At 48.8% G+C, this 136198-nt stretch overlaps 3 protein-coding genes across 3 annotated transcripts; 2 read left to right on the top strand and 1 right to left on the bottom strand.

Annotated features, from left to right (window-relative positions):
- Window positions 1–27029: 27029 nt before the first annotated feature.
- MFGE8 (milk fat globule EGF and factor V/VIII domain containing) lies at window positions 27030–44178 on the top strand. The gene is made up of 10 exons (XM_067555669.1): window positions 27030–27181; window positions 31197–31322; window positions 32207–32332; window positions 33563–33676; window positions 34553–34734; window positions 35977–36132; window positions 37270–37414; window positions 39755–39939; window positions 40850–41005; window positions 41354–44178. The coding sequence occupies exons 1-10, from the start codon at window positions 27109–27111 to the stop codon at window positions 41495–41497; spliced, it is 1407 nt and encodes a 468-aa protein (XP_067411770.1). The 5' UTR covers window positions 27030–27108; the 3' UTR covers window positions 41498–44178.
- Window positions 44179–56379: 12201 nt separating this feature from the next.
- HAPLN3 (hyaluronan and proteoglycan link protein 3) lies at window positions 56380–61775 on the top strand. The gene is made up of 4 exons (XM_067556107.1): window positions 56380–56509; window positions 58091–58459; window positions 60302–60604; window positions 61403–61775. Exons 1-4 carry the CDS (start codon window positions 56380–56382, stop codon window positions 61681–61683), a joined length of 1083 nt encoding a protein of 360 aa, XP_067412208.1. The 3' UTR covers window positions 61684–61775.
- Window positions 61776–66350: 4575 nt separating this feature from the next.
- ACAN (aggrecan) lies at window positions 66351–101733 on the bottom strand. The gene is made up of 18 exons (XM_067556106.1): window positions 101661–101733; window positions 100791–101174; window positions 99284–99458; window positions 98394–98521; window positions 97416–97709; window positions 94287–94748; window positions 93373–93547; window positions 92801–92928; window positions 92387–92680; window positions 91763–91960; window positions 87799–90060; window positions 86953–87066; window positions 77360–77473; window positions 73422–73580; window positions 71648–71730; window positions 71026–71170; window positions 68637–68819; window positions 66351–66653 (listed from the first exon to the last, which is right to left on the bottom strand). Exons 1-18 carry the CDS (start codon window positions 101728–101730, stop codon window positions 66565–66567), a joined length of 5457 nt encoding a protein of 1818 aa, XP_067412207.1. The 5' UTR covers window positions 101731–101733; the 3' UTR covers window positions 66351–66564.
- Window positions 101734–136198: the final 34465 nt, after the last annotated feature.

The following is a 136198-nucleotide window of genomic DNA, read 5'->3' as shown; positions in this document are numbered from 1 at the left end:
GCGCCCCATTGCATGACGAATGTTAGATTCATAACAACATCTGCTCCCAGCTATGTTAATGTCATAGTCACTTTACATAATTAGTTAGAAAAATCCTCTCTGATTTCAGACATATTTCTTCCTTTTTTTTACTTATAGTTTAAACTCCCCACACAAAGTAAACTCTCAAGAAGCTAGTCAAATTTTCCAAAGATCTATGCATCCTGAGGGATGATTAACTCGTAAGAACTGAGTCACCGTGAAGAAGAGAGCTCTGGGAACAGACAGAAAGGGAATTGCTCAACTGAAAAATTCAGAATAAAACCAACCACCACAATCCCAGCTATAGCTCTGAGGTTTCTCCTTGCCACTAATGAGCCTTACTAAGGGCCCAATCCTGCACTACTTATTCAGGCAAATCTGTCATTGGTCTATGGTCTCTGAGGTCCCTGTCATCTCCTCTTAAGCATCTACTTACACATTGTGAAAACAACCAGGATTTACAATGGTGGTTAAATGCAGTGTAGTTGTAGCTGTGTCAGTCCCAGGATATTAGAGAGACAAGGTCGGTGAGGTAATATCTTTTATTGGACCAACTTCTGTTGGTGAGAGAGACAAGCTTTTGACCCCCACACAGAACTCTTCTTCAAGTTTGGGAAAGAAATTTCCAGCAAAATGCATGATTGTAATATCTGTAACCCATTAACCCCCTCTTTTTGTCCTATAACTGCAGAGGGGTTAACGGGCTACTCTATCCTGAATGGTCCCTTGGAATCTGTGCTGACTACTTATGCTAAACAAATCTGTTCCATCTTGCATTTTGCTGTGAGGCTGGGAATTCCTTTCCCAGACCTGGAGTAGAGCTGTATGGTTCAAAAGCTTCTCTGTCTCACTAACAGAAGTTAGACCAATATTACCTCACCCACCTTGTCTCTCTAATGGTGGTAAAACTCAGCTGTGGCCAAACTGGGTTAAACAGAATTTGTTTTGAGCTGGCCTGGTCTGTGTGGATGTGGTCAAATTATATTTACAACCAATATAAAAAAATGGGCTTAAGGTACTGTCCGCCCTGGTGTTTTAACTGGGGTTGAAAACAGAGTTTAAACCCTGCTTAAAAGTGATTCCAGCCAAACTGATTTCAAGCATGGTTTAGTTGGTCACTGGACACAGAGCGCATTGTAGTTTGACAACCATTTTAGAAAAGTGTAGCTGAGTCCTTAAGCAGCATTTTCTATAGCCTAAAAGGGAAAAGAGCCAGGAGCCGGTGAAGTCCTATGGCTGGCGTCATACAGGAGGGCAGACTAGATGATCACAGTGGTACCTTCTGGCCTTATACTCTATTAAATAGGAAAAGACATGGTTAACACAGAGTCAAGGTTGCCCAGCGACTTTTCATGCCCTTCCAGAATGTGGAATTCAGCAAACTCAGCCTTCTGAAACTCAGGAAATGCAGAGTCGAGGTAAATGCCCACATAACCTTAACTCTGCGCTCTTTGATGATGCCCCAGCACAAGGGACCTCAGATCCCAGCTCTTGTGAGGGGTGGGATGAGGAGAGGGACTCAGATGCCCCCAGAAAGGCAAGCCTCTCCAGAATCTAGCTCACATGAGGGAAGACATGGAGGGGAGTCAGACCCTTGTTGCTGGGCAGGGAGCCCCAGATCCTAGCACACACACACGGGGCAGGGAGTGAGGCTCAGACATCCTCAAAGAGGCAAGGCCCCCATATCCCAGATAACACGAGGGGGGTAAGGAGTGGGGCTCAGATCTCCCCAATAAGGTAAGTTGTGGTGCTTCCCAGGGATAATCAGGGTTGTGAGGCACCTCGCCACCACATGCCCTTTGTGTGAGGAAGTCTTGTCTGTGCCTGCTAGGGATCAGCTCCCTGAAACCACCAGCCTCTGGCAACACAAGCACTGCTTTCAAGGCCTCCTCAGGCCTCACGGTCTCTGTATGGATTAGCAATAGGCACACAGCAACTGCCATCCTCCGAGTGTCCCACTGGAGTGCTCAGCCCGTTCCAGTGAACACACAGAACTCTCAGATTTGTTATTCCCAAAGGAGGAGTACACACTACACTAGCTTGTAAGATTCAACTCAGGCTCACCACTCTACTTAACATACAGCACTTAGATATGCACACAGTGAAAACAAGAATACGTTTATTATCAAAAAACCAAAGATTCAAGTGATAGAAAATGAGGATATTGGAAATAAATGGTTACATATAAAACAAAATCATAACATGCTTTCTAGAGCCTAAAGTTAACAAATGAGCATTCCCCTATCTCCACATGATAGGTTAGTCCAAGTCCTTTTCCCAGTGTTTTTTAATTTTCATCGATTCCAAGGCCAGAAGGGACCATTGTGATCATCTAATCTGACCTTTTGCATAACACAGGCCAGAGAACTTCCCCAGAATAATTCCTAGAGCAGAGCTTTCAGAAAACCGTTTAAAAATTGTCAGCAATGGAGAATCCACCATGACCTGTGGTAAATTGTTCCAACAGTTAATTACTCTCACAGTTAAAAATTTACACCTTATTTCCAGGCTGAATTTGTCTAGTTTCAGCTTCCAGTTATTGGATCATGTTATAACTTTTTCTGCTAGATTGAAGGGCCCATTATTAAATACTTGTTCCCCATGCAGCTATTCATAGACTGTAGTCAAATTAACCTTCTCTCTAGCAAGCTAAATAGATTGAGCTCCTTGAGTCTATCACTATAAGACATGATGTTTTCTAATACTTTAATCATTCTTGTGGTTCTTCTCTGAACCCTCTCCAATTTATCAACATCCTTCTTGAATTGTGGGAACCAGAACTGGACACAGTATTCCAGCAGTGGTCTCACAAGTGCCACATAGAGGTAAAATCACTTCTCAACTCCCTATTACTTCCTTTGCCTCAATACAGCCCCATACCCACAAACATTTACTTGTCTTTTTTTATTATTACATTCACCAAAGTGGGGGGGAAAGAACCCCCAGAGAGACAGATTTTAGTACTATGCGGGCCAGCTTTCCCCTCCATGGGTGGGACTCAAACTACCTCGAGTAGGTAACTGTACAATCAAAGGCTTACCACTGAGCCCCACTGAGCTATCCAGCTGCAGTGAAAATGTTCCACCTACACTCCTCTTGGCTTCACTCTCTGCACACACTAAACATAATCTGGTGTTTGACCTTTACTCAAGAGCCTACCTGGACAGCCAAACTCTTTTGCTAACAAGGTTCTGAATTTTGCTTCCACAAAGGGCTAGTGAGTGCCATGTACTCTCTGGGGGTAACCCTCAAACGAGTGACTGTTGGGCCAGGATCAAAGCCTTGGGTTGATTTTTAGATCTGGGCCAAAAAAAACCTTGCCACAATATACCTTTAGAAAAGCTGTTTATTTCCACAGGCTGTGTCTCAGGAACCAGCAGCTCATATGACCCCAAGTTTGGATCACTGCTCATACCCTGTGCCCCTATGGGGCACATCAAATATCTAGGCAGCCTGAGTAATTATGCAGATTTTAGGGTACTAAGAAGAGTAATCCTTTAAACAGAAAGGGCTTCTCAACCTTAACTAAAATAATCTGTCTTATTGCTGATCTATTTAACCTGAGAGGCAACCAGATACTACAGTGATATCTTCTCTAACAAACACATAGCAAAACACCTCACTGCACACCTTTCTCCCCCAGGGGAGAGGGTAAGAAAACATAGATGTGAGAGATGTTAGTCACATTGCTTACCGCGGTACCGCAGGGGTGCCTAAACTGTGGTACATCTAGTTGGGAGCCAGGGCTCCTGGAAGGTGTTCAGATACTATGGTGATGAGCACAGTAAAAGAATATATAGAGAAGAGCTAGCGGTGCAAACCCTGTTATTGACAGATCGTAGGTTGGTGGTTACAGAACTAGCAGCTGTGCTTCTGCTGCAGGAAAAGTGGCGCTCCCAGAAAAGGGGTGTTATTAGCTGGCTCCTGCATCCATTGAAATCAATGGGAGTTTTGCTTTGGCTTTTAAAGGAACAGGTACAGGTACTCAGTGTTACACTGTGTTGCAGGGCAAGGATGTGCTGGGAGGGAGGCAATGCATGTGTGAACATAAACAAGCCTGCACTCAGGATGTTAAAATGGCCCCACAACTCATGCACGTTGGGGAAACTGCCCCCCATCTGCATGTGTGGCATGAGCCCTATGTTGCTAAGGACAAACCTTGTTTTGATTAGGCCAGCACTACTCCGTCCATGTTTTACGATCATAGCAGTGTGGTACAGATGGGTGGAGCTGCCTGGCCAGGAGCCAAGGGTGAGTCTATGCAGCTCTCACAAGAAATGCCATCTGAGCAGCAGCCTAAAAAAAATCTCTCCTAAGTGAAGAGTGAAAGCAAGGTATCTGATTTCCAGGCAGCCCTTCTTACTTGGAAAGGGTTTCACTACCCCATGCTAGTAGCTCCATACTTCTGACTTTCCTGCAGAGGGGCAGTATAGTGTGCCTGGCTGTTACTAGCATTCCCTTGCTTATGTGCTTTGGATGGGCAGAGCCCTCCTCTTCGGTTATTATTGGTTTATTATTTATATTGCAGAAGAACCGAAATGTGCTAGGAGCTGTACAGATATAGAAAAAACACAGGGCCTAATTCTCATGGTCTTGTCCACTGTGTGGCTATTCACCCTGGTGAAAATGACAGAAAAGAGGTTGGCAGTTCAGAATTCTGCACTTTAGACCCACAATGCACCAGTGTACATGATGGCACATGGTGCAAAGCACCAAGAATGAGGCTCAAAGCTGTACAACTTGGGGGACAGAGCTAAATAAGGCCTTGAGGACCTTTATCGTTTATTTTTTACCTCCTTCTCTCCTTTGGCTGCTGCAGCTGCCATGGGAGATTTTTATTCCTTCTCAGCTATGATCTTGCTTTGTATAAAGGTTCCCTGCTTTTTTCAATCTCTCTCCTAATCATCAGGCCTGCCTATGCATGGAGGGCTTCCCACTGAGTACCTCTCAGGGAACTCTCTCTTATTTTCACTGACTCTTGGAACCCATCACATCCTCAGAGGGGGTGCTGAGATGTAGGACTCTGCACGTGTGGCAAGAATAGAACAGGAAAAAAAAATCTTTTATGACAGAGACTTGATTGCCAAATGGCAGCAAATTTAGTGCCGGTCAGTGACATGTGAAAAAAATAAGGCTATGAAAATGGTAAGATATCCAAGGGAAATGATTCTTCCTTCTTGCAACACTCTGCCTGCTGTGCTGAGAGAGATGGATACCAGCTCATTGGCTAGGGGCTGAGTGTGAAACAGTGCTGGAGTTGGTAAGCTATGTGAATGCTGCCGCATAGGGCTCTTTGTGTTCTGTACATTTTTTTTTAAACAATGTCCAAAAGTCTGCTGGCATTTTCAGATCTATAAATAGACAGGTCCCCATCCCAAAGAGCTTACCAGTCTGAAGACACCCTATAGACCAGGTATGGGAGCTGGGATCCAACATACAAACCAGCCTCTTCCATTTCCACCCCTACCCACCGTTGATCCCATTCTGTGGTTTCTCTCCACTTCTCACCCAGTTCTTCATTACTAAGTTCCAACCCTGTTACCCAACTTCCATCCCAGTCCCACCCATTGATTTAACACAGAAGAAACCATCCTAGCTATATTACTGATTAGCTAACTCCCTACTCAGTTACTACCCATCCTGTTACTGTCCACTTTCCCAGGTCTCCCTAGGGGTCACACACTTTGTAGCTTCTGTAGGCTGAGCTCATTGCACACAACAGGGTTCCTTGCGTTCCTCCATTCCCTTGACAAGCTCTTTATGTGACACCCCCCTATTCCCCTCTATTTTACTAGCTTGAATTCTGGAAGAAGGAAACAAAACAGTTGACAAGAAAATTTTTCCTCTCTCTTTTGCTGTTTGGACTCTCACAAGGCTAGAGCTCCGAAACAGAAGCAGAGATCCTCCGGGTCAACCTGGGTTAGCCTTAAAAGACATTCACAGCTGACAGATTACTGTAACTGTCATCTTTTAAAACCATAGACTGTAACACATTTGTGTATATATGCTTGCCTGCTTTAACCTTGTAATAACTCTCTCATTTCTTTTTCCTAGTTAATAAATCTTCAGTTAGTTTATTACAGGATTGGCTACAAGCACTGTCTTTGGTAAGAGATCTACGGTACAAATTGACCTGGGGTAAGTGATTAGTCTCTTGAGACTGGGAGCAACCTGAATATTTGTGATCTTTGGTGTATAGCAACCAACACTAAGTCCAGTTTGCCTGGGTGCAAGATAGACTGGAATGTCCAAGGGGCTTGTGTGTAACTCCATGGTAAGACTGTTGTTGTGATGTAGGAGATCAAACTTGTTATTGGGCGGCTGAAATCCAATTATAGAACAAACAGCCAGTTTGAGGTCTCTGCGCTGCTTCTTGACAGTCTGCCCTGAGGTTGGCACTCACGGTTGAGAATCAACTTCAGACAGCATGACACTCCCTATTCCCCAGTTTCCTTACCTGTGCCAAGGGCCCTCTGTGCCTCCCCCATTCCCTCCTGCCCCCCATCCCTCCTCACCATGCCAGAGACAGTTGAAGTGGCTGCTTCTGCTAACCAGGTGCCAACGGCTCCATGTCCCGTCCCCCCGCCCCATATTTCCCATTCAGTTTTTCTGATTTAGCCCAAAATCAAAAGAGTTCTGCCCACCGAGGCATAGAACATTCCTTGACATTTTGGAACTGATTGGATTCAGCGTTCAACAGTTAGTGCATAGAGAGACAGAAATGCCGTCGAGTTGAGTGTCTGACCTGACTTCGCCAGGCCAGCAAGTCAGTCTCCCCACTGCAGATCCCTGACACCTAGGCCAGTACAGGCATGGTTGGCAGCCATGCCTTCTGAGTCCTTCCTCAGGTAAGTAGAGGAGGTGAGAGGGTAGCTGGGTGTGTCCAAAGCTTCTTAATGGGCTACTCCCACCCTGGATGTGCTGTGGGCTTGAGTTGAGTTTCTGGGTGGGAGCTGATGGACACTGGGGCCAGGAGCCCCCAAATTCTTGTCTCTGTGGAGCACTTGGCTCCTGCTTCCTGGTACTCCTGGCAGCCTAACAAATCCATCCAATTACTAATGCCTGGTTCCTCTGATACATTAATAAGTCAAATGCATTGGGGTGACTGTGTTTTGTTTATTGTCCAGGACTCTCCTTAATTTACAGTAAGAGAGGTGTTTGCTCCCAGTCCTGCCCTGAGATAAAGCCACACCAAAACCACCATAGCCTTAGCAAGCAGTCTGTTCAGGTGTATTTCCTAGCAATGCAACAACTGCAAAAGCAGGAAAACATCAGTTCAGCCAGTGCTCACTGCGCCATAGACCTCAGCTCGTGGGCCCTACCACCCAGACACACACACAACAGATTCCTCAGCCTCTTTTTCTGTTCCAACACAGAACCACCCACAACGCACATGGCTTGTTCTTCACAAGTATTGCACATCCTTACTCAGATAGTTAAAGATGTACTCCCTGTAGACATAGGCATGGATGTAATGCGCATAATGTGCTATTTGTATATGAAAAAATCTGTGTTCATAGATAGGATTGTGTGTGGGAGGAACTAGATGAGAGGGCATGGATGAGAAAGGCATAAAGGCCTGAGGAGGGGGAAGGCTGAATAGCTGCCTAAGGAAAGGAGGGAGCAATGGAAAAAAGAAGTATCCAGTGGAGCCATGGTAGCATTCTCTACAATGCTTCTGGTTCCAAGTGCAGGGCCAGTAAAACAGACAGAATTGCAAGGTCTCAACGCATGGATGAGTTGATAGTGTAGCAAAGAGGGATTTCAGTTTATTAGGAACTGGGGAAGCTTTTGGGGGAAGGATTGGCCTATAGAGGATGAATGGGCTCCACCTAAACCAAAGTGGAACCAGACTGGTCGCACATAAAATTAACATGTTTGTCAGGGAGTTTTTAAACTAAGGGCTGGGGGAGAGTTGACGGGTGAGGAGGAGCACACAGTTTGGGCTCAGACATCCCTTAGGGATGAATTTATTAAAGGGGAACTCCATATCTTAGTAGATAGAATAGGAAAGAAGTTGGCAAAGTGCAGGAAGGAGTCAGTGAGGAACAGTCAAATGAAATAGAGTTCCATTTAAATATGACATATGAAGGCAAGAAACTGAATACTGCTCAAAATGTACCAGTGCTTATATACAAATGCTAGAAGTCCAAATACTAAGATGGGTGAACTAGAGTGGCTGGCATTAAATGAGGATAGTGATATGCAGTAACAGGCATCACAGAAACGTGGTTGAATGAGGAGGGATAAACAATGGGACACAGTAATACCAGGGTATCAAATATATAGGAATTATAGAGTAGGCCGTGCTGGTGAGGGAATGGCACTCTATGTAAAAGAAAGCATAGAGTCAAATAAGGTAAAAACCTTAAATGAAACAAACTGTAACAAAGAATCACTGTGGAGAGAAATTCCATGCTTGACTAAAAAGGATTACAGCCGTAGTGAATTGCGATTGTGAAATGCTAAGGGAGGTGAGAGGCTACAAAAGCAAAAAGCACAATAATAATGGGTGAGTTCAACTATCTTCATACTGATAGGGTAAATATCACAGTAGGGTGTGCTGCACAGCTACAATTTCTAGACACCGTAAATGACTGCTTCTTGGAGCAGCTAGTCCTAGAGCCCAGAAGGGGAAAGGCCATTCTTGATTTAGGCCTAAGTGGAGCACAAGATCTGGTCCAAGAGCTGAATATAACTGAACCCATTTGGTAACAGTGACCATAATGTAGTCAAATGGGGGGAAATGCCAAAAAAGCCACCAAGCCTCCTTTAAAAAGAGGAACTACACAAAAATTAGGCTGCTTGTTAGATGGAAATGAAAAGGAGCTGTCACAAGGGTTAAATGCCTGCAACCACCATTGGGACCATTTAAAAACACCATAATAGAGGATCAGACTAAATGTGTACCCCAAATCAGAAAAGACAATAAAGGGACTGAAAGAATGCCACCATGGCTATATAGCAGAGTAATGGAGGCCATTAGAGGCAAAAGGGTATCCTTTAAAATTTGGAAGTCAAAACTTTGTGAGGATAATAGGAAGGAGCACAAACTCTGGCAGCTTAAGTGTAAAGTATAATAAGGCAGACCACAAAAGAATTTGAAAAGCAACTCACTAAAAATGCAGAAACTAACAGTAAGAATTTTTAAAGTACATCAGAAGCAGAAAGCCTGCCGAACAGCAAGTGGGTCCTCTAGACCAGCGCTTCTCAAACTGGGGGGTGGGCCCCCCTAAGGGGGCACCAGATGGATCATGGGGGGGACCGTGGGTGGAGTTTGGAGGGTATGAGGGCAATGCCCCCCCAAAATTATAATGATGGAGCTGTCTCCCCCTGCTGAGTGAGGGGCACTGGGCTGAGGGCAGGGCCAGGTGGCGGTGGGGATCCTGGCACCTCACATTGGCAGCCCTGGGCAGGTGTTGGGGATGGGAGACCCTTAGGAGGGGAGCAGAGGCGGAGGGGGGCTGCTGTGGGCGGCAGGCCTTGCACTGCTGGTGGAACAGGGAACAAAGCCGGTCCAGTTCTGCACATGGCGCAGCTGCTTCTGTCTCCAGTTGGAGTGCTGCTCCTGGCAGCCGCCTCCCACAGCAGCAGCATCCCCCCACTGCTGCTGCTCTGCAGGATCCTGGAGGCAGCAGCTGCGTCCGCACTGCTGCCTGAGGATAATCCCAACGATGAGGTGCAATTCCCTACCACCGCCATTTTCTCTGGTGGGTCACATTGGACTCTGGAGCTGTGGGGGAGCTGCTGCTACCCCTTGCCCCCCTAAATTAAGCAGTCAAACTCAGTCTATGATATGTAGGCCCTAGTTTTTTTCTGAAAGTGGGGGGAGTTTGGGGGAATAGGGGCGCAATTGTTACACAAAAGTCCAGGGGAGGCTCCATTTAAAAAGTTTGAGAACCGCTGCTCTAGGCAACCAAAGTGTTAAAGGAGCACTCAAGCTAGACAAGTCCATTGCAGAGAAGCTGAAGTCTTCACTGCAGAGCATGTCGGGGAGAGATCCACATCAGAGATACCTTTTTTGGGTGACAAATCTGAAGTTCTGTTCCACATTGATGTGTCGATAGAAAAGGTTTTAGAACAGACTGACTAATTAAACAGTAATAAGTCATCAGGAGCGGTGTGTATTCACCCAAGAGTTCTGAGAGAACTCAAATATGAAATTGCAGAACTAACTGTCATATGTAACCCATTGCTGAAATACACCTCTGTACCAGATGACTAGAAGGTAGCTAATGTAAGACCAATTTTTAAAAAGGACTCCAGAGGAGATCCTGGCAATTACAGATTAGTGAGCTGAACTTCAGTACTGGGCAAACTGGTAGAAATTATAGAAAAAAACAGAATTATCAGACATATAGATAAACATGATTTGTTGGGGGGAAAGTCAACATGGCTTTTGTATAGGGAAGTCATGCCTCACATCTATTAAAATTCTCTGAGAGGGTCAACATGCATGCGGATAATGGTGATCTAAGTTTACTTGGATTTTCAGAAAGCCTTTGGCAAGGTCCTTCACCAAAGGCTCTTAAAGAAATTAAGTAGTCATGGGGTAAGAGGGAAGGTCCTCTCATGGATCAGTAGCGATTAAAAGATAGGAAACAAAAGGTTTCCTTTTGTGGCCCGTTTCACAATGGAGCTAGGTAAACAGTGGGTTCCCCCAAGGATCTGTACTAGGACCAGTGCTGTTCAACATACTCATTAATGATCTGGAAAAGGGAGTGAACAGTGAAATGGCAAAGTTTGCAGATGTTACAAAATTATTCAAAATAGTTAAGTCCAAAGCAGAATGCAAATAATTACAAAGGGATCTCACAAAATTGGGTGACTGGGCAACAAAATGGCAGATGAAATTCAACATTTTTAAGTGCAAAGTAATGCACATTGGAAAAAATAATCCCCACTATACATATATAATGATGGGTTCTAAATTAGCTGTTATCACTCAAGAAAGATCTTGGGGTCATCCTGGATAGTTCTCTGAAAACTTCTCAGTGCACAGCAGCAGTCAAAAAAATTAACCGAATGTTAGGAACTATTAGGAAAGGAATAGAAAATAAGGCAGAAAATATCATAATGCCACTTTATAAACCTATGGTGTGCCCACACCTTGAATGCTATGTCCAGTTCTGGTCACCCCATCTCAAAAAGGCTATATTGTAAATGGAAAATGTTCAGAGAATGGCAACAAAAATGATCAAAGGTATGGAATGGCTCCCATATGAGGAGAGACTAAAAAGATGAGGGCTGTTCAGTTTAGAAAAGAGATGATTTAAGGGGGGGGGGGGGAATCTAATAAAGGTCTATAAAATCATGAATAGTGTAGAAAAATGAATAGAGAAGTATTATTTACCCTTTCCCAAATGCAAAAATCAGGGGTCAGTCAATGAAATTAATAGGCAGCAGGCTTAATGCGAATGAGGAAGCACTTCTTCATGGAATGCACAAGTAACTTGTGGAACTCATTGCCATGGGATGTTGTGATGGCCAAAAGAATAACTGGGATAAAAAAACACTAGATAAGTTCATGGTGAATAGGTCCATCAATGGCTATTTGCCAAGATGGTGAGGGGTGCATCCCCATGCTCAGGGTGACCCTTAACCCTCTGACTGCCAGAAGCTGGGTAGGAAAAACAGGAATGGATCTTTCCAAAGTTGCACTGTTGTGTACACTCCCCCTGGAGCTCTGGTACTGGCCACTGTCAGAGACAGGATACTGGGCTAGATGGACCATTTGTCTGACACGGTATGGCAGTTCTTATGTTTTTATGAGTCAGAGATCTATAGGTGTCTCCTGTTCTAATTCCAAAATGTTACGCTGAATAAGGGAAACCATTTATCTTCTGCCTAGTTTTGAGTGGCCTAGCTGATGTTGTTCTGTGTTTCTGTGAAGTTGGGAGTTTGGGATGACTATGATTGTCTAGCTATAGGAAGCCAAATGAGTGAGACTGTCAGGGCCAAATATTTGAATTGATTGATTATTTTCAGCATTTTCTCCAGCAAAGTTGCCATATGAACAGTGGTAAATGCGAGGAGTGAAACAGGGATTTCAGTCCCACTTAAGTGAAAAGCTAAATGCAAATTTAACTACTACAGAGGTGTTACCAAAACTTCCATAATAAATGTATTAGGGAATGTTCCTCCTTTACTGAAGCAATTCCAAAAAGCCCAAGCAGGGGGCAGAACAGTCATCCTAGGAAATCACACCATCCTCTACTATACAGTGCAGTAGCTGTAATGATATGCAGCAGGACTGGTGCTAACCCTACCTGTATTTGCATGAGTAAGTCACCCTTTTGCAAACTCTGTCAGATACCTATGTTGCCAGTGGGTCAAATTAATACAACGATCAGGAGAAATAAGTAACAGAACAGGCACTGTATAAAACAGATGTCAGCGTAAAGGTAGTTCTGTCAAGGTTATACTCCAGTTTGCAAGGCTGAACTTGAAAGCCATTTGGAAATTACAGCATATTTAACATACTGCAGCCCAGAACAATACCAGGCCCTTTTCAAGATCCTGACCCTACAAACAGTATCTTCTCAGTGGAGGGACTTCAGGTTTGGAATTTATTCCTGGCAGGCATGAACCTGAGCCCCAGTTTCACTATTTTAGGACATGAAGCCAGCCTCACCATCTTTGCGAGCCTTCTCCTAAAAGCTGAGGTGCACAAGGAGATTAATCATCTAAATCTGATTCCTTTTATTAAGCAACTGCAATCTGTGAAGATAGAGAATTTTGTTCCTCTTCCAGAATGGAATTGATGTGCATCTTAGACATTCTTATTAGAATAATGTCAAAATAATAATTATATTATTGCAGTAATGCAAGATTCGATGGTTCAGTTGCAGATGCCTGTGTGAAGCTTAGTGGTTCACACACTTGTAAAATTTGGCAATTCTCGTGCAAAAGTCTGTATGAAACTGAGAAGTCTGAAAAACTTGGCAGTTCAAGCACAGAAGTCCATGTGAAGTTCACTACCTCACAAGGATTATGGGAACATTTTCCTCATTTTTGAACTCTGTGGAATTCTCGCCCCAGGTTTCACTTTGATTATCAGAGAACTCATAACCTGAGCAGGATTGACCAGGTTGGCACGTGGATAAGAGACCTTCCGGGAAAACCAAAGTACTGCAGGAAATATCAAAATTAGTGACTAAATAGGTGGGGCTCTTCTGAGTTAGGAAGGAGCAAGTGCTAGGCGGTGCCGTGCTGCTGGAAATGGTGACGATGACTCAATTAGTTGCACTCTTCTCTCTTGGGTCAGTATTGAGCTAAGGCTCCAAGGCAGTAATAAAGGGCTGTTGGAGATTCTGTCTTTGAGATGGGATGGAAAACCAAGGTTCTAGCCAACTGTAGTCATTAAAAGATCTCCTATTTTTACAGCAGTTAGGATGTTAACCTCAGTGTCCAAGCCAAATTTAATAATCCTTACACATTGTGAGTCCAAACCAATGTTATCCTCCTTTTTTGTTACCACCCACAATGCTGAAGTGCTCTCAGGGAAGGGGTAGGTATGCTGGGGCAGTGCACGAAAGGTACAGTGTTGCAGGTGATAGATAGTACAGCATGCTAGAGATATTTTCTTTGCTCTGCTCCATGTGTGTGCAGAGCAGCAAAGCAAAATCAGTAAGATGTCCAAAATGATGTTCACATTTCAGGGACTGGAGTGTGTCACTGTCACTTTGTTGCTCTGTCTTGCACATGGAGTCGGGAGGGACTGCAGGAAATGCTGGGTTCTGAGGGGAAGCAACCAGGGATTAACACAGGAGACAGGAAATAGCAAAGGGAGAAGCAAAAGAAGAAAAAACTAGCAAAAAAGACAAGTGGAAAGACATAAAAAGGGGAGACAGGAAGAGAAACAAGGGGAAAGAGTGAAAGGGAGAAAACAGAAAGAAGATAAAGAAGATGAGGAGAGAAAGAATAGAGAATAAAGAAAAAAGAAAATACAGGACAGACGAGAGTCCGACACAGACAAAGCCAGGAGGTGCAGGACGAGAGACAGAGAACAGAAATGGCTGCAATACAAGGAATGTGCAAAAAAGACAGTTCTTCAAATGATTAGGCCTCATAAAAGATGTCTCAGCTAAAAGTAATGTGGAGAAACTGTGTCTGGTCCTCGGAGGAAGGAGAGAGATGGCATGATGCTAAGTAGGAATCTGACAGCAGATCAGGTATCAAACCCCAACTACAATGTGTAATCCCGTCCAAGGTGGGTCATATCCACCTTTGACGGATACCTGGGAGCTCTGGCCTTTCCTTACACTTAGGAGCACTCATATAACTTGTCATACCAATGAAATTGAATTGATTTGAATCATAATGGGTCCAGCTGCGGGTGACCCCACAGCATTTTTTCCATTAAGAATTAGGTGGTATGCCAAACACTGGAAGCAAGCAACCTAAATGTGTATGTCCCTAGCTTACTAGACTCCCCTGTAATAAATCAGGTTCTTTCCCCTGCTAAGTGCTCTGAAATGTTTTGGGATGTGGTGAGGATAAATAAGTAAATGTTCAGGGGGAGTTCAACCTGTGCCTAAGACACTTCCTTGCTGCTCTCACAACATATCCTGACACTAGAGGAAACGCTGCTTCCAGTCTTTTAATGTTGGCACCATGTAATTAAAGGGCAAAAGAAGAAGCAAATACTGTCCAGGAAGTTGGCAAAAAAAAAAAAAAGCCATTGGGTGAATGATCAACAAAGCTATTCATATCAAGTTCTGGGAGGGCCTGAAAAGCAACTGTGAAACTAGTTCCAGAGGGGTAGCTGTGTTAGTCTGTATACAGCAAAAACAACGAGAGTCCTGAAGCACCTTAAAGACTAACAAATTTCTGCAGGCATAAGCTTTCGTGGGCTGCAACCCACTTCGTCAGATGCATGAAACAGAAATCAGATAGGGGGTATATATATAGAACCCAGGGTAAGAAATACTGGTCCAGAGGATTCATGAGGCAGTCAGTGCTAGAGCTGGGTCCATTTCACTTCTCAATCAGCAAGCAACTGGGAAGATGAGGAATGCATGGAATTTGCAGGAGATATTGAAATGGGTGGAGCTGGAGACACAACTGAGGGCAGAGCAAATTAAAACGTTTTATTAGGAAATGTTTAAGCACAAAACAATAAAGCAATAGTCAAGGTTCAAAAAGTACAGTAATACAGCATCCGGGGATGACACGCAGTGGGGGGGGGGAATGGGGGCTGATCGAGGATGAGCTTTGGCCCGTGGGAGGGGCTGGGGGTGTGCGGCTTGAGGGTTGCAGGAGGGTGTGGGGGGGAACGCTATCCAGCGTGGAGGGAGCGTCTCTGGGGGGCATTGCCAGGGAAGGCGAGTGAGTCCATGCGTGGGGGTGGAGGTCTGGGGAGTACAGTGGCGTACGGGGGGATATGTGGGTTGGGGGACGCTATCCATGGTGGAGGGGGTCCCTGGGAGGTTGAGGAGGGAGGGTCCCTGGGGGATACTTGTCAGGGAAGGCAAGTGGTCCATGTGTGGGGGTGGAGGTCTGGGGGTACAGTGGCATGCCACCGCGAGGGGGGGTCCCTGGGAGGCGTTTGCTAGGGAGGGCGAGTGAGTCCCTGTGTGGGGACTCCTAGACTCCTAGACTCCTAGACTGGATGTGAAGGAAAATGGGAAATTTAGTAATGTCTTGGTCAGCAGTTCCCTTCAAAAATATGTGGAAATGTTTCAATCGGGATATTACAATAAAGCCTGTAACTATGGTAAGGAGAATAAGAAAGAAAGAAATGTAGCATAATCTTTCTAATGAAAATTGAAACTGCACAGAACAGACTGTTCATCAGAATGATTTGTTGTTACCGATTCTTTCTCCTTGCTTTGGCTGCTGCCCTGGTGGCAGGGAAGCTGTAATGTAGATGAGACTTGGGCATTTTCACTATTGTGTCACTCTCATTGTTGCTACCACCAGTGAAGCTGCACCAATGGTGAGTTACAGTTCCTAGGTTTCCTCACGTAGAGAAGGCCTGTGGTGGGACAAGTGAATTAACTGTCTTTATGGGTATTAACTTAAGAAGAAAGAGGAATGATTTCAGGGGGTCCATGTGGTATGACTAAGAGAAATGGAATGAAGAAAACAAAATTGAAGCTGAATGTCAAGGTAAACTTCCTGGCAGTGACATGGATTTTCTGGTAGCATAGTCTCTCCTGGGAAGGGGTGGAAGCCCCATCACTGGGACACTTAAAACTAGACTGAGCAAAAGTCACACCTGGAAAAATGTTCCCTAGGGAACCATCCTGCAGTAGCTCATCAGAGAGGGGCAGGTTGCGACTAACAGGGCTTTTCACTTATACAGAATAAGCTCTGGGGAGATCTGCGGAGCAGATACAGCCTCAGGATTGTGAGCTGGCTTCACACATCACAATTGAGCTTGTCAGCTGAATTCCCACTGAGGAGTCTTTATCCTTGGAGGTGATATAAAAGGTAGTAGAAGCCCAGGTGGAATCTGCAGTGGCAGCAGCTACAAAAATTCTGTTCTGATCTATAAACTGAGCACTTTGGAAATAACAAAAACCCTCAGTGCTTACATGGCATGTTATACATTCTGATGCACTTTACAAACATATGGGACTCACCATGCACATTTCCCTTCCTGTTTGCCTCCACTGTGTGCCATAAGCTCTGTCCCTGCATAGTAAGCGGCTGATGACTCTGATCTGAGCCCTGCTAACGCTCACATGTGGATTGCCCTTGGCCTGGGGTTTGTTTGGTTTTTTCCTTTTGAGGAAAGGAGGAGTCATGTGGGAAAGGAAAATGAGTGACTGGAGACGCTCTTCTGGATGTGGGACCTTGACATTGTGGTGGGGAATGCCAGACCATCTCCTGCTGTTGTTTCCATTTCGGCAAACATGTGGTTTTGGGAAGCTGCAGCCAGGGAGGCGGGAAGCTGCAGAGAAGGAGCCTGAATCCATGAGCCAAAGAGAAGGAGCCAAGAAATCTGTAACCTACCAAATGCAGTCTGTATTCAGAACAGAGGGCCTCATCCATTCTCACATAGCCACATGCCCGTCCTCCTCCCCCCCTCCCCGCCCTTCTCCCCCCTCCCCTCCATAGGCTTCAGAGGATACATCTACATAGCAAAAAAAAACCCAACTAAAAACCAAACCCTGCGGCAGCAAGTCTCAGAGCCCGGGTTAATTGGCTCAGGCTTGAGCTGCAGGGCTAAAAACAGCAGGGTAGTCATTTGGGCTGAGGCTGTCCCCCGCCTCACTGGGTTTCAGAACCCGGGCTCCAGCCCAAGCCGTAATGTCTACACTGTTATTTTGAGCCCTAGAGTGCGAGCCCCTCAATCCCACGTTGGTTGACCCGGCTCCGTGGGTCCTTTTTTGCTGTGTAGATGTACCCAGAGGTGCCACCAGAGTCCTGTGTCTGGCTCCCACTGAGCTTCAACTGAGGCACCACGGGAGTCAGGCCTATGGTTTATAGGAGTCTCTTGGAATCTGAGGAGAAGCCGGCTGAGAAAGGGCCAGATTTTCAGTAATTACCTCACCTGTAAAGCGCTGTCCCCTTCAGGCACAGTGGAGAGAGGGGATCAGCTCATCCTTCTGAGGCCAGGTCTATACGTACAGCACTGCAGCAGCTCTCCCATTGGCATAAAAAACCCACCTCCAGGAGCGGCAGAAGCTATGTCGGTGGGAGAAGCTCTCCCACCAATATCGTGCTGTGCACACGAGCTCTGATATCGGAGTAACTTATGTCACTCAGGGGAGTGGAATATTCATATCCCTGAGTGACATAAGTTTTGCTAACATAGGCTGTAGTGTAGACCTAACCTGAGGCTGCATCAAAGATCCACACCTAACTGAGCCAAAGCCTATGGGACACAATTGGCCCCAGGTAGCCACAGCTGCCTTTAGCCCTAGGGGCTGCAGGACAAAAAAGAAGGAATGGGTAAGACTTGCCGCCAAGTCAGGCATAGTCGGCCTGGAAAACCCAGCACAGAGTTGTGGGTGGGTGGGTGAGAGATGATGGGATGCGGACAGATTTGTGTTTTCCAGTAGAAAGTTATCTGGCCTCAGCCAATCTCAGAAATGGCAACTGAAATTTGCTTCTTAAAAGGGTACCAACTGTATCTTTTAAACAATACTGTCTGAAGAAATGAATTCCTAAGTTATGGCAAATCACACCCTGCTATCCAGGCTCTGGGGGATCTGAGCAAGTGGGGGACGCAGGCAGAACAGTTGAGGCATGAATTTAGACCTTCCAGTTGAACTCAGAAATCAAGAGATCAAAGGGAAATTTAGTGAAATAATCAAGCCCAGGCATGTGCAGGAGTCTCTTTCTCTCTCCTCAGTTTACACAGATAGGAAGCTCAGGAAGGGGGAGGCGATAGAGATGGGGGTTGGGGAAAGGAAAGGAAAGCAAAAGGGAAACACGCCTTAAGAAACGCCTTCACCTAACAAGCTTACAGGACAGGTTTCTGTAAATTCCTTGGAAGACTATGTCCCTGTTCATTACTGTGATTGTTTATTTCTAAGTGTTAGCACTAAGAGAACCCAATGGAAAACATGGCCCCTCTGGACAAACACAGAGCAAGAGACAGTCTTGGCTTCTAAGAGTTTGATATCTCTCATGCCCGTGGGCAGATTGAAACTCCTAAGTAAATCTGACTTGGAGGGGTCTGTTTAGAATGCCCTTCCTCCTGGGAGAATCTTCCCCAGCATAACTGTGACAGGAAAGTCCCCATGTGGGGACCTGGTCTCTTTTCCTGCAGGACATGAAAAGAACCCTGATGTTGTACCAGAATGAGAGGTTCCAGAGGGGTAGCCATGTTAGTCTGTATACAGCAAAAACAACGAGAGTCCTGTAGCATTTTAAAGACTAACATTTAATTTCTGCAGGCATAAGCTTTTGTGGGCTCTAACCCACTTCATCAGATGCAAGAAACAGAAATCAGATAGGGGCTCTATTTATACATCCAAAGGTGAGGAACAGCAATGGGGAGGGTAGGTGTTAGCAAAGTCCATTCAGTTAGAATAGATGAGGCCTATTCACAACCATTGGTTAGAAGGTGAGAATGTGTGAACAGTGACCATTGCTTCTTGTAATGAGAGAACCATTCCAAGTCCCGGGCATCACACTGTAGACCCAAGATGTGGCAGCATAACATGCTGACCCAGCTGCCTGACACTGGGATTCTCCCCACAGGATAAAGGCTGAAAGAGGGGCCTGCGTGCTTCCTGGTGCAGCTTGTTCTTTGTCCTTTTTTCTTGTGGCAGAGCTATGGCAATTCTGCATGTTGAGTGAGCGCAGTCGCCCAGCAGGGTGATTAGAGGGATGAGTGCAGCTGCCCTTTGGGATAATCCGCATGAGAAACAGAAACGGAAATAAAGCACCCACGTCTGCCAGGGGAGGGTGCGGTTCCCACTGAAGTGAATGGGAGCACAACAGCATACAGCTTATGTCCCAATCAATGGGACAAATTGCCTGAGTAAACATTACTCATCTGAATATGGCATTGTCAAATCAGGAGCAGAATTTATCACTTGGCTCAAATCACTCGGTTATCAAATGAAACAGCAAGAGTAAAGTTATGAGAGAGCACAATTTAGGGGTAAATGTCCGATGTAGAAATGTGGCAATAAACTCCACAAAAGAAGGACTGCTTATCTGCCTGCAGGTATCTGCTTCGTATTTGAGCAGATTCAGTCCATTGATCCTTGCTAATCATTACAATGGTTCCATTGTTCCTTAGATTGTCTAGGTCTTTTTGTTGCAAAAGGAATGTTGATATGTGCTATCAGGGGAAGGATGGTCCAATAGTTAGGATGCTAACCTGGAACTCAAGACACACCCAGGTTCAATTCCCTGCTCTACTTCTTTTGTAACCTTCAGGGGAAATCACTTCACATGTCTGTGCCTCATTTCCCCATCTGTAAAATGAGGATAATTGTACTTCCCTACCTCCCAGGGCATTGTGAGACTAAATCTCTTAAAGAATGTGAGGCACTCAGATACTATGGTAGTGGAGGGTTTATATAGAAGTAACTTAGATACACTTACACCAATGTGAATATAGTTTTGTTTTACTGAGGTTAGATCTGAGAATGTGAAGTCAAACCTCCCAGGTTATTGTCTCAGCTCTGAAACAGATTTCCACTGTAAACTGGGCAAAACCATGTCACTGCACTGCACTTTCCTCATTATTATAACACAGGAACAATAATGCACTACCTTCCTCCCAGGAGATTTAGGCAATAAATGGCTGTAAAGTGCTTTATATGTGCTATGAATCATTATCCTTCAGCATGTGGATTTATTTAGATGTTCCTGAGTATTTTAGTTACCTAAATTTTATCACATCCAAATACTCTGGGTTCCTACAAATAATGGCACTTTATCAGTAAGGGAGGTAAAATTTTAGGAAGCTCTCTTTTATGTGGGGAGAATAAGGAAAGATCAAGTCTCATGCAGAGATTGTCAAAAATCCCAGATGTCTTTTCTGGCCATCAAATGCCAGGATTTGGGATGCAGATTGGCCAGTGACTAGGTCAGGGCAGATGAAGCAGTTGAAGCAGGTGATTGGGGGCATGGATCCCAGCGAATGCCTGGTTGTCCTGTAGAAGGATTAGGAACAGGCTAGGAAATAATCCTCTTGCGACTGTGTTATAGATTGTGCCTTCCTCCCCCTCAAAGCACATGTGTCGCTATAGAAGGCTTAATTTCATAGCACTGAGAAATCTCTCTGGGTCTGAGATATTGAGGTGTGCAGGTTAGACCTAGCTGAGAGGGCGGGAACCTGCCGCAGACACACAGTGAGCAGAGAGGCAGCCTTAGGGCCAGAATGCTGAAGTTACTGGGGGCGATGTGTAAAAAGGTGTCATAGAATGATATGGGAGTGGGGTGGGCCTCTAGGCTGGAAGCAACTCAGTCAAGTTTAACACTGGAACCACTTTAAGGGAAAAAGTGGATGTGAATGCCAAACAAGCCGACCCTAACGCCAAGTGCCATGGTGCGACTTCAAACACCAACAGTAGTGCCATGAGGGATTTCAGTACCTGTTGCTGGCCTAGATGACAACCATAGAATCATAGTGTTAGAAGGGACCGCAAGGGTCATCTAGTCTACTCCCCTGCCAAGATGCAGGATTTGTTGTGTCTAACCTATCCAAGACAGGTGGCTATCCAGCCTCCTTTTGAAAAACGGCGGTTCCACGACCTCCGGAGGCAGTCTGTTCCATTGGTCGCATGGGGGAGGGAGGGTATAATGGGCTGGGGGTAGGGAGACAAAGCCTCCCCAAGCAGCCACTGCCCAAAGCTCTTGCTCTACCCCACGCTCCACTCCTGCTCCGCCACAGGCTTCGGCCCGTCCCAGCTACAGCTCTGCTCCTTCCCAGCAGCAGCCGGGGGCTCGCCTGGGTTTAGTGGTCCCCAGGCGGTTGGGGCGGGGTTGGCCCCTCTGCACAAAGGGGGACAGAGCTGTGGGGTGAGGAGGGGCTCTCCACGTGGGCAGCACAGCTCACCCTGCCAGGGAGATGGGGAAGAGCCGCCCTCTCCACTCTCCCTGCTCCCGGGCCCCTGCAAGGCAGAGAGTTGGGGGCAGGTCAGGACTGCGTGGTGCGGGGAGAGCAGAGGCCACCAGCTGATTTACCACTGACAGCAGCCCCCCCAAGAGCGGGAGAGGCGCCGAGGGAAGCACTCAGCACAGGCGTCTCTGCTTCCAGGTGACTTGGGGGAGTAGGGCTGTGGCCACCCCCACCAGCAGCAGCATTGCCTCCAGGTGGCTTTGCCCCCTTCCCTCAGACTCCCACCCCACCCGCCACTCATGCCTCTTCTCAGCCCTGCCCAGGTGGATCACAGTTCCAGGAGCCTCATCCCACCCACTCCTGGGTTCTCTTTTCTGGCCCCTTTTCTCTCAGGGTCCCCGCTGCCTAGTGTGCTCTGAACACAACAACAACAATTACCCCATTACTGGATGCTAAAAACCAGGTTCTTTGCTCCACCTCCTGCTGCAGCTTCTCCTCCAGCTGAAGTGATGTTCTCTCTCTTTGTGGAGTCATAGGTTTCTTGGTCCCTGCCGCAGCTTCACCCTGAATTGGCCTTTAATAAACAGCCAGCCCTTTTTATCAGACCTGCTAGGCCCCGATTGGCCTCTGCCTGCTCCAAGCCCTTCTAGCTACTGGGGGAACAAGTCTGGCTGGTTCTTCCAGCACATGGTCCTTAAAGGCATTTCTAGGCAAACCCTAGAAGTCCAAACTCACTGCTCTTCTCTTCCAAAAGGACAGCTTCATAGGGCTGAGCCAAGGCAGCAGGGCCTCCAGTAGGGATCAGTAAATGTCTGGGACATTCTGTCATAGTGCCTTGGACAAGTTCTGTTACTCTGGACTGCTCTGTATACAGGTTACGGGAGAAGGTAGGCAAATAAGGAAACACTTCAAGAAGGAGTGTTGCTTATAATACCGAATAAAGTTTGCATGGCTGATGATCAGGTGATTGACTGAGAAACCACAATGACAACAGCAACACTATAACAACAGTAAAATGAATGGTAATACTGAGGCGCTGGACAGGTAGACTGTACCAGTACATCTCTTCTTAATGTCATCAAGCCTCCGTCTCTCCCTCTCTCCCAGGTGTTTCTTACAAGGATTGACAGGGCCGCTGCTGTGTTTGAGCGAGTGGGAGTCAAACCTTTGAGTGGGAATAAAAAAATGAATTTGAAAGGCAGCAAATTCATAACTGAACAAAGCAAATACTTTCCCCAAACACTACACAATTAGACTGTGACACTCACTGCCACACAATGTTGTTGAAGCCAGGAACTTAGCAAAATTCAAAGAGGTATTGAACATTTGTATGGATAACAAGAACATCTGGAGTTAGACCAGCTAATGCTAAAATAAAGTGTTTTGTAAAAGGAGATAAACCTTGAGCTTCAGGATTTAAGCTAAACTCTAACTACTATGGTAGGATGAGATTTTCATGGGGGGCAGATTATCCTACATCCGCTCACTGCAGGGTTTCTTGCACCTTCCTCTGAATTATCTGGTGCTGCCCGCTGTTGGAGACAGGACAGTGGATAAGATGGACCTTGGGTCTGATCCAGTCTGGCAATTCCCTTGTTCAACGAACCCATCAGTGGAGCTTCCCATCGGGCAGCTGGTCTCATTGACAGCGAGGCAGGGACCTTTCCACAGCCGGCACTCAAACCCGGGACCCTCCTGGGCTCTGTAGGCAGATCTACCAGGGGGTCAAAAAGGAGCCTATCCCTGGCAGAGCTGGTAGGAGCTGTGCAGAATTCTCAGCTGGGAGATGGGCCTCCGCTCTGGCTAAGCCCATGCTTGTCATGCTGAGCTGCTCTTACACCCAAGTTTGCCTGCCCCTGGCTGAGCTGGAGGGACCACATGGTGCTGAGCTTGGGGGGGAGTCGCTGGAAGGAGCTGTGCTGAGCTGGTCTCCTGTGCAGCTTTGCCAACTCTCCCAGCTCTCTGGGTGACTGCAGCCAGAATCTCCCAAAGCTCCAGATCTCGCCTGCAGGAAAGCCCCGTTGATTGGATGCCTTCCCCCACTTGCCCGCCTCCTGGGGAAGAGCAACCAATCAGGGCTGCTGCAGGAGGTGGGCAGAGCACTCTCTCTCTCCTGCCTGACACCTTTGTCACAGGAGGGGATGACACCAGGGAGCAGAAAGAAGCAAGCAGTGCAGGGCAAATCCTCTGCTCCTCCCCTCTCTCCAGGCCTAGGGGGGAGAATCCCTGGAGCTGTACCCCTAGCCTGGAAAGGGGAGCAGGGATCCTGCTGCAGCCCCTCAGCCCTGGGAGAGGGAGGAAGAACCTCTGGAGCTGCAGGAAGAGCAGAGGCAAGGTGGGAGAGCAGAACTAACTGTCGGGAGAAGAGGGCTGGGCAGATGTGGGGGCAGAACTGATGTGGGGACTGGGGAGATCGGATTCGTTGGGGGACAAAATTAATTGCTGGGCACAGGGCTGGGCAGATAAGGAGGTCAGAGTCCTGGCAGTGGGAAGCAAAAACACCCTGCCCAATAAACTTGGGAGAGGTGGGAACATTAATTGGCCCTTCCCACACATTGGGGATGGGCAGGGGGACAGCTAAAATCAAAGCACAGACCAAAAAACACAATATAACCTTTTTAAAAAAAATCTCATGGGTTTTGGCTCAATCTGATGATTCGGGGGAGTCTCACGCAGGATCTTTGAACCTCTGGGTTTGCATGGGAGACTCACGATCCCCAGCTGAGCTGGTAGGAGGTGCACCAGGATGCTTCTCTGGTTAGCTGGTACTGGTAGGAGGTGAGTTGAACTGGTCACAGCTGGGACATGTCTCCAGCAGAGTTGGTAGGAGTTGCACTGACCTGGGCTTGGCTGGGGGTGAAAGACAGGTTGGTGTGCTCGGTGCTTAGTCCTTGGTGAGGGAAGTTAAGGAGGTGTGAAGCTTGGTGGTGGCCCGGGCAGACTCCACAGCCTGAGGCTGTCTGCCCAGCTTGAGAAATTCGTTTCCACCATTTCCCCCAAATGGCAGGAGGCGTGACGTCCTCCTGCTCTGCTCTCGCCTGCCTGACACAGAAAGGGGGGGGGGGGGATTGTGCTGCACAAAGGCCACTTCTCCTGCTGAGCCTTGGCAGTAGTGAAGCTACCCTATCTAGTCTCCTGTCTTCATATGCCTCCCTGGAGGGGGACAGGTGCTGCAGACAGCTGCACCAGTCAGGAAGCTCCCTGCTGCCTCTCACATCTGCATGAGCTTACGCCACCATGCCAAGGGAGAGGGGCTCTCTGTGGGGAAATCATGCCCCAGTAGGGGTGGAAAGGGGCCATGCAGGCTGGAGCCCTGCTCTCACGTGCTATGTGAGCTCATTAGTACACAAAGGCAGCTCACTGGCTGCTAATTAAGCAGCTTTGTCTCTAATGCTAGATTCTTAACCCTTTATTTCTCATCTTCTTTACTAGCAGGTCTGACTGTGGAGCAGCAGGTCCAGTGGCTAGTGCTAGGCACTGCTCCATGGGAGACCCTGCTCTCTCATTTCCCAAACCAGCAGCAGGGCCCTCTTGGCTAGGGGCTTGCACCGTCCTGCAGAGGAAGCAACCAGTCAAGTCTTGGTCTGTTGCTCCCTGGGGCTGGGCCTAGTGCTGGCATCCTGGCCACTGCTCTGCCTGGGCTTCTCTACTGTCCTAAAGGAGGCCTGAGCTTTTGGAGCTGTTGCAGCCTAAACATGGGAGACCTCAAATCTGGCCAGTATTGTAGCTCTGGGTCACAGAGGGGCCTGGGACTGAATCTCAAGAGCACAGTCCTGTCTCAATTTTTATATAACCAATCAGCAACCCTTTTGTAGCTCCCCACAGCTAATAAAACGTATTGCTCCATGCACTTCCATTGGCTGCGAGAGCTAATGAAAGGAGACACGTGCCCTGTTGTTATTTGCTTTGGGTTGCATCTCACCTGGGAGCACTGGTCCACCCCAGTTCTTCTTCCTTGTGTAGGCCCATTCTGAGGTGCCACCAAGAGACAAGGTGATTGAAGCGGACATTAGGAAGGGCCGAAGGAGAGGAATCTGCTGCGGCAGGGGCAGTGACTCCCTCTGCACCTGTGCAGGGGTAGACATGTGGATGTGGCATGTGCCCTGGCATGCAGTGCAGTGCCAAGGAGGCAGCTGGTGAAGTTGGTAGGTGAAGTGAGATGTTATTCCCATTCACTGGGAAAGATTGCCCCCTACTCATTTGGCCCATTATTTATTTGTTAGATATAGCTTTATAAACACAGACTCTCTATCTAGCACCATCTCACGGCAAAGACACACCTTCCCTTGTGGCTCCACTCCCCAGATGATGCCAGCATAACTCCAGGAAGAGGGTTAGTTAGTTTGCTGCCGCACAAGAAGAGTACAAAGCATTGTTTTTGTAGGTCTTACAAAAATGGAAGCTGTATCGAAAACATTCTCGGTGACTGAATGTTGATGACCTGTATTGCTATATGGGTCATAGGTGACCCATATATGAATGCTCTTACAGGCAGATTTGGAGTGGCTAGTGGCACTCCATATGCACTATCAGCGCCAAATCCTGAGCATAAAGTGGTTTGGCTTTGTGCAAATGTCACAATTTCCCAAAGATCTGGTCTTCCTTCACTCGCTCATTATATACAAAAGTGGTGCTGCATGCTCTTCCGCCATGTTGCCGCAATGGACAAAATCACTTCAGTGTACTGACATGTCCTGACCCTTCCTGGCACTGCCTGTGGGACTGCTCCGGAGATGCCTGGATCCCACAGGATTGAGCCAGATCTGAGAACTTAATTACACTATGCTTGGTGCAATGCTATCAACCTCAGTCACTCTGACTGGCCCAAGGGTCCTGTGCAAGGTGCTGTACAAACACAGCACGGAGAAATGCACCCGCCCAGCAGTTTAGCTGAGGACGATGTTTCAAGCTTTGTGCAGTTTCCACAAATGCTGGAGGTGGGGGGCTGCACGTCAGGAGTGAGCGGGAGGCCGACAGAGCCATGTGGAGGGTCCAGACTTGAACAACAGGGTGCTGCAGGTCAGGCCTGAAGGGCATGGCCAGGGCTGGACTAGCAGGCAGTACTGCGGGGCAGACGAGGTGGTGCAGTGAGGGCAGGGATGTCTGTCTTCCCGGGACTGGATTTGGACCTGTGCTCCTTTCCCCTGCCGTCCGAACAGCCCCGGACTTTCACTCCACTTCCCGCTGAAGGGAGTTTGCAGCCACGCCATTCAGAGAATTGCCTCCGCCGAGTGCATTGCCCCAGGCGTGGGGCGGATGCCGGGTGCCCATCCCCTGCACGCCTCACATACCCACCCAGCTCCTCCCCTGCAGCGCTGCTGCTGCTGCTTCGGGTGTCTGTGGGGGGGGAGGGGGTGCCGCGTGTCATTGGCCAGACGGCGGGGGCACGTGGGGGCTGGGTGTAGCCTGCAGGCTCAGCGGGGGGAGCCGGGGCGCGCGCCCGCCCGCCTGACTCACTCGCTGCCTCTAAATAATCCCAGTCCGGGCTGCGGAGGAGAAGAAGGCAGGACAAACAAGAGAGCCGAGTGCAGGAGCGAGTCCGGCCGGACGGGACGGGACGGGGGCGGCACAGGCACAGAGCTGGGGAGCCCGAGCCCGGAGGCAGGGCGATGGAGGGATCGAGCCCTTTGCAGAGGCTCTTCGGTGCCACCTTTGCTCTCTCGGCGCTTTTAGCTGTGGCGGGTGAGTTGTTTGCATCGTAGGCAGCTTTGCTTTGTGTATTCGGGGGAGGGCAGCGCCAGGCAGGCCAGTGGGGCCGTGCCAGGGGGTCAGATCCCGCAGCTGTCCCTCCCCCCCCGCCCGGCCCCGCCGAACATTGGCCTGCCGCTCCTCGCACTGGCCGGCCTGCTGCAGCGCCGGGCACGCTCCCCGTGCTGAAGAGCTGGGGTGCCGGGGGGGCCCTCTCCGGCCTGGCTCGCCTGTCACTCTCCGCCTGCCGCTGCAGAAAGAAGTCCGGGATCCTCTGGCTCTGGGCTGGAGAGGGGCCCAGCGGCTGATGGGTGACGGTGGGCTGAGAGCGGGTCCAGCTCTGTAGGGCGGACACTCAGCATCTCCTCCATAACGCCACCCCCCCGACGCCTCGCTCTTAGACGGCCCCTTTCATCAGCAGTGGACTTTGTGCAGCCCACCCCCAGGAGGCGGCGTGCCCCCGTTGTACCGAGCGGGAGGTGAGACGGGGCGGGCACAGAACAGGGTCGCTTGGCCGTGAGAGGCTGTGGAGACAGTCCAGGACTAGGAGGGCTGGCTCCCGGTTTCTAGCTTACACAAGCCAGGACAGGCGCCTGCTCTAACGATCAGATAACGACCCCCTCCTACATAACAAAGCGCCGGCCTTGTGTGCATGGCGGTGAGCTGGGGAGGCAGGCTGTGAGAGCAGGGATGGCCTAGGGTGGTAGGGACGGGGTGAGAGGGTGGAATATGTGGATAACAGGGGGAGAGGGACACGGTGTGGGAAGAAACGCAGGGTGCAGCAGGGAAAAGACAGGCTGCCCTGGCTGGAGCAGGGGTCCTGGGGCAGTCAGGGGGATATACGGGTGGTGGTGTCAGTTTTGGTTGGGAGGAGTACCCGTTTTCCCCTCCCAAAGCAGACACCTCCTTCCAGCCCAGAAGGGCTGGGATACAGAGCCTCAGAGGAGATTTTTACCTTCCTGCCAAGTCCTTGGGGCCACGTAAGCAAATGTTTCCAAAAGTGGCCAGTGGTTTTGGGTGCCTCTGTTGGGAGCCCAACGTGGGGACAGCCTGGGATGCGTTCTCAGGGGACTCATGACTAGTCAAAGGCCGTGGGAGCTGGATGTGCTGCATGGCTCTGAAAATCTGGCCCCAGCTGTCCCAGACATTGAGGCGCCCAAAATCACTGGCTACTTTTGAAAATTTGGCCCATCCTCCGCCTGCTAACAATAGGGTGTGGCCAGGGAGACCTGCTGGAGAGAGGAGTCATCCCCTGGGGAGGGGGAAGCTCAGTTACTTGCGATATGTAAATGTGCAGAGCTGATTGGAGCCCATTCTGCACCCCCTCCCCTGGGAGGAATGCACTAGAGGGGCTTTTCCAGCCCAGTCTCCTATGCCTCCCTCTGTCCTGGCCCTACAGTATGAACCATATGCCCCTGTAGTGGAGGCAGCTGGCACAACAGACACGTGGGGGACACATACTTGTCACCCTTGTGTCTCTGTAAGCAGCCAGCTCCTCTCTGTGAACAGACCCAGCTCTGTGTGTGGAGCCTGGGCCAGCTGGCTGTAAAGATCCCTGGGGCTGAGTTTCTGAGTGCCCAGGAGACTTGCGGAGAAGCACAGGGCAGGTAAACAGCCTCACTTTTTGACAAATCCTCACTCCCCACTGGCCCTTCAGCTCTCTCCTCTTCCTCCTACGCTGTCGCTCATGGCAGTGCATTGATGGAAGATGAGGTCATGCAGAACCAGGCCGGGCAGCAGAGACAGCAATTTGACCTGGTGCCCAAGCTCTTCCGCTTTCTCAGGCGGGGCTAAAGGAGCAGCAGCAGCGTTTCTGAAGCCTCCATTCAACACTGGCCCATCTGCCCTGAGCACACCCTGTGGATGTGGGATTAGCTCTGAGGAGCCTTGCTATTAAAAGACTAATTAGTAATAACTCCCTGAGCAGTGGCTTAGGCTAATGAGAACCATGCTGTTCAATGCAGCTCTGAGCAATGAGCTCTCAGCTCATGCACGTCCACCTTCTCTGGGGCACATAGGTGGGGGGGGGGCAGGCTGTTCCTGGGATCAACCTCTGTCTTAATGCCTGCAGCATGAGCCAGCATGGCAGAGAGAAGCGTGGTGTCAGGGGACAAACCGCCCCAGTGCCTGGTAATGGGCGATGCAGCCTTTCGCTCCAGGAATTACCCATTTGAATCCTGCCCAGCTCGGTGTGGAGGGACCTAGAAGATACACCCAGCGGCCAGCTGTTTGGTAGCCCCCGTGTGAAATTAATTGGTGGGTTTCAGCCCAGCACCCGGGCACACCCCCAAAACCACTTTCACACTTGGCTCCTTGGCTGGCAGTGTCGTTAGTGAAACCAGGGGCTGAGTAGCTGTGGAGGAGTCCCCCTCTGCTCCCTATTGAGGGGGCAAGAGTCCCAGCAGGTCAGTGCCAAGGCCTCACTGGCTGTCAAGGGATGGGGCAGAAGGCGCTTGCCCTGCACTGTGTGAACTGCACCTGCCCTAGCAATGGAGATGTTCCATCTCCAGGGGAGCCTCTCACAGAAGGCTGGTCTGCTGCACAGAGCCATCTACTGTGGGAAACGGGGAGCATGCAGAAGCGGGTGGAAAGACTTCTGCTGGGCACTCCTCGGGGCAGATGCCCTGATGGACCCTGGGGGCCTCCCTGCGCACCCAGGAAATGGACACGGACAGAAAGTGGCCACTGGGTAAGATGCATTTTCTTGGGGCAGCTCTGAGCTGTCTGAGGGGATGACCCCTCTGGTGCTTGCTTGCTGTTCGGCATGGCAGCTGGCCCCGTCTTCATGCAGTGATAGGCCTTTGCCCTGTACCCCTCTGCTCCCCTCAGCCTGGCTCCTGTGCCTGCAGAGTGTTCGTTCCTTTGGAGATGCCAGTTTTTCAATTTTTCACAACTATAAACTAACTGCACTGAAATATCAGACGCTTGGTCGATCTCATTCCTGGGGTAAGTGCATCTAGCGCCTTCTTCCACTCGCCCCACTCTGCTCTGCTTCCTGCACTGCTGGGATACAGGTCTAGAGAGCGGAAGGGGTAACGCTCACTCCTCCGCTTACTCGCCAAAGAAGAAGGCAATGCTGGCTCTGAGTGTCCATAGTCCACCCGTTCCTCCCAGGAAGTCTGTGATCATTTCACTGCCTCCCCCAGCCCAGGGAACTAGGAGAAATGGGCTGGAACAAAGCACATTGAAGTGGAATAATAGAGAAGTTCCCTAAGAGTGAGAACTGTGTAATGGAAAACAGATTGCCTAGGGACAAAGCCCTGGGGCATAAACTGAGGAACCACTGGAACCAACGGGGGATGGTCAAGGTGTGGAGAGGGATGGGGGGGCTGGACATGGCAGATGGGGGGGGGGGCTCACTGTTAGACTGCAAGATGTGGGGTTACTTGCAGGGAAGATTGGCTTCAGCAGCTCCTTGATGGGTCACTGGGGCAGCTGGAGTCAAAGCAAAGGCCCAGTGGCAGAATGGTGGGTGCCGATGGTTCCCCTCTCCCTGAGTCCCCAACGCCCTCCTGCTCCTAGCACACCTCACCGTAGGCATTGCCTTGCGTTGCTAGAGGAGGCAGAGACATTCAGGCCCAAGAGGAGACCTGGGGACTCTCCTGGATGTCTCCTCGGCAGATGCTGTGGAACTGCATTAGAGGCACTGAGAATGCAGGTTGGGGGCCATGGATACCGTGAGGGTGGGAGCTGGGCAAGTCCCTCTGTCCTGACTCTGCTATTTCAGTCCTGGAATCCCATGCCTCGCACTGCTGCTGTGTCTCGATCATGCCCTGCAGCACCCAGGGCGGACTCAACCTTGGGCCCCTCATACACAGCCGTGCCACTGCTCTTCAGGCCATGCTGCACCCAAAGAAACATGGATGAGCTTTGTAAATGCAGGATATCAGCGTTTGAATTGTCCTGCAAGATCAGATTTAAGTCAAAGGCCTGGGTCTGTAGCTGGCTCATGTGTGTGTGGGTTCCCTGGTAGTTAGTGTTTGTAATGACTTTGTGGCCTTGGTTACAGGTGACTTCTGTGATGTGAACCAGTGTCAGAATGGGGGTACCTGCGTGGCTGGCACCAATGAGACTCCGTTCTCCTGTATTTGCCCTGATGGCTTCACTGGGATTGACTGCAATGACACAGACGAAGGTACGGTCCAGGCAGGAGAGGGGTCCAGGTAGGAGAGGGGTCCAGGTGTTCCATCTGATCTGTACGTTGTTGTGATGCAGCAACAATAACACAGCAAAGTGCGTGGATCTGTTGGATCCATGTGTGTCTTGGGGGCACCAGCACATGGCAAAGTGCCTGTGTTATGACCTCCTCCACTGGCTGGTTCCAAGTTCCAACCCTGCCAATGGCCTGTGCAGGGTGTTGTTGTAACATTGGTGTCTAAAGCAAGGATGTGAACACTGGTAGATCTTGGGCACTTAGCATGAGCTTCTTCTCCTGGGGAAATAACCAACACATTGTCAAGGCATGTGTCATACTCTTCTCTAGTGACTCGTTTACTGCAGGATAACATCTTAATACTGCTACCATGCAATGGACTGGTAGAGGTCTCTGTTATGGAGCTGGTTTCCAGTTTCAAGCACTGATGACTACCAATGCAGGCTTCTACCAGATTCACACACACCTCTGGGGCACTAACACAGTGCCAAATGCATCCATATCCCTGTGGCCTGGTCTACACTTACCGGCAAATTCAGCGGCAGTTCTGAGTGCTGTCTCCACTATGCTGCGCCGATGGGAAATGTGTACCCAGTGACGCAGTGTTACTCTTTTTCCGGGGGTGGTTTTATTAAATTGACTTCCGGATCAATCGAGCAAGTCTTCACTTCTTCTCAGTTGAACCGGATAAATCAATCTGACGGCGGCGAATTTGCCACCGTCAATGTAGACATAGCCTGCGGGGTCACCGCGTCACAGTAAAAGGCATGCTTGTACCAGAGTGCTGCATCTCTGGAACCACGTGGAGTCTTCCTTTCCCTATTCCCATTCGACAGCTGTTTGCTTCCTCTGTTTCCCTTCCCCAGGCCCCTGCTACCCTAATCCCTGCCACAACAACGGGGTGTGCCAGATGGTGCCCAACCGGGGTGATGTCTTTACTGACTATATCTGCAAGTGCCCCTCAGGATATGAAGGAACCCATTGCCAAAACAGTGAGTCTGGGCTGCTTTTGTGCGGGAGGGGGCACCGAGCACTGGCTCTGGGGGAGATGAGGACATGGCAGTATGACTTCCCTGCACGAGTAGCTGCCAAGATGGGAGGGGGGAGCATGGAGACCAGGTGTCCACGGGTGGCTCGTGTTGTGTTTGTGCCCCAGTCGCCTTCCAGATGTTGTTGGGGGTGGAGTGGGGGAGCTGTACGTGCCTAATCCAGCAAGAGGCCACGTTGGGTTTGTTTCCACCAAGGCATGGGATATTTTTCATCCTGAGAATGAACGCACTGGGAACGCGCTGGGAACGCACTGGGCAGCCTCGCACGGCAACTCACTTGCTTCACACGCCTCTGGACTGACTTGCTGGCTTTGGTGCCTGCTGGCAGCCGTTATGTGATTCCATCCATTCTGCAGCAGCCCATCTGTCAGATCTGCTCTGGATTACTGGTCCTGGAGCTACCGCTGGAAATCCAGGAGCTGGGGGGTAGGGGAGACATAGGGGCGAGCACGGGGTGGGGGCTGGGAGCTGGGGCCACTTGGGATAAGTAGGCCAGTATCAGGTGAGATGCAGGGCGTGGTGTAGGGTGGCATGTGGGGAGGTGCCAGAAGAGACGGAGGTACTGGGGAGGATGCCATTGCCAACTCTTGGTAAGATGCAGGGCCTGCTGGTGGGTACAGTGTTGGACCAGAGCCAGGTGGGATGCAGGAGCTGGCGCCAGGTAAGATGCAGGGTTCAGCACTGGGAGAACCATAGAAATGATAAAGATACTGAGTATGAGGCCAGTTCAATAGGTGTCTGGCCTCTGCATCTTAACCACAGCCTGGGCAATGGCAGCGCTGCTTTTAGGACATGTGGGGCTCTGCCTGCTGAAGAGGGGAATCTGTGCATCAGCTGCAGCGTAGAGTGGGACCATCCCCAGAGCTGCATATAGAGGCATGGAAGAATCAGTGCCCCTAAGCTCAGCCCACTCCGGTAGTAGAGGCTCCCTCTGACAGTGGCATGGTTGGGCATCTCAGCTAGAGCCCCCACCACTACAAGCAGCTGGGCAGTCACCACGAGGGCCGGTAGGGATGCAGTTCGAACAGCCTCTTGGATTAAAGCGCTTGACCGAGCAGCTGCCTGCTGATAACTCTCTGCATGGGTTACAAGATTCCCAGGCCCATCTGTGGTTCTGGGTTTGAGGCTGGGGGTGCAGCGTCTCTCTCTTTTCTTTCCTCCTCTCTCCCCTAGACATGAACCAGTGCTCCTCACAGCCATGCAAAAATGGAGGCACCTGCCTAGACCTGACTGGCGACTATGCATGCAAATGCCCCACTCCATTCTTGGGGAAGACCTGCCATGTCCGTAAGTCCCTGCGCATGACAGGTTGTTACAGACACCCACACCCCCACTTCCTGTTGTCTCTCTCTGCTCTCAGCAGCACCAGCAAGCACAAAGGAGGCCCTGTTGGTTGGTATTAGGAAGAACTGAGCTCGGTGACTTTTGTAGCCAGCCCACCCATTCAGTTGTCTGCCAGGAGTCCCATGACATGGGAGAGCCCAGTGCTAATGAAATTAGGGCTGGAGGCGGCATCCCAGAGAGAGCATTGAATCCCCTATGGAGGGTCTTCCACTCATCTCACTTCTCAGGACTGTGAGATAGTCCCAGAGACTGGGTCCCAACACATCCCAGAAGAGCTTTCCCTCTTCAGATCTTCTTACGCCTTGTTGCGGTGATGGGACAGCCCTGGTGGCTGGATGGTGGAGAAGGGAGGTTTATACAAGGAGTATTCAGGCCATCCAGTGCTCTGATGATGGTGAAGAGCTCCCTGGAGAGCTCTACACACACCTGGACATCTGCTTCTCTGAGAGTGCTTAAGACAGTTGCAGACCAACTGGGCCTGAGCAATCTTGGTTTGGGAAGTGCTGAGGGCAGAGCGGTGGGGAGGGGTTAAGGAGAAGCCAAATGTGGCTGGGGAGTAGGAGGAATCAGGCATTTTTATGAGCCACCAAACCAGTGCCCCAAGTGGGCAGTGAAGGTCCCTGCTCTGGTCTAGTTTCCATTTCATGCCCAGGAGACAGAGGTGTCTCCAGAGTTCAAGGAACATGATGGCCCGAGTGTCACATTCTCTTTCTCTCTCTTCCTCTCTGTTCTCGCTCTTTCTTTACTGACGACCTACCTCTCTTTTCAATTCCAATCTCCCTCCCTTTTCTTGCCCCTTTTTCCCTTCCCCTGCCCCAGGCTGTGCCGTTTTGCTGGGCATGGAGGGAGGGGCCATCGCAGATGCCCACCTGTCAGCCTCATCTGTGCACTATGGGTTCCTAGGCCTGCAGCGCTGGGGTCCCGAGCTGGCCCGACTCAACAACAAGGGAATTGTAAATGCCTGGACTTCCAGCAACTATGACAAGAGCCCCTGGATTCAGGTACCAGCTGGCTGGAACACACCACTCTGTGTCCTTCTGAACTTTCCCTGCGGGTCGTCATAAGCTCGTTGCAGAGCACAGGCTTTGTGAAGCACCACGCACTAGGCAGTGCTGGAGACAGGATGCTGGGCTGGTTGGAACCCTGGTCTGTTCTCACGTGGCAGTTTTGCCAGCTCTTCCCCATTCTCCGGGGCTGGGGACTGTGCTGGATTCTGCCAGCCAGTGGGAGTGTGAACCCCTCTCCTATTCCCTGCTGAAATCTCCACCGAGGAGAAGGAACAGTTTCAGATGGGAAGCTTCCTAATGTTGATATGACTATAAGGGGGGTGTCCCAGGGCAGCTTCCCTTTGAGGGTCGCTGGCGCTTCTTGAGGCAGGATGCTCAGTCTCCTGGGAAAAGGTACTCAGGAAACACCTGGCATTGCTGTGCAGCAGTGCTCTGGCCTTACAGATGGGCATCCTTCCCTCCGGGACTGGGATCGGGACGTGAGGCTGTGGGGCTGGGGAGTTCTAGCACAGGAACAATGGGGGATGGACAGAGCACCCACTGCAAGGGTGCTGAGGCTGAGTTTGTTCCCAGGAGTCCAGCTGGGCTGCAGGTCACATAGACCAGTGGTTCCCAACCTTTTTCAGTGAAAGCCCCTCTAGTTAACACGGGGTAAAACACACCCCCCCCCCAACCCTCTGACCCGTCCCCCCACCAGCCATAAACGTATATAACCCCTATAAATACATATAATAATAACACTAAATTACATTCATAATAATGATAATAAATTACTCTTAGCTGTTCCATGCACACTGCACCATCTTAGCGAGAACCCAGGCAGGTATGGGGCCCGGAGATGCTCTGGCGCGAGGGACTTGGGTTGCTGCTCCCTGGTGGAGGTGGGGCTGCTCCTTCGCTCCAGCGGTGCACAGCTCAGAGCTGTGGCTCCCTGGGGGGCTGCTTCTCTGCTGCATCTGGGTGCCCAGCAGGTATGGGGCTCATGGGGGCTGCTGTGCCTGGCCAGCACAGAGCTTGGAGCGGCTCGACTGGATCTCAATATTACAGGAGCCTCACAGACCCCTTGTAATCTTTGGTGCCCCTGCAAGGGGGTCGTGGACCCCAAGTTGGGAACCACTGACATAGACTAATAGTATATTCTGGAAGGGCAGAGAGGGCCCCGCGGGGACCATACTGTGTATTAGGTTCTGTAGTGAGTTCCCCACCTCATCCCAGTAACCCTATGTCATGCCCCAGGTAAACCTGCTGAGGAAGATGCATCTGACTGGGATCATCATGCAGGGTGCCCGCCGTGTGGGCCAGGCAGAGTACGTCCAATTCTTCAAAGTAGCGTACAGCCTGGATGGGCGGGTGTTTGTGTTCTGCAAGGATGGGAACCAGGATCGAGACAAGGTAGGTACTGCAGTAATGGGCTTGCTGTCTTCACACATCGGAGGGAAACAAAAGGGGAGGAGGTGTGTCGAGGGAGAGGGGCGAGAAGGTTGCACTGGGGGTATTGACACGTGGCCGTGTTACCATTGTGAAATTATGGCTTTAGGGGTGTCTTGTATCACTTCATGGGGGTGGCATCTGCTCAGAGGAGATGCTGTGTCATTGCAGGAACTGTAGATGGCATTCTCAGAAAGGTACTGAGAACGATAAATACCGGAGGTTTCATAATATAAATGATTACACACACACACACACACACACACACACACACACACACACACACACACACACACACCCACACACACACACACACACACACACACACACACACACACACACACACACACACACACACACACACACACACACACACACACACACACACACACTACACCTGCCTACACAGACAGAGCACAGCAACGAGTCAACAGGCAGAGAATCCCTGATTTGTGACTAACTCCCCAAGTTTGCTTTGCTCTGATTTGTGGGCTGTGATTCAAATGTTTCTGGGCTGCCTCCACTGAGTACATCTCCTGTTTAAAATGTTTGTCAAGCACTCAGGGAGCTGATACACTACCACATTTCTTGGGTGACCAGCCACACAACAAGAAGAGCAAACAGCACCCAGTCAAAGTGAAGAGTACACAAACTCTCCAAAGCTGGTGATGATTTGTTCAGCCCCATCATACCTAATCTTGACAGCAGTTACGTTTGTGGGAAACAGGATTGGTCTTTGAACAATTTGCTAGTGGGGCTGAACTGGTAACAAATAATTCAAGCACCGTTACTATATACTACAGTATACAATACTGTATATATATTTACAGAACCAATAGTGCATATGTACTGTATCTACTTGCCCAGTCAGCTGACGTGTAAGCTGACCTACTAATTTACACTAGTTCAAAGCATTCCTCAGCGTGGGTGCTGAGTTGTTCTGTCACGTAGCTTTTGCCGTTGAGTCTACAAGATAAAAATCAGACTGCTGGGTCAGGGACTACTATGGACAAGGTTACACGGTAGAGAAGAGATGAGGACTCGATATTGACCCACGTTCTTGGCCACTAAATACACTCCCCTTGGCTTCTGCCTTTGCAGGTTTTCCCGGGGAACGTGAATAATGATGGCATGCAGACCAACATGTTCAATCCTCCGATCACAGCCCAGTACATCCGCATCTACCCTGTGGTGTGTCAGAGGGCCTGCACGCTGCGCTTTGAGCTGGTTGGCTGCGAAATGAATGGTAAATGTCTACCTTAGGCCAAGGATATGGCCTGCTGCTCTGGGGCACTCATTTCCCTGTCTGACGGATCTCTGAGGCAGATGTACATGTGCACAGCACAGGCTGTGACTTCAGCAGATCACACGTGTGGGGCTGAGTCAGTGCTTGGGTGGGTGACCTCTGAAGATACCCCAGATGCAGGAACTGGCTGTTGAGACTCAATAGTGGGTGTTCTCCCCTCTGAGTCAACGCTCACCTTAGTGTCCCAGTGTGGCACTAAGAGGTGCCGTGCTGCAGGGAGTGGTGCGGGCGACTTGGTAGAGGGTGCTGTCGCCTTGGAGTCATGACTGATCCCAGTGCAGTGCTATGGGATTTTGTAATGCTGGAGTTGTCTTTCTGACGAGACCTGACAACCCCTGGTTATGAAAGATCCATTGGCTCCTCTCATGAGAATAGGGGTGTTAACTCCAGCGTCTCAGCCAGGTCACATTTTAGGTAATGACATTCGACTCCCTAAATCCTTCCCAGGCAGTTCTAGTTAAGAGTCAGGATCTTTCTTCACTTCCTCCCAAACCCCTGAATAGCGCTGCTGTGCGGCTGTTGAACAGCTGCCTAGATCATTTCCCAGCTGGCTGAAACAACTTGGGTAGAGTTTGCAAAATTCTTTAGGATCAAAGTCCCCTAGAAAATGTAACTTAGTAATAGGTTCAGCCAATCAGATTTCTCTCTTGCCAGCTCGGCATTCCTAGCATGACACATGCGCTAGGCAGTGCTTGTCACAGTGGGCACAGTTTTGAGTCTCTGGATTGCTCCCGTGGGGAGCCAGGATTTCAGTTCTCGTTGAAGCGTTGCATGATGTGTGTTGTCCAGGCTTGTTGCCAGGGAGGTGGGGAACAAACCCCTGCAGATTGGCTGTTTGGTGGCCCCGATGCATCGCTAGTGGGATTGGTGCGTCCGTGTCACAGCTGGGACCTTCAGCAGAGGCCAACGATCAAATGAGGTGTGGAGACCTGCCTCTCCTTAGGGGTGAAGGTTCAGGGCTGAGGCGCAAGAGCAGGGTGGAAGAGGAGTGAAGCTTGCCCTGGCCCATGCTGTAACTGCTCTGGGGGATAGAAAGGGCTCCGTCTCCAGGGCTGTCAGTCTTCTAAGTTCACCTTAGAGCTCCGAGGGCATGGAACATGCCATGACCCCAGTAGTGCTTGGACCCTGCCAGGGCCCTGTCCCTCTCAGGTGGGCGGGGGGAGCCTGGCAGCGGGAGCCGCGCAGGAATACTGCAGCACAGGTCAAATCCCTGGGAACACCTACGGCAAGGAACTGGAATTAGCCCATGTGGACACAGGATCTGGAGTTCATCTGGAGTGGAGCTTTTCAGGGAAAGTGAGCAATGTTTGTGGTGGGGACTGGTAGCGGCCTTGGGGCCAGATGCTGGCTGACAGGTCGGTGCCCCCAGCTACTTTGGCGCTGGGAGCTGAAGTCTAATTCCACCTGAAGTCAATGTCTGTGCTTTGGTTTTCCATCCCGTTCCTCCCCCGGCCCCACCAATCTTCTCTTTGTCTGCGTCAGTGAGCACAGTGACACCCACGGGTGACAATGAGAATTGCAGGGCTGCTCACCTCTTCCTTGTTGCAAGTTACAGTGCCAACTGCCCCATGGATCAGGTCCAGCTGGGCACTGCTCTCCCTTCCTCTTCCCCACTTGGGGGGCTTGAAGGGCCTCAGGCAGCCGCCACACTCCAGTCCGGGGTTTGTTTCCCTGTGGTGATGGTTTTCAAGAGACTTCTCTAGGCTGGGGAATGCTACTGGGCCCAGAAGGAAAAAGGATCTTGCCCCTGGAGTGGATCTGCACATGTGCTATGCTGAGAGAGGCATGGGTATGGGGGCTCAGGGTTCAACCACATTTCTGGAGGGGCAGTAATGACAATGTGGTCCCTACCATCCTCCTACAGCATGGGGGTGCTGTCACGCAATGAATGATCCTTTCAGGGGAAAATAGGTAGCAGATAAAATGCAGCACTGGAAAAAATGTAAACCTTCCCAATCGAATGACCTCTATTGCCTTCTCAAGAGAGACAGGGAGTTTTGAAGTCCCAGCTCTGTGTATATTTGGGGTTCCTGCTCTGTGCTCATAGCTCAGTGCTTTCTATGTCTTCGGCATCCCTGCTGTCTATATTTGTGGTCTCTGCTCTTTGCATCTTTGGAGTCCTTGCTCTGTATTTGTCTGGGATTCTTGGGTCCCTGCTCTGTGTTTAGCTGGGATTCTTGGGTCCCTGCTCTGTGTGTCTTTGGGATGATTTTGCTGCTGGACTCCTCCCTTTCACTGTGTCTATAAACCGTTGTGTTACAATGTATTTCAACACGGCAGGTTGTTCGGAGCCCCTGGGCCTGAAATCCCGCCTGATCTCTGACCAGCAGATCACAGCCTCCAGTGTTTACAAGACATGGGGCATTGATGGCTTCACCTGGTACCCACATTACGCCCGCCTGGACAAGACAGGCAAGACCAACGCTTGGACTGCACTCAACAATGACCAGTCTGAGTGGCTGCAGGTGTGTCCCCATTACCCCACAGGGGCTGTCCCAGCAGGGAGGTAGGAGAGTCTGGTGATGTGAGCACAGGCCTGGGGGCCAGGAGTACATGAGCTCCAATAACAACGCATACTGACTCTCTCTATGGCCTTGGGCAAGGCACCGGAGTTTTCTGCCTCAGTTTCTCCATCTGCAAAATGGAGCTAATAGTCTGTTACAGCTGCATGAGAGGCCACATATTCATAATGTGAAGGGCTGGATGCAGCATGCCTAATCAGGGTTACTGGTCTTCCTTCCTTCCCAGAGGGCTTGGGTTTCACCTGTTAGGAGACTGAGCGCCAGAGATGGCACCCAGACTGGGGGAAGGCAAAGGAAACTGTATCCCTATTTTGGGGCCTGGTGGACATTGCGTGACTGCTCCACAGCCCAGAATAACTGGAGTACAAAGAGCCCTAGGTATTCCCTCCCCTAACCCTGATCTGCCCACTCCTGCCTCTGGCCATGCCCCTGGTGCACCAGTATGCCAGGCAGCAGTGTAGGGTTGCCTGTGTTTGTTCTATGCTACCCCTGTACAGAGGGAATTCCCCAGGGGGCATGTGGGACCCCCTCACCCCCCTTAATGCACTGGGCTGGAGTGGGGGTAGATCCTACCCATGTTTCCAGTCTGCCAGGGCAGCTGTGTGACGTGTGCACTGGGCTGTCCTAGGCAGTGGTGGATATTCGCTTAGCTGGAGTGTGTACATGCGGAGCCCAGGACTGGAACAGCAGAGGGGCGGCTGGAGGGCCATCAGCAGAGCTGCATGGATGAGACTTGCCCAGCTCCTGCCTGCCGTCTCTGCCTGGGTCTCTAAGCTTGTCCCTCTTGTCCCACCCGGCTCGCTTTGGGGGCAAAGCAAGTGGACATCCTTTGAAAATGCCCCGTCTCTGGCAGGTCGACCTGCTGACTCAGAAGAAGGTGACCGGCATCATCACCCAAGGGGCTCGGGATTTTGGGCACATTCAGTATGTGGCGGCCTACAAAGTGGCTTACAGTGACGATGGGATGACCTGGACCGTTTACAAGGACAACAGGACAAACAGCAGCAAGGTGTGTGCAGGGAAGGGGCTTCGGTATCCCAGCATTCTCCAGGCCTGGAATGGGGAGGTATCCAGACGGCATATGGCAGTAGTGACGACAGAGGGTCAGAGGAGCGGGGTCGCTAACCAGAGCACTGCTAGGAATCCCCCGGGATCTAGGGAAGGCCAGGAGATAAGAGTGGCTGTACCTGGGGTTTAATGGGGGAGAGGTGGTGGGGCCCCTCATACGACCATCCTTGCCGTATATGTGGGGATGCAGGTCACTGCTAGGCAGGGCACTTGGACAGCTCCCCATAGGCCCCTTCCCCCACGGCGCCTGCGCTCCGCTCTAATGGTTCCTCCCTCCCCCTCTCTGCAGATCTTCCAAGGAAACACTGACAACACGTCGCACAAGAAGAATGTGTTTGACGTGCCCTTCTACGCCCGCTTTGTGCGCATCCTGCCTGTGGCATGGCACAACCGCATCACGCTACGCCTGGAGCTGCTGGGCTGTGATGACTAATCTGCTGGGGAAGGCAGCGTGGAGGGCAAGGACTAGGCTCCCCCCACTCACTCCCGGCCCTTCCCCTGCACACCTGCTGCTGTAACATCCTCCTCTCTATGTATCACCCACCCACAACTGTCTGGTTCCTGGGCTGGCAGGGGGAGGGCTGGAGAGGGGCACTGAGTGCATCACTATAGCTGCAACCGATAGAAATCTTGAGGGAGGGCTCTGGGTCCCCCTCTCCTTTGCTTTAGAAGAGAATGTCATGGTCCCATGTTGGTGGGGCTACCCCACTTGCACTAGCACACAGAGGCCCCTGGAGCCTACAGCTGTGCACTTCAGGGGCTGTCCCAGGTGAGGGGCTCTTGCTCTCTTAGCCCCTGCCTGTGGGTCCAGGTGTTTCCCATCCAGGCCCATACGGGGCTCCCTGCAAACAGGGGCCTAAGCAACCTCCATCGGATCCTGAAAACGACTCCCCTGTTTAGCTCTGCTTCCACTGAAGGGCCCTTAGCAATCAGGAGCGCCTCTGTCTCCATCACTTGCAGAGTTCAGGGAAGCCTTTGAGTGAAGTACCCAGGAGATTTGGGGAGACTGGGGCAGGCCCCTCCACTCATGGCCTCTTGTCTCTCCAAGCATAGACAGGTAGCTGGCTTCCTCCTGACGTGTGTTGAGAAGAGGGGTAGCTTCCAGTTCGCTGGCTCCTGAAGTAATTCAGAAGAGCCCTCCGGAAGAATCTGTTGCTAGTGACTGCATCAGTCACCCCCTCCTTGCAGGCCGCTGCCCGGCAGCGATGTTGCTGTGGGTCCTGTCAGTTCAGCAGAGCACCAAGGGAGTGATGAGAAGGGGTGACCGATCAAGTCAGAAGACACAGGGCCCCAGGGCGGGGAGGAGCTGGCAGCTGGGAATCTGTACACACACGGCCTTGTTTTCAGACATAGCACCTGGCTTTGCACTGCAGAAACTGCCCTGCTCCCGCTGGGCGCACACACAGGAAGATCTGTGCTTGCCAGGGGGGGAGCTGGGCACAAGGGGAATGTGCATCATTTCTGTTGTTGCAGAATCTTGGGGGGGCTGGGAATGTGGCCAGTGACTGACCCAATGTCAGCACCTGCCCATAATGCCCAAGGGTGGGCACGGTTACTCATGTTGCTCACAGACACCGCAGGCAACAGTATAGGGCAAGTGCTACCTGCCTTCCCTCTTACTTGTGGTCCCATGAGCATCCCTTCTGAGCACCCAGCTGGCCAGGAGGTCATCTGAGGTCCACGGGAGAACCCAGCCAGCCGGCCAGTCACCACAAGGCTCTCATCCCCCCACTGCCAGCCAGAAGTTAAGCCCTGCACAGGCAGCCATTGGTCCTGGGCTCCAGCCACTTTAGCGCTACACCCTTTCGGCTGTAGCACTCCATGGTACTTGGAGCATCTGGTCTGTCCAGCGGGGGGTGCTTAGTTTGCTCTGAGCAGATGATCTGCCAAAGTACCTACCCACCTCCCATGGAGGCTGCTCGGTGTGCAGATTAACTCCCCTGGCTTTCTCATGTGGCAGAAAGAGGGGCCCCAGGCTCAGCAGGGTCTTTATAGCTCTCCCCCACCGCTTTGTGCAGAGAGTGCCCTCAGCAGGCTTGCTGCTCATCGCAGCCTCAACATGCAGTCCTGGGTGCTTTCCAGTGTTGCCAGTTCTGATTTTATCGTGAGTCTCATATTTGGTGTTTCCTTAAAGCCCCCACTCCTGGGGTCAGGTGATTACAGGAGAATCTCAGCTCTCCTTTAAAGAGAAGAACAAAAAGTGGATTCAAGCCCTACCAGCTGCAGAGAAAAGCTTGAGAATGTGACTACTAAATGCTCCACACCCAGGAGGTCAATCAGAAGAACCCAACACTGATTATTTTTTAATCTACTGACTTTTAAGCCAATCTTGTGATTTTTAGGAGGCCTGTCTCATATTTGAGCGCTTGGGATGGCAATGTTGGATCCATCCATGCACGCTACCTGCAATGAGAGAGAGAACAGATGGGCACAGCGACTGCCTCGGGACATGCCTCACGCTGACCACACAGCATGGCAATGGCTTGGTGCCTGGGTGAGCAGAGGCTCTAGATTGGGTATCAGTTCCCATTGGCAGGGATGTGTCTTCTCTGGCGTGGTTCTGACTTGAAGCATGATGCAGAACTGGACCTTCACGTGTGTTTCAGAGGGAGATGGATTCTTTGGTGTAAGTGATGGCATGGTGAATCTTGGATGGAAGGCAGCGCACGCTGTTGGAGTGTCTGACAGTATTAAAATCAGCTGAAACTCCTGGGTGTCCACCTGCTTATTTGGGTCTGTGACTCATGGCTCCCTGTCTCGCCTGGTATGCTGCTGAACGTGGAACAGGATTCTGTCTTGCTCCTCTGCCTCTTCTGCTGCACCCTACATCTCTCCACTCTGTTCTCTTCCCTAGCCCGTGTCCCCTCTTTGGAAAGAGCCAAGGGGCAGAAATTCATGGAGGACAGGAGGTGCCCTATGCATTTGAAGACTGGTTCGTGTCCCCCTCCTTCAAACCCACTATCCCCACACATGGCCTGCCCTCTAGCATGGCTTCAGCCTCTTCCTTCAGAGCACACCTGGTGAGCCAGCATCAGCACAGAGCTCCTGAACCAGGAGGCAGAGCTGCTGTCTGGAGCGGGGTAGAAAGTGTGTGTGAGGCCAGGAGCTGGGCTGGCTGTTAGTCTTCAATCTGTCATCATCTACTTGCCCAATTTACCCTTGTGCTCCTGGAGCATCTGCTGTCCCCCCTCAGTTGGCTGCAGCCTGGGAGCTCCCTCTGCTTTCCCAGCTCCCTTTTAGCTCCACGAATGCCTTGGGGCCTGGGATTAGAGTCCCACTCCAGCTGCACCCTCCTTGCCCAGAGATGAAGAGCAGTGACGGCTGCTGCTGCGGGGAAGAAAGTTCTGAGGCAAAACAGCAGCTTAAGAGGGAAATTCCTCTCAAGGGAGCCAGGAAAAGCCATAAACTACAGGGGCCCAAGAGGGTCTGGTTATCTGCCTGCCGAGCAGGGAGCCAGCAGCAGGTTAAGGTCCCAGTAGGGCTGGGATGGGGGAGGGGAGTAACAAGGCAAGAGCTGATGGGGTGGCAGGAGGGTCAGTGAAAGCTGGGCTAAGAGGGACACTGCCAGTCACAGCGTTCTGCAAAGCCTCCCGTGGAGGGGGATGAGAAGGACCCATTTCTTGTCGGAGGGAGAATTCTGAGCAGTCCAGCTCAGGGAAGCATCCAAAACCTCTCACTCCCCTGATCTTCTGCCCCCGGCTCAGGCTCTAGGGCGGCCGAGCTCCCCAGAGCATGGCTCCCTTGCAGCATTTCAAACAGGCCAGCAGTGGAGGGTTGTGAGGAAAACCTGGCTTCCCAAGCCTCCTTAGCGATGGTTCAGGAAAGGGGATTTGATTCTGGGCAAAGGTTCAGGCCAGTGCCTCAATTTTCCAAGCCCATCTGCCCGTCCCTCCCTACACGTGACCCAGCACCAGATTTCTAGGGTGCTGCAGAGTGGGAAATAGGTTTCTCCATCTTGGTAGTGACTCCCAGGGCCGGCAGAGCTTTGGCAGCTTGGCCAGGGTCCCTCGCTGACCCAAGAAGGCTCGCCTCCAGCCCCCAAAGCATTTTCTCTTCCCAAAAGATGCCTATAGCCACCCCACCTCAGCAGAGGACCTATGCAGAACTGGGGCTAGGCTGCATGGCTGGGAGATTCCATTGGGGCCGGCACTCTCCCTTCTGCGTCAGTGCTGCCCCCAGTACGCCAGGGAGTGAATCTGCAGATGGGGGGTGTCTGAACTGGGCGTGGCTCTCCCCTACAAATCAGTGCTAACATCTGTGCCCCAGCATCGTGCTCTGCGCAGTGCCATTTTTCAGCTCAGCCATGAAAAGCCTGGCGGCTGATGGCTGTTAAAGATTCCATTGCACATTGGAGGTAGCTGTTCCCCCAGAAGCCAGGTGTTTATAGCACAGGTGAGACACACGGGGGCGCTGTCTGCAGACTGAACTTTCCTGGCTTTGGTCCCATAACAAGGGTCAGGCTCCCGCAGGCAAGTGGCTACTCTTACAGCTTTAACCCTGCTGTCCTGCTACTTCCCTCTTAGATAGTGGCCCTGGCTCAGAGCCACACAGGTATTTAGGCTCCTAACTTCCACCGAAATCAATGCAAGCTTGGAATACCTTGGAGGAGCTGGGCCTTTCTGCCTCCACAACTCCCCCCTGCAGTTGTTTACCTCCTCTCCCTTCAAAAAAAGAGACAGCTGGTGTCGCCCTGCAGAAGTGGCTGCATTTCAGGGGTGGGCAAGCACGTGATCTCTGTTCTCCTGGCCTCTGCAGCGCATGGGGACGGAAAGGGCTCTAGCAATGGAGGGCAAGGATATGGCCCATGGAGTAACAGCCCTGAACACACGTGGCTTCAGCTCATCTTTCACCTGGGAGGCAGCAGCAGCTCCCCTTCGCTCTTGGTATGGGTGGAAGTTGCCAAGCTGGCACCTGTGGCCCTTGTTTGGCCCACTTCTTGCACCTGATACTGATCAAGCTCTCTCCCATCCCAATCAGGCAGTGTGGATGCTGTGTGGCGCTCCCGTGTGACACATCAGGCAAAACCTTCCTGGGCAGCGCAGCAGAGCAGCTGCCGGCTAACCCTGTAGGGAAGCAGGGGGATGAGGCCAGGAATCTGGCCCCAGCTGCTTGCAGGGGCATGCAGATCCCTGGGAGGAACAAAGACAATGCAAGAGGCTTGAAGGCCCTGCAGAGGAACTTGTTCCTCCCCTCCTCAGGTTTCTGCAGCAGGCAGAGTGTCCAAGCGGAGGCCAGGCTGACTGTTACTCATGGAAATCCATCTGCCGTGAATCACAATGAGGAGCAGAGACTATCCCTGCCCTTCTGCTGAGCCCTAGAGAACTGACCCTGCTCAGCCCTAGAGAACTGAGCCTTCTCCACAGCTCTAGCTCTCCCACGAGGCCCCTACAAAACACTCCCTCTCCAGTGGCAATTCACTGGCCTCCCCTCCCTCTGACCTCTGGGGAGGCGCACTCCATGCCCAACCGGCTCCCTCGGGGTGGTTTCCAGCCAAGTGGCCCTGAATCAGGAGTGGGGAAGCAGACTGCATGGGGAGCTCAAGGCTGGGGGTGGGGGAGGGTTTCCAGCAGCCGGGAAGTTGGTGATGAGCACAGACCAGGGAGAGCAGGAGGTAGCAGGGAGGTGGGTTGTATGGGAAGAACAGGGAGGGTTTCTAACATAGGGGAGTGCAAAGTGGGGGAGGGGTCACTTAGGGTTCCTGGGGCCATGGCTTTATCTGAAGCATGCCCGAAGGCTACAGAACAAGGCTTTTCTTGCCTGGGAGAAAGTCCCAGCTGCAGAGGCCCAGCAAACGATGGCTACTGACTCTCAGGCGCAGTTTCCTGCCTTTGGTAACTTGAAATGATTGGAACGATGACTTAAAAATCAGTTATTTTGAAAGCAGTTTCTTTTTCCCTCTCCAGCCCCTAGTACAGTCAGCCTGGCCCACACTGTGGACAGCCAGGGGGAGCTGGTGGTCAGGACTAAGGCCAGACGTAGAATAGCAAGGAGCACTGCAGGGCAGGGCTGATTTGCATGGGTGGGAGACTTGCCCAGCTAGTGTCCCTGCTGCCTGGCTCCCTTTGCACCCACCTACTCCCCCCCTTCATCCACAATTAATACATTTGCTGGACTCCTCAAACCCCTCTGGCAGGGCCATGGGGAGCAGCTGAGCCCACCATCCTCAGCTTCGGCCCCTGCTACAAGCATCTCACTGGATCAGGTCAGCCCTTTGATGTGGCCCCGCTTCGATGGCTCAGACCCTCTCCCTTGTCTTTGCACTGTCCCTTGGAAGTTGATCCTGGAAGAGGCCAGAGAGCAGCTGGCAGGGTTCAGGATGCGGAGGCAGGAAGCCGGTTGCACGACAGGTCAAGCAGCAGAGACAGCCCCTCACTGCCTCCTGCTTCAGCCCCACCAGTCTGTCAGCTCTGCTAAGCCAAGATTACAGCCCCCTCTGGGCTCTTCCCACCCCAGGGCACCCCTTGAAGCCTCACACACAGGTTCATGCTAGGGAGGTTTGGAGCAGCTCGCCCCCATTAACAAGATTCACTGCAAAACCTACGTTTCTTTCAAGCCAGACTGACCCAGTGCGTGGGGCCTGCCCCAGCCTGCAGCTCAAGCACAAACCAATCAGGATCTGCCATAAGAGACCCTCACCCCTCCTCTCATTAATTAATCCCACCCCATGGCCCAGAGAAACAAGAATCCTGGATTCCTTAGAGGGCCAGAGGTGGGCCCCTGTCTGCTCTGGGCCCTGCTGGATTTGAGTCATGCAAACATTGCAGAGACAAAGCCCCGTCCTGCCGCACACGTCCTGTCTGATCAGGAAGCTGCCTCAAAACATTGTGCTGGTCACTGTGACCCCACCTGGCATGCAGAAGCTGCAGCTAAGCCAGAAGTTCAGCCACTGCAGGGAGCAGCGAGACCCTCTGCAGAGGCTCCTATCTCTTTTAACCACAGGGTCTAACACAGCAAGCATCTGACACGTTCCCTTCCCTTCCCTTCCCTTCCCACACCTAAATACCTCCCCAGCCAACCTTAGCTCCCCCCTCGGAGAAGCCCAGTGACAGCAGCCGAGCCCCTTTTCTGAATCTAACCAGGCTCAGCTGCACCTCGCCCTAGCATTTAACCCCCGAGGCTCCATGATGCAGTTGGGCTCAGCCTCCCACTAGCCGTGCCTCTGGGTGGGGTGTCTCAGAGCTACCTTGGAGGGCACTGAATGGCGTGGGTCCTGCCTGTCAGCCTCGTGTCTCTTGGGCTCGTGGAGTTGTCCACGTGGCCCTGCCGGCTGGTACAAAAGGGAAGGTGGCCCGGAGGGGAATTCCCCAGCACCCCGCTCTGTTTGTGCAGCACATACCGGTAGGGGAAGGAGCTGCTGCCAGAAACAGACACAAGAAAAGTCGCCTCCCCCCGGCCTCACTCTGGCCTGTTTTCTGCTCGGCACAGGCTGGCCAGCTGGCACCAAGTGGCCTCCCGTGGCCAAATGTCCAGGAAAGGCACGAGAACTCGTCTCCCCTCAGCACATTCCAGGGCCTCTGCGGTGCCAGGGCTGCCCCGTCCCACACACAGGGCACCGTGCAGCTTTTTCCTGCACGCTGAAACAATGGAGCGGGGGACTCAGCGTCTGGCCAAGGAGCAGCGTGCCCTGACTGGCGGGTTGCCAGGCCCGTCCTAGAGACAGGGAGACAAGAAAGTGACTCTGATCAACACCTTGTGGAAACAAAAGGTGGCCTGGAAAACAGCCACAGGTGGGGCAGAGGCTTGGGCCGATGGGGCAGGGAGCATCCGGATGGCAGCTTCTGCTCTGCCTGGCACTGATGTCTAGCCTGGCTGGCGGGGCTGTGGATTCTTTCTCAGTGCCCAGTAAAACGGTGGCACTGGCTTCATGGCACCTTGCCCCCAGACCTCGCCAAGGGGCGCCTTATGCAGAGAGGCAGGGAACAATTTCCTTGGCTGCTTGAATCAAGTTGGAGCGCTGCGTACAGGGACCAGCAGCAGGAAAGGCAAAGGCAGCTCCTATGGGGTACGGGGCCACCTACAGCCTTTCAGGGGAAGGTGGCAGACTCAAGCACCCATTGCAGGGTGAGTCCTCGGGAATCAGCTACCATAGCAACCGTGTGCCCAGGCGCCAGGGAGATCTAATCAGGCCCTCATTGTCCACTCTCTGGCAAACTGATCAGCAGATAAAACCAAGCCGAATGTTGGAGGATTAACAAGCAGCCAGCGGGCAGCTCTCCTGAGCCCTTCACGCAGGGCCTACTAACAAGGAATGGCTTCACTGACGTAGGAAGGAGGCTTTCCCCAAATCCGCGCTGTCAGCTAGGTGCTGACCGGGCAGGAGGAAGCAGCCGCCCTCCTGCTTCCCATGGGCACTCGGAAGTTGCTGATCAGGAATCTGCATCACCCCTGGGTCCTGGGCACCGGATCCAGCCACGCCTAGTGCTAAGGCTCCTCTGAGGCAGGGCCCAGAATTACAGCAGTTAACGAGGTCAGAGGCTTTAGCTCAGTGCCGGCTTTGAGAGCACAGGTGCTCCCAGATCCTTCCGGAGAGTGGCCTGGATCCCTGACTTCCACCAGGGCCTCTGAGTGGATGGTAGTCAGGGTAGACGTGACTCCGGTCCTACAGCCCCCTTGAAAGGCAGCCCCTCTGTCAATGCCCTGGGCTAGTGAGTTAAGCCTGCCTCTGGCTGGTGGAATTGAACCCGCAGGCCTAGAAGTTGGAGCGCTGCCCTGCCACCCACACAGACACTGCTGCTAGCCTGACCCACCCCATCTAGGTTCTTAGGCCATCTCTCCTTCCCCCTTCCCGGCAGTCTTTCCTTCTGCCCCCTGGTTAGAAGCCACTTAACCAAAGTCAACACAGCTAGATAGCAGCTCCCCCGCCTTTTCCCACTGAGATCCTGTATCCAGCTTTCCCAGGGGATGTTTGCCCTATTTCTGACTTACCAAGTCATCTTCCCCACAGCACGATGGAGGCACAAGGCACTGGTGTGCGGGGGAAAGAGACGTGCCCACGCGATGCGTCTGTCTGCCGGGCCGTGCGCCCACGTGCGCGCTTACGGCATTCCAGCCTCAGCAGTCAAACTCGGCAACTGCACAAATAACACCAACAGCTAGTGGTGGGACAGCAAAGAGCCCCCTGCCGGGCTCTGCCGCTTGCTCCACCCTGAGCTGCTCTAAGCAGATGGTGAGAGAACAGGCGGCGAAGGGACTTTCAGCCGTGTACACGTGCAGGGGGAGGTCATCCCTGACCAGTGACAAGCCAAACTGGAGCACTCTGCTTCCCATCACGGACTGCCCGTCGCCTTCCTTCCCTCTAATGATAGGGGCCCAGCAGGCCCGGATCCCCATGTCTCTTGATCCATCGGAAGGGAGCAGCCGGGCTGAGAGGTCACAGCACCTATTCAGTGCTGCCCAGCAGGGCTTCCCATCCGAGGCAGAGGCGATGGGCTCATGACTGGGATAGAGAGGGGGCTGGCCCATAAAACCCCTTCTGGGCATGGGGGAGCAGTTGGCCTAGTGCCTCTCAGAGATGCTGTCAGCATCACAGGGATCAAAGGAGATGGTGCAACTTGCAGGGAAACAGGATCACACTGAACACGCACATTCCGGCTGCAAAGGGCGGGTCGTGTAGACAGCAACTCATTCCTCATGGCCTACTCAGGCCAGGACATAGACAAGCCCTGGGTAACGTCGTGAAACACAGGCTGAACTTAGTTCCAGTCAGAGCTAGGGAGTGTCTGTGTGATCACTGTGAGGCTTGTGTATTCAGTTCTAACTCCTACGGGCCTTGACTCTTTTGCACACCAGGAACCACCCCCTCCAGCCCCAAGTACCAGCTCACCCCAGGAAAGGCTGCGCCCCCCAGCTCCGAGGCCCGATCTGCCCTGGGAAAGGCTGCCTGGCTGGGAAGAGCTGGTGGTTTATTTTTGAAAGAGTTGTTTTCTTTCCGGTTTGAATGAATTGTGGTTGGAGGGCTGAGCTGGATCTGGGCCCCAGCACCTGGCTCATGGGCAGCTCATTTCCTCCTCCTAACATAACAAACCCAAGATGTGTGGCTACAGAGCCCCGGTCCAGAGAGGGTCAAGGGTCAGAGGGGTCACAGCGCACACGGCTCTCTCATTCCTCTTCTCAGTCACACCCTGCAGATCTGTCAGCATCGCCGAGCTATAAACAGGGACTCTGGAATCCCTGGCCTAGGGGAGTCTGAGTGGGGAAACAGCACATCCATTCTCTGTCCTCCCCTAAGGGCTGGAGCCGGAGGAATTTCACCACTGAGGCTACTGTGTGCATGCACATGTGCGTGCCCGCATGCACGTGTATGCAATCATGTGTGTGCACACATGCATGTGTGTGGGTATGTGTGTGTGTGGACACAGACCTGTAAAACAGGAGAATCTAATACCCAAAAGGGCCAAATTGTTGCCATCAGCAGTGCCAACAGGATCCCCCTTGTCCGCTCATTCATTGCAATGATAACAACCATACTCCTCCACCCTGCCAGACCTTCTCTGGTGCCCTTCACTCACACAGCCCTTTCCCAGGCCCCCTCATAAGGGAGTGACCTAGTGACTAGGCCGGCTCCCCCTGTGAAACCCAAGAACAGGCTTGTAGGGGCTGGGTATTTATTGATGCTAAAGGCCACAGGCTGCCCATCATCACGATGCCCAGGCACCTAGCAGCTCACCGAGCTCAAGCAAAGAAATATCTATTTGTGCCAGTCCCGCCTTCTCCTCCTGACTCCCAGCGAAGCCCGTGGCTCTGACTGTAGCATCCTCTGCCAGGGGGAGCACAGGGCACGCTTGCGGAGCTCCCCAGCCCAGCTGCTGCTCTGCCACCTGCCAAATTCTCCTCCCAGAGCCTCTTGTTTCTTCTTTGGCTCCTCCTCTGCCCAGGAAGCAAAACCCCAAAAGCTGAGTAGGGCAGAATTACGTGTCCCCATCCAGACTGCAGTCTCAGGAGATGTTCTAGGTGGAGGCTGCCAACAGGCCCCACTAACCCACGCCCGCCAGTGCCAGGCTCTGCAATGCTCTCCTTGGCACGATGCCGTGTGCATGGGCCATTCCCTCTTGGAGTCTCTTAAAGAGCCTCATCCGGCAGCAGGAAGGGGGATGCTGCCTGTTTGACTTGACAAGCTCTCTTTGCTATGGCCCAAGCATAGGCCGGACTGACAGGAGCTGACACACCCAACCAAGGACCTGCCTGGGACAAGGCATCATGGCAGGGCTTGGATCCCCCGTTCAGCACTTTAGCCACCGTCTGATGGTTGTCAGATCTGGCCTTCCTCCTTTGGGCAATGGTTACTGTCTGACTCCTCCTGGGGGCCACCCTAGACAGACGAGATCCTCTCCTGGGCCGGCTCCTTCCCCATGTCCCAGCGCAGGGGCAGCCGTGCGCAGAAAGGCTCTGTGGGGCACCGGCCAGTATCTGAGATTCACAAGCCTAGAGTGATAATGGAAATTCTTTGGCCCTGTGCAGAAGCACTGCCCTAGCTCCCCTTCGTATTCTAGACAACAGACTGGCAAGTGACCTTCATTCTCCATCCCTCCTCAGCCCCCACTCTCCGCTTTCCAAGGCATGGATGGGAAACGGAGTGCGTTTCCCTTTAAGAGGCTGGCCCTGGAGCAGTGAGGATTGTCCTGCTGCTGTTTCCCTTTTAGCCCATGCATTTCACTCCAGCCCTCCAGCCTGACTCACTGACTCAGGCAGAGGGACCAGCAGCTTCCCTGACTTTCCCAAGGACACTGACTGGCTCCCACGTGTAAGTAGGGGATGACTGTAGACCCCAGAGCTTTTCTCCACATGGGACGAGGTGAGGGAGCAGGAATCCTGCTTTCTGTGCCCCTTTCCAGTGGGACTGAGTGTCGATCCGCTGGTGGGGACAGGGAGCGTCTGAAAGATAGGGGTCTGCCAAGAAAGTTAGTGGGGGGCTGCAGGGATCCTGTTAACTGCATGAAATATGCCTGCTAACCATGTCCAGAGGTGGGAGACCCCTTGGGAATGTGGCTGATGTTGGAGTTTCCCCTGGGACAGGACCAGTAGCACAGGCGTGATTGCTTGGGGCTTAAAACCGATCGATTAGCAGTCTCTGAGCGCGATTCTTGGGTAAGGTGAATGAATCCCTGGCTATATGGCTGGGGTTGGCAAATGCTTTGAGCAGTGAGGCTCTGATCATACCAGCCCGCCCCCTGGCACTCTGAACAGTGTCTTGCGGGGCAACTGGATCCCAGCCACATTACAGAGCAAAATAATGGTTACAAATGGAAAGACAAATAGCTGGGGGCGAGAGGAAGAAAGCAGCATAGGCAGAGGGGGGCGAGGGCTGGTGGCGGTCGAGATGAAACACAAGAGCGAGATAAAGGGATCCCCAGCTTCAAATGCAGCATCTTGGGAGGCTCAGGTCAGCACGTGGGCGCGTATGTACCTTGGCGTAGGCAGCAGCAGCGGCATGGTGTGTTGGGAGGTCCCAGGAGGATGCCCATGCTAGAAGGATGGGCCAGTGGGATCTCTGGTTGATTTGGTTTCAGATGTGTGTAAATGACAAATTGAGCTCGTGGACTGTAGCGTCGTAGGGCTCTGCCTGCACCCGGCTCCATCCTTCGAAGCTCTCAGGCCAGTATCTCCCTCCGGGTTTTGTAGATCCAGAAACAGAGGCTGAGCGGGGGGAGTGTCCGAGGTGCAAATAGAACCCAGGAGTCCTCACTCGCCCTCCTGAGCATTGGCCACAAGCCCCCTCGCTACTAGAACCGCGGCTGGATGTGCAGCTCGGACACTAGGAGTAGAAACCCTCTAGCCGCACCCTGGGGGACTGGTTGAGGCATTTGCCAGGGAGCTGACTGTGTGGCTCCGGCATGCATCAATGTGAGGGGAAAGGGCCGCAGGCCTGCATTTTGCCGGTCTCTGCACGTCCCCTGCTCTCACATCCCCTGGATGGATGGTCGGGGTTTCAAAGGAACTTGTAAACCCTGTCTAAGCAGGGGGCACCCATGTCACATTCCTTCCACCAACCTAGGGGCAGACTGGAGAGCTGATGAGTACAGGGTGCCCTCTGCAGGCTCTAAGTGAACTTGCAGCCACCCAAACATTTCTGGAAGATATGCTCTAGTTCAACCCAGGAATTATTTGCGGGAAGTGCTCTGGTCTACGGTATGCACTGCAGGCAGGCAGGCAGACTACATGATCACAGTGGTCCCTTCTGGCCAGAGAATCTATAAATCTTTGGGAGCTTCACCTCATTAGTTTTGAGCTGGCGCCACTCGATTTGGTTCTCTGTGGGCTATGAAGCCCTAAGAAGTGTCTCCCCATAAACGCCGGTGAGATGTGGGATTTGCAAAGCGATTGTTCTCTTCCCTACAGACTGTGTTGTAGTTCAGCTATAACATCTCACGCTTACCGTACGTTAACGAGCCACCTGCTGGACATGACAAACCAGGTCACTTCTTGTCCTAGTGACAACGTGGCCTGCTCCTAGATGTCGGAGCGGGAGAATCCCTCGTCAAGCCCAGCCCCGGGGCAAGTTTGCTCCCGACAGGCCCTGCAGGGTTCTGTCCAGTGGTCTTAATGGACCGAGAGAGTGAAGGAAGCTCCCGGGAGAGCTGGTTAAGTAACGGATCTGGGGGACGCGGACCATCCCAAAGACTAAAATGAAAACAATGGTTCCAGGTCAGACGAAATGGGAGTTCCAGATCTGACCATTTCCCAAGGGCTGTGAGTGGTTTTAAATGAAACAGAAGGAAGTTGCAAAACAAAAAGTTGTTCTGATCCAAAAAAAAAAAAAAGTTTCAGCTTTTTCAGAACTTTCATGTGTTTCTGACGCAAAATGTTTCAGTGTCGCTGAATCTGCCATTTTCGATGAAAAATAATTTTGGACAAAAAGTTTTGCCTAGCACCAACTCCAGGTTTTCCCCTCAGATTTTCAATGAGGGTGTCGCACCTTGTGGTGCTTCTCTTGGATGAGCTCACTGCACCCACCAAGGCTCTTTGGATCCCTCCATTCCCCCCACAAGTCCCCTGTGTGCCACCCTCCCAACCCCTTCTATTTCAGGGACTCTTTGCAACCCCCCTCGCTTATTCCCTCATGCCAGGAACTCTGTGTGCCCCCTCATTATTGTTGTTTGTATTACCATAGCACTTAGGATTCCCTGTCATGGATCCATTGTGCTAGGTGCTGTACAAACCCAGAACAAAAAGACCATCCCTATCCCTTCCCCCCCGATGCCCCTTTCCTCCTACATGCCAGGGACTCTGTGTGCTCCCAATTCTCCCTTCCCCCATGCCAGAGTCCTCCATTCTTCCCTCATCTCCTCCTTCCCCCTACCATTGTCTCTCATTCACCCCCCTCCCCCCCAGGCATCCCCCCCATCCCATGGGCTCTGTGTTTCCTCTCATACCTCCCCCCACCTCCTGCCTCCCATTCCTCATTTTCTCCACCCTGGCAGAGGCTCTGTGTGCACCTCATCCCCACATATCAATGTCCCCCATAAGCAGCACTCAAAAGTTCCCACATTATGTGCAAACAGAGAATGCCACCAAGTGGAGTGTAGGGCCTTGCAAACTCGGTCACTGACAAGAGAAGCGTTGCGGTAGCTGAGAATATCCATGGACTCCCTGAAACACCTGTTTTCTCATCCTGCCCTCCCCTGCTTTCCCTGGAAAGCTCAGCTAGTGGCGAGCTGGGAATTGCGGGCAGCGAGACAGGAGAGGAAATAAGGGTTTGCAATGCTGCTTCCGTGGCTATTCTACAGATGCGTCCCAGAGTCCTTGGAGGGGCTGAGCCAGCCTGGGACAGAGACCTCACTGCATTCTGACTGTGCTAGCAAACAGGTTAAAGCTCCGGTTAGCATTTAGCAAACTAGCTGTGTTTTGCTTCAGGAGGATGTGGGAGGAATGGGGTGAGAGCGCCGGCTGTGGGTTGCCCCTGCAGCAGTCGCTGTGGGGGATGGCACGAGGAGCTGTGGCTGTGGAATAGCTCCCCGCTATACCAGGCCCACCCGGTCCCTGCAGGATATACTTTAAACGGTAGGGGAGTCTATTCAAACTGTGCCTGCACAGTCCCTTGCCCGCACGGCGTGTGTGCACCAGCTCAGTGTGTGCAAAGGACAAAACCTGCATGGGCCAAAGCCAGCTGGGGGCGCCACCCAAGCACAGGTGACTTTTGCACGTGTAAATTCCATCACCTGCGTGTGCACAGGAGAGTAGGCGAGAACAGCCCACAAAGTGACTCGGTGGCGCCAAGCCGCACATGTGCTAGCGGCTGGGGAGACACCCCCTGTGCATTGACACAGTCTGCTTGTTCTCTTGGCGGGGCAGGTGTTCCTCCGCCCCCCCCCAGGAGCAATGCTGCTGCTGTGTCTGGTTGTGATGCTGCTGCAGCTGGGCAGAGGCTGCTGTGGGCTCCCTTTCTACAACGGCTTCTACTATGACCACGTCATGAATGACAAGGGCAACGGCAACGGCAACGGCGAAGGTGCGTGCGGTGGGGAAGGCAGGGCTGATATGGGGAGGGGCTGGCCCTTACTACCAGCAGCTAGGACTGCATGGTCCAGGGAGGACACTGCTTATACTCACAGGTGGGGAATCTTGGCCCGGGTGGAGGGGAGGCTGGGCAGGCATGGCTCATCCTCTGCCCTTTCCCAGTTCCTGTGGGAGCAGGAATGTGGGTGCGAAAGATCTGAATGTTGTCAGCATGGGTAGACTGGTGTGTGTGTGTGTTTGTGGGGAGACTGTAGAGGAGGCCAGGGGCAGCTGGGAGCCAGAGGATGTGGGTATGCGTGGGGGGTCTTTGCCTCCTAACTTTGGGTGGGTAATTCAGAGGTTGAGGATGACAATTGCCAGGCACGTTGCATCTGTTGCTCCCTGCAGCCAGCTGGCATCACCCCCACGCTTTCAGTAGCCCATAAAGCTCCCCTCCTCCACGTGGAACAGAGGGGAGTCCTCCCCCCCCATCACCTTACCTGGAAATCTCCTCTTGCCCTCCTCTGCCCTGCCAGGATGCCTGGACTGCGTCCCCTGGGCTCTTACTCCAGTTGGAAGGTTCCTGGGGAAGTAGCATGGAACTGATTTGAACCTGGGCTGACGGGATCCTCTCCCCATTTCTCCCGTCTCACTCCCCTGGGTCCCCTCCCTTTGTGCAGTCACAGAACTGGAGATGGCAGGGGTGGAACAGCTGAGGCGCTCCCACCCAGTCCACCCTCTTCCCCATAGGGCTGGGCCGAATTAGGCCCTGCAGCCTATGCCCTGGAGATGCATCTCCTCCACTTGCAAGCGTGACTCACCCCCCATCCCTTGTGAGGCGACTCCGGGAGCGAGTCCGGGCAAAGGGCTTCCTGAGATGCAGGCCAAATATCCCATCCCAGGGCTCCCAGTTCTACTTGGAACAACTCTTCTCCCTCCCAGGGGATCCTGGCCAGCAGTTCCCATGTTCACATGCTTGTGCAGCTGTGCCCCCTGCTGGTGGGCCCTGGGAACAGATAGATGCTGCTCCCCAGGGAAGTTGCCCTCTGCTGGGCACTGGGTAAACCCAGCCGCATCTGGGGCCGCCAGCCCCCCTTTGTCTCCGCCCCTCTCTCACCTTCATGCAGGCACAGCGAGATGAGAGGGTGCCTGGGATGGAGCAGGAGGAAATGATGATGGGGGTTGAGCCAGTGGAGGAGGAGGAGGGGGTGCGTAGTGGGAGGGAGGGAGCCGAGTACAACGGGGGTGGGAACAAGGGTGTAGGATGCAGAGCTCACCGGGCCAGATTGCTGTCAATCAATGGTGCAGGAGTTGCAGGAGTTCGAGCAATCGGCCCTGCTCTGAGCACACTATCTCCCCTTCCCTGTCATAGAGCCTCCCTACTATGCCTAGCGCTTTCCAGGTGCCTTTGGCCGCTGCAGGGGGTTTGGCTGTCCGGCTGTACAATAACTGCTTTAGATCCCCTTAGTGGGGATGCGTGTGTGTTAGGCTGCCCGCCCGTGTAGCGTACATGGGGAATCCTCTGTCCCTGGGGGCCCTGGCTCCTGGCAGTGCTCAAATCCCCCCTCCCCCTTTGACCTCTCTCCCCTACCAGTTCACTTCAATGGCGTGAAGCTGGTGGTGGAGACCCCGGAAGACGCCATCTTCACCTACCGCGGTGCCAACATCACGCTGCCCTGCCACTACCGCTACGAGCCCAAGCTGGAGACGCCGCGCAAGATCCGCATCAAGTGGTCAAAGCTACGGGAGGACAACACCAAGGAGCGGGACGTGCTGGTGGCCATCGGGCTGAAACACCGCAGCTTCGGCGAGTTCCGGGGCCGGGTGCACCTGCACCAGCGGGGCGAGCAGGAGGCGTCCCTGGTGATCAGCGACCTGCGCCTGCAGGACTACGGCAAGTACCGCTGCGAGGTGATCGACGGGCTGGAGGACGAGAGTGGCATCGTGGAGCTGGAGCTGCGAGGTGAGTGGGCCGGCGTCCGGCACCACGTGGGGCGGGGGAGAGGGGACGGGTGCTCAGGGGAGGCAACTTCCCCTCACACAGAGATTTCCCTGGGGTTACAGTCACTGGGGACAGTAAAAGGCACCCAAGAAGTGGTCTCCTTCGAGGCCCCTGAGTGGGATCAGCGTGGGTTCTGGGACCTTCTGTGGCCACCCCGCACTGGGGTATTCCCATGCTCAGCCAACACGGGGGTTATGCGTGTGCCGTGGCACGGCAGCTCAGCAAGAAGCTCCCCCCCGATGCTCTTCCACAGGGTGAGTCAGAGAGAAGGAAGGAGCTCCTTCCTCCTAAAAATTGCCACCAAATCCTGTGGTCCTGGAACTGCCCACCTAGATTAGCATCCCTGCCCTATTGTTGCCACATGCCATTGCCTTGCCTTGTGTTATGGCAGGTCAGACTCTCAGGAGCTCTCTGGGGCAGGGAGAAAGAAGGGAGGTCTTTTTGTTCCTCGTGTGTACAGCACCTAGCACAATGGGGCTCTGATCTTTGACTGGGGCCCTTTGGTACAACTGCACATGCAAATAACAGTGCACTAGATGACTGCGGGGCCTCCAACATCCAGTGCGGACAGGCACCTTACAGCTGTATTATGAAGTGCACCTGTAACCTACAGCCACTCAGTGTGGCTCCCTCTAGTGGAGGCTGGGGTTAGGAGTCTGCTGCTGGCTTTGAGTTATCAGAGCTGGGTCTTTTACCTCAAGCAGAAGAGGCTTCTGTTTAAAGACCCCAGGGCTCCACGTTCACATCCCAGGGGCGCGGCGTGAGATCCAGTTGAGTTGCTGCAGGATTTGGGGCCTGTCGCTATACCATCCTATAGTATTTTTTTTGATGTGGTCGCTCTCACAGGTGGGAAGAGGGGGCATCAGACCCTACAAGGCGAGTGCCTCTCTCCCCCCTCCCCGGCCTAGTTTCTCTCTACTGAATCTGTGCCGTGCAGGGCACAATGCACAGGGTGCTGGAGAAAGGGAGAAGGAAAGGTGTGACACGCCCTGCCTGTGGTTCTGTGATCCAGATGGAAAGTCACCCCCTAGGATGTTCTTCTCCTCCATAGGCTCAGACCCCAGCTCCGCATCGCGGTCTCGGACACACGCACACCCACCCTGAACTGTGGGAAACGTCCCATTTCCTGCCACCTTCTCATGTTCCTGGCCACACTGCCACCACTTACTCCTCTTCAGCAGAGAGATTTGTACCCAGCCGCCTTTGGAGGAGGAGGGAGGCTTTGAGCAAGGGGCATGTTTGCTGGCTGCTCAGGCCAGCCGTCAAAGCGCTCCCCATTAGCTCGGAGCACGCAGCGCTCATGCCTCACTCTGGCCACCAGGTGTCACAACTGACATACAACATTGGCCCTTTGGGCGGAGGCTGCCAGTTCCTTTGGTCTTTGGACTGGCTGCTGGGTTCCAGTAAGACAGGGGCTGCCCCGGATTCAGATGGGATGCTGGGCCTGAACTTTGAGGCACTCAGGGGATCTTTCCTTCCCTGGCGATCCCATGAGCGAAACCCCAGGAGAAAGGCTATTCTCACGAGGGGCTTTGGAGACGCTTCTGGGATGTCTGTGAGTCCCAGCATCGCTTGGGGCTCATCTGTCACTAGTTCTCGCTCCAGTGAGTTTGGAAGTGTGAGCCTGGGGGGGAGAACAGGGTGCTGGTCCAACACCCTCCATTTGTTGGGGAGTCCCACATTGGCTATGTCTGTGGGAATCTGTACCATCCACCCCAGGGGTGCGAGTCAGGCTGCAGACATAGCCAAAGGGCAAACAGTGGCTCTGTTTTCAGCTGCCCTTCCTCTCTCTTCCCCCTCCAGGGGTGGTTTTCCCATACCAGCCTCACCACGGCCGCTACCGCCTCAACTTCCATGAAGCCAAGAAAGCCTGCGAGGAGCAGGACGCTGTGATCGCGTCCTTCGAGCAGCTCTTCAAGTCCTGGGAAGAGGGGCTGGACTGGTGCAACGCCGGCTGGCTGCAGGATGGCACAGTGCAATACCCCATCACCCTGGCCCGGGATCCCTGTGGTGGCAAGAGGCTGGCCCCCGGCGTTCGGAGCTATGGCGAGCGCCACAAGAACCTGCACTACTTTGACGTTTTCTGCTTCTCCTCTGCACTGAAAGGTGAGTCTGGCTACGTGGGGGAAGTCGCTGCCTCTGCAGGGCTGGGAGAGCTGCCTGATGCTGCGGAGAAGGCAGGTGATCAGTAGGAGGGCGCTCTTTTCTCAGGGCACAGCGTGGGCAGTGGGCGCTGCCTGTTGGAAGGGACACCTCTCTGCTGGAAGGTAAAACTGAGTGCCTGCTTGCTCACAGTTATTAGAGACCCAGCAGAACTCCTCTAAGAGCTGGGATGTTGGATGTTGCCAGTTCTAACCTGGGTAATTCCATCCGTTTCCCTAAATACTCAGAGGATCTTCAGGTAGACCTGGGATTTTCCTCCATTGCCCAGACTGATGTGGCATGGCGCGTCGCTGCAAAGGCGAGAGAGACCGGCCAATCTGTATCATTCAAACGCATAACATGGCACCAGCCTGTGCCAGCATCAGGGGAACCACTGCTCCTGTAATACAGGGCCCGATTCCTCATTCTGCAGGCGCAAAATGGCCACGAACCCAGGCGAACCAGCACCGAGGGAACTCCCCAGGCTTGGGGGCATTCCTGGCAAAGCCAGGATGCGCAGCTCGGGATGTGTGGCGAAGGGTTTAGATGGTATAAAATCCCCTTTGTCCCTCTCCCATTCCTGCGGGAAGGGGCGGAAGGGAGCCCTGACCTATTTTGAATCCAGGTGGAGATGGGATGATCCCCCATTCCTAGCACCTCCTGCAGGCAAGGGAGGGGGAGGGGGCCGAGGGCTCCCGGGGACGCTCACCCCATATCTCAGCACGTCATCCCAGTGACCACCCCCTCACCTCTCCCCACCAGGGAAAGTTTACTACCTGGCTCACCCGGAGAAGCTGACCTTGGAAGAGGCCAAGCAGGCTTGCCAGGACGACGAGGCTGAAATTGCCAAGGTGGGGCAGCTCTATGCCGCGTGGAAGTTCTTCAAGCTGGATCGCTGTGATGCTGGCTGGCTGGCAGATGGCAGCATCCGCTACCCCATTGCCTTCCCCCGGCCCAACTGCGGACCGCCGGAGCCGGGAGTCAGGAGCTTCGGCTTTCCTGACAAGGGCAAGTTTGGGGTTTATTGCTACAAGCTGAGCTAAGGAAGGGGGAGGGGCTCCCTCTTTTCCAGTGGACGCTTCCCTGCCTGGCGCTGCCTGGATTTAAAGGGCCAGATTTCCTGGGGGTTGGGGTTTTTTATTTCCATTTAAAAAAAAATTTTTACATTTTTTTTCCACGAAAAGAAAACTTCTGTGGGTTCCTGGGCCATGGCGTCTCGTTAATCAGCCAAGTGCCTCCTCTGTGCTTCTCTCCTGGCTGGGAATGGGGCACCAGGTCTCCATCGACCCAAACAGTGGAGAGAGTCGGAGATAGCATCTCGAGTTGGGGAACTTGATGTCTGGTACCAGGTGTCTCTGTCCCTTGGTCTCAGGGGCATCTAGACAAGACGTGACAGGTTCCTCTACGGCCGTGTGGGCTAGATAGTCATTTCCCAGCAGCGACGCAGCCAGGCATTGGAGGAGCACAGAGCTCATGACTGATTGATGGCAAAGGCAGACGCCCCGTGGACGTGCTCCCCTCCAACTCCAGTTTCATGTGCGCCAAAGAGGAGCAGCTATCTTTAATGCACAGACTGCTCTGCCGTCCCATCCCAGCCAGGTCAGAAGGCATTGAATCACGTGCAAGATGGAACGTAGAGTAAGACCCCTGGTTAATGTGAGCGAATGATCAACAACGCATCTCACCAAAGTGATTCGCATCTCACCAAATCCTTCCCCTGCCCTCAGGTGTGAAGGCACCTCCCACTGAAGCACAGACGAGGTCAGAGACATTAGGCATAGCTCTGGGCCTCTATGCTTTGAATTAACGGAGCTTAGCCCTTTTGTGTCCCCAGAGACTCCCACTCTCCCCACCTCCTCAGCCAATCTCTTCTTTCTCTCCCTTCCCCTCCCTGCGGGATCTGGATGTGGTTAGACTCTCTGAGACTCCAGACGGAGGGTAGAGGTTTCCAAAGGCACTGAAAGGTGCTATTATGTGTATACAGGGTGGAGCTCACCGGTTTGCGTGCCTTGTTCTCCATGTGCCCCTCTCCCGGACACCACTTGAATCCCAGGGGCTCAGTCTTTGTGCATTTTGATGTGAAAAGATGTATTCTCCTGAGCCTCTTCAAATAAAGCATTGGAGAAAGCCCCAGAAGTGTGCGACTGTGTCCTGGGCTGTAGGACAAATTCTGCTGTGTTCTCCCTGGGGGAGAGGGGTGCTAGCTCTGCGAGGGATTTTAGAAAGGGAATGCACTCGGGGTACTAGGTCATAGTGGAGCACCCAGGACTTGACAGAGCAGAAGGTGTTGGAGATCAGAACTGAAGGGCATCAGCAAGGCTGTGTATGAACAAAGCCTAGGGGGACCAGATAGCAAGTGTGAAAAATTTGGGATGGGATTGGGGGGGCAAATAGGTGCCTATATAAGATAAAGCCCCAACTAGTGGAATCTGTCCCTATAAAATCAGGACATCTGGTCAACCTAACAAAGCTGTATGGAGTAGCAGGCCCAGGGAGTGGGGTGGGGGTTAGGGCAGAACTGAGGAGCCTCAGCAGAACTGGGGGGAGCGGGAGGCAGGAGTGGAACTAGAGGGAGGCAGAATTAAGGTACCTCAACAGGTTGTGGGGAAGGGAAGGCAGGAGCGGAAGAGCAGGGTAGAAGGCTGCAGGTCCAGGAGCAGGTGCATTAGCAGTTGTGTTTGGGGGAGTCCAGGACTGGAGTAGCTGTGAGGGCAGGACTGAGGGGTGTTCCCAGGGGAGGAAGTGGGGGAAAGGTAGAAGCTGGTTCATCTTCTACCTGCATTGGCTGCCTGCAGCCCATAATTCTCCTGGCAGGAGATCAGTGCCCCCTTTTCCCTGACAGCTGGGATTTTTTAACAGCAAGGAGATTTTCCAGACAAATCACCCAGGTCAGTGCTAGTGCCTCCCTAGCATATCTATGAGTTAGGTGCTCTCCCATGCCCTTAAAATACCATTTCTATGATGGGCCTCAGAGCCCTTGACTTACCCTCTCATTTGCCGCTGACTCCTGCTGAAATGTGTCAGAATTTGTCCCAGCTGTGAGCTCCCAAAGCTCCTGACACCATGCGCCTAGCACTCTGGGTATGAGATCAGCAGTGGAGGCCTAGGAACTGGGCATCTCAATATTTGCAGACTCATCAGTTGTTTCTCTAATTAGGGCTAATGAATTGCTGGCACCCGGCACGGGCCAGGTAGGAAATGCTGAGCGGCGTTGATCCTGCCAGGCTGCTGGATCTTCTTTAAAGGTTAATGGGGAAATTCTTAATGATAGGAAAGTGGTGTGGCTGAGAAGCTCTCAGATACTGCAATCAGGGGCAGGCGTGACCAGGGGCTCCCAAACAATGGCCCACAGCTGAGGTGCTGGTGGCTGGCAGAGAGCTGGCTTGGCACGTGTCTCCTCCTTGTTTCCAGCTACTAAATTGTAATAAAAGAAGCTACAAGTGCATTGAATCCTTTGCTACTGTTAATTTGCTATGGGAGTGGTAGCTGTGGCTACTAGAGGGGTGTTAGGTGCGTACCCAAGGAAGTGAAGTGTCCCTGCAGGATCATGAATGGGAGGAGAGGGAAGGAAGAGAGGGGCCAGCTGATTGCAAATGGGAGGAGAAGTGGGGTGTGCAGTGGCCTGTGGGAGGTGGTGGTCTCCACTTGAGAGAGATGCTGTGTTATGTAGGGGAGAGGGAAGATATAGCTGTGATTGGCTATGCCCTGGAGCTGGGGCAGGGCTTCTTTAATTCATCTGCTGCAGCCCTGAGGACCTAGGTCTTGCCCCCAGATTGCTACCTGCAGTGGAGAGTCTGGATGAGGGTGGGGGATGCTGAGCTGCCCCTAATAAGATGGCTGCTCCCATCACAGCTCTGGGCCTTCCAAGCAACCCAAGAGCTCCCCCACTGCAGGAAGCAGCATGAGAGGGGAGGAGTAGTGTGATTTGCCATTGCCTGCTGTCTGGGTAAACAGAGACCCCTCCCCCTCAACTGTCTGTGTGGGTGTAGCACCTTTCCCCAGCACCGCGCTCCCTTTCCAAGCAAGGGAAGCCCGGGGGCTCGTGGACAGAATGCTACAGCAGCAGCTGCGTCTCCAAAGCTGTGCTGGGCCATTCAGCAGAGGGCTCCGGAACCGGACAAACTCTGCGCCTGCCATGCTGCCGCCTCGACATCACTGCCCCGAGCGTTATAAACTCTCCTGCTCCAGGGGCGGCCAGAGACTTCCAGGCAGGTTTGGAGAAGCAGCCACGGCAGGAAAGCAGGTCACAGACACTTTGGTCTCAAAGGCTCATGGGAGGCTCATTTGCATCCCCCCCCCCCCCCCCCAAAAAAAAGACCCCTGCCTCCTGTTCAGGAAGGCACCTGTTGGTCAGGTTTTTTAAAGGCATATTTAGCCAGTGCTGAATGACACTGAGCTGCAGGGCTGAGCCTTTTGCTTCCACGCATATACACGTTCACCTGGGGAGGAGACCCCCCCCCCGCTCACCCAACCCGCCCGCTGCTCCCCATGGCTAACACGCAGCACCACATGCGCACAAAGTGTTCACACAGCCCGACGCCTGTGTGATGGCTGCCATTGTGGCCAACACCAGCGTATTGATCGGGGGAGGCGGCTTCAGAGTTAAAAGCACCAGCATCTACAGCCTGAGTTAAAGAGCCAGGCCCTGGAGCTGGCTCCGACCCCACCCCCCTGTCCTGTGTGGATGGGGCCCAGAGGGGCTGCTTGACTGACACCAGCCATTGGGGTACCCCTGCATACAGACACAGACACGTCATGAGAGCACACACACACGGCAGCGTACGCACACACGTGCAGTGGCACACAATCACGCAGCCACCTACACGCAGTTCACCAGGTAACAGGAAGAATAAAATACAACCGGTTTTATTGTCCAGGTTTCACAATAGTGCTGACAGCAGCAGGCACTGCCGTGCGTCAGGTTCTCATTTTAGGCACAAGACTTATAATAAAAGGGTTTTTTTTTCGTTTTTTTTTTCTTTTTTACAAGAACAAAACCCCAAAGCGCCCCCTCCCCCCTCCCAGACTCTGTCTCCCCACCTCCCATCATGAGTGAAAGCTCAATTCAGGACACGCACACACAGGCTCCTACCAGCATCCTGGAGACTTTGGCAAATCCATTTAAATTACCCCTCCCACATACAAAAAAAAAAAAAAGGCTATTCCAATTTTTCTCTCTTTATTATCATTTCTCATCATTATTATCAGCATCATCATGTTTCAAAAATATAAATAGGTGCAGGGAACCCTGGTGCCCTGCACGGTCCCCCAGAAAGAGTGCGTCATCACAGGATGGGAGCTGCTTCACATGCGGCCTGGGAATGGGGAAATGTGGCATCTGGGAACAAACGGCAGGAGAGCGGGGAGGAGCCAAAACCAAGAGGCATCTGTGCCCAGAATTTTAGCTTCCCGCTTCCCTCGCCCCCCCACCCCATCTCACTCTCTCCCGTCTACTCCCCCACTTCACATGCCCCTCTCATACATTCAGCTACACTTCACAACTATTCACTGCCTCCCTGGACACCTCCCTGCTGTACGGCAGCAGTGGAAAGCTTCATTCAAATAAAACAAAGGTGCCGTCCGCCCCAGAGATTAAATAACAGAAATAATTACATTGTTCGTGGATAAAATCAGGAAAAAATAATCTTCTTTATTATTTAACTTAACCCCCCCACCCTCTGCAACCCTCCCTCCCCTTCCCCAAAGGCACAAGGTATTTGGAACTGGACGGTTAGTAAAAATGCTGGCATCTCATTCACTTTGCTTTGGTGCATTGAGGTTTGTTTGTTTTTTAGATATATACACAAAGGTGGGTTTTTTGCTTTAATATATTTTTTTTTCCTTATATGACAAAAAGCAACAACATCAAGAAGAAGAAATTGACTCTGCTAATGTAATTTCCGTAAAATCTCTTGTTCCCCTCTTTAATGGGTGGGTCTCTGGGCGGCTTGGCCATTGGTTCTCGACCGATTCCTTGGGCTTCTCTTGTGTAGTCTGCGCTTGTAGATGGAGTCTGTGGAAGGAGGAGGAGGAGAAGAAAAGGCACCTTGTTACTGGGAGAAAGTTACAGAGCCCCTGCTTGTCCTTAGCTGGCTCACCCCCGGCCTCTCGCTCCCTGGAAAAACATTGCAGAGGCTGCTATGCAAGCTCTGCCTCTGGCCATCCGGGCAGAGCGTGCCATGGCGCCAGCCCGCTCGCCACCAGACAATCAGGCCTTCTCTTGCCTCTGGCGCTCCGGGACCTGATGAATCAGCGGGGCGTTTTCAGTGCACTTTGTAACAGCCCCTGGCCCCCCACAAACACCGAATTTAAAGAGACTCTGTTACCTCCTGGGAGCCTGTTAAAAAGCATCCTGTTCAGAGACAACTCCGCTGCTGTCCATCCCACACTTTGTGTATTTCTTTCCCCTCCTTGTGAGCAGACAAGCATAGAGGGAGCCAGAGCAGTTCAGACCAATGTCCCAGCAGGGCTGGGATGGCATCTCCCAGTGCTCATGTCTGATGAGTCCCAGAAAGGAGACCCATCCCCCACAAGCACCCATCATGCACCCAAACACTTTGTTTAGTGAGGCAGGAAGTCTGAGGTCTGTCCACAGCTCTGGCACTGAGGCACTGTGTGGCATTGGGCAAATCCCTGCCCCTGTCTGTGCCTCAATCTTCCCATCTGTAAAAGGGGGATAATTCCAATTTAGCTCAGGGGGCTGAGAGGGGAGGCTTAATTAATGTTTGTGAAGTGCTTTGAGATCCCCAGATGGGCGAGGCTAGCAAAGGGTAATGAATTATTATTACATGTAGTGGGAGAGTTTCTTCCTGCCCCCGGCATGATCTTCTTATCTCATGGCATCATTTATTACAGGGGCAGGTGGGCTGCGAACCCAGTTCACAGGATGGGAGCTGCTGCTGCTTCCCCACCTGAATATGGAGCCTTCCACTCAGGACATCTCAGTTGGCTGCTGTGGAGGCAAATGTGACTCTGCCGTCAGGTGGGGAATGAGCAGCAAGGACAGAGGGGCTAGTCAGGAACAAAGACCCTCCTGCCACGCAACTGTTCCTAAACACAGACCCTTCCTCCTGGTTTGATTGAAACAAGCGGTGGATGTAGTTCTATGGGCCCGAGTTCTATGGGCTTGCGCAGTGCATGGCAGAGCCTGGAGAATCAGGAGCTAGGGATGAATAACGCAATGCTGAGCTGCAGTTGCACTTCACTATCTCCCGGCCCCACCCTCAGGCTTTCTTTTTCCCTTGCTCGGAATTTTGTCCCCTTGCTTCTTAATTCAGTGACAACTCTCCTTAGCCGTGGATTGATTGACCAGATAACTCCTGCCTGGAGTCACCCAACCAGATCACAACTGTGGGAGTGGCTGAGTTATTGTGGTGAAAGTGATTTGGTGAAAATGATCTGAGGAGCCAGCACATCAGGCAGAGGGGCATTTTGACTGGGCAGCAACTTTCAGGCTTCCAATAATCCTGGTAACAGAGAAGCTTTAACTGAGACAAAGAACAATCTTAACTCTCTGGCACAGAGAAAGCGTCCCCTCCCACTGGCCTGGATGGCAGCAAACCTGTATCCTCTGTGGGTCAGGTAGTGGACAGGGGTGGAGGACAGTCCTGTCTTGGGCCATAAGTATCACCCTTCCTCCTGCACTTTGGCTCTCACCCATCCCACCCCCTGCTCCATGTCCTTCAAGTCCTTCCAGCCAAAAACAAATGGAAACAGATCTCTCCAGAAGCCATCAGTTCTACACCTGGAACAGCCTGGGAGGCTGGGGTGAGTGTCAGGCAAAGCCGCTGCTTTCCCTGGTTGGAATGCCTCTATAGCTCTCTCAGGCCCCTCTGGGGGCTGAACTCAAGTCCCCCCTGCACTATATGGTGTGGATCATTTCCAGGAATCAGCCCGTGGACTCCTAGAGCTTGGCCCTGGGCTGAGTGCCATGCTGGAGTCTCAGACGCCTGCAGGGACCTTGGTGCAAACAGTAGGAATGAAGAACAATCCGTACCATCTATGCAGGCTATCCGTGGTTCTTCCCAGTGGCCATTGGGCTGGCACCGAATCGTGGGCACGTGGCGTTGTATGTAGCCCTGGTTACACTGGTACCGGACCATGGAGTTTATTTCATATCGGTCCTTCTTCCTTCCAAAGGTCCTGGCGTTCTCTACCACAGGAGGGTCCCCGCAGGCAACTGACAAAGACAAGCAAGATAATGAGCAACTGGCAGCTCCAACCTCCATGTGTGCCTGGTAGGAAATTGGCCAATGAGAGCTGCAAACCAAGCAGCTTGCATCTAACTGTGGTGCTCAAGGGGTGCTGGCCATCTTCACACGCATTCCCTAGAATAATAACCATTCAACTATGTTTCCCTTGTGCAGTCTGTCCCAAAGGATCCCAGAGCACTTTACCAGCTGTACATACGACGACTGCTTCACCTACCACTGAAATGCAGCCACTTCTGGGGTGGAAAGGGGCAACTGCATATACAGGGATCATTTCCCACCACTTAAATACAGCCGGTGAGACTCCCCCACCCCACCAGAAATAGGCAGAATGACTAGTGTGCTGTTCACTGCTCCTGTGCTGCTTTGTGCTGAAAATGAGTGGTTGGGACCTTGAATGCACATTACTCCGAAACAGAGCTAAAGCAATGACCTGTCTGAGTCACTGCAGCGACAGCAGAGGCCTGTGCACTGCAAGGCTGGTAAGCACACCCGGCTGCGGTGCTAACAGCATGGCCATCTCCCTGCAGATGCCTTGGGATCCAGACAGGGAAGGGGATTCCGCCTTGGAGCTTTGTTTGGCATCTGTTACATGCCAGCACTTGATGCCAGTGTTGCTAAGTGCCTGCCATCACCCAGGCCTGACTTGCTTTATTGCCACATCCATCAACCAGGCTTACGGGCCACGGAAGTGGCTAACAAAGGAGGGATCATTTCCTTTGTTTGGGGGGGCTAGAGATGGAGGCACTAAATAAAAGGCAGTTAATGACAAACCAGACTCCTTAAAAATTCTGCTGCGGTTGCCACTGTCTCAGAAATTTAGTCACGGGGGATATTGAAATTCTGCAGCAGGCCGGGAGACTTAGCAACAACGTTCCAAAGGGTTCCATCCCTCCCGTCTAGAAAGGCAGGACCCCCGTGAGTGTCAGACACAAGAAAGCTGCCGTCAGGAAGGCGTTTGTTGCTTCTGTGCCATTGGGGGTCCTGGTGGATGGGAGCGGATGACTTGGGGAAACTAAACTTTACTGGTCGGCTCGGAAGAGGGGCAAAAACTGGCTCCAAATGGGGGGTGCGGGGGCTGATGGTAGGGGAAATGGGAGTGGTAAACACCTTGGGGCCTTGAAGTGGGAAGGTTTGTGGGGTTGTTATTTCACAGGATGAAAATGAGCTGTGAAAGGGCATTCCCACCCTCCATAAGCTTCCTGTTATTCCACTCCCTCGGCAGTCACACCATCTCTTCAGCTCGATCCAGGGTTGGATCTGATCAGTGCTTGGCTAGGAAGCCTCCAAGGAGAGCCCAGGTGTGGCAAGGAGCAGTGTGAGTGACTCAGCGGTGGGTGCTCTGAGTCAGCACTGACTCAAACACCCCAATGCAGTGCCAGGGGGTACTATGCTGCAGGCAGTTCTAGACAGTGCTGGGCTGTAGAGGTGGGTGTGGGCATCTCCGTAGGGGGTGCTCTCCGTTCTGAGTCAATTCAGACTCCAGTGGCCCAGTACAATGCTAGGGGGTGCTGTGCTGCTGGAAGTACCATCCTTTGGGATGACACATAAAGCCAACCTTCTGACCCTGGGTGTTTATTAAATATTTTAGGGCACTTTTCCCCAAGACTTGGGGTGCGTTGATACTGGTGTCCTGGTCAAATTCTAATTCTGCCTCCATAAATCCCCTTTGCTCTTTCAAATCCACATAGGATTTGTCTTCATTTCCTGTACTCATCTCTTACGCAGGGTCCCTGTGCAGAAGTTAAAGTTCTACAGTGTTCCATCGAGGAATGAGTGACGCTTCCTGGTTTTAATGCCAGGGTTTATTCCTGTTAAAGCCAAGGGGTGGCTAAAATGTGGACCACAGAGTTGTACATTGTGTCCTGCAGTTGCCTCGGTGAACTCTGTGGAGGGTACATATCCCAGCCTGCAATGCTCCCTCTTTATTGAAGCAGATGCCACATTGCATTCTGGGACTAGTCGTCTCATAGGCTGCCCCTGCATGTTAAGGAGGAAGAATCTGCAAACTGCACCATTTGATTCACATTATGTACAACCCTTAGCATCCTAGCAAGTTGCCAGCGTGACCTTTGGTAGGGCAAAGTTTGGATTCTTTTGTGCTATAGATTTAATAGCTGTAGCCTAAGCCTGGACATACATCCCAACCCAGAAAGAAGTAGGGCCAGGTCTCACCTGTTCCTTTCTTGCACGTGAAAGGGAGGTGATAGTTGCATGGGACGTCATTCCACTCGCCTTGCTCATGCCAGATCATCACGACACAGTCCTCTCCTGCGGCAAAGAAGTTGTCGGGCTGGTTGGGCCGCCAGTTCTCATATTGCTGTGAAGAGATAAGAAGCCCTTCCTCTAAGTCAGGGAGACACTTTCCTTGCTCTCCTCAGCTCTCCCTTTCCCTTTACTTCTTCTCTCTCCCTTTCGACTCTCTTCCTGCTTTTTCATTCTCTCTCTCCCCACCTCTGTTTTTCTGGCTGTCTGGTTCTCTCTCTTCCTCCTGTGACTAATCAATGGAAATCATGTATTTTTATTATTTGTACTATGGTAGTGCCTAGGATCCCCAGTCGTTGACCAGGACCCGCTGTACAAACACAGAACAAAATGACAGTCCCCCCAAATAGCTTATGTCAGCAACTCCAGTCAGCACTTGTCCCAGCTGCTCACTCCAAATGCTCTAGGGTTCTGTCCCCAGACAGCAGCCTCACGCCCTTACACAGCACAAAACGCCAAAGCTTGAAATGACTCTTAATGAAGAAATATTCCCCCCCTTCCAACTGCCTTCCCTCTCCTGCACACAACTCACGAGGGAGTTTCCATCGGACCAGCGGAAGTCGTGCTCGATGGCCCTGTCACTGAGGCCGATCCACTGGTAATCCTGTGCATAGGCTGAAAAAGAAAGACAGGGAGGTAAGGTAAGGAAAGGAAGTGCCTCCACCACTCACCTCCCCCATGCTATCCCAGATGCCCTGGGCTCTGCCAAGGATCTGAACACCACAGCGACATGGTCTACTTCTGGGCCGCGCCCAAGGTGGCTTAATGCGGGGCGGCTCTGATTGAACGACGCCAGATTGGCTAAAGGAGAGGTGGATAAAGCCCCTTTAGGTAGGCACTGAGAGCGCTGGAGCTGGCCGTGCTCTGCAGTGTCACAATAAAGGTGGCTCCAGTTTGCCACATTAGTCCCATGACAGACTGCTGTACCCGGGCCAGGGGCTGCCAGGCGGCGACCATGGTTGGAGGTGTTATTAGTCCTAGTGCGGGTGGAGGGCAGTTCTTACTTTGTGGTCCGTCGCCCCTTCAGATTGAGGCCACAAGGGGAGGGTCAGCGAGAAGGGAACTGTTTAATCTTGATGCCCCAAAGCAAAACCCTAGTTGGGCCCAAACTGGTGCACTTTCTCCACATGTCCCCACACCTCCCCGATTCACTAACGGGGCTCAGAGAATTGCAGACGAGCATTCAGGTTGGCTTAAAGGGACAAATGGGTGGGGTGGGCAGAAGGCAAGTCCCCAGGCATCCCAGACAAGCCTCTGGACCACAGGAGAAGCTCCACCAGTCCTAATGCCTTTAGACCGAACCTTGGTCGAACAGGGTCTTGTGTCCCACCCCAGCTGCCTGAGGATCACACTCCACCCAGCTCCATGGTGCGTGCCCGCATCTCTGAGCACAGGGGCAGGGAACACAGCTCCCCTGCTCTGGTAAAAGCAGAGGGGTACTCCCCTCCTTTCCTGGCGTAACCAGATTCCTCCAGCACCGCTTCCTTCTAGTTGGTGTGGCCGGATCGGCTCCCCCTCTGGTGTGGAGCTGTTTGGAGCTGCTCCCTGCCCTGGGGTGCGGTCTCACTGACTCCCGTGTAAGAAAGATGCTGATCCCACCCCAGACCACACCCAGGCCTGGCTATTTCTTCCCAGAGTGACTGGAAGTGGCGGGAGACCAGGACCCTCCCGGGACCGTCCCCCCTCAGGCCCTGCTCTCCACATGCCCCATCCCCCCACCAAGCTTCTCCTCAGGTCCCCACTGAGCCCTGGCCAAATGCCCCATCCCCCCACCCCCACGTGCCCCGCCCCCCCCCAAGCTCCCCTCCCCCACCTCAGAGTCCTCCTCCTTAACAGACTCCCTTTCCTCCCTGTCCTACTTCATGCCTTCCCACTCCCCAAACACCCCTGTCCCAGCTACCTCCCACTCTCCCATCCCTTCCCTGCTTCCCACACAAGCCATCAGGCGCCTGCCCCACGGTGACCCCAACATCCTCCAACACCTTGCTCCCCACAAATATCTGTGTTGGCATGAACCAACAGGCCAACTGCATGGTGCAAACGCCTTGGGAAGTGGCTAATGTGGCAATGGAAAAGCAAGGCAGATCTATATGAGCCACAGATCTATGGAATGAGCTGACTTGTGTTTCCCTATGGTCCTGGACACTGAAAATTCCTCCTTCCCTGCAGGACGAGAGGCCTTGCTTGATGGGAACTGTGAGAGTCAGTGGAATTCGCCCACCACTGGTGGACTTTTAAGGCCTAGATGGACAGATTGATCTGTGCTCATCCACCCCCAAATCCTGGCTGTCACCCCCAGCACTCACTGTTCACAAACTCTTGTTCTTCTGGAGTGATGATACTGCTCAGGTGGGACTGGTGTTCTCGGCACCTGGTCTCTGCCTCCACCCATGTCTCTCTCTGTTCGAAGTGCTTGTAACAATGGCCCTGGAACTTGGTCCAACCCTCGTCACAGTCCTCCAGGTCTGAAACACACAAGGAAGGAATGGAAGGGAACTGCATGCATCAGGGCAGAGTGCCTTCCAACTCACCTCTCGGCGGCCCAGGCATTCACGGAACAGAAATACAATACACGGTCACGCCCACGAAAGAATAAACCTTGACGTTTTTGTATGTTACAACCAAGGGAAAATGATCAGAAGGCCACCAAGGAATAGTTAATGGAGGGAAGGTAGATTAAGGGCCCTGCAGTTGAGGTGGTGATGTTTTTCAATAGTGCCTAACACAGACAGACAGATTCCTGAACATTTCAAACCCCAAGTCAGGTTCCCGAACTCTGGCTTTGAGAAGTAACCCGAAACACCACCACTTTCTCCCCAGTGCCATCCTGCTTATTTCGCTCGCCCTGGAGAGCAGCTTTTATCTTCGAAATCTGCATTTTGCTCCCCAGAATCAGCGCTCATGCATCAGAAATGAGAGAGAGGGGCAGGAGAGGTCATTGCAGATTCAGTTGGCTACATCACTATTTCTGAGTCTTCTCAGATGGAATAAGCAACCTGATGAGATCACAGAAAAGGGATGCAGGGCAGGATTTTCTATATGGGAGACAGAAAAAAACCCCAAACCCCTAATGAAAATATTTTGAAAAAGGAGAAGAAAAAAAGCAAAAATCTGTCACCTGGCTTAAGTGGATATTGCTGGTGATTATTGAGAAATGCCATCAAAGCAAATTAAAGGCACAAAATATTTGACTGTCTTTATTTTATGGTTGGGGTCAGGGCTTGAAAGGTAAAGCCTTTAAAAGGGAAGTTAGCTCTTGCCCTCTTCCCCTCAGAGAAATTAACTAGCTTAATTTATTTTAACAAGGGGAATTGTTTCTTTTGAACTGAAGCCCTAGTTCCAGTGAGGAGAGTATGTGGATGGAAGATTCTCTGAGGATCATACAAGGAATAGAGACTCAAAAAAGGGAATTAGATGGTATATGTGTCCTACATCAGGAAGTGTGGGCCCTAGAAATGAATACTTGAAGGCAGAGAAACTTTGGAAACTGATTCATGGGCCATGAGGACAATAGGACTAGCTGTATGGGCCTTGTGGACATAGGAGAAAAGGTAGGTGAGGGATGTAAGACAGAAAATACAGATAAGAAGAACCCAGTAATTTTTTTAAAATGGAAAAGGGTAGAGCAGATGCAAAGGAATAAAGAAAATATGCAATTTTGGGGAATCGTTTGTTCTTTGCCATCAACAAATCATACAAATGCCTTTTGTAAGCCAAGAAGAAACAGCGACAGATACAGAAATGGCAAACCTGGCGGGCAGATGCTATTATGATGGTAAACCATCTCCTCCAAATAGACACCTGCATTGCAGGCAGTTGCACTCAAACCATGGAATGACTATGACTTTTGGGCCTTGAAATTACTATGTCCCATCATCTCTTATCACCTCCTCCACTGACTAGCACCTAGAGTCAGACCAGCGAAGGAGAGGAACTGTCACTGTGAGGCAGATGTGATGTGATGAGCCCAGACCTGAGGCAGAGGAGCAGCACAAGTGTGGAAGGAAGATCTAGGGGTGACAAGATGGAGATTTATTTAGTAGCAGCCTTTCAGTGGCAGAGAGGGTTTACCTATCATCCTTTCTCAGCTCCTTGTTGCCCTAGGGGTAGTGGGGTTTCATTATTCCTTTTGGCCACTCAACAAATGCCTCTCTACCCCCATGCAGGGCAGGTATTCTATATTCCACTTTTGTGAAAAAACCTCTCACCTTGGCTATAGTCCACCTTTGTATTCCAGAGTACCTCATCTCCCTTGAACTCATCAGTTCTTCTTGCTCCATTCCTGTGAAGCTCTTCAATCAGGGTACACACAAACCCCATGCAGACTTCAATGGGTGACTCACCAAAGACTGGCTGGTTGGGGGCGGGTCCTTTAAATTCTCTTTTTCTGCCCTCTTCTTCTACAAAAACAGACCATCTCTGCTGGGCCAACCTTGTGGAGCAGGAGCTGTGAGTGTGCTCACACACCTGGATCTTCTCCACCACATCTCCAAGAGCAGGGGAGGGGGAATGTCATGTGCCTTTCTGAGACTCTTTTTCTGGTGGGTTATGTCACGCCCCTTTCTAAATGATCACAACCACTGAGTTGGGATGGACCATGATGCACAGCCCCAATAGGACATTATAACAGGAAACGCCAGGCTTTCCCAATATAGCAGTTACCTATGCAAAAATGTGGAGAGCTGTTGTCTGTCAGAAGAAGAAGGTAAAATCTAATCCTTTGACGTGGCACATGCTTCAAGCTTTAGAGGCGTTTAAGAATGACTGACTGTGTGCGTGGCTCAGAAGAGCTCATCTAAACTGCCATTGAGCTCATAGATGTTCTTAGGAAATCAAAGAAGTTAGAGAATGGAAAGCGTATCATTCATTCTACCTTGGCGGTAACGTTGAGCTTTAAAGGGGGCTTTTTTTACTGATATTTAGGGCAGTAAACTGCTCTCATATGTCCAAAGGTAATCCAGGGTAAAGATATCCCATGATGTCAAGATCCCGTTCATAGACGAACTGTTATGAAGAGAAGAGATTTAACTAGGTTTGGGTCAAACATCAGAGTGGTGTTTAAATACATCCATTCGAAGCAATTACTTGGATTCACCAATCTACCATATTATAGGAGGGCTCTTACCTCCTCTCAAGTGAGGTTCCTCTGCCAGAATAGAAGGAGGTGCTAATGCTGAGGACTGAGATACCCTGGAAGAGGTAAGTGAAGGAAGCGTGCACAGTCTCTGCTCACAAGCTCTAGCCATTCCTATCAGTTCCCCTCCTTCCATGAGACCTACCACACAGTCATATTAAAAAGCGAAAGAGAGATGCAGAGAAAGAGAGGGTGAGATCAAATGTACTTTCCTATTGCCCATTTGAAGGGGAACAGCTAGTATTTTTCAACCTGGTTCTTCCAGGCCTTCTAAAGCAATGCGGGAACATTTTTCCTCCTTGAGAAACTGACAGAAAAACAGGCTTTCATGGACTTGCAGTAAAACAAAACGTTCTTTTGTCTTCTCCCCAAAACAAACAGGACATTTGTGCACACACGAAAATGCCATTTTGATGAAAAAACAGGATATTTCCGTCTTTCCTCAAAGATTCACACTGCTTGCCATTGTTGTCATGAAAATCTCATTGGCTCGAGGAAACGACACAGATGTCAGGTGGAAGCTGAGAAGATTCACAGGAATGAATGAAGCCCTTCGCAGGTGAATCCTCACAAAGTGAAACATGGTCATTTCACATGGCTCGATTCATGCATCTTTTGCTGAAATTTCAGCAGAGCAGAGATGGATCACATGGCATGAAGATGTGCCTGAGACATTGCCCTATTATTACAGATGGATTATTACAGGTGGATTGGAAGGGTTTTCTTTGACCCAAAAGCATGTTTGTGCTTATGGCAAACAGTATCATACTATCATGTCCTTTATGCAATTTTACTAGAGAAAACTACAGGAAAGAGAATAATTTCTCTCTCTCAGAAGCCAAGGAGACACCAAGTTCCCTAGCAGCCCTAAAACTGCCACTGTCTCATAGAAGCTAAGAGGGATTTCCCAGAGAAACAAGACGCTGTGATGGAAAAATAATAATCACTTGTAAGCAAACAGCTCAACCTTTTCCCCAGTAAGATGTATTTTATCTGCTGTTAGGAGTTAGCTTATTGAGATGAGGGTGGGATTGGTGGGAGAATGGTGGGGGTCAGTTTTTTTTGGGGTGCAGCTGTTAGTAAAATTAGCTGAAGCCAGGTAGGCCGTACCGATCTCACACAGGTCCCCTCCGTAGCTGGGAAGGCATAAGCATTTGAAAGAGTCGATGCCATCAGCGCAGGTAGCTCCATTCAGACAGGGGCTTGAGTGGCACTCATCAATGTCTGCAAGAAATCAAGGGCTGCCATTAGGACTCCGGGCAGGGAACTCTACCTACAGGAGAACTTGTTTCTTTGCTTGTTCAGGAAGGATCATCAATGGTTTTGGGAGAGCTCGAGAGTGAATTATGGGTTTATTTTAAAAACTGCTGCTGCTGCTACTGCTGAAGAAGTGATCGCAAAAAGCCCAACCCACCCTAGGAGGATGACATCATTTTCCATTCAAATTTCTGCCAGTTGATGGCTGGACCACACTACGGTGCTATCAGGGCAACATCAGCAGAGGTCGGAAGGATGACTTTCAGTGTATTCTGCACAGTATCTTTTGACATCTGTTGTGTCTCTTCCTTGTCCATCTTTTCTGCCTAACTTGACCAAATGTGCAAACTTGTGGCTGTCTCAGCCTCCATCAGCTAAAGTCTAAAAGACAGTTGTTGGGCCTCTCTTAAGCAAGAGAAACTTCCTCAAACACGGCTTAATCTCCTCCCTCTCCCTTCTTGACTCCTCATTTTTTACTTTTTCTAACTGTAGTCCAGATGTCATCCTTGATCCTGAACTCCCACAGCTAAATCTCCACCAGTTCCAGAGCACAGCTAGTTCTAGGGGTCATTTCTCTGGAAAGGATTGTTGGAGTGCAGTGTGTTCCAGTCTTGCCTCTAACATGCACCTCTTTGCTAGTGATGGGGCTATCATAAAGCCAGATGTGTCAGCTTTACACCAGTCAAAGATTTACCCACACCAGGGGGAATTGTTGGCTGCCCATTTACGACAGTTTTATGGACTCTTTGTGCTGCTCCACTGGTGCAAAGAGCCCTTGGGTGGGTCCAGATTTGGCTCCAAGTCTCCTGTCTCAGTCTGTCAGTTACCTCAACATGGACAATGCATATTATTACTGTAATGGCATGCCTAGCCCCCACCACTTCAGCAAGAGAAGGAAAGCAGCTTGGATCTCTTGGGTATCATGTTCAGAGTAAGACCACAATGACTAATTTGTATCTATATGCTACAAAATCCATCCTTCTAAAATTGTTTCTTAACATTTTTCCAATCTGAAACTTAATCCTATTCCTCAGTGAATATTCTTGAAATCAGAAGGAAGAAATAAGTTAATCAGAATGAAAAGACTGCAGAGATGAAGTCAGCTCAAGAAACCATAGACAAAGAGTAAGAATGTAATTGTGACCTAATACATACAGAAAAGATTGTAGGCTAAAAATAATAGTTGCTGGTTAGCTCCTTTAATGAGACTGTTCTTCTTTCTTTCTTTCAAAGTCTTGCTTCTCAGACTCTGAAGTACTGGAAAGCCTTAAAGATGTTAACTTTAACAGAAGTCATCTGACTGACACCTCCCACGACATGTCAGTACTAGAGGGGTTAGTGGGAAAACAGACTCAGAGAAGATGAATCAGAGAAGAATGTGGAAATGGCCGTAATAGAGCAGAACAACAATCCATCATGTTCAGTATTCTGTCTTCTGCCACACTGTATCAGACTAATGGTCTGTCTAGGCAAGTATCCTCTCTCCTGCCATACCAGAGTAGAACAGTGATCCATCTACTCAAGTATTCTCTCTTCAGCCATAAGAAAACAGACAAGTGTTTTACCTTGTCTGTCTGTCTAGTCACCCACAGTGGCCAATGCCAGATGCTTCAGAGAAAAGTGTAAACTCCTATAGGACATCAAATTGTAAAGTATTAAATGATGGGGGAAATTCTTCCTGGCATCAGCTGGTAGCCAGCTAGCACTTCAAAGCATGAGACTTGAGAGCCCTTGTCATTTGTATCCTAATTTGTGTCCCTGGAAGTATTGCAAATATTCTCCAAATGGCTTATGAACTGTTTAAACCAGTTTTGCACTTGGCTCTTCATGCATGCAGGACCTGCTTCTTTGGACTGTTCACTGAAATACTAATTAATGTTTTCTGAGCTATTATTTTCAGTGGGATGGGAGGGAAGTGAAATGCTCCACTTTCATCAACATTAATAAGCATTTTGAGACTTTCCAGAACAAAAAAGGAATTATTGACTTAGCAGAAAAGAATGGATGAGTCAGGTTGATTACTACTTATCGAGTAACATCTTTGGGTCTTAGAAGATTTAAAACACAAAAACGGAAACTGAAATGTGTCAAGAGGTGATTAAAATCCCAGTACACACCAGGTTGCTCAGCAACAGTAGCAGCAGAAGTTGATACCAACCACCTGAACAAGTTAGGAAGGGTTCTCCTTTGTCCATTAGCTTCTATTAAGTGCAAAGCACGCTGTAGAAATGGAAATAAAGCATGTACAGGCGCTAAAGCAGAATGTTTAGCAGGGAATAATGGGCTCTTCATTTGTCTTCAGTGACAAGGACTAACATTTTATGCACCCAAGATCTCTTTCAGACGCAGTTGATCTGCAGTGGTCACCTACCCAAGTCCTGGAGGAAGAAGGGCAGCAGATACCACGTGGGCTAGTGCACTGTATCAAATCTCAAATCAGGAAATAATATTAGAACAGAACTTGCTTTTGTGCTGGTATATAATATGCGCTGTACATATTATATATTACTATATGGATACTTGATATATATACATATATATATATATATATATATATATATATATAGAGAGAGAGAGAGAGAGAGAGAGAGAGAGAGAGAGAGAGAGAGAGAGAGAGAGAGAGAGAGAGAGAGAGAGAGAGAGAGAGAGAGAGAGAGACACACACACACACACACACACACACACACATTTTAACAGTGCTGGTGAAAATAATGCATTACCTTTCGAAATGCATGCTAGAAATATTTTGAAAGATGACATTTAAAACACATGAGGATAATAAATATCAAACTACCCATTTGGCATGTTAGCTTTTTGGGACAGGCACTGTGCCTTCCTCTGTATTTAGAAAATACCTAGTCTCAACAGTTGGGACATTCAGGATCCCACACATCAGGACATCTGGAGTTGGTGTAGCTGATTCTCCATTCACCCTGTAATTCTTGGGTCTTAGAGATGTTTCAGAACAATACATAATCTCACCTGCTTGCATCACACGTGATATAGTCCCTAGATACACTGGAGAATGGATCTATGATATTGACGTGAGCTCTGGGCCTGGGGTTTTTACTGAAGTCCCCTCATGTAAAGAAATTTTAAACCACCCAGTCACTTAATGCTTGGCATTTTTCATTATCCCTTTAGCTGTCACAAGCATATATTACACATCCATAGTCTTGCTCACCATTCAACCCTGCACAACAGAGACTCTCATAGTTGAGGTAAGGGTGCAGGCACCCTTCAGCAGTCGTCAGCTGTCATGTATCTTAACACTGAAGGAATTTACAAAGCTACTGCTATTAGATATTTGTTATTTTATGTAAATTTTCCTAAAAATGCATGTTTGTCTTCTCGCAACTCCTTTGCTAGTCCCCCTCAAATAGTTTCTCTACGAGGACAGGAAGAAGAGATTACTATTATTTCAGTGCTACCAGTGTACGTTGTGTATTGCAAGGCAGAATGAGACAGCCCCTGCTTTGAAGAGCGTCCAGTCTAAGAGAAAGACACAGAAGACAGAATGCATTGGGGAGCTGAGAACACGGAGCACATTTAAAACATTAACTCATTTCTGGAGGGCATCATGAAAATAAGGAGTTTTTAGAAGAGGATTTATACTTACCTTGGTATCAGCAGAACATTTCAAAAAGACCATTCAAATGCCTTGTCACAACATGGGTTTTCTAGCTGATGGATTCTTAAAGGGACTAGCCTTTTAGGCCTCACTTTTAGAAAAAATATTTTCATGTTAAAAAAAAAAAAATGAAAACAGGGTTTCCTATTTAATAACAGTAAACTGTTGATTGATGAAAGCAAGGAGGTAGCAGGATTACACTGTATGCTTCGTTTAGGCAAACACAAAATAGCTTCACCAGCTTGTTATTTCCTTCCTCAGCTCTAATGTTCCCAAAGATGTACTGCATTTACTCAGTTGTATTGGTCTCTATTCAAGTAGTATTAGATAACTTAACCACAATAGCATTGTGCTGGGAAGAAACACGATTTATAAACAAAAGTGAAATTGACCACTGTACTATAATTTCAACTGTGAACAAACAGTTCTGAAGCTCTAATGTATTTTTCACCACTGATGCTGTTTCCCTTTTAATGATCTAAGATGTTTTTGGTAGTTACAGTGGTACGAACTTTTAAAAAAAATACAATATATGTGTTTTATTAAAAAGACAGCCTATATCACTGATTAAACAAGTTTAGTTTTACGTTTAAAACGTTCACTAAGGAGGAACAAACAGTATGTAAGCAGGAAGGATGTGAAACATTACTCTAACACTGATAAATTCCTACTGCTTTCTTGGGATCGAGAGTAACCTGTTTGGAAATACAAGCTGGCATCCAAACTCCTGGCTCTATGCTGCATCCTGAAAAGCAAGGCATTTTCAAAGTGCGCAACAATCCCCGCACTGACCTGTTTTTATGGGGTTTCCTAATGTGTACGAACCATTATATAGAGACTCAAAAGACCGACTAAACAATAAACTTTTAGAGAGCCAAGAAAATCTAGTCAGAAATCATAGCTTCTGCTTTCCAGGAATTCCTGGGAATATTATAAACATTGCTCTAGTGGGTTAAGCAGAGAAGAATATCCCAAAGCAGGTAAAGCGGCACCTAAAAGTTAACTCCATTTCCACTGCCTCTGTTATCAGATCCTGATCAAAGCAGAAAAGAAACAGCTGGAGAAAACAATTCTCTTAGATGTGAGAAATAAGTAGTGGCTGTTGGCAATAGCACAGCCGAACAGTGACTTGACAGCAGATGGAAAAACTCTAATTTCTCTGACGTAAGCCATAAAAAAAAATATGTATAAAATAATGAAATTTAAACCTCAGGGTATAGGGGAGGAGAAAATAACCTGCCACAACATAGAAAATATTCTATTAAACTACAAAACACAGACACTTATCAGGAAAACATATTAATCTCGTGGTACTCCCTCTCAGTGTTATGTTTACAAGTGATAACTTGATTACAAACATTGAGAACTCAGGAATCCTTGGCTCCGTACAACAGGCCATTCTTTTAGGTTATATCTTCAGAGCTGATTTTCCATTAAGCAAATAAGCCTTTGACTTAATGTCATAAAACAGTCAAGAGACACCAAATAACTGGATTGGCCAGTAAAGATACCTGCCAGTGCCTATATCTCAGCTGGAACTTGTTAGAGCTACCTTACCCTTCTGCATAGCCAGACTCCTAGAACTACATTAAATAGAATTGTATGACTCACCTGCATGATTTTTTAAAAGGTTTTTCTCCTGTTGCTTTCTTTTAACCAACAAAAAATATCCTTCAGGCTTTCAGGCCATCAAGAAGAATGGCACCCATCAAGACGCCTTCAAAATCACCTAATAGATTTGAGCTATATTGGCTGTATGGGCAGCAGATCCTGTGGATTTGACACCCTCCAGAGAGATGCAAACCTTTTGGTAAATTGCTGACATTTCAGCAAATGTCAGTTTTCCCCTTGACCTGCCTGAAGTCTTTAAATCCATCAGCTAGTTCAAAAGATGCAAACCACAGCTTTTTCACTGAAATGCCGGTATGGTATTTTTGCTAATATTTGTGTGCTCTCAAACTTTGCCAGTTGTAATAGGCTTCTGCACACTGTTGGCAAAAGTCTGGATGAAGAGGCCCGTTATGTGGACCTTAGCATTCCTTGGCTAAAAGGCTGGAAAATGCCAGCATCCCAAGAGTTAATCGCCAGTTCACTGGCTGACACATCTCCCGCTTTGGCTTCTGGTGTTGATGTCTTTCTGGGGGGAATCATATGGTGTGGCAGAGCAGAGAACTTTTCATTTTTAAAAAATGGTGAGAATTGAATCCACTTGAAAACCTTACCAAGATAGATGAGTCTTTGCTTTGGGCTCCTTTTTGCAAGATGAACTAGATTCTGTCCTGCTTTATTATCTTTTTTGATTATTCTACAGGTGCCAACAAATGTTCAACACAGCACAAGACACAGATATCAAGATAGTGCCTGTGCCAAAGAGCTCATTTTCTAGATTAGGAAGACAAGACACACCAGTAGAACCAAAAGAAGAAGGCAATATAGGTCCATTATTAAATACTATTATTGTTCTCAATATGCAGATCCCCCCCAGTCATTTCTCTAGCATCTCTCATCTTGAAGGATCCCAAAGCACTTTGAATACCATTGTTACAGTAGAATTGGGCTAACACTGCCAAACGATTTTTGTGAATATTTGTTCCATTAAAAAAAATCACTTTGTTTACACATTTAGGTCTTATTTCTAGACGAAATTGTCCCTTTTGTGGAGGGCTGGTACAAGGACTAGGCGCCCTTTAAGTTCTGTTCTGAATTAGGACTTGTGCAGGCACTTTGCCCATGGGTGAATTTCACTCTCCATGAACATGTTCGCAAACGAGCTTTATTAGCATAAAAGGCACGCGCTTGCAGCTTGAATGCTGGAATAGTCACTGAACACAGATCCGAAACCACATGACTAACCTGGCATATATATTCATTTGAACTTCATGCTATTGTTGGTTACTTACATAAATTGTCCAATTAACAAACAGAAACAATACATTGTGATTTCTGTAACTTACCACTACAAAGCACATTCCAGATTTTGAACATTTGCAGTGAGCCGTTTGCAAATGAGATGCGGAGCAGAAACTGTTCACTGAAGATATTTGTCAAGAATTTTGACCAACAGGTGAACATGAGAATTTTGCCATTTTTTGTGGGTAATTTACAGATAGAAAAAGAAGCAAAACTATTGGACAAATTGTTTCTGACAACTTATTTGCTGAGTTCTAATGTACAGTCATATAATCACTTCCCCCTTTGTTGCCACACCACCACCTCTGCAGTGGAACGTGGCAATGATAGTAGGCCAATGATAGTACCCATTACTCTTGCACAAAGGGCTGTGGCATATTTAATTACCAGGACAACTATTCCATTAGCACAGCACCATACCCCACACCTGGTATCATGTAAGCGCAATGGTTCAGTGATGTGCCTGTGATGCCAACACAGCATAGCCTAGCACCATGCTAGGGCACTGGGGTAAGTACTGACTCAGAAAGGAAAGGGTCTTTTACTGAGTCACCCACACAGCTCTCTGCAGCATGGGCATCCTACTATCTCCCTGGGGTAGTCAGGTCAGTTTTGAATGGTCCCCTCAGTGACAGAATAAAGAACGAGTGCAAGTGGGATATCGGAACCCTTTGATTTCACTGGTTCATGAACAAAGGGAAGAGGCTACAACTCAAATGAGATGGAGACTCCAATGAGTCATGTAGCCTCCACAACACTGAAGTTTAATGAAGACAGAGGCTGGATCCTGTCACCTGTTCTCCATCTTTGCGTATGAAGAAGCGACAAGGCTGTGATTTCAGGGCTTGTCCCTTCATATGTGAACTATGTCTGGAGTTGTGTTGGTAACCTTGCAAACGAGGCAAAAGTGCAGTTTGATTGGCCACCAAAGACGTGGGCAGGCTTTGAAGTGACGATCACACGCACGGGATACACCATCAAAGCAAGTACCAGACAAAGTAAAAGTTTTATTAGTAAGACAAAAAGAGAAGGATGTGGGGAGAGAGCAAGAGAGCACTGACATATCAGAAATGTAACAAGCTTGATGGCCATTTGAGACCTCATAGACATAATAATACGTTGTATTATGAGAGCACCATCCAGCTGAGGATACCAAATGCATTATGAACAGAAATGAATTAAGTCTCACCATCTACCTCAGAGGTAGGTGCTTATTAATGGCTCTATTTTATAAATGAGAAAAGTGAAGCATAAAGACGTAAAGTGATTTGCCCAAGACCTCTCAGTGATTCAGTGGCAGACATGGAGTTAGAACCCAGCTATCTGCTCCAACCAGTACTACTTCTAAAGCACTACTTCCAAAAAGCCCCTGCCTAACCCCAAAGCAGCCGGCACGAGTGGTTTAATTTAGTTAAAGTGAGACAAGAGTTCTGGGGGGCTATCACGATGGGTTTTTGTTTTGTTTTTCAGTCGGAAATGACTGAGCAAGTCTGGTTTCATTCATGTATTGCACCATATATAAGCAAATATAGATGAGGGCAAAATTTCAGAACTGTAGAGGCATAGTTACGCATATAAAATATACACACAACTGCAGACCTAAAGTTTCTTTAAAAAAGACCCACATTTTATACAGAGTGCATATTGCAAGCTTAACTTGGGCTGGTACAGGCTACTTTCTGTTTTGGTAGCAAAGTGAAACTGAGCCAGGAATGGGAAATGCCAAGGAATTCCACGTTATCCTTGACTTAGTTCTCCTCACCCTGGGAGGTAGCAATAGCCAGGTAAGCAATTGTTATGGAAGAAAATTCCTGGCTAATTGCTACGGGAAGGCTTTTTCACTGTGACATACCAATACATCAGCTTAGGCAGCTTACACACGCACTGTATGAATAATATTGAGCTGGTTATCTACCATGAAAGATACATGGTGTTTTCACAATCTTAAATATTGTAGCAATTTATACGTCCACTGGTGAATGAGCCTACCAGTCTACCGATTGAAAGAGTGTAATGAGAGAGACATACACCAAGAGAGCCAGTAAAAAACAGTTAATTTGATCTAGCCTCTGTAGCCAGTTCCAGAATCACAAGACCCAGTGCATCAAACAGAACCTCAGTTCATTTCTCTTCCTTTAAAGCTGCAAAGAAATAGATTTTTTTTTATTCCCAATGCACAACTGGGCCCAACAAACTGATGCAAAGTGACTTGCACCGTGGATGGGGATGAAAGTATGGCCAAAGGTGCCTTTTGGATATGGCAACTCCTACTTGCCATAGACAGTGACACAACAGTTGGATTCTGGTGGCAGAAGGGCACGCAGGCTAAGGTAAAGGAGGTGAGGTGTTCTCTGCCAATACGTTGCCAATGGGCAATGCAAAGGGCTAGGACAGTGATCTGGCAGGTGCACATGCTGCATCCAGCAGGTGCAGCTCTGAGAGCAGAAAGTTCTGATTTTCTTGCTGGCTTGTTTTTGACCTCCTGCGCCGTAACAAACATCACGAAACACAAGGCACACATCCATAAGTACAGATAGATCCTAATGCTCTGGATATAGAGTACATATATGTAGGGCAGGGCAGGGGATAAGGAAATAGACAGAGAAGCACTGTAGCATGGAATATTCACCACTGTCTTGCAATTGCCAGGATGAAATTCTCCTATTGATCCAGAGTAGAAGGAGCAGCTGCCTTATCTAGGGCTTCAGGAGAAGAACAGAGCTGCCCCCCTGTTTTCTCTAGACCGGAGCAACATTTAACAATGATGGTGAAAGGAAAGTGAACACCGCATGGTCCCCCCCAGATATGCTGTGCTCATGGACATGTCCACAGCAGCTCTCACTTCAGGTAAACAATTATTCTCTCCCTGCTCCACATCCTCAACAAAGCAGAGGACAGAACTTACCTATATCACAGTGGTCACCCATGTACCCAGGTGGGCACAAGCAGGTGATGTTTCCGTCTCTTTCCTGGCAGGTTCCAGCTCCACAGGGCTTCTCATCACATGTCTTGGGTGTAACTGTAACTCCCAAGAGAGAGGATGTCAGCCAAATTATACTGATGCCTTTTGCTGTTATGCAGTGTGACTATGGCTGACTGCCATCCATGGCTGACTGCTGCTTCACTCTCTACTTGCCATGTTAATCTGCAGTTGTCTCTGGTTTAAGGCTATTTTACTTTGGCTACACAGCTGCAGAAGGTCAGAGTCAAATAATGGGGATGGATGAGGGCTGGATAATTGTATGGCACTGATGGTTGTGCTTGTTAAGATAGAAGCAACTGGCTATTTTGTGTTTCAGGGCATCTTACCTGATTGCTGCAGGTGTGAGAAAGGAGCGGCCTCCCTCAAATTCCCTCCATGTTCAGAATTGCACAATTGGCCAGGTGTACAGGGTGACCAGCTAGCAAGTGTGAAAAATCGGGACGGGGTGGGGGTAGGGGGTAATAGACACTGATATAAGAAAAAGCCCCAAATATCGGGACTGTCCCTATAAAAGCGGACATCTGGTCACCCTACAGGTCCATTAGGAGTGTTCCATTATTTGTCAGCCACTGTGAAAGGCAGGGTACTAGACTTGAAGGCTCAGTGCTCTGATCTGGTGTGGCAAACCCCACATCCCTACAGCTTTTCATTAAGATAAGATTTTTCTTAAACACCCTTTTCTATTATGTTCTCTTTGTTGTATACAAAAGAAGAAAGGGCATGCATGTGGAGGTGGGTTGGAAAAGCAAGACACATTTTTAACAATACCTTCTGCAGTGGGTTCTGGCACATTGGTGGCTTCTGGTGAAACTTGAGGCAAGATAGCAGTGATGGTGGGTGATATCTCTGGAATTTCTAGAACAACAGCTATTTCGGTCTCTTGTTCTGATACAATGGGAGTAGAGGACTGAATTTCAAGCTGGGCCTCTTCAGGACCCAGGGGCTCTTGTGTTATTTCAATGTCTGGAATACTGGTACTAATTACAATGTTTGGTGCAGAGGTTTCTCCTGAAACATCTGGGAGTGGGTGTGTGGGTGTTCCTGAAGACTCTTCCCTCCTCTCTTCAGTTGCTCCAGGAACTTCACCACTGACCACAGCTATGCCAGATGTTTCTATGTTAACTTCAGGCAATACAGATGTTTCACCACTGGTTTTGTAAACTGTAGAAGTTTCTATGCTAATTTCAGGCAATGCAGATATTTTGTCACTGCTTTTGTGAACTGTAGACGTCTCTATGCTAATTTCAGATATTGCAGATGTTTCACCACTGGTTTCGTGAAATGTAGAAATTTCTATGCTAATTTCAGGCAATGCAGATGTTTCACCATGGGTTTCAGGAGCTGTAGATGTTTCTACAGTAATTTCAGGAAATGTAGAGGTCTCTTTACCAATTTCCCCAGATGCAGAGCCATCCCCACTTGACTCAGAAATATGGGGGAGTGTCACAGCTGTTTCTCCACCTAGCTCCTGTGAAACTGTCGGTTTTGTCACAACTTCCACCAAATCAGAAGTGACCAAGGTGATATCTGGAAATCCTGAGCCCTCCCCACTGACTCCAGTCATGGCTGTGGATTCTCCACTTAAGTCTGTGACTCCAGAAATTTCTCCACTCAAATATGGAATGCCTGATGTCTCTCCACTGATGTCTACTGTCCCTGATGGTAACCCACTAATATCTATAACTCCAGACACTTCTCCAGATGTTTCTCTTTCCCCTGAAGGAAGTCCACTGATTTCTAATATCCCAGATGGCCCTCCTCCTACTTCTTGTGCAGCAGATGTCTGTGTTACAACTTCCACTAAAGTTGCATCCACAAGAGAGATAGTGGGCAAGCCAGATGGGAGTCCACTGTAATCATAAACTCCAGATGGCAGGCCACTAACAACCTCAACACCAGAGGTTTCTCCACTGACGTCAATTACACCACTTGGAAGTCCACTCATTTCAGGAACTCCAGAAACTCCCCCACTAAAGTCTATTTGCCCAGAAGGCTGACCACTAACATCTAAAATTCCAGACACTGTGCCTGATAGATCTTCGTCCCCAGAGGGCAATCCACTGATTTCCAAAAACTTTTTTGCTTCTGCTTCTGTAACTGATGGGGTTGTCACTTCAACCAAACTGGTATTTAAAAAGGTAATGCCTGAGGGTTCACCACTTGTATCAATGCCAGAAACTTGGCCACTTAGGTCTACAAGGCCGCTGATGTCAGGTATCCCAGATGGTGCTCCACTGATATCAACTCCTGAGGGTAACCCGCTGATATCAGGTATCCCAGATGGTACTCCACTGATATCAACTCCTGAGGGTAACCCGCTGATATCAGGTATCCCAGATGGTGCTCCACTGATATCAGGTATCCCAGATGGTGCTCCACTCATATCAACTCCTGAGGGCAACCCACTGATTTGTCCACTAATGTCCCATTCAGCAGATGGTAACCCCGATATGTCTCCTTCACCACTGACCCCAATTGTTCCTTTTCCTTCCAGTTGCCTTTCTGCTACTGTTGTTACAACTTCCACCAAAGTGGTATCCACAAGAGAGACAGTTGGAAAACCAGATGGGAGTCCACTTTCATCATACTCTCCAGAAGGCAGCCCACTGATTTCTGGAGTCCCACTGATTTCTAGCAGTCCTGATGTTATCCCACTAAGGTCTGGGATTCCAGAAGCAGACACTAATAGGTCTTCCTCGCCAGAAGGTAACCCACTGACTTCAATAATGCCAGAAGGCAGCCCACTTGCATCTCCTGATGGAAGTCCAGAAGGAAGTCCACTGATATCCAGGTCTACGGACGGCATTCCGCTTTCTTCGATCCCTGAGGGCTCTCCGCTAGGTTCAAATATTCCAGAAGCTGATTCTCCACTTAATGGGGCTCTAGATATCCACCCAGATGCTGATGGCTCACCACTGGTTTCAGGTACTCCAGATGCAGATATCTCCCCTGAAGGCACTCCACTGATAGAAGCCTCTTCACTTGGTTCATCTGGTATTGCACTAACAGGAGGGAAAGCTGATGGACTCACTGGAAAAGAAGTGGGGGAAGTAGGAGGAGAGAGAGAGAGAGAGAGGAGGAAGGATTTAACAAATCAGTTTCAAGGAGCTATTGAAAATTTTCTGTTTGATTGTGCACAAAAACTGACATCTCATAAAATAAAGTGACAGACTCTGAGGATGAGGCAGAAAGGCCTATGCACTTTCCAGATTGCCTTCCCTCCCCTAAACTCTGTTAATGAGGATTATCTCAAATAACTCTGGAAGAGTGGTTCAATTTATCACCTCCTGTGATGGTACAATTGCAACACAAATTCCCAAAGGATGGTCATCAGAACAAAGCCAGTGTTCCAGCAACCATTAGTGGATGGAAACTGCTGCTGTTTCTGCTGATAGTACATAGAAGAAAAAAAATCCAAACTCATCCTGCTAATGTTTTTATCTCAGTGTTGCTTCCAGGTAAGCTGCCCCCGTCTTTGAAAGGTAGAGGTTGAAATCTGTTTCTTGACTGATTTTCCCTCTTTACATAGAATCATAGAATCATAGAGTTGGAAGGGACCTTAGGAGGTCATCTAGTCCAACCCCCTGCTCAAAGCAGGACTAACCTCAGCTAACTAATCCCAGCGAGAGTTTTGTCAAGCCGCAGCTTAAAAACCTCTAAAGAGGGAGATTCCACCACTTCCCTAGATAACCCATTCCAGTGCTTCACCACCCTTCTAGTGAAAAACCTTTTCCTAATGTCCAACCTAGACCTCCCCCACTGCAACTTGAGACCATTGCTCCTTGTTCTGTCATCTGCCACCACCGAGAACAGCCTAGCTCCATCCTCCCTGGAACCCCCTTTCAGGTAGTTAAAGGCTGCTATCAAATCCCCCTCATTCTTCTCTTCTGCAGACTAATACATGCACATTGATTTGTTATTGTAGGGTAGCTTGTGAATGCTGGGCTGCAGGCCCTGGTTTGTTAGAGGAGGGTTGGGTCATGAGTCCAATTTGCTGGCTTTGACTATTTTTGACATCTCATAAAATAAAGTGACAGACTCTGAGGATGAGGCAGAAAAACAGAAAAATGTCTGAGCTCAGGCTCCCAGAACTGTGTTTGAAAAAATGCACGAACAAACCTGGCACCTGCGTTTATGGCAACTCTTTTTGCAGGCCGGTTTGAAAATCTGGGCCGTAATGAACTACCTGGGTTTTGCTAACAGGTTACAAAACCCAAAGATGCCTCAAACTTTGGGTCATCTCACCTCTCCAGGCCCCCTTATCAAAAAGCTTGTCACAAGCAGAGCGGGATCAGCGGGGAGTCCCTGGTTTTATTTGGTCTCAGTAAAAGCCACCAGAGCCAACATTTCCTTGTCACAGGATACCCTTTCTTCATTCACATGAAGCCCTGTTTGCCCTGGATTGCCTGTGAATAATGTTGCGTCCATGAGGAATACCAGGTTTCACTCAGTTTGATCCAGGGGCAGGAATGCCTTGCGCTTCATGCCCCGGAGCACAGCTCAGCTAAAAGGTGCATGTGAGGTGAATCTAGAATAGTGAGCTGGAGAACCAGCTCCTGAAGGGAGAGCTGCTGTTCAAAGCTTCCTCCTTCATCATGCTACTTCCCAGCTGGATTCAGACAGGGATTCTCCTTAGTAAGGACACTATTTTTATTTCTGGATTGCCCTGGCCCTAAATGTTTCCTCCGCCAGCCTAGTTTGCCTCTGGGCACAGGGAACCAGCCTGACCCACCTGATAGCAATGAAATGTCAGTTGGAAAGACTTCTGTTCCCCACTCGGTCTGATTTTCAGGTTCAGTGGCAAACTCCGTTTCCACAGTCGTCTCCTCCCCAGAGGGTACTTCCTCCACGCCAGGAATCACCTGGGTTACAATCAGATCCTCAGCAAAGAATGGGGTGGCCTCTTCAACCTCCTCCAGAGATGGCAGGGCTGGACCAGAAAGATATTGAAGAGAATTTCTAAGAATGCACTGGCTCTCTCCTAAGCCTGGTGCGGCTCCACAATCTATCCTGAAACCATGGTGACAAGCAACACAGAATTATTTATTTAATGTATTTAATTATAAACAGAGATAAACAGTCTAAATTACACTGGAGAAAGTAGGGGCATAGGTCATTTCCATTTCAAATTTTCAGATTCTGTGAGAGTAAAACGAATGCAAAAGAATGAGCAATAGGGTGTCCCTATACAGTGTCTTTGGGAGGAACAGCTCCTTTTGATAAACACCAATTAACATACAGTGGAACTTGTGTGTAATCATCTCCCACGTGAAATCCTTCCTCTACAGAATGCAATGTTCCCTGTGCTATGAGCACTGTGTGCTATGTCAGATGGCTCTGAAGAGTGTGTCAGTACCTCTGAAACAGAATGCGTGGTGCCTGGACAGTGGGTCAGGGAATCCCGTCTGGTTGGGGTGCAAGTAGATGGTTCTCACACCAGGCTTGTCTCCCCCACAGGCAAGACGTGGGATCACAATGGGATATCGGATGCTGCCATCAGCAAGCCAGCCAGCAAGGCATCTATCCAGGCCCAGCTTCCAGGCGGCATGGAGTTGTCCAACAGAGGCCAGGGTGGCATTCTGGCTCTCACAGTATTCCTGAGCTTCTGGGAGGCTGAACTGATCTGGTTGGGTTGCAAAGAACACCTCACCTGGAGGAAAATAGCAAGTGTGAGTCACTGACACAGAGAAACTATGGGCATCTCTGCCCCTCTGCTGCACATTTCACACCCCCACCCCCAATGCTCATCACAGGCATGTGGAGAACGTACCCTTCAGTCTGTCAATGTAGCAGTACACGTCGTACATCTCAGAAGCTGGGCGCATGCCATACGTCCGCACGCCTGGGGAGCTGTCCTTGTCTCCGACGCATTTATTCCGTGGGGACACAATCGGGTATCTGCCAAGACACAAAGAAAGGGGCCATCCCAGTGAGGGTCCTGCATACACTGTCACTGAAGAATCTCGGTGGCTGTTCATGTGGAAGGGACGTAAGCTTTCCATTGAATAATGATCCTAGAGGTGCCCAAAGACCTTAATAATAATAACGGTAAAGCTAGGTCCTGGGCTGGGCTATTCCTCTGTATGATTTGGAAACATATCATGGACGCACAACATGGGGAAATGTGGCACAGGTAGGGAACACGTTCACAATTCAGGAGCACATTACGCGACAGACCGACCTGTGTTTTATCCATGCCAGGTGCTACTGCTTCACTGTGTTGTCACCGGGTCCCGCTTCCATGCTGGGCTGTGTGGCACGTTGGCTGTAACCCAGGTGACTCGGTTTCATGGCTGAACGTTTCTTTCCCCGTAATTTTGACCTGACCTGACCTAACCTTACCTGACCGTCTGGTCCCGCAGCCAGCCAGCGTCACACTGATCAAAGCCAGTCTCATAGGCAGCCTGCAGCTGTTCCGGTGTGGCAATGACAGCATTGTTATCCAGGCAGGCCTGCTGGGCATCGAGGAAGGTGAGGGAATACCTGCTGCTGGCTGGTCGGTAATGAAACACGACACCTGTTGGGAAAAGCGAGAGAGCAGTGATACACGGACACCAAGACCCCCAGGCAGCCTGGATTATATAGTCAGGAAAGGCCTTCAAAACCAACTTGGTAGGAGCACTATTTTCTGGAATCACATTGATTGAAGTCCCTTGTTTACTGGTCTCTGCTGTTATTAAAGAGGCTATAAAATGAGGGATTATCTTGGGGGGCGGAGGGTGTCTCACATTCCTCCCCCCACTGATTGCGATGCAATGACCCAGCTGCAAGGGGATGCACACAGACAGGGCCCAAGCATAATTTTTTCAGGCCCAGTGCTAACTTTAACCCAGGCCCGCTCCCACACACATACCCATGGGGGTTGCAGCCTGGGCTGGACCCCGGTAAACTGCACCCTTCCCCCCCATGTGGGGGCTGTGCACATAGAACTTTGGACTTGGTGTCTGACAATGCAGCTCTCATCATCAGACAGAGGGGCCATTCTGCAGCAACGTGAGGTGCCCTCAAGGCTCCCCTGCCCATTCCTGTGCCATGCGCAGAAGGAGAGCTGCTGGCAGCAGACAGATAGCTATTCCTGTCAGGAGTTGCTAGGGGCAGAGGAAAGGCTGGGAGTACCCAAACCAGACACATTTTCCCCAGGTAGAGCCAGATCCATTGCTAAATGGATAGTGTTCAGATTTTGTCAGCGGAAGCAGCTGTGTGGCTGGCCCTGGAGGAAATGGATCTTGAGGTTTCTTGTTGTCTGTGTGACTTACCAGTGGGCGAAATGGGCTTCTCAGGAATGAGACCAATGCCAGGAGCGGCTGTCACCTGCACAATCTCCTCTTCCACTGAGGCAGACTCTAGTTCTGGTGTGGCAGTCACCCTCAAGTCCTCCTCCTCTGAGGTCACCTCCAGTGCCTCACTGGTGAAAAGACTGTCCAGGACCGAGGTGGTGATCTCTTCAGGAGTCACCCACACAGCTGTGACCCCCTCTTCAGTCGCATTCTCTGCCTCCGGGAAAGCTGTCGCGGCAGTCATGCCAGTGGCAAAGAGATCTGGTGTCACTGTGAAGCCTTCATCCAGCTCTGAGGCAGTGGGTGTGAAGTCGATTGGCTCTAAAGTTGCGATACTGCCCCGGGCTTCCTCCTCTGTGACATTGTGTGGGAAAGAGAGCTCCACATCCGTCTGAGTGACTGTCTGGACGGTGAAGTTCTCAGAGACTAAAAAGTCCTCGCCTATAACAAGAGGCAAATGTTTCCTTTACTAGCACTTCCCAGAGACACAGGTAGGCTAACCAGGCTCAGGTTTTGGAAACCAACCTATGTTTGGACACGCCAGAAAGGGCCTGGGTATGAGGGTGTTCTGATGGGAGATAGAGAGGGCGATTGGATGGGTACAGGGGGCTGTGATGGGAACCTGTGTAGGTGATAGGGTGGGTGTGATGGGAGACGGGGCAGGTGATGTGATCTGAGCAAGGGTAGATATTAGGGTGGGTGTATAGGTGTTATGAGGGGAGATGCTATTGCACAAGGCATGTGCGTGATGGGAGATATAGACCATGTGAGGAGGTGCCATGATGGGTGATAGCATGTGGATACTCTGGGAGCTATTCCATCTTGCAAATTGACTAGTTGGGCCTGTGGGACACTGACATGCTGGATACTGGGTGCTCCTGTTTGGAGGGAAGACCTCTCCCTTTTTAAAAATAAAATATTGACCATTCCCCCTCCCTCCGCCCCCCATCCGTCTAAAACACTCTACAGTGGATTTTAATTGAATTAAAAGGTGAGTCTCTGACTCCCTAATTCATATGAAAGCTACAGAACATATAGGAAGAAAAACAGTGTGAGGCACGCTAGAGGATTAGAGTCAGGAGTATAACCTGGGGCAGAGGGAGTATGAAGGGAACTCTAAGTCTGGTTTTTTGTGAACTCACGTGCCAGCAGCAGGGAATTTAAAATACAAGGCTCAGAAGGGGGAGAAGAAAGGGGGTGCTCTTATAATGCTACACCGCAGATCCGAGCCTGGGAGAGAGGCACAGAGATGCGGGGAACCAGCGAAGCTCCTGTCATACTTTGAGGCAGGACAGAACTGGGAAGCAGCGCATGGGGGGAACTGGGAAAACAGGAGTGAACACTGCAGAACAGATATGATCAGGTCTCCAAACTGATGCTGCTTTGCCTTCTCTCTCTATTTATTTCAAATTCCATTTCCTTTACATTGCTAGTTCATTGCACCTTCCAAGAACCAGGCATCAAAGCTCAAACACTTACCTAGTGTATTAAGTGGTTTAATATGTAACACCTGAGAGAGACTGCACGGCCCTGACATGTCGGGCCAGGTTTGCTGGTGCGGTGAGGTCACTTTGTGCCACATGGCTGGCATAATCTGGTCCTAAAGTGAGCTTCACTGGCCTATACCTGGTGTAGACACACACAACGCTCCCTGCCTGCTGCTGGCAATTGGCATAGCAGGAAAGGGTGCGGCTGGCAGATAGAGGGTATGCCTGAGATGCCCGTGAGCTGGGCCAATCCTTAGCTGCAACTCTGCCCCCTTATGGATGTTTGCAGCCTCTAATTTAATATGGGAGTACAGCGGCTACATCATGATCAAGGAAATGCAAAAGTGAACTTTATGGAGCCTGTTACACATGTGCCCCTAGGACAGGCACTAGGAAAAGCACTGCTGCCCAGGATCGGACCCATTGTCTTTTTCCTGCTCTCTTATCAATAGTATTAAATTCCTTAACATGTAAGCACTTGGTCTCTGCTGCCTAGGGTGACCATATGGCCCGCTTTGGGGAGCACAGTCCTCTTTTTAAGCCCTGTGCTGGACGTCCGGACTGGGCATTGGTCCAGTTTTGCCATAAAAGTGGGGCATGGAGGAACATTCAGGGGAGGGAGCAAGAGGAAACACCCGCCCTGCATGGGAGGGCGTGGGAGAGCAGGGACGCCAGGCTACTCTGGCCTGCCTCACGAGAGGGAGGCTCCGGTGAGCGGCTTGGGCTAACTCCATGCGGGGGAGAAGCAGGGAGCTTGGGCGAATTGCTTGGGCCAGCTCCATACTGGGGGCAGTGGGGACGGCTCAGGTGAGCCCCATGTGGGGGATTGAGGAAGGTCGGGCGAGCCTTTTAGGAAATATGGTCACCCTACTGCTGCCTGATTCCTGGAGAGCCATCAAACTTGGACGGTGTCTGAGAACCTGGAGTGGAAAGAGGCATATTACAGTCACCTCCCATTGAGAATACACAGTTATATTGCAAACAAACACGCTTCTTTCTCTGCTTGGAAGGAATGGAGGGGTAGTGTGGGAGTCCTTGTTACTTTTCTTGAAACAGTAAGAAGCTTTTCTGTGTTAATTCAGAGGTGGGGCTAGCAACAGAGTCAAAGGCTTCAGAGACGAGCAACATAAATGATCAATGGGGAAAGTTTAAAAGTTCTGTATCTGATTCATATATTGGAGCTACCGCCATAATATCTGGGTTAATTGTGTACTGCCATGACACAGAGGGGATCTCATAGCTATCTACAGATATTTGAGGAAAGTACCAAAAGTGGAAGTGAATTTAGTGTGATCTTATGGTTATAAGTATTATTGTTATTAATTGAATTAACTAACTATTAATATTATTATTAATATTGTTCTTAATTGAATTAATTTTACTAGACTAGACTGTGGAAGGTCTCCCAAGGGAAATTATGGAAGTCCTGTCACTTGACTCACTAAAAATAGGCCATGACAAACAATCAGACACTGAACAAGATGGGACTTAACAAGGGTTTTTCTCTTTAATTTCCATGGTTATACGATAAATCAGCTCTGACTGGGAAGCTCCTGGAATTGCTGCTTACTAGTACTGTTGGAGGCGCTGTACTTAATTCAGCTAAAACAGTGCAACTCACCTGTGTAGCAGATCGCATCATAGCGAGAATGGGGGTGAGGATATCCAGTCTGATTGACATGGAGGTACACTGTCCGCACCCCCACCAGGTTCCCGCCACAGTTGGGACGTGCCTTGGAGATGGGATACCTAACGCTCCGGTCTGCCAACCAGCCTGCGCTGCACACATCCATGCCACCCTTCCATGCCAAGTACAGCTCTCCTGTGGTGGCCAAACGGGCTCCGAGACTGAAGCACATCTCAGCGGCTTCCTGGAAAGTGAACTTTTCTGAGGAGGTGGCATAGAAGACTTCACCTGCAATCACACAACCATTAACTGGCCATTAACCAAGGACTGGCAGTAGTGTTTAATTCTTCTTCTGTCTACCTCTCTCTTTCCTTTTCTAGGAGTTGGCAGGATGGAGGGAAGGTTAAAAGCACTGGATGAGTACAGCTTGGATAAGTTACAACTAAGGATGGGGGGACACACATGATAACTGTCTACAAATATTAGGAAGGTGCAAACCTCAAGGAGGGAGAGGAATTTGCTAGGGTGGAACAAGGGGGCATATGTTCCACTTGGAGTCATGCGATGACATTAAGATAGGGAACATTTTGGGGCCTGGTTTTCAGAGGTACTGTACACTCACTGCTCCCATTGACTTCAGTGGTAGGCAAGGGTGGTCATCTTTGACCTGTGAAAATCATTTCCTAATGAGAGATACCAGGATGTGGAATCATTCCCTGAAGTAAATAACGGGAGCCCCATTGCTTTAGTCACTTAAAACCAGAGTGGACAAAGCCCTGAAAAATAGACTTTAGGGGATAATCCAGCCTTGGCAGGGGATAGGACTAGATGGAATCTCACATGGCTTTGCATCATTAATGTCTTTGACTACTAGCTGCTTTGCCTCTTGTTTTATCCTTGTCTGCCGTGAGGATGCTCATGATACTGCTGGCTCAGTCCCTTGTGAATTATATAGAAGAAACCGAAGATCACCTTGCATTTCCTCTGCGTAACAATAAACATCATATGTTTCATCTGTCTCCCGAATGCCATAAGTCCTCACTCCAGGAAACTCGTCCTTGTCACCATAGCAACCCTCTCGGGGATGGTGCATTGGGTACCTGAGAGCAAGAGAGAGAGAGCATGCACAGGAAATGTCTAGTGAGCAGACAGAAGCTTCTCTGGAAAGATGACTGCCGCATGGCTTTGTGGTGTAGGAGGCATCAGGATGAGCTGAACAAATGGTGGAGAATCATAACTTGGATCTGACATTCTGGAGGGAGAGGGGAAGTGGAGGGAGGCTAAAACCCCAGAACTTTTCCTGGACAGAAGAAGAGGGGAAAATGGTCTTATTCCTTTCCATTCCTGACACTGCAGGTGAGGGGAAAGGATCCTCCTGGTGTCCTCCCAAAGATACTGGTGCAAGGGGAGTTGCTGATTTTCAGGCCTCCCTGGAGCCCTGCTAGATGAATACTAGACAGGTGCAAAATACCTGAGCTTGAGCTTGGCATAGCATTTATGCTTGGCATAGCATTTATGCAGTTCACATGGACAAAAGCAGAGGGCCTGGGGACTGGGATTAAACCACCACTCTCAGGTTTCTGGGCCATTCAGTCCTTAGCCTCTCAGCTGTGACTGCCAAACAAGGGGGCTGGTTTTGTGATGTTGACACCAATCCACTGAACTGAACTGAAATCCACCAGCTCATTCCACACCAAATGATTATCAGATAGTAACAGCTAGTCATCATTGAACTGGGATGGGATTTAAACCTGTTACCTAGATGTGAAAGGCTCTGTATCCCATTAACAGCCCTTTCCTGCTTGCATAGCCCTCTTTTCTTCCCTCTTGGCCACCTTCCTTCCCCTCTTTCAGCTGATTACCTGACAGTCTGATCAGCCAGCCAGCCAGCATCACACTGATCAAACCCATCGTCATAGGCAGCCTGCAGCTGTTCAGGGGTAGCTATGACAGCACTGTTCTGGATACATGCCTGCTTTGCCTTCTCAAAGTCCAAAGTGTACCTGGTGGAGATGGCTCTGTAATGGAACACGATTCCTGGAAAACACATCCACCGGCACACACACATACGCACACATCAGTCAGTGAATAACCATCCCCTCACCTGTTTCCCTTTCAAAGGGGTTAGCAAATTAGAGAAGTTTTTCCCCAGGCTATATTCCACCATCCCAAGGCCGCCAAACTTCAAGCTAAGGGGAATTAGATGGACTGCCTTCAGCGAACAGAAAATCTACTGGCACAGACTGTCCAGTCCAGGTCTTTTCTCCTGTGATGCTAGAGCACACCAATGTTACATCTAAAGCCAGTGTTTGACTGCTTCAGAGGAAACCGCCCCAGAATGCAACAAATACATCACTGTCAGAAGGATCCAAAACTTTCAAGACATTGAAAGTGTCTGGCATGGCACTGCAGTGTTTTAAAAACACTCTCTGGAAATTGGCCAGTTGTGTGTTATCAGGACATTGTTGTACTATTTTATTATAGACTTGAAATATGGTAATGCCCAGTGGCCCCATTCAGGATTGAAGTTCCAATACACTGGGAACTGTCCAAACACACAGAGAGGCACGGCCCCTGCCCTGATGATATATACATTTTATACTATAGCAAATGTGCTTTGAAGAGCTGTACTGCACATGCAGTGAAGACATACTTTCTCATGTAGAGTGACCTTTAAAAGGAGTGGCTGCATGCACTCTCGGGCCTGGCATAGGAAGGGTCTTGCACACTCTCTTCCTCTCTCTCAACCCCTTTTCGTCTCACTCACCATTTCACGGATGAGAGAAACAATGTTAACTGGGGGAACGTTAATTGTGTGTTATATTGTCTATATATTAGCTAACTAAACCACTTCTACATTTCTTGAAAGAACATTAGAACGGCTCTACCAGAACAGACCAATGCTCCATCTGTACAAGTACCCTGTCTCCTAACATATTAGGTGAGCCCAGTGGTCCTCAGAGGTCTAATATCCTGTTTCCTGCTGCACATCATTAGACCCCCCCCAGTTCATCTCATCCTGTGTCCCATCTCCCGCCTATCAGAACAGATTGATGCCACCTTCTGCCACACAGGGTTACACTGTTGTTCTGTTTAATCTGGCATTCCAGCTCCTGCCCATATTAGAATAAATCAATGGTCCGTCTTGTTTGGCTTCTGCTCACGTATGAGATCAGCCCAATGATCCATCAAGTCTGACATCCTGTCTATGACAGCGAATGATGCAGGATGCTCATGGAAAGGGTAAAATGCCCCCACTCCTACTCACACTGCACCTTGTCAGATTTCTTCCTGCTTCTTTCTCCCCAGTCAAATCAACGTAAGCATCAACACTATCACCGAGAAGAAACATTGAAGTAATGACCTCACCTTTCACTATGACCTCTATCGTATCCTGGCTGTCCTCAATACCATGCATCACCTCACAACGATAGATCCCAGTGTCGTTGGACCTCAGCGCTTTGATTTCCAAGGTGGCGTCGGTGGGGATGGCAGGGTAGTTGGGGAGAGAGACCACCTCCTTGTACTCAGTGTTGATTCGAACTTGCCCCTCTGTGGCCACCAGTAAGACAATTTCCTTCCCGTTGGAGAGTCTGCTCCATCTGATTCTTGGGGTCAGAGGAGGGGCATAGAGGGCTGTGGTGACATGATCCAATGAGTCGATGAAGTAGCAGGGGATGGTCAGAGAGTTTCCCAGGATGACGCGCAGGGGAGACTGTTCAGGTATGCTCACACTCAGTGTGTTACCATGGTCTGCCAGTCCCAACATGGAGGGAGACAAAGTGAGGATGAATCAGTGACACCCTTCAATCATAACTACCAACATTTTCAAAGCAGCCTCACTCTGGCTTGTCAATCTGCACCCACAATATTAGGACATCTATTGTTTTGTATATTCTAGTCAATGGAATTTGAAGTAACGGATGTTCCTAAAGCAGCCCCTGAGCCTCAGTAGCTGTTCTGGTGGAATATTACACTATTACACAGAAGGTAGTTTGGGGGCTTGGCACTAGTTTATAAGCTGGGACTATCTCCCGCCCTACCAAGCACAGCAGCAGCAGCATGTCATGGTGTTGCACCAGCCCAGACAGCAGGCTCTCGGCAACAGTGGGCAAACTTAGTGAGCTCATAGGTAGCCCTGGTAACTTGCAAGTGTCTGCTGCTCTGTGTGAGGGGCATGTTGGCCTGTTACATGTATGGTCCCCTGCATTGAACAGTGGTCGCGGCGACTGTACATACCTGAAACTTCCACAGAGATGGCTGCAGTGATGACTCGCAAACACACAAACACTAATAGTAAAGTGGTCATAGTTTACCTGAAATAAAGAACACACAGAGACAGGGGTTAATTGCTGCTGGATGATCATCAGGGAATGAGACCCTACAAAGAGGCAACAAGTCCATTAACCTACATTACCTGTCCTAAACACACCCCGACAGGGTGTTTTCACATCTGACCAGCAACAAGAAAGTTTTCAGGGCAACACCTTGTTTAATAAAGGGAGGGACAAGGGATCTTGCTCCAATGACTCAGCCCCTCCAAACGAGAGTGTCTGTTCTGTGTAGTAGTGTTACTATTCTGCTTTCACACTCTCTCGTGATCTTCACTTCTGGGCAGAAAGACAATTTTGCCACGGAGCTTCACTTTTGTTTTATATCTATTCCAGCAACGACCATGGAGTCAGATGCCCTCTCCACCCAACGCTACACCTCAGCCACTGCCTGGAACACCAGAATAGACGTTTCTTCCCATTACCAATATCCTCCCTCTCCCAAGCCGACATGGAGTCCTTGTCCAGCTGCTTGGATGTACATTGTACAACTGAGGCTGTTCTAGCAGAAGTCTGGCCCCTTCAGGGTGAAAAGATCAAAGGTCACAACACAACCGATAATCCTGCCTTTACTGTATATACCACTTTAAATACCACTCTTTAGCAACATCACTGTAAAGACTACATGACATATACATCCTGTAGGGATCCCTTTCATCAGGGGAGCTCACCACTTCAGAACAATTTAAGACAGGAAGTGGAGGACTATCCTGTATCCTGGTGAAATGGCAGAAGGAATGTAGGAAGGCAGAATGGAGTCACCCAAAGTGGAATTTGGCCAGGAGAGCAAGGTTAATGCCCCTAGTCTTGTGTATAATGCCATGGGATTTCAAATGATCACAAATGGGCAGGTCCTCAGTTTTATGTTTCATTCAAAAGATGACACAGCACCCACTAACTCTGCACGGCAGCAGACTGATCCAACATCAACTCAGAAGGAAGAGCCCCACCTACTGAATCATTTAGGTTTTTCTTGGAGTCATCTATCCAAATGCTGGCTGTTTGTCCTCTGAGAGCTAGCGAGTTGGTGTTGGTGTGGCTGCAGTCAGAGAACATTACAAAGGATAGAGTACATACCTATTGGCTCATTAGGAAAGCTCATTAACTATCATACTTGAGAGCATGGCACAGGACAAGGGAAAATATACATGGCATCTTATAAAATCAGGTCATTAGCCCTTCACTTCTGAAGAAGTGGGTTCAAATCCTACTTACGCCAAAAGAGAAAATGTGTTTGTAAGTCTCAACCTGGTACTCGGTGACCGGTTATCTACACGAAAAAATATCAAACCCTTTGGAAATCTCTACTCAAGAGAGGCTAAACATTGAATTAGCAGGGGCTGCTACCAGTCAGGACTGAGATACAACAGCAGAGATGTGTGTGTGGGCTCCAGGTCAGGATTGATGTGCATTGATAGAGCTGTGACAGGGAGGGCCCTGGACTGAAATAGCAGAGGGGCTGCTAGACAACAATGAGGAGAATCAGCAGAGCCATGTGGCTGTCTAGGCCTGGAACAACAGTGGGTGCTGCAGGGTAGGACTAAAATATGTATGAGAAATCTGTGTCTTCCCTCTTGTATTATTTATGATGTCTGGCTCCGGGCAGTACAAAAAGTCATTTTTATGAATAATTACTTGACATGCATTTTTTTTAAGTAGCTTGTAGCATCGATGGCAAAAAGCACTTTGACAAAATGCCGTGGGTACTGTGCAGATTGAGCAATGGCAATCTTATTCTGGTTTTTATAATTTATTTATTTTACAAACAGCAATGCAGGGGTTGAGTAGAAAGTTAGCCAGCAAGAGACAGTGAGTAAGATATTCATTTGTATCATGGGGGAACATTACCGTTTCTTGCCGGCTGACAAAGTTACATACCCATCCCTGCTAAATTTTAAGATCAGTGCCGGCTATTAGTTATTTATTTATATGAACAGAGGGTTGGAGTCCCACTTTGCTAGGCACCACAAAGACATAAAAGCAAACTCAGTCCTGAGCTCTTGGGAAGGACATTAGCCCTGGGAGAAAACTCAAGCCAAATGTCTGAAATGCACTAGCTCTGATCCAGTTAGTGCACTCGATATAGAGTGTGAGTGTGGCTGTGGCAGAGGGAATGATGGGAGGGGTTAGCCACCGGGTATGTGCCTTGTGTCTCAGACGGGCTTGTACTCAGATGTCCAGCCCCTCTCACCACGTGAGCTGCTACGGCCGCACTTCTATTTTTAGTGTGCTAGCTTGATCAGAGCTAGCATGGGTTATGTTTCCGCAAGCTGGAAATTACACCTTCCACTGTAGCCATGCAGAGCGGTTCCCCTTTGATGAGCTAATGTACATTAAATGGGTGTGTGTGTGTGTGTGTGTGGGGGGGGGGGGGGCGTTCAGTCTAGTTTCTAAAGTGGTAGGTGGGCACATCATGCAAAATATGAAATTACAATTAGCATTCTTGGGGACTAATTGGATCTCTTGATGAGAGAATCAATAGTGAAGCCAAGGACTGAATGGGCCATGGAGATGGAATTCCCCTGTGATCCCCAGGTGTTGTGGTGGCGGGGAGGGGGTGGGGCCAGGGCAGAAGGCACATTGGTGGGGTCAGCATATGGGACACTTGTACTGTCACAGCTTTCATTGTACCTGTTCTAGCTTGAAATAAAAGATGTCACTTTTCCAGAGTCAGCAAATCTGGTACCTTTCAGCAGCGCCGGCATTATGCTAAAAACAATTTAAAATAAATAGCCTTGATTTAGTTCATCACATGCTGTTGAGCAAAGAGACAGGCATCCTTTTGTCTGATTTTTCTGCAGAAGAAACCTGGAACTGAACATCTTAGAGCGCTGAAACAGAGAAATCAAATATAATGAGCCCTGGCTGTCTGAAAACACCTCCAGGGCTTTTACTTATTATAGGCTGGTATTGTCACTGAGCATTAAAAAGTTGTAGTAAAAAAAGTTGTTTCTGTGCCTATAAGCATTGCCAATGAGACAAATGAAGCAAGAGAGCAGGTTCATGCTGGTTAGAATTTGCAGAGCATGGTTATTCTGAATGGGTGAAATTCACACCTGCATGGAAAGCCAGCACAAGCCTCATGCATCCCTGGAGGCCCACTTAACCCGCTGTGGGAAGGACCAGCACAAAGCTATTTCATCATACAGTAAGAGCAGGCAAGACAGGAATATTTCCAAGTCTGGTTTATTCATGAAAAAGAAATGCCCTCCCTCTGTCTCCCCTCTCCCACAGTATCCCACAGACAGTGAGTTCTTTCTCTCAATGGAAATTTAAACAAATTAGAATAATAATATGGGGAGTGCATTCTGCCAGCTTCGCAGCCCTGACTCCCTGCCAGTGAGAAATTCAATCAGGTGCCTATTCCTCATGGTCATGTTTGCAACATGTTCTCCATTTCTCGCTATTCGAACTACCGCAGGGAAATCTTATCCTGTAGCTCCTACAAAGCCCTGCTCTGTGCTGCACGGATCACTGGGCTTCGAATGGACTGGATAATTTGCCATCATGAGCAGCGACAGTTTTATATGCTACGATTTGATTATTCCATTGTGTTTCGGTAGGGATGTCAGAGCGCCTGGCGCTCTACAGTGGGGGAACGTCTCTGTTTTAAAGAGCGCGCCTGTAACAATAGGCCCTTGCCCAAGACCTCAGCATGTGAAGGTACAAGCTAGTACAATGCTGAGCAAATCCAGAGTGCTGGGTAATGAATTGTGTGACTGTTCCAAGTGTAAAGTCGAGGAGTCTGGAGGGAGTTAAGGAGAGAAGGGAAAGGACCCTCCCCAGGACCGCAATGAGGCCGCACTTGGTGGCCCCCAACTGCAGCTCAGTGGTAGCAGGGAAGTCATTTGGTGGCCTCTGGCTGTGCGGTGACTGCTTGAACAGGGAGTGAGTCTAGAGATGGGGTGGGTAGACAATTAGGAAATGGATTCCCATTGGCTCTTGAGCTGGGATATGGGAGTGCAGGTCTCCCTTGCATCAGCTACATTTTCAAGGCTTTTCGCAAAAAAAAAGGGCTAGAAACTGAGTGTGTTAACTGAAAGCTTAAGGCCCCTTATAGGACCCCAAAAGACTGTTACAAACTCCCCCTTCCACCGCAACTCCCCTCCAGTTTGTCACAGTTCTTAATCTCCCTGAGTACATAAAACATTATTTGAGGGTTAGTGGGGGTTACAATTAAGGTTGTGGTTAGGGTCTGTTACTCTTATAGGTACAGACAGTTACAGACAGTTAAGGTCAGTGTTAGCAGTTAGGATTATGGTTAGTGTTATGAGTAAAGATGAATTTTAGCATAGAGTTAGGGATATAATTAAGCTGCCTACTATAGAATGTTTTAAGAAGTGAAATAAGCAACACAGAAGTTCTATAAAGGTACAGATTAAACGCCTCAGTCTGAATGCTTCTGACTATCTGTACTGCTAGAAAATTAGTTAGTTAACTCACACTAGCCACTAGAGGTCCTTTCGGATAAAACCAAATTACCTGTGGGTGTCGTTATCCTCCAGTTAGAATACCTCACCCCTACACAGAGAAGTTCTGAGAATGGATACTTTTGCAGGATGTCTGAATAGGTTACTATTGAGAAGACAGGATCTACCAAACACCAGCATAGAGTCAGAATTGTTTCCGATGGCAGCCAGTGCCACAAATGGAGAGTCAAGATTGTACTGAGCATGACAGAAGAGTTTGTGTTATAGGAACACAACAACTCCCAGCTCCCAAGATGACTTCCTTTAAAGACTTTGTTTGTGCTTAATGAGACGGTGGATCCATTGAAACTGGGCAGAGGGAGTGTGGAAGACAATTTCTTCTGGCTTTTGTGGAGAAGAGAGAGAGGAGAAGGTAGGAGATGTTCCACAGGGTCACTGCAACCCATATGGAGCCTCAGAGCACATGTTAGATCAACCAGTCTGGATGAACAACCTTCAGACTTAACAGTTCACCCAAAATTCCAGCCATTCTTCCTCTTGTAAGCATTGACTGAGATTGGAACGAGGCTTGGTTAGCATTTTACACTGAATTTATTTATATATCTGCACTGCCTAATTCAGCCAGGTCTGGACGTAATTGAGAAGCAGACCCTGCGTTTTCAAATCAGACAGTACTGGGAAGGATTGGATAGCACAGGAGATTTATGCCCTGGAGAACAAGTGTCACTTTAACTTGGGTTTATTGCCACTTTATATGAAGCCCAATTTTTTTCAAAGATGCACTTATGCATGTATGCAACCTAGTGTGTGCTCATGCAACAGGGATTATATGCAAACAGTCACACGTGGACTGCAAATAAAAGTGCATATTGGAAAAATCTTAGCATTTTCGGTTTTTTAAACCCCTCTCTCCTATTACTCCCTTCCCCAGATTTTCACAGAACTAAAACATCTTGTGAGAGTAAAAATTGCATTTTAGTGGCAAGGAAAGTTCTAGGTCCAACAAAGTGCCTACCCAGTAACATCCCAGGAAGCAAGCCGCCATGTGGCCCATTTACAGCTCACCCTGTCTATCCAACTCATTTATTTCTTGGAATGCATTTTCCATTCTTTTGCTAGCTTGCTTTTGAATCTATAGCCATCTGCAGTTTCTCCTGCTGCTTTTGGTTGTCCATTTCACATTCCTCACACTTGTAGTAAATAAGTTTATTTTAATCACCCTTAATGCCATCTTTTTTCTTGGGTTCATTTTATGCCTTCTTGCTTCTGAGCCTGTTACCCTCTCAGAGATTTGCAGATTTTGACACTATAACACATCTTGATGCTACATCATTGTAGCACAACATCTTCATGACAATACAAATCTCATCTCACTGCAAAACATCAGAGCAAAACTCCCTTGAAGCTACCACGCTCCACACAGCTTCCATACTTTGATTTGACTCAGGCACATTAAAAGGTTTGGAAAATTTTTGATAAACCTTAGTAGGGTTTCAGGCTGGTAATAAAATAGCATTCATGGGCCAGGAGCTTGTACCAATAGCATAATGGCATTTTCCAGGAGAACACAGTCCTTAAAATTTGGATATAAAGAGGCATCTAATACGAGAACAAATCAGCGATACTTTTTTAGCTTTGGACTTTCTTCCCTGGCTCAAAGATTAATCTCTCTTCCTTTCTTACCCTCCAGGGAATGCCTCTCAGTTTCTCCAGGGAACCCCAATTACCTCCATCAAATCTTATTTATTTCAACTAAGTCTCATAGTTCAGTTATTTCCAAGATACAATAATGATGGCAACATTTTGAAGGAAGACTTAAGGAGAATTAAGAAAATGTATCTCCTCTTAACAGAGGAGGATATTGGGTCTTTGATCCCCATGTACATATCTACAGGTTGTCCCAGGTTTCTTCAGTCTTCAGATTGTCAGTGGCCTTTTGTTTCAGTGAGTATAAGGAGTGCCCCTAATCACCTTCATGAACAAATCCCCCATTGTTTCCACACGCTATAAGCTCTTTTTCAGGACTGAGAGCTTTTCTGTTCAAATCTCAGCCTGCTCCAGGAAATGGGAGGGGAGGAAGAAAAAAAAAAAAAAAGGGGGGGGGGGGGAAGAAACAATTTTATTTCTTTTTTTTTAAATAAGGCAAATTTTGGAATAGAAATATAGTAATAAATTTACTCCTGTGACTTTTTGTGTTTTCTCAGCTGTAAAGAAAATAGGAGAACTATTCTATTCTGTCTGGCTTCCAAACCATTCTGAGACTAAGCCCTTTATGCGGTGGGCTGTTTGGATGTTGCTCCCGCCAGGGCTGGTTTTGACGTGATTCCTGAAACAAGAAAGTCCTTTTTGAACCAAGAATGAAACGTGGCAGCGGTAGGATTGTGTCACTGAGGTGTGGTGCCCACAGCTTGATGGGGCTGACAATCACCACATCACCTTCCTGCTTCAGACAGTGAGTTGGAGGCACAGAAAGAGATAGCAAGAAAAAGAAGGGTTGCTTAGGATTCAGGAAAGCAACAGGTTTCCTCACACACCTCAGCCAACTTATCTCACTCCTGTCCTGAAGTGCCCCCTATTATTACAGTCATGGGCTTTCCTATACACAGCTCAGCTGACTGGCAGGACTTGGCCCCTCCCTCTTGACTGGCAGGAATGTCGTGCATCTCTGTAAGAAGAACACATGGCTCAGCCCTCCTCATTGACAGCCCTACTCTCCATGCAGTAAATGGAACGGAAATAATGATATCAGCTCTAATTCAGACCCTGGGTTATTTCAGTTGAAGTGTCTGCATGCACAGGCTCTTTCAGTGTAAGAGCACTGGTGCAATATAACGTAACTATAGCTACCAGCTTAACTAAATCAACAGAAAGGCAATCTTATACCAAAATAAAAGTCTTCACACACAGACTTGGTCCGAAATAACAAAGGGTGTCAGTGACAACTGCTGCAGTTATTTCACGTTCCATTTACCCGGCAGACAAGCTCTTACTTTCTGAGGAGTGAGATGCCAGGATGTGATTCCAGTAACAACCTGAACAACTAACAACCTGCTAAGTTTCAGGTCGTGGAGAATCAAACCCCGACATTTTGCCTGGAGCACATTTCCTTTTGAACGCATAATACCATATAAACGACTATTGGCAGTACCCACCACACAGTGGGCCTACTTCCATCTCTCACTTACACCAGTCTCACACCAATGTAACTCCATTGACTTCAACAGAGTTACTCCAGAGTCACAGTGGTGTGAGTGAGAGCACAATCAGGCTAGACGTACTCTCCTTCTGGCCCTCAACAGTCACATCAACCACTAAAATTAATTTTCCAACAAATCACTAGTGAAACTAGTAGCAGAGAGCATAATACCCTGCCACCTGCAACAGGCCCCGCCAACTTTTTCACCATTCAATAATGGGGCGTAATATATCTGAAAATGAGCAGGACACAAGTAGCATTTTTCATGCTTGATACAACATCAGCACTGAATTACTCTGGGAAAAAGACCTGCAACTTAATTGGTTGATCCTCATAAAAGAAGACAACAGGAAATGGACAGGAAGGATTGCAATTCCTGCCAGAAAGCTGAGGGGCTAGCGGTTGTGCGCCCGATGGACTGTGGCTAGAGTAACTGTAGAGACGAACTGCTCCAAGAACCAAATGCACAGATGGGTGACTGCATGAAGTCCTGTTGCCACTGAGGTGAGAGCCAGGAAATTTGGGCTGATGAACCTACTGGTGTGAGGGACAGACTTGGGTAAGGGACTCCTCAGCTTGCACAGACTTTGAGGGAAGAGTCTGTGAAGCTTTGATCTTGCTTTGTTAAGAAGGCTTGAAATAAAAAACAAAACAACTAACCCTACTGGAAACTGCGTCCCTGGATTCTGTGGGAGGGCTCCAGACAGATTTCCCTAGCGAGGGAGATGACTCAGCAAGAGCAAATTTGGACCCAGACAGGAGGAGGGGACTATAAGATAGGCCCGTATCTTGTACAAGGGCAAAAACAAATTTTGAAATACTGGATTTTTCCACAGGGTGAAAATTCTGATTTTCAACAGCTTTAAGTGGAATAAGCATAATCTAATACCCACCTACACAGCCTTTGAAGTCTTTTGGGAATGAAGCTCAGCCCTGTGAAGTAGAAAGACGACTGCAGCTGAATGGAAGTTGTCTTCATATGGACTGAGAATAAACGGTATGTTCAGAAAACTGCTCAGAAATTTCATTTCACTGGATGCTTTTCTGAACCTTTCTGGTCTGTAAACCGAGCTAGAAATGCCCCCACAATAGGTTCTGCCATGAGATTTCCAATACTTTTTAGAAGGATCAGGAGAACAACCTTTGCTGTGGTATTTGGCGAGGGAAATTGTTTCTTATATAACCGGCTTTTCTGAAACCCTAAAATGTTCTGGTTCTGTTAGAGCTCTCAATAAAGGTTTTGGAGCCTTTGCTTGTTACTAGACACAGTCTGCTAAAAAAATCTCATCACCACACATAACATTTCAGAAAAATCTTCATATAGAAAAATCAATTTATTCCCCCCAAAAGGACCAATCTCCTAGAAACAACATACTGTTCCAAACAATCAGGCCACAGCAGAATCTACACCAGGGAAATAAATTCCCTGCAGAAGCATGGATCGATAAATAAATGAACAGTGGGAAATCATCTATCAGCACTAATTAACTGGCCCATGGATCTGCAGAAGTGTAATCCATTAGTTGCAGTGCGAATAGAGAGAGAGAGATAAAGGGATGGCTGGATACAATGTGATAAACTACCAGTAAGGAAACAACAAACAGTGGCTGTTTAACAGTGCAGGATCTGCTAATAGAAGCATTTCAGAACTGCATTCTATGCACATGGGGATACTTTGGGGCAGACTCTTAAAACAAGAGGTTGCTTACTAGGACTGCTCTCTTGTAGTGGCTTCACTGTGTTCCTAACATAAGTGCACTAATGTTAAACAGGGTAAATAAGTCAGAATCTTGCAAATAGTCTTCAAATATCCTAGTCTCCTGCTTGGTATATGACACCTGCCAAAGAGTTTACAGACTAAATCAAATGGATATAACACATGATTAGTAATTAAGACTATAGTAGATCGTGTCAAAAAGCAGATTAGAGATGGTTGCTCACTGAAGGAAATGAGCATTGAGGAGAGAAAGGAGGAAAGTGTGCACAAGGGGGGAGGCAAAGCTTGTGCTTTATGCACAGGGAGAAAATACTGCAAATGTGCAACATGGCTGAATTAGCATGGCAGGGAGAAACTGACCTTTCGGGGCTTGATGATTTTTGGGCACTTAATTTCTCATTCTGCAAACTGTGTTCATCCCTTTTTTATTTATCACTCTTTCATTTGTTCATTATATTAACTCTTTAGGCTTTGCCAGTGGAGCATTAAAGTTCCTTGAACTGTGTCTATTTGGCCTACACAGCTTACATGATCTTTCCCACCTCCATCCAGGCTCGCATCTCTTCCAGTCTCTCCTGCTTAACAAAATACAGATGAACCTGAACTCATCTGTTATCTGGATCCTTGTTCGTATCCTGCTTTCACCGTCACCATTGGCAATTCTGTTATTCTTCCTGTCAGTCAAGCTTGCAACCTTGGGGTTATAGAATCGTAGAAATGTAGGGCTGGCAAGGACCGTGAGAGGTCATTTAGTCCAGGCCCCGGAACCGAGACAGCACTAAATTTAGCCCTGGTCTACACTGACCTGGAGATCCGGCAGCAGTCGATGGGAGTTACGCAAACTACGCAAAGTAGCCTGTGTAACTCCCGTCGACTGCTGGGCTTCCCTTCTGCGCGGTCTCTTCACTGCACTGCGCCACTTGAGGGGGTGGTTTTACTCAGTCGACTTCCTGATCGATTGAGCGGGTCTACACTGACCGCTCAGTTGATCCAGAAAGATTGATCTGGCGGCGGCGACTTTGCCGCCGTCAGTATAGACATACCCGTACACAGACCAACCCTGACAGGTGTTGTCCAACCTCTTCCAATGATGGAGAGTCCACAACCTCCCTCGGAAGACTCTGTCTGAGTTTAATGATCCTTACAGTTAGAAAGTTTTCCCTAGTATCTCACCTCAATCTCCCTTGCTGCAGATTAAGCCAATTTCTTCTTGTGCTATCTTCAATGGACACGGAGAAGAATCAATGTCCTCATTGTACAGCCCTTACCATATCCCCCCAGTCTTCTTTTCTCAAGACTAAACCTTTTTTTAACCTTTCCTCATAGATCTGGTTACTTTTGACTCCTCCCTTTCCTCCTCTCCTCACATCCAGGCTGTCTACTCTTGTCTTTTCTCTTTCTATATTTGTAAAACCCACTCATTCCTCTCTCTCCCTAAATCCCAGTTCACATCATTGCTTTCTGTCTAGGGTGACTATCTTTCCCCTCTCCAACTTCCACAGCTCTCACTCCCCTTCTCTTCAACCTAACCAACGTGCATTAGATAAAATAATCTTCCTCTCCTGCCATTCGTTATATATTTATGTCTATATCTGTTTTGATGGCGTCCCACAGGAACCAGGCTCTGGAACCACTTGGGGCAAAGCCAGTCAGGACTCTAGTGTTCAGAGTCTGCCCTCAGGCCCCCTCACACGGGTGCAGCCATCTCCCGAATCTGACCTCGGAGCGTTCAGCATCTCTGCTCTGCCTGAGTTCCCCAGTTAGTCCCCTGGATGGGACCCTGGGGAGCTCTTACACGCTTGGCTCCCAAAGAGGCCACGCATCTCGCCTTGCAGTCAGAAGAAATTCACAGCCAGCATGGAAGCCAGAAGGGTTTATTGGTTCTCAGGATCACAGCATAGAAAGACTTCGTTAGCAGATTAATTGGAAGTTACAGCAGTGACTAACTAGGAAGCTCAGAGCCTGCATTCTCGGGCCCTGCTCCTGAGGCCCCTTATGTGGGACTGGCCCTTCCAGCCAGCCACCTCCCAGACACATCTCCTTGCCCCTCCCCGGTCCTTTGTCTCTTTCCCAGGCAAGGTGTCCCTCCCTCATAGTTTCCACCTTCCTCGACCTGTTACAATCTATTGCAGCTGGCTGACCCAGGGCAGAGGAGTCCTGGCTATTGTCTGCCTACGTGTGGCTGGGGAGGGCCAATACCGCCGTCTAGTGGTCTCTGCAATGATCACACACTCAGGTCCCACCACCGAAATGTGAGTAACACATGGGGGAAACTGAGGCACACACAGAGCACTCAGAGAAAACCCCAAGAATACCTCCACTTCATCACACCTACATATGTGAGAATGCTTTAAAACACTGGGTACAAAGCTTCTCCCAAAGAGAACTGCCTAATTAGAGGAGCATCAGACTGGTTCTCTCTAGGACCAGGCCAGGTCAGAGTTATAGGAGAATCATCTTGGATTTTACCTGTTCTACCCCTGAAGGCATTAATTCCAGCAGTGCCATTACAGCGGGTGCAACAACTACAGCAAATTCAGCCTGGTACGTCTGCTCACCTGACAGCTGCCTTAATGATCTATTCATACGGAGTGAAATTCCTCCCAATGCGGAGGACTGGCAGCTTTCCTTAAATCCTGTTTTGAGGGTTTAAGGGGAACTTAAATGGTGCATAGGCCTTAGGGGAGTTTCACCCATAAAAAAAAATAAGTGAAATTCTGAAATCTCTGATTGTTGTTCTGGGAGGTGGTCTATTCTATGGAACAGACTCCACCTAAAGTGAGTTTTTCTGTTAAAAATTGCAGCCCCGGCACTAAACATGGATGATTTATTTTTTAAATCACTCCTCCTTTTACTAAAAAAAAGCAGTTTCTAGTTTCCAATTTGCTGGTAAACAGAAAGTGAAATTTTCCCCTGAAAACAAAATCAGCCAGATTTGCTAATCAGATCTGTCCCCTCTGCACTTGTCATGTAGCAAAAGGGCCTGGGACCTGGCTGCAAATGGACAGGAGGGCATTCCCCTGGCACAAGGTATCCTGTTACAGCCACCCCCATCCCTAGTGTAGGGGACATGTTGGGATGGATTCAGGGCATGTCAGGGGCCGGGAGGGGATGTAGCAGAATGAAATAGTGTGACACCTATCCTCTATTGGAACAGAATCCATCTAAAGACCCTATGCCAGTCATGTATCGTAGAGCAGCCTGACAGCCACTCTAAGTCTCTCAGAGTGGAGACTGGTACTTAGAACCAGGGAACTGTAAGTGGCCCTTTGACACTCACCTGTACTAAGCAAAGCTTAGGCACAGGAAGGAATGTGACCCTCTCTATTTCTGCTGGTGTGGATAAATAATATTGAGATGCCCTCCTTCCCCTACCTATACACTTATAACAAAACTCCCAAAAAATGAAGACCCAGGTCTTCTTTTGTCTCTGTCCAGTTTCCATGCATATGTGCAAGTCCGGTGGATCCAAAAGTGCATGGGCCTAAATATAAAAAAGCTGTTAGGAAACCGGCCAGTGTAGTCCGTATTGCTGCCGTTTGCTCAGCTCCTTATCATACAAAGTTTAACAACCCAAGGGAATAGAATATCTCCCTTTTTTCCCATCCCGCTCTGTAGGATGGGAGTCTGTGTAGAGCTCTTGCACCCTTCTCTGTATCACGAAGCCACGTCTACACTACAAAATTAAGTCAACCTAACTTATGTCGGTATATAGCCACTGCAGTAACTACATCACTTGTGCGTGTCTACACTTTGCTCCTTGTGTCGGCAGTGCGCAACCTCACCACGAGCACTTGTATCAATTGTACTGTCAATGTGGGACATTGTGGGACAGCTCCTGAAAGTAACAGTCAACATAAGCAACGCAACTACATTGACACTGCGTTGACCTAACTACATCAACTTTGACTCTACGCTGCTTGTGGAGGCGGAGTTATTAAGTTGACATAGCAGGGCAGTAAACATCAGCGGGAGCAACATTTAAGTGTAGATACTTCCATAGTTAGGTTGACGTAAGCTGCTTTGCGTCGACCTAACTCTGTAGTGTAGGCCAGACCCGAGCTTCCTTCGCAAACTCAGACCCAGACAAGTTCTCCTTCTTGTGCCACAAACTAATGCAGATAGTTCACTCAGTGTAAGACATGTAAGTGGTGTAAGAAAGCCAACACAGCCCTCTCTAACTCCATTGTCCCCACCCCAAATTTCTCAAACCACTGCACATTCAGAAGGTACAACCACAAACCCAAAGGGGTAAAGAGGACCCTATGTTTGGAAAAATGCACCGCTAATGGATGAATCCTTGGCAGGCAGTGAATCAGCTAACTAATACACATGAATGACATAGATTAATTATTTTATATTCTAATAACAATGATTAGTACTTTTCATTAGAGATGAAATTTTAGGTTCATGAAAATGTTTGAACTTTCAAAGAGTTGGAAACAGGTCCAATATTTAAAAACTGGATCAAAATTACCAAACCAGTTAAAATTTTTCATTTAATTTTTTTTTAAAAAGTAGCTAATGGTTAAAGCAATGTTTCATTTACCAAAACCTGGGTTTTCTGAAAATGAAAAATGCATAACTTTTTATAATGTTTTCAAGGTTTTTTTCAATAAAAATTTAGCAAAAATATAAAGAGCACAACTTTTTTTGTAGGAAACGTTTTTGACAAAACTGACAGGTTTCTTGTGATAAATTCTGTTTTTGAAAAAGAGGTCTTTTGACCAACCCCCTCCTTTTTCTTTAAAAAAAAAAAAGAGTTGACTTCCTTTACTTTTATTAAGTAATTCACTAGCTAAGATTAATTAACTGTCATTAACTAATTAATCTTCACAACTCCAGGGAGAAAGGTAAGTAAATATAATTGTGCCCAGCTTTACAGATGGAGAAACTGATGCAGAGAGTTAAAGGGTGGGGTCCCTCAAGTTACACAGGTGATAAAATACTGAGCCTCTTGGCATCCAACTTTTAGGTGCCTAGAAAACCACAGGAACAGCCCTGTGATCCACAAAGCCGGGGTTAGGTGCCTATGCTCCCTATATGATGAATGGGGATAGCCAGGCACCTTAGACTACGATCCACAAAGCCTGCACACAGGGCAGGCAGCTGCCTAAGCTAAGAGGCAAAAGGTAACAAAGGCGCTCCTCTTCTTCCCCCAGAAGCTGGGGGGAGAGGGGGGAGTGGAGAGGGAAGTCTTCCACATACTGGGTGAGTACAGTAGGCCACAGATTATAAGGGAGCGGCTCCTTTGAGCCCTGGCTATTTTGTGTGAACACACCTGAAGGGCCCGATCCGGTAGGCATGCTCAGAGGGCTACAGCCAGATGGGGCTGCTGCACATAATCTGGGCAGCTGAACACCCATCTTTCCCCCTTTGTGAATTGGCTGGGGGCTCAGGCAGGACATAGACACTTGGGTGCCTCGAGTGAGGCTGCGGTGTGCATACCTACGTAGGTGCCAACTTCGGAGCCTACAGGGTTAGGTGGCAGCTGCGTTTAATTACCATGGAGCCTAAAAGCGAGATTTAAGGGCCTGGGTACGGATCCCACCCTAAGTTTCTGACTTGCTCAGTATCAGAGTCAGTCATTATCAGAGCCAGAATTTTTGTCAGTGGGAGCGGAGTGGACATTGAAATGTAACATTATCTCTTAGCTGCCTCTTGCCACCACAGAGCACTGTATGCACCAAGCGAGGGTTTAATAACAATTGGGTTCCAGCGCCCTGGGCTGGAGGCAAAATGTCAAACAGTGCCAAAAAAAAGTCAGCTTAGAAAGCGATCTGTCTGTGGGCGCCAAGTGTGGAGACAGCCGTTTGGGCTGCGATCCAGGGAAGTACAAAATGGGCTTTTAAAGAGCTTTAATCAAACCATTCCTAATTAAACACATTGGCTTTTTAGAAAGTGCCTGAGGGAAATAAAATTGTTTGCTTAGGTACATGGCAGATCCCTGCTATCTACGTTTAGAGCAGCCAGAGTGCAAGAACTAGCTGCCACTGAAGTCCACCAAAATCTAATAGAGGACAAGAGGGAGAGGACGGAAGAGGGGCAATGGAGCAGGGGAAATAGCCCCATGTTAGCATTTGCTTGGGATGTCAGATTGGCTCTTTTTGCACAGTTTGAAGCATTAGTTAGGAGTGTGCATACAATGAATACAAACCAAACAACAGGCTAGATCCGCTGGTGATGGCAAGCATCACCGTTCCAGTGGAGACCACAAAGCTAAGCTTATCTACATCAGCTGAGGATATGGCCCAATGACCCTGAGTGGGACATGAGAGGGGCCCAGGCACTGTGCTGGCTTCTCTGATTGGGCAATTTCACACTCAGGGAATTCTGACTTTTCACCTGTTTCATGAAAAGGCCAAAGCGATTTCTTTTTCTGGGGTGCCTGTTCCCAGCAAACCCTTGCAATGGCAAAAACCGCACAGACAGGTTTAATTGAATAAATGTGAAGCTCAGCAAGCACGTGTGTCATGTTACAGAAAGAGCTGTGAAACTGACAAAAGGTGCAAATCTCTGAAATACCTGTACCTGGGTAGAAATAGGACAGAAAACTTTTTCTACATATTTACCTGAGTTGCTCGGCTTTTCCCCCAACCCAACCCAGCCCTTTAGCATTATAGTCTCCCTTGCTTCCCTCTCTCTCACCCGGTGCCCTGGCTCAGCCCTGCCCTGCAGCATCAGCAGAGCTACCTCCTTCCCCACCTCCTCCCGTGCTTTGCTCCATGGCTCAGTCCTGCCTAGCAGCACAGTGGGGGTTTCTTTGTCCCTTTGAACACTGACTAGTCTCTATTTCACTCAGCAGTCTACAGTCACCTGGGTTTAAGATGTGCAAAAATTAGGCTCCGAGAGCCAGATTTTTAAAGGTATTTAGGCACCTAAAGATGCAGATAGTGGGATTTTTGAAAGCACCCAGACGCCTAACTCCCACGAGGGGCCTCTCTGCATGTTTGGGTGCCTAAATACTCTAAAAACTGGCCCCAAATCCCCAAACACTGGGGCTGCAGTGCTGCAGAGGATCTAGTTACTGAGCTCGGTAAGCAAGCACCTTCCAGTCATGACAGTTACTCATCTAGGAGCCAAGCCTGTCCCTGCCCCGGCTGGGCCACCTGTCAGAACAGCAAAGGCACCCACTGGAAGGCTTTAATTTACCCACACTTCAGCAAAGGGCCATATTATAAAAATTAACTCATGGGAGCATCCCACCGGCCTAACGTGTCATTGGGCACATCACTCTTCATCAGGGAGAAGGCTTGATTGAGGCTCTGCCGTGGTGATATGCAGACGATATATTTTAACCACTGGATGAGAGACACCAATGACTGGCTACATTTGCTCGAGTTTCTGACCACTGGTTGGGCAGACCCATGTCCTTATGTTACCCAAGAGCGTTATGGAAGAGCATGGGGATGGGGCACAGCACCGGGATGTTGGCAGCAAAGAGAACAAGGGTGACTGGGGAAGCTGTCGTCACACCATTACTATGGAGGAGTTTGTTAAGTTCAGTTTGATTTACTGTCTTAGATGCAGCTGGATGGAACAACCCAAGAAAGTACAGAAGAGAACTGGACTTTCTGTAGCACTGTTCATACTCAGGATATCTCTAGAAAGCTTTACACAGCAGTGAGTTAGACATGGTTGATGCAGAGTAGCCAGAGTAGCCATTTTTGAATTGCATTTATTGAAGGTGATAGAACTATGCCAGTTACCACCTGCTGCTAGGTAAACTTGAGATTTTGGCCCACGGTAGGTAAGTCACAGTCACAGTAGACTGTATCCGAAGGCACATAGTCAGAGATTTTGGAGACCACCTGAGCCCAGTCATTGACTTCGCCAGTTACTACTAAGGTCTGCATCTCATGTGAGTTCACACCTGGCATTAGTGCCTTATAGTGTCATGTTAGTGCACTCCCTGATGTTAGGCATACAGCCTGCACACCTGGTTTCTATTAAGGAGACATCATGTAACTATACACCTGTTGGCATTAACAACATAGCAGGTGGCTGCATACACAGCTGTTGTTAATAATATGCTCTCCCATGTGACCACACCCCAAGCTGAATCTGAGGCCACAGCACGGGGCTACCCACCAGGCTGGTGCTCATGGCATATGATTCGAAATGACATGTCTCCTTGCTGCATCACAACAGGAAAAGCAGCCTTCCAACCATCCACTCCATTTGGACAAAGGGTCTTCAGCTTTGTTATACGCTCAGTATCTGCCACTTCTTGCTCCCCATTTTTCCTTTCCAGTGTTGGCACCTGAAAGTTTTCTCTGCATTAATTCCAGACATTGTGTAAACACTGGGCTTGGATTCTCTTCAATGAGGCTGTTTCAGTCCAAAATTTCCTACCAAAATGTTTCCTGTCTCATAAATCCAGGGGATGAACAATTTAGCTTCATCTGTAAAGTGAAACCTCCACCCCTTATAATCTTTTTGGCAGTTGGAAGACAATGGGTCAAATTTAAGCATCTTTGCCTGGGAGGAATCCTATGCATTTCTGGTAAATGGATGGGAAAGGGAAAGATGTTCTATCTTGTGATATTCACTAGGCAGCACCAATGGGCCAAGCCCATGCCACTGGCTTGTTATAAATATTGTAGAAAATTTTAGGTTAGGGTCTTTTCCCGACTGCTTTCTTCACAAATCTGGAATTTTGTCATATAGGATGAAAGATCTTTTTTTACCGAGATCATTGATACTGATAGCACATATGCCATCATCCATTACTCAATCCCTGTTTTCCCAATGCTCAAACAATGCAATCAGTTGCCTCTGGAAACCCAGCTGCACAAATGTGCAATAAGCGCTGACACCAGCATGGTTACTTCAACCTGGCAAGTGCCTCATTTCAGAAGGTGAGGAGAGCCCTTTGCTCTTTCATTCATGCGCTACAAAGCACCAGCATTCACAAAGCAATTCAGATATCTCCCTGGAGCAGCACGGGCACCTGGCCTTAAAGAATGTGTGAGCTTTGCTACTGCTGACAAAGTATCCTGCCCATCCCCATGTCTGAAAAAGGACTTGTGCCAAAGCATTTGAGTAAGTTTCTCTTTAGGGCTGTCTGTCTGTCTATGGTTTTTGTAAAGGTACACCTTGTATCTAAGGACATCACCCAGAACAGGGTCTTTGTACTACACTGCAGTCTAGTTTCATGGGTCAATACATGGTGCCAGCTGAGGCCACTGATGTGACATTCTAACTATAAACTGAGAAGGAGACTCTGACATAGGAAGCACATTCCCCTTTACACATAAGGTGGAGCTTTCGCAGCTGGGAACTCATGTGGCTCAGAAACGTCCTGCTGCTTTAGGAAAGGTGGGACGGAATGGTTCAGAGATCAGAGATGGGACATAGCCTTTCAGCTCTAAATCAGCAGTGCCAATCTGGCCCTAGTCTGGAGAATCGAATGCTGCGCTGATGGATCAGGAATGGGAAACAAAGCCTTTCACTTTTATGTCACTGGGTCCAGTCAGGCCTGGGTCAACAGTGACTGGGTGTCATTACCACACTAAAACTGTTCTGTGGTCTACAATGTGTGAAAATAGTTGGCCAACTCAGTTCACATCCCAGAAAGCACCATACTGAGCCTCAGTGGTGGCAGTTTTAGTAGAGATGCCAAGGAGAGAATGGGCCATGAAAAATGCATTTCCCTTTTCCCTCCAAGTCTGGGACAGGGTGAGTGGTGTTGCTACTGCCTATGCTCTACCTACCACTATCTGCTCTGTAGGTAGACACAGAACTTCAGTCTCCAAAGCACCTTTTCCCAGCACTTCAGATTATCTTTAAAGAGAAGCCTGTTGAGAGTCGGGAAAATCTTCCTGCCACAGCTGGCCCCAGCATATGGAAATTCACGTTTGATTCTGTGATGTGACTCTAAGAGGACGAGGCTTCGCAGACTGCTGCATTTGCATCAGAGACAGAGTGTATGAAATGTATATGCTAGAAACTTATTGATGCTAGGGCAAACAAAGATCTGTGCAAAAGACCTAGTAAGTCATGTTGTCTGCCCCTCCCAGCCACCATAGGAATATTCCTTTCAGTTTACCATCCAGTACTTTGTCCACTTTTGACTAGCTCAATCAAAATGGGGCTTCCAACATTCTTCCTGAGAGGCTCTTCCGCAGTTCAGCAGACTTCATTCTTGGGACATTTTTTTTTTATATTCATGCTGATTTATTCCTTTGGTCAATGTCGTCTTATGACTCCTAATTACACCTCTGCATGCTACCTCATACAATTCCTCTCCCTCCATTATGTTTACACCTTTCACATACTAGTAGATAGTTCTCCCATACTGTACCCCTTCACTCAGCCAAGACATATGGTGCATATTCAGTTAATTTAGCCTTCCTCATAAATCATCCTTCCGTTTGTTTTAATTCCCTTCAGTTGGCCCACACTTTCCTTGGAATGAGGTATTCCACAGTGAATCTATCTGCCTTATCATGCAGCCATGTCAACTATCACTTAAAGGATATTTTACCCTTATCCTACCATACATAAGAATGGACTTTAAAGGGATGAGATTCTCCATCTCCCTGAAATTATTTTTGCTCTGAGGCATTTGAGCAATCCAGTCAAACAGTGACACAGCTCAACTGCACCCATTCAGTCTTTTTCAATGACTGTATCCCAACACTAATTGTCTGTCTTTGGTTCAGTCTGTTCCTCTCTTTTTTGGGCAGAAATCCACTGGAATTATGGCCAGAAAATAAATCTCCTCTTAATTTTTTCCACTACCCATAGTGATCCTTTCAAAACATGCCAAATAGTACAACTGAAACAAAGAAGAGGACAATGAAAAGATAGTTTACAGCTGAACAAGCTTGGTTTGGATTGGGTACAGAGGGTGCATCCATTAGAAGCTGCAAAGATTCCAGGGAAATCCTATTTTATCAGGCTGGCTGTTGGAGTTGGAAAAGGAAGGAGGGAGGCTGGTGAAGGAAAAGAGAAAGATGCCTCAGATGCTTGAAGATGCTCTCTTCAAGATTCCTCTACAGCTGCTGACCCATCAGCGAGAGTGAGAGCTGGGCTGGAGATGACACATTGGTCTAGTGAATGGAAAAAGTGACAGACACTGCAGTGAGCTGATAGTGCGAGGAAGACAGGAGAGGGAGAGAGTAAGAGGGACGATAAGATCATTAGCCTTTCTTCATTCAAATCCTTCCTGAAGACCCTCTTTTACCACAGCCCACAGGAGAAGTTAGTCACAGCAAAGACATGTTTATTTTTTATGTATCACTTAAAACCCCCTGGATCTACCACGTCATGCACATGCCTTCACTAAGGAACCACATAAATTTAGGACTACAAACTGGTCTAGACATGAATTTAATTAGAAGTTGTTTTCTGTTATTGCTACAGAGCCAGCTCACTAAGAGAATTTTGGGGTCTAGAAAGTCAGGATGGAGATTCCTATATTAAGACAGAAAAGTCACTAACTCCAAAGATCCATTCACCAAGGCAAATTCCATTTGTCTTAGCAGATAAAGTAAAAATTGTATTTAATTATATAGAAAAGCTGGGAGTTACTGAAAAGATAGAACAGCCTACAAACTGGATCAATGCTCTGGCTATCATAGAAAAGCCACCTAAGCTATGGATGTGCATCGCTCCAGGTGATTTAAATAAAGCCATGAAAATATGGACGTTATCCAATAAAAATTACCAAGGAAGTGGCAACTAAACTCTCAGAAGCACAAATATTTTTATCATTAGACACAGAACATGCATTCTGGCAAATAAAATTAGATGTGTCATGCTCTAAGCTAGTGACTTTTAACACAAATGTAGTATAAATTGAAATGAATGCCATTTGGTATTAGTTCTGCCCCTGAGATATTTCAAAGAGTAACTGAACAGATCTTTGTGGGATTATGAGATGTTAAAGCTATAGGGTCAAATCTTCACTCCTGCTTCAGCCCCTTTGGGGCCAGAGTGCTGCACAGAGGCTCTTAAAGCTTCATATTTAGCTGGGAAAAGCGTTCCCTGCTATAGGCACTGCAGAGGCAGCTGTACAACTGCCTTCCAAGGACCCCTTGCAAGCCCTGTTGTAGGTGGGATTTTGGAGGTGGGGCCAGGGCTGCCATCTGTCCAGGTTTTCTCAAGATCATCTCTTTTTGAGGTAGCTTGGGAAATCTGTAAAGGTGCTCAGTACATGCTGGCAGCTGTCCAGTTTTATGGGTTCAGGATCATCCTGGATGTTTCAAGTTTTTGTAGCTCAGAGGTGGAACCCTAGGTGGGGTTGTGGGTTGGAGGGCCATGTCACAAATAAGGCCACAGTATTCAGGCAGGGCTGCAACTTGGGGAGGGTGCCATCACTGAAAAAGGCCCTCAGGGCTGTCTGAGTTATGCCAAAAGGCCTCTCCTGCCCCTGGAGCAGCCCAGGATCAGGAGGCAGTAAGGTGGTTTAAAGACACCACAGCCCTTGTCCCTCATGCACTCTGAAGGGAATACCATAGAATCTCACCACTTATGTACTAGGTTTGAATTTGAGTTAGGGATGTTAAAGGAGATAATGGAAGGTTTAGGCGACTATTTCTGAGAGCAAGTGAAAGATTCTTAACACTGAATATTAAAAAACAACAATTGGTCTAACAGAAGTCACCTCTACATGACATAATTAGAGACTGATTACTGATTCAGATATAATAATAGCAATAGCTGAAATGCACAAACTGCAGAATAAAATAGATCTACAGAGATTTATGGAGATGTTAAAGCATTTAGCAAAATTAATTTCCAAACTGATCAATAGTGGCCAGAATTTCAAAGGTATTTAGGCACCTAAAGAGGCAGATAGGGTAGTTGGGCACCCAGGCACTTTTGAAAATCCTATTAGGCACCTATCTTTATCTGTAGGAGCCTAAATACATTTGTAAATCTGGCCCTAATCCCTTAAAGTAGCTTCTGGAAAATGGCATAACCTTGCATTGAGAAGACAGATATAAGCAGACGTTTGAGCAACTAAAATCATCGCTTACTAATATACCAGGTTTAAAATAGTAGTTTTAAAATAATAGTTGTACTGTCAGTAGAGGTATCCACCAAAGGAAGAGGTGCATAGTTTATACTGGGGGAATAACCAATTGCATTTGCCTGGAGGTTCCGGAATAGAACATAACAATAAACTGTGCCTAGATTGAAGAAGAAATGCTGACAATTGTATTTGGTTATCTTCAATTCTGGCACTATACATTACAGAGGCATCAGAAGACCCTTAAGATTCTGCTGAGTTTTACATAGGAGAAAGAAAAGAAACCAATCACAAACCACTTGAAATTTTGTTTAAAAAACCCTTTGTCTTTGGCACCAGCTAGAATTTAAAATATGATGCTGAGACTGCAAAGATATGATTTCTCAGAAAGAATATAGAGAAGCTGAGGAACTACACATTGCATATTCCCTTAGCAGGGAAGTAACCAGATCAATGTCTTAGTGACTGTGTCCTGAGAAAACCATCCAGACACATGTGGGACAGAAATATACAGTCACTGACTAACTAAGGGCTGGTCTACACTTACCTGGAGATTTGGCAGCAGTCGATGGGAGTTACGCAAATTACGCAGAGTAGTTTGCGTAACTCACGTCGAATGCTCTGCTTCCCTTCCGCGCACTGTCTACACTGTACTGTGCTGACGGGAACAGCGTTCCCGTCGACGCAGCGCTACGCTACTTGAGGGGGTGGTTTACCAGTGTCGACTTCCTGATTGATTGAGTGGGTCTACACTGACTGCTCAATCGATCCAGAAAGATCGATCTGGCGGTGGTGAATTTGCTGCCATCAGTATAGGCATGGCCTAAGTGATTCCAACAAGTATTTCAAATCCACCGAGCCACTCTCAGCTATGTTATTTCAAAGTTGTAGTTGTTGGCTTAAGAGTCTTAGAATATGTCTATACTGATGGCTGCAAAGTCGCCGCTGTCAGATCGACCTATCTGGATTGATTGAGCGGTCAGTGAAGACCCACTCAATCAATCCAGAAGTCGATGCTGTTAATCCACTCCCTCAAGTGGCGTAGAACTGTGTTGATAGGAATGCGGTTCCCGTCGATGCAGTGCAGTGAGGACGGCGCACAGCAGGGAAGGACAGCAGTCAATGGGAGTTATGCAAGCTACTCTGGGTAGCTTGAGTAATTCCCATTGACTGCTGCTGAATCGCCAGGTAAATGTAGACTAGGCCTTAGACTGATGAATTAAAATAATTTAAAAGGGTGTAGGGGAACAAAGACCAGGTATCAAGTTACTAGTGGGAATAACTATGCAAATGAGATGGAGAGCAACTATATGCATATCTTTAGTAAGTTTCTGAGCATACTCAGTGTGAACTAGATATTTCCAGAAGCTGAAGGAGGTTGAAACTGTGCTGAGTGCTAGTTAAAATGGAATGCCTTCTCTCCTCTATCAAACCAGATGCCCAAAAGCTTTCTAAATGTTACAGGGATCACTTCACCCTCCCAGTGAAATGCAGCTATCTCTGGGGTGGAACACTGCTGTTGCTGAACAACCAACCTGTTCAGGATAGGATGAAGAAGACTGGGTTCAGTTTAAATGTCAGGAATCACTTTAGGAAGGCAAAATGTAATTATCCCAGTTGGAATTTGCCAAGACGTAGCTGCTAATATCCCAACTCTTTGGTAAAGTAGCAAGGGTTCTTTAAGGACCTTGAATGGTCAAGGCCCCTCTTTTATGTCTCATTTGAGGGACAGAACATCCAGAGCTCAGCCCCACTAGTGCTGCACTGAGGCATTGCATTCAGTGCTGGTTCAAAGGGAAGAGTGTCCCCCTGAAAGTCACACCACCACTCTCTGAAGCACTCTGGGGTTTCTGTGGGAGGGAGGGCAGAGGTGTCTCCCATCCAAGTACTGATCAGGTCCAACACTCTTCAACCTGTTCAGACTAGTTCGATCGTAGCTAGCGGCAATCTGATTCCAAAAGCAGCGAGACCAAATGTAGGGTGGAAAAGGACCAGCTGGAAAAGGTCTAAGGTGGAAAAGGATCCCATGACCCCTTCTTGTCCCAGCAAGGAAAATGACAAGCCTGATAGAAACCAACACTTCCTTTGGGGACCCTCCAGCACTGTTGTAACTTACTTGCCTTCCTGCTACTCTGGCTCACACATGCCGCCAGGGACAGCAATGACCCTTCCAGCTCAGGGCAGAGCCAGGATGCTGCACTGACTTGGCTGTTGAGCTCAAGACCACATTATATCCCCCTCAACTGGTCATTTATATATATTATAGGCATTTTTATGGTGCTGTGACCATAGGCTCTGAGTGTCTTTCATGACCCTCCAGGATGTGTTTAGAATAGATATAGGGCTCAAATAATACTCAGTGGCCTAAGTTCTCAGTGCTTAGATGGGAGTCCTTCACCAAGTATTTACACTCTAAATATTATTACTGGCTCGGGATATTATTTATAGCCCACAAATTATCTGATGGCAGGTAGTATTCATAACTGCAGACCAAGTACTACCCAGTCATCGGGTATTATGTACATATCAATTACTACAAAACAGCAGGGTATTATTTATACAACAAATGCTCCATAAAGCAGAAAGGTATTTTGCATAGGGTAAGTAGTATAGAGTGGAATGGTATCATTTATTGGCGGGAGTAACTATGTCAAAATCATTTATCATTCATTGGAGGTTGTAACTATGACTCTCTTTGGCTGTTGCAAGAGTCATAGTTATAGGGTCGCAGCCTGAGACCTGAACCTCCATGTGGTTCCCGCTGGTAACGTCTCCCTAGGGAGACTGCAAGAACAGGCTCAGCTGTGAACGGTATCCCCCCTATTGCCTTTGTTACCGGCTAGGTGATAGTATGAACGGTATAAACCAAAGTACAATGGCGGCACAAATGTGTGCCCAATCTGACCCGAGTCGGTTGACTCATTCTATATTGCTAGATAAGACAATTGTACGTTGGGGTAGGTGCATCATCAGACGTTTTGAACCCCTGACTTGTTATCACGTTCAAGACCATAGTGTAGGTACACAAACTGATATTCCTACAGGATTGAGAAGTGGTGAGTTCTCCATAATGGAGAACCCACAGACAACTATTAATTGTGAAGCTACCAGCAAGGAAACGGTAGCAAGACTTAAAAGGGTGAGATTTTGTCGCCCTGTTTTTCATATGGAAATTGAGAATACAAAACAGGAGGACATAAATACAACTATGTCTATAGATTCTTATGTCTCAGGTACTATTGTCAGTAATGAAATGAGTTCCTCTAATGAGAAAACTGGAAATGGATATGAATTGTATGAGAGGGATGCCTCTGTGAATGAGGAAGGAAGGGATATTACTGAGTTTGAAGCAATAGTAAGTGCTCAGTGTGAGTCTGATAATTCAAGTAAGATGGCGGTGGTGAAGCTGCCTAATAACAACCCAGCGTGCCCATTCTGTGGGGACTATGTTGGTAAGCCGCTTGCCTTGAGAGAACATTTAAAACAGCAACATGGGGATAGGGAGGCTGTTTTTCAATGTTCCATGTGCAGAAAAATAGACCATAAGCCTCACAGTTTCTTATGTCACATTCCTAAATGTAAAGGGATGAGGGTGCAAGAACTGACTGGGGAATGGACATGTGAGATGTGCTAGACAATTCCGTACAAAATCTGGTGTCTCTCAACATAAGAGACTGGCTCATCCAGCAGCCCGAAATGCCAAACGTATTCAGGCGAGCTTACCTAAAACAAACTCACAGCGGGGGAAACACAACAGATGCTGGACAGAGGAAGAGGAAAAGCTTCTTATTGAGCTTCATTTTATGTACTTGGGACAGAGATTTATTAATAAACTTATAGCAGAGAAATTGACAACTAAACCTGCTACTCAGATTAAAGACAAGAGGGTGGCAATGGGTCTGGTGAACAAGATAGGCGTTGAAGCTGCTATGCCAGAGCAGCGAGCAGCTGTTTGTAATTTAGAGGCTCCATCTGACCAGCTGAGAGCCACAATTGGACTGAAAAATAGATATTTACAGAGGGCGAAAGAAGATCTACAGCGACCAATATTGGAAAACTTTGAGGCTGATATCCTCAATGCGTGGGTCAAGGGTGAGTCTAACATAAGATCAAAAGTTGACTCAACGACTATAGATGTCCTCTCCGCCTTTCTTTATGAAGGACCAAAATCCAGAATAAGATATAAGTTGAATAATAACAAAAAACAGGGCAAGGAGAAATCATGGATGAGGAGGAGAGCAGAGAAAAGAGGTGTATATGCCAAATACCAACGTTTGTATGAGAACAATAGGGGACAACTCGCATACAGTATTTTAGATGGCACAGAACGACATCAATGTCAAGTTTCCCTTGCCGAGGTCCATAAAGTGTATAAGGATAAGTGGGAGATGGATGCTCCCTTTGACAGACTTGGTCAATTTAAATCATATGGTAAAGCTGACAATTCAACATTTGATTTGAAGATATCGGCCAAAGAAATAATTAAAAATATAGAAGAAATGAATATAAACTCTGCTCCTGGCCCTGACAGAGTGAGCTTGAAGGATCTAGTGTCTAGAGACAAGAAGGGAGAAATATTAGCTGGGCTCTTCAATACCTGGATGATTACAGGTATTATTCCAGATACCATCAAGGAGTGTAGATCTTTACTAATTCCAAAAGTCATGGATTCGGAGGTGTTGAAAGACATAGGAAATTGAAGACCTCTTACTATTGGATCCATAGTGCTGAGGCTTTTTTCCCGAATAATAACAAACAGGTTGGCGAAGGCATGTTCGATAAATAGAAGACAAAGGGGGTGTATAGCAGCGTCTGGCTGCTCGGAAAATCTTAAGACCCTTCATTTATTAATTAAACATGCCAAGAAAAACAAAAAGGCCCTGGGAGTTGTGTTTGTGGATATTGCGAAAGCTTTTGATTCAGTTTCCCACAAATCACATCATGTGGGTGCTGTGAGAATGAGGCCTGGATCAACATATTATCAATATTATTGATAACTCCTATCGAAACGTCTATACTCGAATGGAGGTAGGGAAAGAACTTACCCCGCCAATTGTAATTAAAGCAGGTGTGAAACAAGGAGATCCTATGTCACCACTGCTGTTTAACCTGGCACTTGATCCATTGCTCACAACGCTGGAAAGGACAGGAAGGGGATTCTTATGCGGGACAAAGAAAATAACAACTCTGGCCTATGCTGATGATTTAGTTTTATTAAGTGATTCGTGGGAAGGCATGAATGATAATGTCAATATCTTAGAATCCTTCTGCAGACTATTATATTCTGCCGATATAATTAACATATTTGTGAACATCGGGAAGAATGTTATAAATGTTTCAACTAACAACTGATACAGTGATGGAATACTCGTAATGATTATAATAACTCATGACCGCGTTCACTTAATTTGGCAAAACTAGATTGGACGGGCCCACCTGGGGATAACCCTTACCCCGAATAACCCGAAAAAGAAACCCATCTGGGTTTTAAAAATATAGCAATGGTATTCTTTGCACACCAAGTATTATACAGGGACAGGGTGACATTTACATGCCAAGTTCTATACAGGGGCAGGGTAATATTTAAACAGCAAATACTATACTGGGGAAGGGTATTATTTTCAGGCCAGATTCTATGCAGCAGCAGCAGGTGTAATTTCCAATAGAGGGAAAGGATATTATTTCCAAGCCAATTAGTATAGAATGGAAGGGTAATCACTACTATATAGCATCAAGTCTTATCTACAGGCTAAATCCTATAGCGCAGCATGGTGTTATTGACACACCAAATGCTATACAGACCTAGATATTATTTACAAGCTAAGTAACAATAACAGGTTATCATTTATGTGGAAACTAACCTATAATTTCTAATAACTGAACTACTTAACCATTGCATGGTCGGCAACGTAGTTTCAAAGTCAGCAATAACTATTAATTTCGGACCTACTGCTGCTCTGATATAGTGCTGTAAATCCAGAGTAATCCACTGAAATCAGTGGTCCATCATGGTTAATGACCTGCAGTGACCAATCTTATAGTGTTCCAGGGTATTTATTGCGTAAACCTGTGCAAGTGCCATGTAGATAAGAGTTACAGATTACTCCATCTTCTTCACAGATGCTCCAGGAGCAGGTGCTGATGAAGAACAAGGGCTCCAGTTTAAGGGGACTCTCAGTTCAATTCCACCTTGTTTATGAAGTGCTAGTTCTTCCCAGTTATCTTCTCACACTTTGCCCTCTTGAATTTGCTTTCTAATCTTGTATTGGATGTTTCCCTTTGTTGTGCCCAAGTGCCTTCCATTATCGCATTAAACTTCTTATCTAATCTAAAGTCCCTCTTCATTAATTTAAGGCTCTTACTCATTGGGTTGTCTCAGATAAATCTTCCCTTCCTTCTGCGTTTTCCTACATTATTGAAGACAAAGTCCCCGAGACCTCTGACTGATGCTAACCGATGTCATTCCGAAAGCTATAGGCACATCGGCATTGCCATCCCAGATCAAACAAATGAGCATCAAGGCCAATATCCTGTCTCTGACAGTGGTCAGCCCAAAAAGTTTTGGAGTGTAAAGCTCTCATCATGGAAAAATATGGAATAAACTGCTAAGGAGGAAGTTTCTTCCAACACTCGGCAATTAGTGGTTGGCGCACGCCTTGGAGCATGATGGTTTTATGTTCCATATTTTTCCCTAATGTAAGCTAGTTTATTGGCCACGATTCAGTAGACCGTTTCAATCCTCTCAGGCCTAATTATAGCCACTCCCTGCCCCACCAAAGACTTTTCTGTCACACATTTTCTCTCTACAATACAGGGTTTTTTTTCTATGTTGGCATCTCTTCATAAATGCCCCTTCCTTTGTCCCCCTCATACTGCCTCTACTAACACAAAGTGTCTTGCCACTGGGCTTTCTGTATAAGCACACAGGGGTATAGGAGAAAGTTCTGTACCATTTCTCCCAGACACATATCACACCAAAGTCCTTCTGAACAACCTTCTCTGTTCTGTCACTACCTGGTAACACTATGATAACTGGGACCATCTTTTTGTTCTGTGTTTTTTCCCTAGCACAATGGGGCCCTGATCTATCATAATAAGAGACATACCTTCCAGGCCCTATAACACAGACCACCCTTTTCCAAGACACCTCCTCACCAAAATCCTTTATAATAATAACCGCACCTTCTCACGGTGTGAACCTTCCTCCCCTCACCCCACTTCAGGATTAGCAGCATCGATTATATCTTTTTCACACTGGTTATGTGACGATCTTTGCTAACCTGGGGGGAGGGAGGGGAGAAAGGGAGGAGCCCTGCCCAAATATTGCTTATCTCAGAATTTTGCCCCTTCCCTAAGGTTCCTCTTACTGCAAGACACCTAGCTTTTCTCTAGCTTACATCAGAGTCCAGAATGGAGGGCTTGCTGTGAACTTCCACGCAGTGGTGCCATGGCTGGTGAGACTAATGATTGCAAAGCAGAAAGTCCAAACCGAGAGCACATGCCACAGGTCTCCCATTCATCTCCACTGTCACCTGTTCCCTCTTCCTCTCAAAGTGACACTGCTCTGTCCCCTTCGCTTAGTGGTCACCAATTGACTCCCAAACACAGACTAGATTCTCCCCTCCCCAGGGCCTCTCTAGTGAGACCCAGTGAAATGCAGCACCATGGAAAACATGCAAACTTCACCAACAAAGGGCTTCAGCTGAGGACAGCAAGCATGAGCCTGAGACCCAGCAATGCCTGAGTCCTGTTCCATTCCTGAGCTCTGACCCTTCTCTGCAGCCTTAGGCAAGTTACTTCACTTCAGTCTGCCTCAGATTTACCCAGCTGCTAAATGGGGACAATAAATCCACTTGCCTCATGGAGACACATAAAGATTAATCAGGCAATGGGCTAAATCCATCTCTGGTGTAAGTCCATTAAAGCCAACAAAGTTCCAGCAGGGATGGGGGAGCAAACCCTAGTGGCTGGAGAGAGCAACCTGCCTGTCTGCCAATCAACAGCTTCAGGGTTTCGAAGCCAAGGCTCACCGAGGCTTTTGGGTATCATTTGGGATCGAAGCCAAATGACCCTACTATTCTCACACACATACACACGCACCCACCCCGGGCCCTCTCTATTCTGCATCAGCTCTGAGCAATGGTTGCAAAGGACATGCTGATCCCGAAGGAGATGCAGCTTTTTACAGGGAAGAAGTGGAAATTTTTATTTAACAAAACCAAAAACCGACTGAAGAAGCAAAAAACCCAGGAAAAACCTTGACGTGAAGAGAATTTAAAAAGCTGGACTGCGAACGTTACAAACCCTCCCCCCCATCTATTCATGAGCCCAACAAAAAGCTTCTTTAGGTTTACACTGTAAGTCCATTCAAAGAGAGGGAGAGGGAGCCACTCACACACTCTCCCCTTGTCCATACAGCCGGAGCCTGCAGATCAGCTCCGCACACACAGGCTGAGCTGTTCTGCTCTTTCACAAGGAGGCCCTGAGTTTTTAAAAGTAAACTGTAAGGTTTCCGTTGTTGCACTGGGCTCAAGTATTTTTTTATATAACAGCTCCCTCTCTTCCCCTTCTCTCTCTCTTTCACTCTTTAAATGGCCCTGAATGTTCTGAGCTGCTCCGCAGCAGCTGAACTCTGGCACTGTATGTGGTCCAGACCCCGCCATGAACACGGCTTTTGTTGCTGCTGCTGGGAAGCTGGCTGTGAACTACACACATAGGCTGGTTTGTTCAGTGCATGGAGATTGGAGTGTGTGGAGGGAGACCAGGCAAGGCTGGCATGGTCTTGGGGTAGCAGAACACCCTGCTTCTCACACCACAAAGGCAAGGGAGCAGACGGGGAGGGGGAGGAAGGGAGAAAGATGCTTCGTTATGGTGAGAAGGATCTTGTTGATTTTTTAAAATGGGATTGTGCAACTGAGCATCTGGCCACAGCCCCAGTAGCACACCACTGAATGAAGACATGCTCAGATCTCTGAAGTCAATGGAAGCAAATGGAGCTGTGCTAATTTACTCTGGCTGAGGATCTGCCCCACAGACAGAAGAGAAAGTAAAGATCAGTACTCCAGCACATTTTGTTTCCACTTTACTGGAGCTAATAGTTGCTTTCCCCCAGACTTTAGGCTACTGTATGAATCCCTGGTTAGCTACCAGAGCACTGAACAAGCCATGAATAACTTGGGTTCCCCCATCATTTATGTATGTATTAATCTTTTCTTACTTTGTTTTATTTGGTATTATCCATTCTCTTTTTTCCCCTTTGACACTTTAACTTCCCATTCTAATGAGATAAGAGTGTATTAGTGATGAATTCCTATTTGTTCTGAAGCTGCAAAGCACAGGTGCCTGCTAAATGTTATTTAATGCTCTTTTCCAGTTAGTCGCTCTCTCATGTTTTCTTTCCCATTCCCTCCCTTTCCCGTCTTCCCAGCTCTCTTCCCCCATCGATTGTCCAAGACTTTGTGCTGCTGTCAAGTAACCGCTACTATAGGTGGAGGTGATTACAGGGAACATTAAGTAGTAGTTAAGTGAAACAGATAGACATTCCCCTGAATGCCATGAATGTTACTGAGAGCCTTGTATGGAAATCTTCGGACTTCTCCAGCAGTCTGAGTCCAGCCTCCAACCCCTAACCTGAGAAACATGTGAGCAAGCAACACCTTTGCTTCTACAGTATGTCTCCCTCCTCCTCCAGCACTCTGACACCAGCTTGAAATGTCTCATTGAGGAGGGAAATAGCCACTTTGATCTGTCGCACTAGAGACAGAATCAGTTGATCTATCTATCTACTTATAGCAAGCATGGGAATTTAACGTAAAAAACAAACAAACAAACCAGCTTTTGTGTGGCAAAACTCACACAGAGCAACCAGCAATGCCAAGGAGAGAGGATTATTTCAAAGATACCCAAGCCTTCTACCGATCAAAGTTTAGATGTTAAAGTTGTAAATGGGTGACTCTGATGGGAATTAGGTCAGTATCTCAACTTCCAAATTTGTGTGATGCCTTTGGGTTCAGAAGAGTCTGAAAAAGCTACTAAAATCAGTCCCTAAATGATTGTTTCCTCCATCTGAAACACAGTTTCTTACCTGGATTTTACTGATCAGTAGTTTGAAAAAACCCAAACACATAAAAAAACAAAGCAGTGAGGAAAGCTCAGCAAAGCCCCCCCCTCCCCTCCCCCTTGCTATTTTCCCTTTTTGCAAACTAAAAACAAATGACATTTTCGCTTTTAGTTCTTGGCTGGGAAGCTCAGAAGGAAAGGGTTAAATAGGGCAGACTGTCTGCAGCACATGATGGAAAGATTTTTATCTGGCATCAGATTGAAATAAAAATCTTTAAAAAGTAATGAACTGATCTAAGAAGAAAGTTCTGACGCTGTTTGGGGGAAGTGGGAGGAATTCCCCTGAATTCAAGAAGCCTGCACTCCCTACAGACTATTGCTCTGAACATGCTCTGTCTGTGCATTCATACAGAAAGAGAGGCAGGTACTTGGAGAGGCTCTTAGCATCTCCGCTGCCTCTTTCACTACAGGTTGCTCAGTTCCAGCCGCCATGACCCTTAAACGAGCAGTGTGCACTGTTAAACCTCCAGGATCCAGTCCCTCTTTATTCCCATCACTGGGATGAACTTATGTACCAGGCAATCCTATTCAGGGTTCAACAGCCCTTTAACTAAGTTATTCCCTTTGCCTTCTTTGCAAAATAATAACAATCTAGGTAGGGACATTTCTAAAGGAAAGAAAAAGCAGAGGCTCCTTCCCACAGTGCTTATCATCAGTGCGAGAACTGTCCTCAGTGCTCAGCTGCCAGCTGAAATTAGTCTTTAAGAGACATTCATGGTTTAGGGGGTCGCTTGGGGGGGAGGGGAAAAAAACCAACCCCTCTCCTCCACTCCCACCTGTTGATGTTGGCAGGGCTTTCTTTCAAACCAGATGCTAAGCTTTTTTCGCTAAGGGAACTGACAAACTCAACACATAGTTGCTGCTTCTGGCTGTAGGTTTAATATCCAGAAGCCTCGATGGGATCAACTGTTGGCGAAGGCCATCAGCACCGAGCAGCCTTCTTAGCTCTGGAGTACTCCTGGCAACCTCAAACAGCATTTACATTACACACTGTTCTCTTGCTGGAGCTGTGCGAGTGCGAGTGGAACTTGTTAAAGAAGTTTGGGATCAATCTGTTAGCAAATTCTCTCATGTCCCTCAACCCTTGCACACCAGAGAAACAACCAGTTCACATATCCATACCCTGCTTCCTTAGGGCACTGAGGAAAGAAAAAGACAGGTTAAAAAAAAATCAAAGCAGAGATGACGGATGAAATTGCTATACGTTACCTTTAACAGTTCAGTGCAGTGTTTCAAGAATCTAAGTCCCATACACCTGGCAGAGAAGTTAGGTTTTCTCCTTTTTTATGTTTAATAAGGAAAGGGCTTGCCACTTCTTACTATTACTGTATGTCTTCTTCACAGCCTCCAGATGGGTTTTCCAGCCTTTTTTTTTTTTGTCCCCCCGAAGAAATCAAAATTCCCTGTGTGGTATGTCAGGTTCCTTTCAGACAGTGGTAGCAGGAGCAGCAGCAGGGTTGAAGAGTACTATATGTGAGTGTGAAAACAGAGAGACGTTTTTCAACATCAGACCACGTTTAGCTGCCACTGGCTGTAAGAGAGATCTTCAGCCTCCTGTCAGCCTCCTTAGATACCTCCTGGAATAGCTGGCAGATTACTAAACGTATTGGATCCTCCTCAAACTCTCAGAGTAAAGGTAGGCAGGCATCCAGGGGAAATAACACATGGGCAGGGGGAAATAGGAGGGCTCTAGGACAGAAAGAGAAGCCCAGCCTCTTGGAAAGAGGAAAAAAAAAAACAGAAAAAAGAAAAGAAAAAGAAAAAAAAAGATGACTTAAAAAAAGTGCAAAGGGAGAAAACTGAATGGACAGGAGGGGGAGGGGATTAAACATAGCTCTCTGGTTTGGAACCAGCTAGACTGGGAACCACAAGTGGTAGATAGAAAAGAAGAGTTTAGGTATTGGGAAGAGAGAGAGAGAGATGAGGGGTTTATGCAAAATAAAATAAGAGAAAGCAAATTAAAGGATGTGAGCAAAGAGTGTTAGAAAAAGTGTGCCTGCAA

The sequence above is a fragment of the Emydura macquarii genome, unplaced genomic scaffold (assembly GCF_026122565.2).
Source record: "Emydura macquarii macquarii isolate MOO-44397 ecotype Brisbane River unplaced genomic scaffold, CSIRO-AGI_Emac_v2 contig_1644, whole genome shotgun sequence".
Classification (NCBI taxonomy): Eukaryota; Metazoa; Chordata; order Testudines; family Chelidae; genus Emydura; species Emydura macquarii.
Note: the sequence above shows the minus strand (reverse complement) of the source record. Positions and strands in the feature narration are given on the sequence as shown.

Coding starts and splice junctions, on each gene's coding strand:
- MFGE8 (XM_067555669.1), top strand. CDS start 27,109: ATGGAGGGATCGAGCCCTTTGCAGAGGCTCTTCGGTGCCACCTTTGCT. Junction 31,323..32,206: donor CTGCAATGACACAGACGAAG/GTACGGTCCAGG, acceptor TCCCTTCCCCAG/GCCCCTGCTACCCTAATCCC. Junction 33,677..34,552: donor GGGGAAGACCTGCCATGTCC/GTAAGTCCCTGC, acceptor CCCCTGCCCCAG/GCTGTGCCGTTTTGCTGGGC.
- HAPLN3 (XM_067556107.1), top strand. CDS start 56,380: ATGCTGCTGCTGTGTCTGGTTGTGATGCTGCTGCAGCTGGGCAGAGGC. Junction 56,510..58,090: donor CGGCAACGGCAACGGCGAAG/GTGCGTGCGGTG, acceptor CTCCCCTACCAG/TTCACTTCAATGGCGTGAAG. Junction 60,605..61,402: donor CTTCTCCTCTGCACTGAAAG/GTGAGTCTGGCT, acceptor TCTCCCCACCAG/GGAAAGTTTACTACCTGGCT.
- ACAN (XM_067556106.1), bottom strand. CDS start 101,730: ATGACCACTTTACTATTAGTGTTTGTGTGTTTGCGAGTCATCACTGCA. Junction 94,749..97,415: donor TGATGCGATCTGCTACACAG/GTGAGTTGCACT, acceptor CTCTTGTTATAG/GCGAGGACTTTTTAGTCTCT. Junction 71,171..71,647: donor GGTCCGATGGAAACTCCCTC/GTGAGTTGTGTG, acceptor ATCTCTTCACAG/CAATATGAGAACTGGCGGCC.